The 121,896-nt window shown below is 33.2% G+C and overlaps 1 protein-coding gene and 2 long non-coding RNA genes across 4 annotated transcripts; 1 reads left to right on the forward strand and 2 right to left on the reverse strand.

Moving 5' to 3' along the window:
• Positions 1-27,147: 27,147 nt before the first annotated feature.
• On the forward strand, positions 27,148-28,776 carry LOC129908333 (uncharacterized). The gene is made up of 3 exons (XR_008771259.1): positions 27,148-28,365; positions 28,414-28,534; positions 28,593-28,776. It is a non-coding gene; the product is annotated as an uncharacterized LOC129908333 (long non-coding RNA).
• Positions 28,777-28,845: 69 nt separating this feature from the next.
• Positions 28,846-29,717, reverse strand: LOC129908334 (uncharacterized). The gene is made up of 4 exons (XR_008771260.1): positions 29,493-29,717; positions 29,259-29,433; positions 29,034-29,196; positions 28,846-28,931 (listed from the first exon to the last, which is right to left on the reverse strand). It is a non-coding gene; the product is annotated as an uncharacterized LOC129908334 (long non-coding RNA).
• Positions 29,718-46,621: 16,904 nt separating this feature from the next.
• LOC129908330 (ras GTPase-activating protein raskol) lies at positions 46,622-120,201 on the reverse strand. Of its 2 annotated transcripts, XM_055984747.1 has the most exons (9): positions 119,813-120,201; positions 117,221-119,718; positions 85,736-85,786; positions 55,016-55,136; positions 54,822-54,949; positions 50,909-52,102; positions 48,706-50,847; positions 47,741-47,972; positions 46,622-47,686 (listed from the first exon to the last, which is right to left on the reverse strand). In XM_055984747.1, the coding sequence occupies exons 2-9, from the start codon at positions 118,923-118,925 to the stop codon at positions 47,470-47,472; spliced, it is 5,790 nt and encodes a 1,929-aa protein (XP_055840722.1). In that variant the 5' UTR covers positions 118,926-119,718; positions 119,813-120,201; the 3' UTR covers positions 46,622-47,469. The 2 variants fall into 2 exon arrangements, with proteins under 2 accessions (XP_055840722.1, XP_055840723.1); XM_055984748.1 differs by lacking the exon at positions 85,736-85,786 and having other exon boundaries at positions 46,623-47,686; positions 119,813-120,200.
• Positions 120,202-121,896: the final 1,695 nt, after the last annotated feature.

The raw sequence follows: 121,896 nt of genomic DNA on the forward strand, positions 1-121,896 counted from the left end.
TTCGAGCGCTTTCAATGAGTTCATAGAGGAAGTATTTTTCCTTCTGTTCAAATATCTTTTCTGAGTTTTTAATTCTTCACACAGAGAAAAATATGACTAGGACCACCTAAATACCAACAGATTTCCTTATTGAACTGTTTTATGAAGAAACCTTATTTATTAATATCAACAATTAATAAGGTTTTTCCATAGAGATTTCTTATTATTTTCATGTACAAAATCTTTCAAAATTTTTTGTAAAAATTTCATATTTTTTCCAACTTGGCACTAGAACAAAAATTGTGACCAATATTTCTATAGTAAGTTGGAATAGGTGATCCCGTACATGATCGTATTTTTTTTTTATTAAAAAAACAAAACCGACTTCCATGGATCAAAACTGGGTTTTATGGTTTTTCTAATGGTACTGAACAGGCACCAGCTTTTCAATACCTACAAAAAGAATTATCAAAATTGGTTCCCTCGGTCCAAAGTTATGAGGTGACAAACACAAAAAAAAAAGTACAGACGAATTGAATAACTCCTCCTTTTTGGAAGTCGGTAAAACAATTAGGAAATCCCGATTGTTTAAATAATATTTCCTTCTTGGATGAAAACTATAAGGAAATCTTATTGTTTTTGTTCTATTTTATGTGGTCTAGTTTTTGGTAAAACTCAACAGTTTCATTAAATTTTTTAGCTGCTTTGTCTATTTCAGATGAAGAATCCTTAGAAAGAACCGGAAACCCTTCTAGTGTGTTTTCATGGTTTGTACGTTTTTCTCCAAGGCCCATTACAATAAAATATTCTTTACTGTACTTTGAACCGAAGGGTTCGAACGATTCTTTTGTCGCTTCACTATTCTCATATGTTTAACGCCTATGTCAAGGATTTCAACTTTCGAAAATGAGTCGTCTTCTGCCCGTTTAATTTTTAGTTGATCCCTTAAATCTTTAGCGAGCTCCATTGCTTGGACCAAGTCTAAATTCACTCTTTGAAACACCGACTTAATGGCAACGAAAGTTGGTAAACCATATTTATAACCTTTAAGCTAATCAAGAACTCGAAATCCATAGCGTTTTTTTCAAAGTGCGCTTTTTCAACTTATTTATTCATGACTGTTTATACTGCACAATTATCGATCCCAATGGGGGGAGGATATATCCCCCTGATCCCCCCCCCCCCTATCTACGCCACTGGTACACAGCTGAAGCGAAACGAAAAATTTTTAAGTCTCCAACGTCGATAGCGAACATGTTAACGAACAAAAATTATCTAGTAATATGTCAGAGTGAAAATACAAAAATTACAAATAAAATTCAAGAAAAAACATCAAAAAGTAAGTTTTGACACTAAAACAAAATAAATTAAATTTCGTTCAAGATTTCCTTGAGCTTTTTTGTATGGAAAATTTCGTTTCGCTTTAGCAGCATTAGCAAAAATCATATAACAAGTTATATGATTTTTAATAGCAGGCTTAAGTCTTTAAAATTTTGATTTCCATAATAATTATAATAATAATTTTGGAGATAATTCTTCACTCCGGACTTTATTTTGGAAAACGGCAAAGGTTACCATATGTTTTTATTTCTCTAAAAACTAAACATACCTATACGGCTGACAATAGAATATGTGTCATCTATAGTCAGCCACCCATTCTATCGTAATATTTATGGGCGGCTGACTACTGAAACTATTAACTTTTTTCATATCATTTAGCGCCAATCTAAAAGAGAACAAAATTCTCTTAATCTTGCATATTCAGGTTAAAAAAAAAATTTTAAAAAGGAGTTTTCAGTAGTCAGCCGGAGCGGGCTGACCTTAGGATACAATGCCCTTACCTTCAATATTTTAACAGCTATAGCTTTTTTTAAAAAACGCTTTCACTAATTTTAAATTATCAAATAGGTAGTCAGTCACAAATCTGACTTTTTAAACTTTAAGCAAACTGCCATTTTTTACAAGAGAAGCAGCTGCATTGTAACAATTTGTTTCACCCAGACAGAAAAATAGTTAGGCTTTTAGAAAAAAAAATTATCAGAGAAAAAAAACTTGTGGGTTTACTATTTTGCTGGATTTTATGACGAAGTGGCTGACTACTGACGGGGGCTGACCTTACATGCCATCACCCTACCTATTTTTTCGTTAACATGTTCGTTGTTGACTTTGGAGACTTATGGTGTTTTCGTTTGGTAAAAAACGTTGTAAAAATTTCGTTTAAGATTTTGTTTCGCTTCAGCTGCATACTAGGCTTAACCATTACATATTGTAAGACCATATTGTTTTAATGTAAAATTAATGGTAAGATAAAAATCGGGGCTTTGCCTGAAATCTTGGCAGCACTGTATATCTATTGAGTGTTTCGAAAACAGCAGATACAACAAAAAATTTAGAATTTTCATATTTTTCGCTTTCAGGTTGTTCTTGTATTTTTCATGTATGTTTTACAAAGAGATACATAAATGTATGCTAGCAAAACTAGTTAAATACAATTTATCAGTTTTCACCATTTAATAAGAAATACAGGAAGGGGTTAGGCAGTCACTTAGCCAAGGGGGGGGGGGGGCTTGGGGAGCTGAAACCACCCCTCCCCCCGAAATGATTTTTACTATACAAATTTTAATAATGTTCTACGTATTTTTTTTTTTTCATAAAAATGACTGAAAATTAAATTTCGAAGCAATTTCATAATTTTCTTTTAGTAAGTGTGTTTTTTTATTAAAACTGGGCATAACTCGACAAACAAAAAAACGTTGTCGGGGCTAAGCAATTTACATGTTAAATACAACAACACCTTAGCCCTTCTGCTTACCTAAGCCTGAGGGGCTTAGCTGTTGTTGTATTTAACTAACATGTAAATTGCTTAAACCTCGACTGCTTTTTTTTCTAGTTTTGCCCGGTCGTAATAAAACACACCTTATGTTTAAAACATATAAGAAGGTACTAGTACTACATATTACTCCATGTAAAATAGCGGGGGCTCGCGCCAAATTTCAATTTGAAAAAATTAGTTTGAAAACTAAAATTGATTTTGGTTGCACCTGCTGTGGGCTTTTAGGAGAGAAAAAAAAATCAAAGCAGATAGAAATACGAAGATCAGGAAACTCGTATCGTTTTTTTCAAAACAAAGCATTATTTGCCCTGAATTTATTTTTACTACATATTTAATTTTAGAAACTTGGAGAATATTTTGTTCGTATTTGGTTCCAAATTTATGAACTTATGGAATTACAGCACGGCAATGACTTGAAATGGTCTTTTATGTATTTGTTTACTATAATTATGTAATGTATTGTAACGATGAATTACTGAACTACTTTTAAGATAAAAGTCTGAACACACTACCTACTACTGCAAAGGTAGAAATGCGAACGGACCTTCAGTAATTAAGAAACTACCCTCTGAACACATCCCAAAATATCCCACTAGACTGGAAGTCCCTCCTGGAAAGGAAGTTTCGAGAAGCAAAGACGAGAACCTTCGAAGATATTCTCGAATCTCGAAATCCCGGTATAAAAGGGCAGCGTAGACACCGACCGGACACAGTTTACCTAATCTTGAAAGTGAAAGAGTACAGTACAAAGTAAAATAAAGTGTTGCGAATTGTTAGTAGTAAATAAAGTGATTTAAAAGTGTGTTTGTTTGAGCGAATAATAAAAGTAAATTGAGTTGAAATAAAGTGTGTTCTTATTTGAACGGAAATATATGTAAGTGGAAATTAAATAAGTTTTATTGTGAACCCGGAATAAAACATTACAGTATGTTACTACATACATGAAAAAATGATACGAGTTTTTCTGATTTTCTTATTTCTATCTGGATACTAGGTAGTATCCTATTTAAGAAAAAATAGCGGAAGAAAATCTTTTTTAATCCTGATTTATTGTTTTTGTTAATTTTATTTAACCATTATACTAAGACTTCTCTGAATATTCTAAAAAATGGTTCTTTGAAAATCATATACTGAATATTAACAAATATGTATCTAAATAAAGTGATTCTAAATTTGGTGCACTTAATATAGGCAGTTTTAAAATTAATTTTAATAAAATAAAAAAATTGTATGAAATGAAGAAATATCCACTGCGGAAACGAAAATCTTTAACCTAGTAGAAAAATCAAATAACGTGTATCTACCAGTTTGAAAGGTATTTAAATAGCATCCATTGCAAACGGGCGATAGTGTAAAATTTCTATTCTAAAATCATTTTACATAGGTATTCCCAAAAATAACAATGCAAAGGAAGGATATTTCATCAAATCAAATCCCTTAAATAATTCATCGATCTTCCAGCTACAGCCAATCAAATTGCCTTTAAGCCTTTATTCAAGTGAACCAATTTTATTGCTTACTTTTCAAAATTGTTTAACAAAACTTAGAAAAAAAAAATATAAATATAAACCAAAAATAGTTGTTTATAAACCTCCAACCTCTTAAAATGAGACATAATATTTTTTGAAATAACAAATATGAAATTTTGTTCACATAAAACCATCCCCGAAAGTTGCTACGACGATTTTTACTCTTCTTTCTTAGCTTTTACCAAAATGTCTGGCTTATGAATGTTTTATGTGGACCCATCTTGCCATAATATGTACTTAAAGTATGCGTTTTCATGTATGTGCATTTGACAGTCAGGGCCCTATTTCACCAACTACAAGTTACAAGCACAAATTTGTAACTTGTAGATCACAAGTACAAATTTGGACAATGGAATTCTGTTTCACAAAGTACAAATAAGTAATTCACAAATTTGTGATCATCGAAAAAAAAAAATTACAACTAACTTTTGAAAACCACAAGTTTGTAGAACTGCCGTTTCACCAAATATATTTTTTTCTTGTAACCAACAAGTTTATCTCACAAACTTGTAAAGCTCGTTGTATTCTTAACGGTGACCGTTGAATTACTTTACTCATAACGACTGAGGTTAAAATTGGTTTCAAATGAAAACTAAGTTGATATTGAATATGAAAAAATAGGATTGCCATTTTTAAAACTTGAGCTCTTATTTGGCAACCCTATTTTAAACTGTCATATCTTAGTAGTTTGATCAAATAGGAAAATTTTTTAAATGCCAAACAAAATTGTAAATACCTATATATTACTCGTAAGATTTTTGTATTGCTGGATTATTTTTATATCTATTATTTTATAATGACATCCATGGATTTATAGAAGTAAAACAAAAGGTAAAATAATAATAAAATAATAATAATAAAACAACGTAAAACAAGTAAACTTTGTGTGCCAAAATGGCCTGCATTATTTGCAACAAAATAATTAATCGCAGTTCAGAAGAAATAATTAAATGTACTGATTGTAATTTATATTGCCATGGTGATTGCGCTAACTTAAGTGCTGCCGAGATTGATTTTTATAAGAACTCTAAAGACATTTTATTTCGTTGCGATAAGTGCTCTTCTCTTCGCCGCAAATCGCTTCATCATGGTGATGCTCCGATAACACCTGTGCTTGCCTCAACTTCTTCTTCTTCCTTTTTCTCGGCGCTGTTATGATCTCGATGTCGAGGGGATCATAACTATCCCACGTAACTGCTTCACACGAGTGATCCGCCTGTGGGGTTCGCCGGGTTGACCTCAGAAATCGGCGGCAAGCCTCCCGGTTTTGTATTGTTCCATTTCTAAGGCCAACTGAATGCTGGTGGTTTTGCATTTGCTTGTACCAGGAGTTTTTAGGCCTACCTTTCTTTCTATTTCGTGTTGGAACGTTGCCTCAACTACAGCATCAAATTGTGGGAGTAAAAAAGGTAAAAAACCTAAAGGAACAGAAAAAAACAACAACACCCATTTGCAAGATTTGCAATCGTCAGCGGCTCAAAACGAGCATGATCAAACAAAAATGCATGTCGAAGCAAATTCTTTTGATTTAAACAAGACTATAACCCTACAAATGCTTTACGAAGAAATTATCAGCTTAAAAAAAATCCATCACGACTTTCTAACTACCGTTCATCAATTAGAGAGTGAGAATAAGTTTTTTAGAGAGAGGATCACGTCTCTTGAAAGTAAACTCAACTGGAAAGAACAAAAACTACTGGAGAACAGAATAGAAATTTATGGAGTACCTAATGTCAACAAAGATAACATTATGGAACGTGTGAATACCATTTTTGATGCTGCCTTAAATGTCAAAATCCCTTGTAGCGATATTCAGAAGTGCTATATTAAACGTCCACCGTTGAAAAAAAATGACACCCAATCCATAAACAGAAAAAGCAGTGATGTTATTTGTGTTCATTTCTCATCTAAGGAATTAAAGCAGTTTGTGATGAAAAGCAAAAGATCTGCAAAAAATAAACTTAATACTTCTTTGTTTGATGAAGGAAGTCAGAACAATATTTATATTAACGAATGTTTGACAAGTTTTAATAGGGTACTATTTATGGAAGCAAAAAAAGTTAAAGTAGAGAAAAAATTAAATATCTTTGGTTTCAAAACTCGCAGATTTTAATGCGCAAAGTAGACAAAGGAAGGATCATTGTTATAAGATCTATTGATGATTTGAAGATGTTAGATGACAATTAATTTATAGTTATCTCATCAACTCATTTCTTAAAAAATGTTTGATTTAAATAATAGCATCGATCAATATAGCAATGACCCTTCTACCTATACGTTAAGAAATATATCAGATTTTAATTCTAAATTTAATTCTAAAAACCAAAATTCATTTTATTTTGTTCATCAAAACATAAGAAGCATGCGGCAGAATTTCAATTTATTGTTATGTAATTTAGAAGCCTTTGTTTACTTGCCAGATTTAATTTTTTTGTCTGAAATTTGGATTTTTAATTGCGAGAAGGAAGATTTTAATATTCCTGGCTTTAATTTCTATGCAAATACGAATGAAAATTATTCAGCAGGTGGCGTGGGAGTGTTTGTGAGTGATTTGTTCGAGCATGAGGTTAAATATTTAGATTTAAAGAGTGCTGATGTCCTTAAAATCTCATGTAAAGTTGGTAATGAATATTTCAATCACAACAAAAACATTACTGTTAAAAAAGGAGCCAAGTTCTCCTATGTTTAAATTATGCTGACACAAAAAGTACTGAGATGTAAAAGTGTACCAAGTTCTAAAGTTTGGGTTCAAATTCGTATCAATAAAATTTTGATTGTTCTCTTGACAATTTTTCTTTTAATTACCGATTTTTAAAGTTATTTCAAAAATTGCCAAGTAAACAATCAAAATTTTATTGATACGAATTTGAACCCAAACTTTAGAACTTGGTACACTTTTACATCTCAGTACTTTTTGTGTCAGCATAATTTAAACATAGGAGAACTTGGCTCCTTTTTTAACAGTAATGTTTTTGTTGTGATTTCACTACTTTTTGCAAGGTATGGCTGTAGAATTGAAAATCTCTATGTTTGATGAAAATTCAGGGAAAATGGGCGGTTGCCACGCCCCCTGGCTGAAATTCTCAAACTTTAAATTTTGTTCTTTGTATAAACTACCATCTAATCAGAAGTGCTATATTATATTTAATAAAAATTCAGCGGAAATGGGCGGATGCCACGCCCCCTGGCTGAAATTCTCAAATTTTAAATTTTTTCCTTTGTATAAACTACCAGCTCTACCATTCTACCAAATTTCAAAATTCTACGATAGTCAGAAGTGCGCTATAATATTTGATGAAAATTCAGCGGAAATGGGCGGATGCCACGCCCCACAATGGGATCAAACGACCAAAACCATCTCAAAATTGGTTTTAACAAATGTGATCATTTCAAAAAAGTAATGATTGTTTAACATAATAGAAATGTGCGCAATTATAATAGCATACATTGTTTTTAATATATTTTGGATAAAAGTACTTAAAATGAGTCTCGAACCTTACATTTAAATTTTTATTGTTTTTCGTCCTATTTTATAAAACAGTTTAAACTTAGTTTTCTCAGAAGTTTGTGAAGAAACCTTATAAGTGTTGTATATCAATAAAAAGGTTAGAATCTCTTCTTTATAAATCCGTTATTTGTTTTTGAATGTACTTTAAATTGATTGTTTAAAAAAAATAGCAATTAATGGGAAGTAATTTGGCCAACTTTAATTTTCAATTGTAGATTTCTCCTTTGCCGACGACTGCCGATGTCGAGTTATGAATGAATTTAGAATCTCATTTTACTCAAAATTAAGGAATAAAAATAAAATTTTGCGCATATTTGCGCCATTTTGATTTATGGTCAAAAATGTATAAAATAAAAATTTTCCAAAAATGTTTGCAGATCTTTTTTTTACTGTCATCTACAGGGTATCTCAAAATTAATGATTCAAATGCAATATTCTTATAGGCGATTTAAAGGGCTCTTAAAATTTGGTAACTTGTTAATCCCAAATATTTACGGTTTTCGATTAAATGTACTTCTTGTGAAATTTCGAAAAATTTATACTTTAAAACAGTATTTTGCTTCCCCTGTTCATAATTTATTTTTGTTTTTTTACAAATCTGTCCCTAAAACAATAATTGACAATTAGGAACAATTGACAAATAAAAAAAAATTATTTCGCTACAAATTAGTTTCAACAAAAGCCTATGTTTTTTATTGTTATTTTTTTACTCTGAAAAACCTTGTTTTGTTGAATTCAAATTATAGTTTCTTTCATCCTAACTTCAATTTCCGAATTTTTTATACTTTTTTTTTGAAAACTGTGATAACTAGGCAAGCTATACAAATGATAAACCAGTTTCAAAATGTACAATTTATTTTTTAGGGTGTTGCTCTAAAATAAAAGTAAGAAATTGAGTTTCATTAAAACTGCTAACTTATTTGTAGCGATATGGCGAACAAAATAAATAATGTTTTGATTAAATAATTGATTCTTATTTACCAATGTTTTAGTGAACGTTTGTAAAAACAAAAATCTATTATGAACAGGGGAAGTAAAATACTGTTTCAAAGTAGCAATTTTTCGAAATTTCACAAGAAGTGCATTTAATCGAAAATGGTACGAATTTGAGATATGTATTTAAAATTATTACTTTTGGGATCCCCTATAAAGGGAATTCCCAACAAGCTTGATATTTTGAACGGATTTCAAGACCCATTTTCTGCCGCAAATCAAAATCTGCAGATTTGATTTTATTTTATTTCATCCCATTTTTTCAAACTTTTATTTTTTTACGCTATTTTAATCTTATCTCAAGCTTTTGTTTTATTTAAAAACTCTTCTCTATAAAATATAAATTATTTCCATATTCTATTTCGTCTTAATACTTTTTTCCTCTTCAACCCTTTTTTTTTTGTTTGAGTTTTATGAAATACACAATAATTTTGATTTTATTAAGAAAGTGGTTAATTTAGTCTCTACGTTTTTGGATACTTATCCCTTTCACATTTTTTCTTTCTTTTCTTACTTATAAAATAAATTCTACCTACAATGAATTTTATATTATCTTTCATTCGTATGCTTTTGTTTTTAATTTATAATCTTTTAATTTTTGCTTTCTTATCAATATATTATAGGTATATAGGATAACTTCACTTATATTTAACACAAATTACAACGACTTAAAATGTAATTTTGTATATGAATTTTAAAAATTGATGAATTTGAGCTATTTTTCATAATTTCTGTTTTTGAAAATATTATAATGAATACATACATAATTTTTTTAGTTCTGATTTTTATTACAAGTTGAAGCATATACAAATACATTGTAGTATATTTGTGCCAAATTTCAAAAAAAAATATTGAGAAACAAAAAAGTTATGGAATTTTGAGATGATTTACATCGTTTGGTCCCATAGTGCGCCCCCTGAATTGAAAATCTCAAATTTTCGATTTTTCCCTTTGTATACACCACAAGCCTTATCACCGTGTAAAATTTCAAGTTTCTACGTTAACGGGAAGTTCTCCATAATTTTGATGATCTTTCAGTGAGTGAGTCAGTCAGTCAGTCAGTCAGTCAGTTACGGTTTTTGCGATTTTTAAAGCCCTATATCTCAGAAACTAGACATAGGGTGTTTTCATAAACGTCGGAAATCTGCGTAAGTACAATCGTCTTTCTGCTTTGCTGCATTAATGAACACACCAACTGTGCAGAATGTTTGCAGGCCTGCGTAAGTACAATTTTCTGCACTCACTGAGTGTTCATAAACGTCAGAAAAAAAAATTATAACTGACCACACAATGAGTTTTGTTTAAGCAAAAAAATATTTACCTTTTCAGTTCCCGAAAATATCGTTTTTAATAACACAAACAAATTTTAAACCGGGTTACATTAGGGTGGCGCAAAAAAAAACTACATATTTTCTTCTAAAAAAAATAATAAAAACAACTCGTGGCTCACATTTAAAACAAATTATCGATGAAAAAAAAAATATTTTTAATTAGGGTGTTCAAAAAAGTTTTTTTTCGCGTTTAAAAAAATAAGTTTTAGTGCACAGAAAGTTTGTCAAGTGTTTTTTTTTGCTATATTAATATAAAATTCATATCAAATTAATTAAATGGAATTTAGTTGAATTCCAAGCGTAAATGCGAAAATACGCACCCAATTTGACATTATATTTCATAAATCATGTTTCTCTGCAGTGAAAATTAATTTTTTTTTTCAATTTATAAAAAAATTTTTTTTGAACCACCCCAATGAAAAAATTTTTTTCATCGATAATTTGCTCAAAATGATGTCCACGTAGAATTTTTTTGGAATTCCACAAGCACTTGTAGAAGATAACATTTTTTAGAGCCACCCTAATACGAAAAAAATCAATTTAAACTCATCATCTCAAAAAACACGAATTGGAAATTTTCTGTGTCATTAAAATTTAAATTTTTGGAAAAATGAAAAAAAATCTTTTTTTGCACCACCCTAATTAATATTTTTGCTTTTCAATATTTTTTTTTTACAAAATTTACATTAATTAACAATAAAAACATCGAATCAAGAGCCAAATAAATTTCTTCTTGAGTTCTGCAGCCATACAATTTGGCTGCGCAATCTGCCCGACGTTGACGACATAATGACGTTTATGAACAGCAGTACTGCAGTTGGACTAAGTTAGTCCGATCGCAGATCTGACTTTATGAACACGACTAACGCAGGCCTAAGTTAGGCAGACGTTTATGAAAACACCCATAGTTACAGTCACCCACATTATTATTGCTCCAAATGTGAATAAAAAAAATAAATTATTGCAAACCTAGGTGTGTTTTTTATTTTCTCTATATAGATTTTGCACAAAAAAACGACATTGAGATATTTTAAATTAAAACAATTTTCGTATTAAAAACAAAAATAATTGAATGATGTTGTAGACTGAGTTTTATTGTTAAAAACAATTTATTTTGATTGGTTTTGTTTTTATAACTATAGGATTAAAGAATAAACAAATTTCTATGCATTTTTTAAACACATTAATATCCTTTTTCATTTTTCCACAATTAAATCAAGATAAAGACCTGGCCCAATAATTTTGTGAGTGACTGTGTTTTTTTTTATTTGACAGCAGATTTTTTGTTTCAATCAGCTGTTCGAAGTCAAAGTGACAGAAGCGCGCTTTGACCCTTCAAGCAAACAGGTCCGACCTCGGTCCGAATCCGCTCCGCCTCAGGCGGAGCTGAGTCCGACTTCGAGGCAGAAACTGGTCCGAAGGTGCACACAGGAGTATTCGACCTCAAAATCCGGTCAAAAATATTTTTAATGTTTTTCTTATTGGAATTGGCCTAAAACATTATTTTAAAACTTATAATGCATTAAAAAGTTACACTGAAAAAAATTTTCGGGTTAATTAAAAAAAAAAAATTAAGTAATTTTTTTTTCAATTTTATTTAATTCATTACTATAACTAATTTTTTCATGAAATTTTCAAATATTGTTCATACACTCCTAATCATCAGGTTAGCACACCTGTTATAAGTTTTATATATTGGATTGTGTTTTTATTCTTGTAAAAGTGTAGCTATTTTTCTCATCTTTGTATACACTATCACTGGACAAAAGGACTTGCACCGGAAAGATCTCTTTGAACTATTTTTAACCCTTTTTTTAAATTTTTTACTTAAAAGCATACTTTTTTTTGAATCATCAGGTTAGCACATGCCAATTGTTTTTGGTTTATCTTCAAAATTTGAGGGCGAATGACAGTTTAAATTGATTTATTTGTTCATACGGTCTTTAAAAATCAATATGGGCAAAGGAAAATCCTTATCCGTGGCAGAAAAATCAAAAATTGAGGCTTTTCGCGAATTAAGTCTTTCTATAAGTGCAATATCGAAAAAAATCGGTAGAAGTCGAAAAGTAATATCCGCGTTTTTGGCCAATAAGTCGGGATATGGTAAAAATTATAAAGGCGGAAACAACAAAGTTATTTCGAGTGCCGACAGAAGAGCAATACTAAGAGAAGCATCAAATTCGCATCAGTCGGCTGCAAAAATAAGGGATAATGTTGGTCTACAGGCGAGTTTACCCACAATTAGAAGAGTAATTAAAAGTGCCGCACATTTAAAAAGATTAAAATTGAAGAAAAAACCTCCCCTCAACGAAGTTCGTAAAGAAAAACGCTTGAGTTTTGCGCGAGAGCACATGACATGGAACTCTGAGTGGCGATACGTGGTCTTTTCGGATGAAAAGAAATTTAATTTGGAAGGCCCAGATGGATTTAACTACTATTTCCATGATGTTCGTAAAGAGGAACACTATTTGGATAGGCTTCACAGGGTAGGAGGTGTAATGGTGTGGGGAGCCATCTCCTACTACGGAACTTGCGAGTTACAGTTTTTAACAACAACAATGAACGCAAATACTTACAAAAATGTACTGGAAACTGCATTTCCCCATTTTCAAAATTTGTTCGGTAACTTGCCATGGCATTTTCAACATGACAATGCTCCGATCCACACTGCGAGGGTGGTAAAATCATGGATTGAAGGCCAAAATATAGACTTAATACAGTGGCCGCCCTACTCACCTGACATCAACATAATGTAACGATGAATTACTGAACTACTTTTAAGATAAAAGTCTGAACACACTACCTACTACTGCAAAGGTAGAAATGTGAACGGACCTTTAATAATCAAGAAACTACCTACCCTCTGAACACATCCCAAAATATCCAACTAGACTGGAAGTATGAAGCGCCCCCTCTTGGAAAGGAAGTTTCGAGAAGCAAAGACGAGAACCTTCGAAGACATTCTCGAATCTCGAAATTCCGGTATAAAAGGGCAGCGCAAACACCGACCGGATACAGTTTAATCTTGAAAGTGAAAGAGTACAGTACAAAGTGAAATAAAGTGTTGGAAATTGTTAGTAGTAAATAAAGTGTGTTTGTTTAAGCGAATAATAAAAGTAAATTGAGTTGAAATAAAGTGTGTTCTTATTTGAACGGAAAGTAAAAGTGGAAAATAAATAAACGAAATAAGTTTTATTGTGAACCCGAAATAAAACGTTACATTGGTGTCAGAAAAGTGGAATAAAACTTATTTATCTGCGCGAATCAGATAATTTCGCGAATAAAATAAAAAGTGCGCGTGTGTTTTAATAAACAAAGTGTTAAACATTTTAAAATAAGTAAAAGTGCTCGCGATTAAAATGGGTAAAACATTAAATCAGTTAAGTTTGACTGAGCTTAAGGCGGAATTAACCAAACGAGGTCTTCCTACTGCTGGATCGAAAAATGACCTCATTATTCGTCTCCAGGATTATTTAACCCAGAAGAACGAAAATTTGGATACATTTCAATTCGAAGTTGAAATGGAAGAAGAACGAGTAAGTACTAGTTCCGATATGTCATCCATGATGGCTGTTCTCCTTGCAAAATTTGAAGAACAGAAAGATCAAATGGAACAGCAACGTAAAGAACAAAAGGATGAACAACAGAATCTTCTCGAAAAAATAGAGAAACATCTAGAAGAACATCGCGATGAGCAAAAGAATCTTCTAGAAGAACAGAAAAATGTTTTAGAGGGAAAGCTTGGTGATTTCGAGAAGAAGTTCACTGCTCTTGACGAGCGTGTTGAAGAAAACAAAGAAAAGCTGTTGGCAATGGACACAAAGTTCGAAGAGAAACTCCAAGACATTACTAAAGAGTTGGACAAGGTTCGAAAAATTAAGGTCCGAGAAAGTTCTGGTGAGTATTCAAAGAAGAAGGAAATGCATCCACCAACCTTTGATGGACAAAGTTCTTGGGCGATCTACAAGAAACAGTTTGAGGCAGCTGCCACAACAAATGGCTGGGATGACGAAGACAAATGTATAGCACTGACTCTTGCTCTTAGAGGTCCTGCTGCTGAGTTATTACAAACTTTACCACCAGAGAAGAATGGTAACTTTAACGCTCTTGTCCACGTAATTGAAAAACGCTTTGGAGATGGCCATATGCAAGAAGTTTTCCGCGTCCAACTCAATACAAGAGTCCAGAAAAGAGGAGAAACTCTGCAACAACTCCAAGCAGATATTGAAAGGTTAACTCATCTGGCATATCCAACAGCAGGAGACGACATTATAAATCAGTTTGCGACAGAAGCCTTTGTTCGTGCTGTATCTGATATAAATCTTCAGCGAGCGATTCGAACAGCTGGAAAACGTTCCCTTCCTGAAGCATTAGCATTTGCACTAACTATGGAAGCAGCAGAACAGGCTTCTCAAGGCGTTCATCGGGTAAGAGAAGTTGCAGTGGAGGAATGCTCTTGTCAAAACTCGCATTCCAAAGAAACCAGCGAGACGGAGCTGCTCGATGCTGGAATTGTAACAAGACCGGACATCTCCAGAGGCAGTGCAGATTGCCACCAAGAAGAAATGCTTGCCAGCACTGTGGAAACAGGAATATTGCCCAACAACAGGTAAGCGATACAACCAACACTCATCCTCAACTTGATTCCCATTCGGGAAACGAGTAAGAACCAACTTCGAGGGGCAGAAGCTGGTTTCTGGTATCGATGGCCCCAGAACCACAATTCAAGTCTCACAGACTAAACGAGACAACAAAAGTCTGACAGTAGAGGCAACCATAAACAATAACCAACACGTGGCTACAATTGACACCGGTGCCACCGCCTCTATTGTACGAAGAGACTTGGTAAAGATGACGTGGCTACATAACACCAACAGCTATCGTCTGAAGACCGCCACAGGAGAAGCAGCAAGAGTGTACGGAGAAGTTCGTCTTGAGATCCGTATAACAGAACTAAAGTTTTCACATGTGTTTTTGGTGGCAGATATATGTGACGAGTGCATCATTGGAATCGACTTTATGAAGGAGCATGGAATCATTTTGGATATCGGTAATCAAGTCCTGAAATACAGAAATGTAGAGATTCCAATGGTCTATGGCAGCGAAAACTCAACGACAATTAGAACTGTCATCAAAGAAGACATGTGCCTGCCTCCTTCTTCAGAAGTTTTTGTGTGGACGAAGTTAAAGGGGAACTGTGGAAACCATCGATACCTCATGGTCGAACCAGAAGTTGAGCAGAGTTCCGAAAACATCATCATCGGGAAGACTCTTGTGGCACCAAAGAACAACATGGTACCTGTACGGATACTTAACATCAAACCGTACCCAATCAAGCTTAAGAAAGGAGAAGTTGTTGGGCAATGTGAATCTGTGTCCGCAATAACTAAGATCAACGAGATGGACACACAGATGACTATGAACTCTGAGAAACTAAAGACTCAAATTCTCAAATCAGACAACTTGAGTCAACATCAGCTTAATGTTGCTGGAAGGCTTCTTCATGAATATGCTGATATCTTCTCTTCACCCAGCGGGCAGTACGGCCGAACACAACTGGTGCAGCATCGAATCGATACAGGAGATGCTAGGCCGATTCGTCAACCAGCAAGACGTCTCCCCTTGGCCAAACAAGGTGAAGTTGAAGAAATGATATTGACAATGAAGAAAGATGGGCTGATCGAAAATTCCAAAAGCCCTTGGGCATCACCGGTAGTTCTCGTCAAAAAGAAGGATGGAAGCACTCGATTTTGTGTCGACTACCGCAGGCTGAATGATGTGACGAAGAAAGACAGCTACCCACTGCCAAGAATCAGCGATACTTTAGATGCAATGGAAGGAGCACAATGGTTTTCGACTTTGGACTTGAGGAGTGGCTATTGGCAGGTGGAAATCCATCCAGAAGATCGGGAAAAGACGGCTTTCTCCACAGGAAATGGTCTTTGGCAGTTTAATGTCATGCCGTTTGGGCTTTGTAATGCCCCAGCTACTTTTGAGCGCTTAATGGAGTGGATGGATTAACCTGGAAATCTTGCCTAGTCTATTTGGATGATGTCATCGTTTACGGGAAAACATTTGATGAACATTGTGAAAACCTAAAGGCTGTATTCCAGAGGCTACGAGAAGCACATCTTAAGTTGAACCCAAAGAAATGTGCACTTTTCAAGACCGAGGTTAAATATTTGGGGCATATCATCTCATCCCAAGGAGTGAAGACTGATCCTGAAAAAGTTGACGCTGTGAAGAACTGGCCAACCCCTCAGGACAAGCATCAACTTCGGAGTTTCCTCGGTCTGGCAACGTACTATCGACGATTTGTGAAGGATTTTGCGAGAATCGCCAAAAGCTTGCACCAACTTACGGAGAAGGGTAAACCCTTTAAATGGTCAGGTGAGTGTGAGAAAAGCTTTCAGGAACTGAAGCTGCGGTTATGTGAAGCTCCTGTGCTGGCCTATCCGACTCCAGGCAAACAATTCATCATTGACGCAGATGCAAGTAATGTTGGAGTTGGTGCTGTTTTATCGCAAGTTCACGACGGAGAAGAAAAGATCGTTGCCTATTTCAGCAAGGTACTCTCGAAACAAGAAAGAAATTATTGCGTGACCAGAAGGGAACTTCTAGCTCTAGTATTGGCAACAAAGCACTTCCATAAGTACATCTATGGACAGAAGTTCCTTCTTCGCACAGATCATGGTGCACTAAATTGGCTTTTGAACTTCAAAAATCCAGAGGGTCAAGTAGCAAGATGGATCGAGATACTTCAGACGTATCAATGTCAGATTCAACATCGAAGAGGAAAGCTGCATTCAAATGCAGACGCATTATCTCGGCGCCCGTGCAAGCAAGACTGCAAGCATTGCACACGACTAGAAGAAAAGGAAGTTGTCGCTGTTAGAAGAACGAGAGCTGATCCCATTTGCGGCTGGAGTAATGAAGAACTCAGAATGGCCCAACAGGAAGATTCGGACATCGAACCCATCCTTGCATGGAAGGAACATCAAGAGAAACCAGAATGGGCCGACATCTCCGACCGAAGCCCCACTCTAAAAGCATATTGGGCACAATGGGACTCACTTCATGTGCAAGAAGGGCTACTCAGGCGTAAGTGGGAATCCGCAGATGGTAAATCCTATGTAATGCAGCTAGTCGTACCTCAGTCAAAGGTAAATGTTGTTCTCCGAGAGATGCACGGTGGAATTTCTGGAGGCCATTTAGGCATCAACAAGACGCTGGAAAAGCTACGACAGCAATTCTACTGGTTACGTATGAGAGAAGACGTTGAAAAGTGGTGCCGAAAATGTGATACTTGTGCCGCTAGCAAAGGACCAGCTAGAAAAATCCAGAGCAAGATACAGCAGTACAATGTGGGTGCACCTTTTGAGAGAATTGCAATAGACGTAGCAGGTCCTTTTCCCGAAACCAACAACGGAAATCGATACATCCTTGTAGTGATGGACTACTTCAGCAAATGGCCTGAGGCATTTGCCATTCCAAACCAGGAAACTAAAACAGTTGTGGATAAGATTGTCTTTCATTGGGTGAGCAGGTTCGGAGTACCCATGGAACTTCATTCCGACCAAGGAAGGAACTTCGAATCTAAGATCTTTCAAGAGGTTTGCTCACTCCTTGGCATCAAGAAGACGCGAACAACACCGCTTCATCCACAATCTGATGGGATGGTTGAGCGATTTAACAGGACACTTAAGGCACACCTGTCAAAAGTAGTCAATGATAATCAACGAGACTGGGACCGACATATTCCATTATTCTTGATGGCTTATAGAAGTGCAACACATAGTTCTACTGGACATACACCATCGGAAGTCCTATTTGGCTCAACAATACGCCTGCCAAGTGAAATAAAATTTGGAAGTGTTCCAAACGAGCCACATGAAATGGATGAGTACGTAGATAACCTGAAAGGAACACTGGCTGACATTCACCAACGGACAAGGACAAATATAAAAGCGTCTAGTGACAGGATGAAAACAAGATATGACGCACGAGCGACAGCAACAGGGTTTCAAGAAGGAGAACTTGTGTGGTTTTACAATCCCCACCGACAAAAGGGACTATCACCGAAGCTACAACAAAACTGGGAAGGCCCTTACACAGTAATGACCAGAATTAACGATGTGGTTTACCGTATACAAAGAGGGGTAAGAGGCAAACTAAAGGTAGTTCATTGTGACCGTTTACATCGTTATAATGGTGAAAGAAGCAATGAAGTTGTTCGGGACGAACAATCCTAAGAGGGGGGCAATGTAACGATGAATTACTGAACTACTTTTAAGATAAAAGTCTGAACACACTACCTACTACTGCAAAGGTAGAAATGTGAACGGACCTTTAATAATCAAGAAACTACCTACCCTCTGAACACATCCCAAAATATCCAACTAGACTGGAAGTATGAAGCGTCCCCTCTTGGAAAGGAAGTTTCGAGAAGCAAAGACGAGAACCTTCGAAGACATTCTCGAATCTCGAAATTCCGGTATAAAAGGGCAGCGCAAACACCGACCGGATAGTTTAATCTTGAAAGTGAAAGAGTACAGTACAAAGTGAAATAAAGTGTTGGAAATTGTTAGTAGTAAATAAAGTGTGTTTGTTTAAGCGAATAATAAAAGTAAATTGAGTTGAAATAAAGTGTGTTCTTATTTGAACGGAAAGTAAAAGTGGAAAATAAATAAACGAAATAAGTTTTATTGTGAACCCGAAATAAAACGTTACAATAATAATAAATGTGTGGGGATGGCTGGTTCGTAAGGTCTACGAGTCTGGGAAGCAATATTCTACCAAAAAGGAACTGATTGAAGCCATCAAATGCGCTTGGTCTACCATTTCCTTGGATTATATTGGAAAACTATACGCATCACTTCCAAATCGAATTTTTGAGGTCATTCTTAAAAAGGGTGGGCCGACACATTATTAAATTATTTTCAAAAATGAATAAACTTCTTGGTTTCCAAGATTTGATATGAATTTTTTGACTATAAAGGTTAAAATAAACTTTAAAAAACGAAATGTGCTAACCTGATGATTCATTTTTTGTGTATGCTTTTAGTAAATTAATTAATCAAACAAATAAAAAAGAATGGTAAAAAAAATTTTTCTTTTATTTTACTTAGAATTGCATCAGATATTTAAATCATTTATTTAAAAACCGGTAGCTCATTAAGTTTTGCAGGAATAACGTACTCGAGGGGGTGTGCTAACCTGATGATTGGCAGTGTATTTAAGGTTAAAGAAAACAAAAATTTGAAAATAAGTAGTTTTTTTAAGCAACGAAAGGCAATTTGACTAAAAATACCTCAAGACTAAAAAACCCCATTAAAGAAAAAGGTGGAAACATGTGGAAATTTTTTTTATGTGCATGAGATGACAAAGATGTACAGTTAAATATATGAGAAAAATTTTTGCCCGATCATACCCGAGACTATAACAAAAACACTTTTTTTTCTACCGGAAATTTCCTAAATTTTCACGTTTTTCTATGCACTCTTGTCATTTCAATTTTTAATATATTTGCAATAAAATATATGGAAATTTCTGTATTTACATAAAGTACATACCTTGACCTTGGGCATGCATCAAAAATTTTTCACAATATTATCACAAATCACAATAAAAAACAGACTGCAGTGTTAATGATTAAAAAACAAAATAAGCTTTTGTGGCCTGAGCTTATAAAATCGACTAGATTTAGACTAAGATCTTGGGAATTAGGAGGTCAACAGTTATTATTTGAAACCGGTTTTAGTTAGCATGGATATTGAGGAATGCGAAAAGCAAAAAATAACGGGTCGAATGCAATTTTTTTTGTTTTCACTTATGACTGGATTTTGGGGTCGAATACTCCTCTGTGAGGCGGCTCAAATTAGTATGGAAATTAGAATCACCGCGGAGCCGATTTTATATGTATTGGTTTTTTCACCACAATTTCTCCTTCGCATTTGTGTTCATATACAAAAAGTTGAAAGTGTGTGAGTGCAATCCCGTCTTTCGCGGTCGGAGGTCGGAGTGTCTTTTCTGAACTCCGTTTTCTTGCTTGAAGGGGAGGATTTCTCAACGTAACGCGATGACGCGTCTGGCAAAGCGTGATTGTGTTTCTGCTTTCAAACAGAGACAGAGACATGTTCGCTTTCGTTTTGTTTCTTGTTCCTCTTCTTCTTTCTTTCTTTTGTGCGTGGCTGTGTAGGAACGATGGAACTGTTTAAATTAATTTTGTGGAACGAGCGGAACTAGTTCCGAGTGAGGAACTAGTTCTAGTTACAAGAGAAAATTCAGGACCTGCAATTTTTTTATATTTAAGTCTCTTCATTGCGTAGAAAAGGGGTATTTTTTAACAAAAAAGTATTAATAACTTTATTAATTTATTTATTTATTTAAGCTTAGTACAAGCTATGACTTAAAACTAATTAAAAACTAACTTAAACTACCTTAGACTAATTTTACATTTTTTTTTTTTTTTTTTTTTTTTTTTTTTTTTTTTTTTTTTTTGGTTCTTGTTTTGTGTTGTTTTTATTGTATTAAGACCGGGCCCTAAGGCCCACCTTAATGTTGTTTTATGGGAAACAACAAAAACGAAACAAAAACCAAAGACTTAAACATTAAACACCTGGCTTAAAAAATAAGGGGATTTGGACGGAGGTGTTCATATCGGGGGCATAAGATGGGAATGATTAGTGCAGCAGGATATTCCATAGATTTTTTCTAAGTGACGATTTACTTAAATGGAAGTCAAAGGAGGGCATTGCTTCGTTCGAGTGCCTTAACATTCTGGACATAGGTTCAAAGTGGCCATAATTGGTTCGATGACGGGAAAGGTAAAATAAGGGTGGAGAGCGGAGACTTCGGGGATTTGTGTTTAGGTTGATTTCACATAGAAGAGAAGATGAGTCAATGTTTCCTGTAAGCAATTGATGGACAAAGAGTATGTCGGCTATTTGGCGACGCTGGACTAAGGGTTGCAATTCAATTAGATTCAGACGGTCATGGTATGGGGGTAAGTTGAATCTATCTTTCCATGGAAGGGCACGGTAAAGCGAAACGAATAAATCTTCTTTGAACGTTTTCAATTCTATTTGAATGATATTCGTAAAAAGGTGACCAAACTTGGGAAGCATATTCAAGAGTGGGTCTCACGAATGTCATGTAAAGGGATTTTGTAACATACGGATTATTGAACTTAGACCAACGTTTAATAAAACCAAGGGACCGGTTGGCTTTGTTAATTATCTGATCAATGTGAGAGTTAAAATTTAACATTCTATCACATAAGACGCCCAGATCACACATGGATTCAGCTATTTGGATGGGTTCATTTAAAAAGTAGTAAATTCTTGAGGAATTTAATGTACGTCTTCGGGAGTATGTAACTTTAAGGCATTTAAAGATGTTCAAATCTAAAAAATTATGTTTGCACCAATTGAAAAAGCGATTAAGGTCGTTTTGGAGAAGATTAGAGTCAGATGGAGTTGAAATTTCCTTGAAAATTTTCATATCATCTGCAAACATTAAAAGGGAGGAGTCTTTTAAGATAGCGGTCACATCATTCACTGTAAGAACAAAAAGAAGAGGTCCAAGGTGACTACCTTGAGGAACTCCAGATGTGGCGAAAATTGGTTTAGATATTGTGCAACGAAACAAAACTCTATATACGCGGTTCTCCAAGTATGAGGTTACCCAAGAAATAAAGTTTGGTGGAAATCCTAATGCTTCAAGTTTAAGACAAATGATTTTATGTGACACTTTATCAAAGGCTTTCGCAAAGTCCGTGTAGACTGTGTCAACTTCGTTTCCATTTTCAAGAACATTTAGTGTTTTGGAGACAAATTCAACGAGGTTTGTTGTTGTTGATCTTCCTTTAAGAAAACCGTGTTGGACGGGTGAGAATACAGACTTACAGTGGAAATAGACTGAGTCATACACTAAGCTTTCAAAGAGCTTGGGAATACACGATAGTTTAGCTATTGGTCTGTAGTTTATGACCGCGTTTTTGGGACCTTTTTTATGAATTGGGAAAATAAAGGAGTCTTTCCAAACATCAGGAAAAACACACTGCGCGAGGGATAAATGGAAAAGGTCTGTAAGTGGTTTTGATATAATACGCACACATTTTTTTAGGAGAATGGAAGGTACGCCATCGGGACCGGGACTATAATTATCAGTTAGCTTATTTATTTTATCAATAACTAAATCTCTAGTTGTATTGACAGATACAAACGATGTTTGCGGACAATCTTTTAAATAGCTAAAATAGGTGTTGTTAGGTTCAGACGGGTTTTTGCTATATGATTGTGAGAAAAATGAAGCTAAATAGTTTGATATTGTTGTGGGGTCGGAAGAAGAGGAATCGCAGAAAACAAAGCTCGAAGGGAGTCCATCAGATTTTCTTTTTGTGTTTATGAAATTAAAGAAGCATTTAGGGTCAGACACCAGATTATTTTCTACGTTGATGAGGTAGCGATTATAAAGGAGTTCATTTAATTGCGAGAAACGATCATACGCAACAATGTAATTGGAGTGATTTGTAACTGATTTGTCACTTAAGTAGATTTTCCAAAGTTTATTACGTTTATTACGTATTTGGCACAATTCTTTATTATACCAAGGTGGAGACGAAGTAAAGTTTTTCTTGCGAGACAGGGGAACGGATTCAGCAATACACCAAGAAACAAGGGAATAAAACATTTTTGTGGCTAAATCGATTTTAAGTCCCATCGAAATGAAATCAAAATCAATTTGGCTTAAAAGATCGTTTAGTTTGACAAAATTTGCTTTACGGAAGTTGTAATAGGACCCTATTGCTTCTTCATAGGTGTTAATATTTTCATAAGAAAAACAAACAGTTATTGGAGGGTGAAAACGATCTAAGGTTGAGAGAAGGTGGGAGCTTTCAGAAACAACACAATTATTGGGATCAGAAGAATAAATAAGATCAAGAAATCTTCCCATGTAATTTGGAACTCCATTTATTTGGAAAAGACCACAATCAAGCATGCAGTCCGATAACAGTTCTTCAATGTTTGAGGATACATTTTGAAACATGAAGTATAACTCATCTTCCGATGAAGTCCAGGTTAAGTTTGGAAGATTAAAATCACCCAAAACTAATATTAAATCATTAGGAAGGGCAGATTCAAAAAGAAAATCAATGGCACTAACTGCAAGTTCGTAGGAGGATATTTTTTGAGCGGGGCGAATATAACAGCAGAGGATGAAAACATTTTTCTTGGATAGGTTGATCTTAATTGAGACAAATTCAAAATCAGTTAAATTTGGTATTTCTACGCGAGTAGTTTCAAGGGTATTACGAACAGCAATAAGAACACCACGGCCTGGTGTTCCTGGGTTAACATCTTTTCTAAACACTGTGAACTCAGCTGTAAAGAGTTCAGAGTTGAGAACGTCAGAAGTGAGATTAGTTTCAGTCAGGGCGAAGATATCATAAGGCAAGTTTTGAGAGTTTTGAAACACGGTTGTGGTTTTGGATCTTAGTCCCCTTACGTTTTGGTAATATAGACTAAGAGAGATAGGCACCGAGTTACACGAAACGGGGTTAGGAACGATAATAGTTCTTAAAATCAGACCGCGATTTTTGTAAGTGAGAAACTCTTTTCGAGGCAATAAATGACGCAAATGACGATAAATCATTTGCCACTTGAGACGGTGAAATTGAAAGACCTTCGTGGAATTGAACGTAAATGTGCATTAATTCATTTCGTTCTATGGGGAGACCTTCTTGGGAAATCAAGACTTTTAAATTGGTGTTGGTTTTGCCTTCAAAGACAACAGAATCCGGTTTATCATGGAGATAGGCTAGAAAGAGACGCACATTATTATATATCCTTTGATCCCTAAGACGAGACATAACATAGCGTCCTTCTATACTAGTATCCGATAAGTGTTTTGTTAGTTTCACTACCGGTGGAATGAGGGGATTGAGAAAACCATTCGATTGGGGGATCTTGCAGTTTAGAGTATTGGGATGGGATGTGATGTCAGAAGTTTGTTTACTTGGAACAGAGGTGGGAAAAGAGGGATTCAATGTGTGAGAGTGGACGAAGTGAGGTAGATATTCGAAGAGGAAGCTGGATTGGAGGTAGAGGTAATCACAGTAGGTCTGACGTCAGGGCCAGAAGGAGAAAGATTAAAAGAAACTCTTTTTGAAGGAGGTTTTAATGGGGACGGAGGGGACTTCCGTTTAAGAACAATAGGGCGTTTGATTAAAGTGTTCATAATAGGTCTTGAAAAATTAGGGAAAATTCCTGTTTTGAATGACCAGTTGGGATCTGTATTATTTTTAGGTGTTTGAGATTTAGTAGATTTAGGCGTTTTGGAATCAGGATTATTGTTGGATATATGAGGTTTTTCAGGTTGGATTAAATTAGATTCTGTGAATGTTGAGAGCTGCATGCGGCCAAGTTGAAGACCTCCGGATCGTTGAAATAGCCAAATGTATTTAGATGGTATAAGGATTTTAAATCGACGTGAGGACATCGGTATACATTTTGTAATGTCGATAGCGTATTTTTTCATGAAGAAAGATCGCACCCAACTGACTTTTGCTGATTTGGGAGCATTTTTGAGTAGGAACCAAGTGTTGTTTGCAGCTTCCATCTTTTGTATTCGAGCGTTCCAATCTTTTTTTGTCCACATAACGCCAAATTTGTTGATCCCTTTTGTTCTTGCACGGTTCGGTTGCATATTTGGGGTTAGGTTGAGATTTTGGTTGTTTGAGGTTTCTTCTGCTGTCGCGAGTTCCTCAAAAATGGAAAGACCTTCATTCGTTCGCATTATAGGTTGTGGAATATTAACAATAGATGTATTAAAAATAGATGTCGGGGGATAGATTTGGGCCGGAATGTCATCAATTTTGGAGGAGGTGGTTTTCAGTTCATGGGATATTTCCCCCAAAGAAATTCGCGTAACGGCAATATCATTGCTCATATCGCTAAGAATAAGATTAAGGTCGTTATTTTTTCGCGAGGGGCCTTGGAGGTGTATATCGAGGTCGGTCCGTATAGAATTTATTCCCGACAAAATATTTTTGACCGAGTTTTGCAAATCTTCACGGAGAGAGTCAAAGGGTTTCAAGGGATTGGCGTTAATCATTGAATGTTTGATCACTTCCCTAGATTCATTTTTGGATTGTTTTAGATCGTTCAAGGAATTGTCAATTGCGGATAATTGTTTAGTCAAATTATCGTGACTTTTTTTTATCAAAGTTGATAGGCTGGATATTGTGGTATCTAGTTCGTCGTATTGTTTTACCAGCCCATCAATTTTGAAATTTTCGTTGGCAATTTGTGTGCATTTATGATTTAAATCAGCAATTGACTCATTCACTGTATCATTGGCACATTTAATCGCAAGAAGAATGTGGGACAACGAAATATTCTTGCAGTCATCACAATAAAACACAAACTTGGAAGTAATTTCAACGATATTAAGCGCCACCCTTTTGCTGACTAAGATGCATTTGGGGTGATACAATTTACCGCACAGACCTCCACACGACACACGATCGACAAAGATTTCCGAATTGCAAGCACTGCACTTTGACATGGTGATTGTTTTATTGTTTTTTATATTTTATTATGACTTTTTTTCTTTAATAAATTGGGTTAAGAGAATTCGTTTGCACTTAATGACACAGATATGGGTGAGGTTGAGTTTGTTTCGATTTTTTTATTTTTTTTTTGTGTGTTACTGGGCTAACAATAGAGAAGTGCAAATTATGTTGTGATACACTTATTTGACACTGATTGAAATTGGTGGGCAAAGTAGAAGTAGAATTTTAGCAATTATAAAAGAAAAAGGTAAATTTGGAGCAAAATAAAAACACGTCCGTACTCGGCGACGAATGAAAACATTTGAGCGATACATTATAGCGATACAAAAAAAAGTTGTATAGCTGAGTTGTAGAGAATTTTAAGGCGAATAATCTTTTCTCGATACGTTTTTTCATAATTTTGATAAAGTGCTCAAATCTTTAAAATTGTCATTTTTTTCGTTTTTTTTTACTTTTTTTGGCTTGTAACTTTTTTAATAGGTATTAGGAATATCGAAAAAGTGTTCTTCACATAAAAGACTCGAAATTTAATTGCCTACGTTTCTTGTAAACACAACTTTTATGTCCAAGATGGAGGCCGAAATGTGAATTTCGCTAGTGCGAAAAATCAGGGTAATGATATTCAGCCAATGCTCTATCGAAAGAGCAAAAAAAATTTGGGGGTAGTACAAACAGCTGGGTCGCCCATATATGAACATCATAAATGCACTGGACTTGGACTAATCAACCTGCTTCTGCATACACGTATACCTACCCACCTCAAGCACACCACCCTTCAAGCAAACAGGTCCGACCTCGGTGCGAATCCGCTCCGCCTCAGGCGGATCTGAGTCCGACTTCGGCTCAGAAACGGGTCCGTAGGCGGCTCAAATTAGTATGGAAATTATAATCACCGCGGAGCCGATTTTATATGTATTGGTTTTTTCACCACGATTTCTTCTTCGACTTTGTGTTCATACACAAAAAAATACAAGTGTGTGAGTGCAACCCCGTTTTTCTCGGTCGGAGTGTCTTTTCTGAACTCCGTTTTCTTGCTTGAAGGGCAGTCACTTGCAAAAGTAGTTTTTTTTTGTTATGTTTTGGAGTGGACCCATCGACAATTTGAGGGTTGACATTCATTTTCACACAATTTTGTTCTTATACTACTTGTCACATATATCTATCTAAAACTGTTTCTATTTAAATTATTTTAAGCTAATATCAGTTTCTGTGAATATATTGAAAAAAAAAGTTAATTCAAAACTCGAAGAGAAATGTATTTTTGAAGTGAAAACTTCTTTAGTATCGTATTGATTTGAAACAAGATGAAACGAAAACGCGACACGAACATTCAACTTGTTATAACTTTTTTGTTTTAATAGATAGATGAATGAAATTTGAACTGTACACAAGTACACAAGTTACACAATCTTAAATTGAAAAATACCTCAAAACACCTGTGGAGATCTGTTGCCGATGACTAGCCACCAGTGTAGGAAGTACCGTAATCTCAGTTTGGAAATTCGACATGGTTGACTTAAAAAAATTCTAACTTCTCTTGTAGGCATCTTTGAAATGATGCCTATCGTTATTTTTATAAGCAATGCTCAGAAGAAATAGCTAGTTGCATTCCTCCCCTCAAACAATTCAACCGTAATACTCGCGCTTCAAGGAATGCTCATCAGTTTACCCTAGAGTCCAATTTCGGACGTACCGTTAAATACAGAGATTCTTTCTTCAGCCGCACTACACGAATGTGGAACGCATTACCCGCCTGTGTTTTTCCATCGCATTTCAAAACTCAGAACTTCAAAACTAATGTTCATCGGCATCTCCTTTCAAACCCCTCCCTTTTTTCCTAATGCTCGTACTGTGTTCAGCATATTAAGGGTAGACTAATCCCTTTAGTGCGCGCTTATTATAAAAAAAAAAGGTTGATACGTCATATGAAAGGTGAAACAATAGGTGTGTTTTTTATTACCACCGGTCTTAACTGGACAAAAAAAAACGCCTCGGGGCTTAACCTAAAAACTTGGCAGCACTGCGTATTAAATGTTCCGAAATCAGCTGACTAGACAAATATACAGTTGTAAAGAAATTGTCAAACGTCAAACAAAAAAGAATTACAGCAGAAACAAACTAAAAAATAACAAAAGAACAAATTCCGAAGATTCAACAATTAATCAGCAAATAGGTATTTTATTTCCACTCGAAACAAAATTATGTTAAAATGTTCATGAGCTTCGAAACAAACAACGTGAAACCTACAGCCGCCCTCAAAAGCGAACAACATCAAAAGTCTAAACAACAAAAAGCTACATAGAGGCCGATCCGGCTTTGCAGTTAGACGAATTGATTTTCGAAAAGCTTGCACTTACAGACAATCTCTTGAAAAAGCAATAGATTTCTCTACAACTCGTGTGCGGAAAGCAAAATCGTTCAAAGTCCTTCAGAAATCCAATGGAGTTAGAACAATTTTGATTTCCGCAGACGAACTGTTATCAAAAGATCGCATTACAACTCACTTCCTTGCATTCGAGATTTACGCTAGGATGAATAAAATTCTTCTAATCAGCGCCAAACATCCACAACATCATTGAAGCAAATCGTGATTCAATTTCGTGGAGAGCGCAGAGGTTTGTATCTTTGTATATAAGAAGAAGCAATTAAACCATGAAATAAAGTTCCATTTCACTTACCTTTCTGTACTCCAATTGGAACGACAAGTAAAGTACTACAAGGCAACCAAAGATTGGCGATCAGTAAATTGGACAACGTAGGATCTTTCTTCATTTACTATTCTTAGTAAGTTACTCAACAAATATTGAAACTGTGTATTTAACTAATTGTAGATTCTTTTCAGTTGGAAAGTAAGGTGTTTGTTCGATCGGCCGATCCAATGTTCCAACTATGTGGCCAAAGCCAAAAGCCGTTTAAACACAAAACGATCAGACAAGCTTTCTAAATCAAATCAAATATTTTTGAAATTTCTAATTAAATGATAATTTCACTTTTTATAAATACAAAATAACATGTCAATGCTACAAATACAGCTATAGCTGCTGCAGATCAAATCAGCAACTTAAATTGATTGTTGTTTTCTTTGATGTCTTGTAGGATTACTTTGCGTTCTCTTGGTTTTCGTTTTCTCTTCTAAAATTGCTCGTATCCTTCATTGCATGGTTTGCAGTTTTCTTTGTTCCTAAAGACAAAATAAAAATAATTCTTTATTCATAGTATGTAACTAAAATATCTTATGTGGATCTAATTCTTAAAAAATTATTTTTTTTAAATTCATACTTACATTTTTTTGATCATCTAAATTAGGTATATGTACCTTGTGACAAATGATAGAATTATGATTGCATGAAGTTGGTTTGGAATTCCAACATGGCCATTCGGCAATACAGGCAGCCATTAGGTACTTTCTTTTCACATTTTGGACGTGGTAATTGTTTGATCTTATACTAAAAAGTAGAGATTTAAAATATATGTAAGAAAATTGGTAACACAACCCAAATTTACGCACATTATCAAACTTGTATTCAAAAATATTACTAGAGTTATTTTTGAAAGGAAAAGAGCAGAATGACAACAAGCTGAATATAAAATTTTGGCAATTTGTCGCAGACTTGGTTGCATGATGGACAAAATCACCTTTGTGGAATTTTAGCTCATTTTGATGACGACACCCAAAATGAAATCTAAAAGGTAAGCAAATAAAATTTCAATTTTTTATTCAATAAAAAAGATAAGAATCAACCTGCAAGGTTCTATTCTAGTTGCTACAGCTCTCCGTTCTCTACTTCAATGCAGGAACTGCAATACAATTACTTCCAAATTGACATTAACCTGAGATTGCAGTGATAAAGTCCATTTGTGTTTCTTACAAGAGAGCAATTTTCCTCAAACATTATCTCAGGATAGGCATAGATCATCACAGCAGTAGGAAATTTTAACTTTTAGTTTTTTTTTTACAAAGAAATAAGGAAATGTTATCAAGAGAAATACAAATTAATAAATCTAAAAAGAAGAATAAACCTTTTGGATTCATGTCTGAGAACTTTCCGCGCGCTTTCAATTTCTTATCATTTGGCTTGCTGTTGGGTTTATGCTGCTGAGGATTGGAAATTGGAAGGACCGTCTGCGCCAGCTTGGAGACTAATAGGTATTCCTGGTTGTGGACTGCGGGCATAACCATAACCTGGATATGCTTCCTGGCTTACTAAGTCCATTGAGCGCTGTACACAGCTACATAATCTGGTGTCTTGGCAATTGCCAAGCAATTGCTTATGCTGTTGTTGTTGCGCTGCTTCACATAATTACCTTTGCTCAGACTGGACTTTGATTGTGGAGTCATATTTGAGATGCTGCTCCAAGCGATGTGTGATTAGCGGCTCGTTATTTAGTTTTAATTTGGATTTCCATAAAAAATATAAATCCGCCCCCAAAGAGCAATGGAAATGTTTCTTTGTCATAAAAACAAATTGTTTTTCTAGCAAACAGTGTTTTATGATTTTCATTGCAACCCAAATGTTCATCTTCGATTGGTACCGACACGATGTAGACCAAGTGTAGCTGGACTGAATAGGGCGGTTCAATGTGCTCATCTTCAGCAAATTACACTGGTCAACAAAATTAAACTTTTTTTTTGTTACAGAAACAAAGGTATACTTTTCTATAGGATTTTGGTGTGCTGATCTCGAATCCGAAGTCAAAAAAAATCTATCACATCAGGTTTTTGAGATAATCCCGTTAGAAAATTGAAAATACCGCTTTTTACCAGTTTTCGAGATTATTTCATAGCTTTTGGTTATTTGTTTTAAATAAATTTGTATAGGTTTCTAATAGAACTTAATCTTGTCTTTCTAAATCCGTTTAAATCTTTTAAATATCTCTATTCTTCTTTGAGAAATCTGAAATTGAAATCAACGTGTTTGGTATATCTCATGTTTATTTGCTTTTAATAGCAAATCTCGAAATGTTCTTTGCCAATCGCTTTCAAATTTTGACACAACGTTGCATTTACATTCCAGTAAGTTCTTATTTTGTTTTTAACAAGAAAAAAATTATATTTTTCTCACTAGTAATTATTTAGTATAACTATCTGACACGGTCACGCTTTGATGTATCTCACCGCGATTCACCACCTTCGCAAATATAAAAACTTGCGAGATTCTAAATGGAACGTTGTGTCAAAATTTGAAAGCGATTGGCAAAGAACATTTTGAGATTTGCTATTAAAAGCAAATAAACATTAGATATACCAAACACGTTGATTTCAATTTCAGATTTCTCAAAGAAGAAAAGAGATATTTAAAAGATTTAAACGGATTTAGAAAGACCAGATGTAGTTCTATTAGAAACCCTTACAAATTTATTTCAAAAAAAAAAAAACCAAAAGCTATGAAATAATCTCGAAAACTGGTAAAAAGCGGTATTTTCGATTTTCTAACGGGATTATCTCAAAAACCTGATGTGATAGAATTGTTCTGACTTCGGATTCGAGCTCAGCACCCAAAAAACCTATAGAAAAGTATATCTTGGCGTCTGTAACAAAAACCTTGTTGACCAGTGTTATTTTCGTCGTCAGATAGATGTATGATGAATTTAAAAAAATAGAGTACTGAATAAATTTAGAATGGGTAAGATTGATGTAATAGGCAAGGCATACCTGATAGTGTTCGTTAAACATCGATAGTTTAAGATTTCGATAGTATCGATAGTTTTGGGAAAACCCTATCGATACTATCGATAGTATCGATAGTTTTACTAAATTTCGTAAAAAGCTTTAAAAAGGCTTTTTTTTGAATAATTAAAAAACGTTTAATAATCAGAATATTGCAATTTAAAACATATTTTAAGCAACTGGAAATGTATTATTTCAATTGTTAACTTGCAAAACATTTTGAAAAACAAAAAACCAGATGTATTGAGGTCCGAAAAAAAATGGTGTTCGGTTCGATATGGCCTTTGGCAAGCTTGCCAAAGATACCAAACAATTATTTAAAATGAAAACATTTAACCCATATGTGCACGAGTTTATCGAGCACAAGAGAACATTTTTGTATAAATAGATAAATGTACAATACATACATACATCTAGCGGTACTGCATACTCTTTTAGGTACATCAGCAAATAAGATAATGTAACCTTGTCGATTCCTACATACATATTTATTTAACAAAAAGAATGAAGGTCCTACATTCTAGTACGTGCATGTATAAATACTAAAAAGGCCTCAAAAATAAAGTTTAGATTTTACATAAGTAACATTTTACAAACATGGTCGTGTTTCCACAGACCGGCTTGAAAAAAAATACTAAGCAAGCAGATGATCTTTTATTTGGTGTTGTCATAACGAACCAAACTATTGCCTTGAATGTATTTATGAAATGATACAGCTAAAAACACAATACAATAAAATAAAATTTATTGAAACAAATCGCGCAGCAACCAAAACCGAAAGTAAACAAAATGCAACAGTGACATAGTATGACAATGTTAACAATTAGTATTATAATTCGGTGGTTTCCCAAACAAAAACTCATTCATAAATAATTGAAATGATGAGAAATGAAGATTTCACTAAATTTTCAAAAATTTTCAGTGTTTTAGGAGTTCAAAATTAAAAAGCTGGTGCGTTTAGAACGAAAAGCTTGGGGTAAACTGTTAAACTTAAAACTATAGATAGTTTTGTCGATAGTTTTTTAGAACTATCGATGTACGCGATAGTTTTTTACTATCGATACTATCAATAGACTATCGATGTTTAACGAACACTAATACCTGATTGAAATTGAACATTTACAAAGCCGAATAAATTATAAGTTTAAGGGAATACATAGATGAAATTTTGCGATTAACTTCAGGTATGTAATTAGTTTTTGAAGATTTTGTTTTTAGTTTAAAAAAATTTAATTCTTTTTTTTAGTTGTTTTTTTTTTTTTTTAATTTTATTTTGTCATTTCAAACGTCAGTTTTGACGTTTCTAAACAAATTCTAAACAATTTATGGTTTGGTAGCACAGATTTAAAACTCTTCAAAAAGTTAAGCCCAAAGAATTCTCCGGGCTAAACAACTAAGCCCAAGGGGCTAAAGTGTTGTTGTATTTAACATGTAAATTGCTTAGCCCAGACTGCGTTTTTTTTGTCCAGTTAAGACCGGTGGTAATAAAAAACACACCTAATAAGCTTTCACATGGTATAACATTTTTTAAAGGTTGTCAAACAAAAAAATTGATTTAATAGCATGAAAACATAAAAATAAATGTTTTTTTTGCTTTTTTTTTATGAAATTTCATCGATTTTAAAAAATTCTAGCTCTTTTATAGGTTGTTAGGGGAAACATGGATTTAATAGCGTGAGAAGATAAAAATACGTGTTTTTTCGCTTTTTTTGATGGAAATTGATCGAGTTCAAAAAAATTCTAACTCTTTTTGTAGATGTCTCATAGACCTAATCAATATATATATTTTGAGCTTGGAAAATAAGCTTTCAGATGGTATAAAATTTTGTATAGGTTGTAAGGGAAAAAATGCATTTAATAGCATTTAATATATATATATTTTGAGCTTGGACAATAAGCTTTCAGATGGTATAAAATTTTGTATATGTTGTAAGGGAAAAAATGCATTTAATAGCATGAGAAGATAAAATTACATGTTTTTTCGCTTTTTTTATGAAAATTATTGTTTTCAATAAATTATTTTTATACTTTTTGTGCATTATAAAAAATTAAGTATGGCTTTATTCTTCAGGAAATTTTATAAGCTCTTTAATGGTGTAATTTTTTTTATACATAGGTTTGCATATCAAAAAATCGATATATTGATAAAAGAATATAAAAAACTTAGTTTTTTTCGGCTTTTTTTTGTAAAATTTGATCATAGTGATTTGAAACAAGATGAAACGAAAAAGTGACATTAAAAATCAATTGATTATAACTTTTTTGTTTTAATAGATAAATGAATGAAATTTTTTCTATAAACAATAATTGTGCAAAGGAGATGGCACATTTTTCTATGGAGCTTGGGCCCAGTGTGTTCACTAACGAAATTGGTATCAAATGAAAGGTGACGGTAAGCACATTACGTGGGTAAAATATTTTCAAATTCGTTAGTGGGGTTTTGGAGATATTTGAGTTTGAAGTTTCGGATTTCACAATCAAGATTTCAGCTAATTTTTCGAACAATTAATCGTAGAATGCGTAATAATGGGTGTACAGAAATAATATTGGTATCAAATAAAAGGTATTTCTCTTGTCTATAAATCTGTATCAAAAGTTTTTTTCTTTGTTAAAAAAAAATAATACATATTAGGTATTTACTTCTCAAAAGGTGATTTTTTTAAGCGAGGCATTTGGCACATCGAAATATCAAAATATTCAGTGGTGACATGAACTTTTTTTTGTAATTTTTCGATAGCTTAATGTGTTACCTTTAATTATATATATAAAATAGTTCTATAAAACATACAAAAACCTTATAATAAGCAAAATACACAAAAACGCGCTGAAATATGCCTATTAAATAATAAGAATAGAAACTATAGTTCAGTCAATGGGGAAAAATCTGGAAAAAGCTATGACGTGAGCTAAGTTTGAATGCAGTATTGAAGAGGGGTTTATCCCAAGAACAAATCTCAGATTGCGTATTGTTTGGTCTTGTGGGGCGACCGCCATTTTGAAAAACGCATTTGTCTCAATATCTTGAGAACGACTGGTCGGACAGAAAACTAGAGAGGACTTTTTAGATTGGAAATTAGTTAATCTTTCTTTTTCTAGTACATCATTTTTCTCTAGGAGTTATAATTTAAGAGTTACACTACCGAAAATTGTGTGTTTTTTGATATTTTAAATATTTTAAACAACCCTTAGAGTTAAGTGCGGAATTACTGAGAATGAGATACTTTGCGGTTCTGTTACTCTGAAAGTATAACTCCTAGAGAAAAATGATGTACTAGAAAAAGAAAGATTAACTAATTTCCAATCTAAAAAGTCCTTTCTACGCATTCTACGATTAATTGATCGCAAAAATAGCTGAAATCTTGATTTTGAAATCCGAAACTTTAAACTCAAATATCTCCAAAACCCCACTAACGAATTTGAAAATATTTTACCCACGTAATGTGCTTACCGTCACCTTTCATTTGATACCCATTTCGTAAGTGAACACACTGGGCCCAAAAATGTGCCATCTCCTTTCATTTAATTTCATATTCAAAATCCTGAGATAACGATGAAAAGATGTTCTTTTTCTTAACCGTCATATCATGCTGATATTAACTTTCATTTGATATATCAAAAACGTGAAATTACCTCAAAACACGTATGGAGATCTGTTGCCGATGACCAGCAACCAGTGTAGGAAGTACCGTTTTAAATTTCGAGATGGTTGACTTTAAAAATTCTTACTTTTTTTGTAGGCATGGTAGAAACATGATTGAAAAGTCAAATAAAAGGTGAAATAATAAGCTTTCAGATGATTAAATATTTATTATTTTTTAATTTATTAGGTTGTCATATATGTAAAAGATATGGATTTAAAGATGATGGAATGAAAAAAAGGTAAATTTTTTCGATTTTTATTTTTTTATTTAACTTTATTACGCATGCTGATAACATAACCTTTTATTTGATATATCACACATAACGGTACGCACTCTACAAGTTACACAATCTTAAATCGAAAAAATTGAAAAATACCTTAAAACACCTGTGAAGATCTGTTGCCGATGACCAGCCACCAGTGTAGGAAGTACCGTAATATCAGTTTTAAATTTCGAGATGGTTGACTTTAAAAAATTCTTACTTTTTTGTAGGCATGGTAGAAACATGATTGAAAAGCCAAATAAAAGGTAAAATAATAAGCTTTCAGATGATTTAAAATTTATTATTTTTTAATTTATAGGGTTGTCATATAAAAGATATGGATTTAAAGGTGATAGAATAAAAAAAGGTACATTTTTTCGATTTTTATTTTATGCAAGAAAAATAATTTTTAAGGTTTCACTTCTACCACGTGTGAATTGCACACATGAATTTTTTTATATACAGTGGTCGAAAAATAATTAGAAACAAGCTCTTTTTTTCAAAATGTATGTATGTTCTTAATATAAATAAAAAATATTAGAAATATTTTTTAACAGAGACATTTGAAGAGCTCGATGTTTTATTAACGATCTCGTCTTTATTGCACCTTCTTTTTCTAAAATATAAGGGGTTGGTCTGTCAGGAATAATTGTTAAGGACGTTTGATCTATTTTTTCGGAACATGTGGCATTTTACGAGGACTGCAACCACATTAACCGACTTATAGAAATTAGTCGGTGATAGTCCTTTTTATTAATTGTACCTACTTTTAATTAATTGACCAAGTTTGGAAAATGTAAATGCTAAAAATCATTTATTTTTTCAAATAAAAGCATTTGTTTTTAAAAGTTTTCGTGAATTTATCCAGTGCTTTTGTTTGTCATGTTAAAGCTTTTAAAATTTCAAAACTTTTAATTACATGTTAAATTAAAATTTAAGATTTCACAATTTCAAAATCTTTTAAAATAAAATGATAATGTTAAAAAACAACACTTCACGATATTTTTAACAGTTACTAACAGTACCTTTTACTGACCGGTTCAGTAAATTAGGTACTTCGATAAATTAATTAAATTTTATACCATTTTTAAAATTGATATTAAAATTCTTATAAGGCGACAAGGCGACATGGTGACATGGCGACATGGCGACATGGCGAAAAGGCGACATGGCAACATGGCGACAAGGCGACATGGCGACATGGCGACAAGGCGACATGGCGACAAGGCGACAGGGCGACATGGCGACAGGGCGACATGGCGACAGGGCGACAGGGCGACATGGCGACAATGCGACATGGCGACAAGGCGACATGGCGACAAGGCGACATGGCGACAATCCGAGCGAAAATCCCAAAATTTCAGATGCGTAAGTTGTGTATCAAGAAATGAAGACAAGGCTACATGGCGACAAGGCGACATGGCGACAAGGCTACATGGCGACATGGCGACAAGGCGACATGGTGACAAGGCGACATGGCGACAAGGCGACATGGCGACAAGGCGAAATGGCGACAAGGCGACAAGGCGACATGGCAACATGGCGACAAGGCGACATGGCGACATGGCGACAAGGCGACATGGCGACAAGGCGACATGGTGACAAGGCGACATGGCGACAAGGCGACATGGCGACAAGGCGACAAGGTGACATGGCAACATGGCGACAAGGCGACATGGCGACATGGCAACATGGCGACAAGGCGACATGGCGACATGGCGACAAGGCGACATGGCAACAAGGCGACATGGCGACAAGGCGACAAGGCGACAGGGCGACATGGCGACAAGGCGACAAGGCGACATGGCGACAAGGCGACAGGGCGACATGGCGACAGGGCGACATGGCGACATGGCGACAAGGCGACATGGCGACAAGGCGACAGGGCGACAGGGCGACAAGGCGACAAGGCGACAGGGCGACATGGCGACAGGGCGACATGGCGACAAGGCGACATGGCGACAAGGCGACATGGCGACATGGCGACAAGGCGACATGGCGACAAGGCGACAAGGTGACATGGCAACATGGCGACAAGGCGACATGGCGACATGGCGACAAGGCGACAGGGCGACATGGCGACACGGCGACAAGGCGACATGGCGACAAGGCGACAGGGCGACAAGGCGACAAGGCGACATGGCGACAAGGCGAAAAGGCAACATGGCGACAAGGCTACAGGGCGACAGGGCGACAAGGCGACAAGGCGACAGGGCGACATGGCGACAGGGCGACATGGCGACAATGCGACATGGCGACAAGGCGACATGGCGACATGGCGACATGGCGACAAGGCGACATGGCGACAAGGCGACAGGGCGACAGGGCGACAAGGCGACAAGGCGACAGGGCGACATGGCGACAGGGCGACATGGCGACAATGCGACATGGCGACAAGGCGACATGGCGACATGGCGACATGGCGACAAGGCGACATGGCGACAAGGCGACAAGGTGACATGGCAACATGGCGACAAGGCGACATGGCGACATGGCGACAGGGCGACATGGCGACATGGCGACAAGGCGACAAGGCGACATGGCGACAAGGCGACAGGGCGACATGGCGACAGGGCGACATGGCGACAAGGCGACATGGCGACAAGGCGACAGGGCGACAGGGCGACAAGGCGACAAGGCGACAGGGCGACATGGCGACAGGGCGACATGGCGACAATGCGACATGAAGACAAGGCGACATGGCGACATGGCGACAAGGCGAAAAGGCGACATGGCGACAAGGCGACATGGCGACATGGCGACAAGGCGACATGGCGACAAGGCGACAAGGTGACAAGGCGACAAGGTGACATGGCAACATGGCGACAATGCGACATGGCGACATGGCGACAAGGCGACATGGCGACATGGCGACAAGGCGACATGGCAACAAGGCGACATGGCGACAAGGCGACAAGGCGACAGGGCGACATGGCGACATGGCGACATGGCGACATGGCGACAAGGCGACAAGGCGACATGGCGACAAGGCGACAGGGCGACATGGCGACATGGCGACAAGGCGACAGGGCGACAAGGCGACAAGGCGACAGGGCGACATGGCGACAGGGCGACATGGCGACAATGCGACATGAAGACAAGGCGACATGGCGACATGGCGACAAGGCGACATGGCGACATGGCGACAAGGCGACATGGCGACATGGCGACAAGGCGACATGGCGAAAGGGCGACATGGCGACAAGGCGACATGGCGACAAGGCGACAAGGCGACAAGGCGACAGGGCGACATGGCGACATGGCGACAAGGCGACAAGGCGACATGGCGACAAGGCGACATGGCGACAAGGCGACATGGCGACAAGGCGACATGGCGACAAGGCGCCATGGCGACATGGCGACGAGGCGACATAGCGACAAGGCGACAAGGCGACATGGCGACAAGGCGACATGGCGACAAGGCGACATGGCGACAAGGCGACATGGCGACAAGGCGACAAGGCGACATGGCGACATGGCGACAAGGCGACATGGCGACATGGCGACAAGGCGACATGGCGACAAGGCGACATGGCGACATGGCGACATGGCGACAAGGCGACATGGCGACAAGGCGACATGGCGACATGGCGACAAGGCGACATGGCGACAAGGCGACACGGCGACAAGGCGACATGGCGACAAGGCGACAGGGCGACAAGGCGACAAGGCGACATGGCGACAAGGCGAAAAGGCAACATGGCGACAAGGCTACATGGCGACATGGCGACAAGGCGACATGGCAACATGGCGACAAGGCGACATGGCGACATGGCGACATGGCGACAAGGCGACATGGCGACATGGCGACATGGCGACAAGGCGACATGGCGACATGGCGACAAGGCGACATGGCGACAAGGCGACATGGCGACATGGCGACAAGGCGACATGGCGACATGGCGACAAGGCGACATGGCGACAAGGCGACATGGCGACATGGCGACAGGGCGACATGGCGACAGGGCGACATGGCGACATGGCGACAAGGCGACAAGGTGACAATGCGACATGGCGACAAGGCGACATGGCGACAAGGCGACATGGCGACAAGGCGACATGGCGACATGGCGACAAGGCGACATATCCTTCTCTCTTCGCAGACTTAGAACTGCTTCTTGATCCATAGGAGGCCTTCATTGACTTAAAGGCCACAAAGATAATTCTGTGGGTCTCGAAAGATCCATATGGGGCCCCCTGAAAATCCATAGGGGACCCACAAACAGAATTCGGTAGGCCCCTAAAGATCCATAGGAGGCCTTCATTGACTTAAACGCCATAAACATGATTCTGTGTGCCTCGAAAGATCCATATGGGGCCCCCTGAAAATCCATAGGGGGCCCACAAACAGAATTCGGTAGGCCCCTAAAGATCCATAGGAGGCCTTCATTGACTTAGAGGCCACAAAGATAATTCTGTGGGTCTCGAAAGATCCATATGGGGCCCCCTGAAAATCCATAGGGGACCCACAAACAGAATTCGGTAGGCCCCTAAAGATCCATAGGAGGCCTTCATTGACTTAAACGCCATAAACATGATTCTGTGGGCCTCGAAATATCCATATGGGACCCTTTGAAAATCCATAGGGGGCCCACAAACAGAATTCGGTAGGCCCATTAAGATCCATAGGTGGCCTTCATTGACTTAAAGGTCACAAAGATAATTCTGTGGGCCTCGAAAGATCCATATGGTGCCCCCTGAAAATCCATAGGGGACCCACAAACAGAATTCGGTAGGCCCCTAAAGATCCATAGGAGGCCTTCATTGATTTTGTGGGCCTCGAAATATCCATATGGGGCCCTTTGAAAATCCATAGGGGGCCCACAAACAGAATTCGGTAGGCCCATTAAGATCCATAGGAGGCCTACGTTGACTTAAATGCCGCAAACATAATTCTGTGGGCCTCGAAACATACATAGGGGGCTCACAAACATAATTCTATAGGTCTCGAAAGATCCATAAGGGGCACAATAGATTTATACTGACTAAAAAGGCCAGAAACCGATTTGAAGCATGACGTGAGTGAATTTAAAAATGGAATTTCAAGTGCTTTTAAGAAATGTTTTCTTGCCCGAGGGCCTACCGGGAAAAATCCAGAATGCCCGGTGGGCCAGTCCGCCCCTGAGGGTAGGTGTTGAAATTCTCAAAAGATTCTGACTTCTGAGGACCGGAAAACTCGTGCTCATAGATGTACATATGTGGGACTATCCCGACCAACAACACTGCCTTATAAAAGAAAGTATAGCGTATACTAGGAAACTTTTTAGTCGGGCCACCGCCTCCTCCTCCCGATTGCTAAGTTTAGATGGAAGTTATCTAGCAAATTTATATTTCTCGAAGTTAAGTTACGTGTTGTACACGGAAAAAAAGACCAAATTAAGCAGACTTAATTTAGCGGGAGATCGTCTAATTTTTATGTGGAGCGACTTTATAAATCCAGATGTAAAGTTAATTAATTGTTTTTTTTTTTCAAGCATTTTGAAAAGGAAAAATAAAGATAAATGCAAATTACATATATAAAATTTATTTAATAATCACAATTTTTTTTGAGTGAATAATATGAACAAAAAATTAAATCCTTGGATTTATTAAATTCAGATTTAAGTGATTGGATTTAAAATTAACTTTAATCCAAACTAAATCTAGAGTGAATAATATGGCCGTAATAGACGGACGGGAACGGAACCTACTGTCAAAACCGAACGAACCGTTTCTTTCCAATTTATCAATTGCATCCGTTTACCCATAATTGTTTGCACAGAACGGAAGCGTTATTATATAGGTATGTCAAGTTGTTTTTGGTTTCGAGAATTAATATTTCATTTTCTTTCAGACTTACAAAATTGTATGTAAAAATTAATAGAAAAAACACATTTTAAGTTGATTAAGATTTATTTTGTATAGGTAATAACACTAGTTTACAAAAAAATAAAATTTTTTTGGACACCAAGTGCCGTTATACTTTTCGTATAGATTTGATCCCAGAAAACTCGAAAATCTTATCTATAAAAATATTTTTGGATCAGGTTTTCGAGATATGATTTTTCAAAGTTTTCTGTCGTTGTTTTTTCCAGCCTACGGGCTATATCTTGAGTAATAAACGACTTATCTGCAGAAAAGCCGGCGCCTGAAAGCTGAGTAAATAAGCAACAAACACTAGAACAACTTTTCTGGGCCACTCCAGATGTTTAAGTGTAATGCATTAAAACATTTTAAAAAAATCGATTTTCTTAAGGAAATTTTTACAAAAAAAAACTTTATTACTGAAAGAAAAAAATCAAAATCTTTCAAATCCTCATAGTTTTAAATTTTTTATGTATAGTACACTTTCTGGCAAAGACAAAAAGATAATGTTCTTGAAAATCTATGAATAAATTATAAAGATACTAGCTGACCCGGCGGACTTCGTTCCACCTTTTCTAGTATTTATTTCCAATTTTTGTCATCTCCCCAAAGCCTGAATAATTCAATCTTGTCGATGCGACATTCGAAATGAGATAATTTGCGTAATTATCTCTAAACAGCTTATATATTGAGTTGTATGTATTTTTCAATAGTGAATTATAAAAAAATTAAAAAAAAAATGTTTTCTCAGAAATAAAAAAAAAAGTTTATGGTGGACCAACCTTACCATTTATGTGTATGAAAAAAAGATGTTGGCCGATTCTCAGACCTACCCGATATGTGTACAAAATTTCATATAAATCGGTCAAGCCGTTTCGGAGGATTTTGATAACAAACACTGCGACACGAGATTTTTATATATTAGATGAACATTTTTGTAACGATCAATATTTTCGACTTTTTCTGTTACTTTTTAAATTTTTGACTATAACTTGAAAGGCAAGCCGAATTTGAAAATTTGTATTAAGTAATTTTTTGTAGATAGAAAAAAATAAAATTCGTTTTTTAAAAAAATAAAATAAAATCTAAAATTGAATTGCCCTCCAAAACAAGTATGCAGTTTTGATTGATATATTAACATGCATTTTTAGAAAAAAATTTTAAAAATCGTTAGAGCCGTTTTTTTAAAAAATAATTTTTTATAAATAATTTTTGGAAAAAAAGTTTTAAAATAAAATTGGTATGCCATTTTGTAGAAATCACTCATCAACATCTAAAAACAAAATTTCAAAAAAATTCAATGTCCCGTTTTCGAAAATTTGATTTTTCAAAAAAAAATTATTTTTTTGGAAATTTTATTTTTGGTTTATACTTAAATTATATAAATGCTTCTTCACAAAAAGTTTCGTTGAAATCGAATAATCAGTTTCTGAGATAATCGGATTTGAAAAAAAACCGTTCTATGGCAGGTACCGTTAATAATGATTTTCAAAAAAAAATTTTTCATTGGAAGATAAACCTTAGCTTAAAACTAACATTTGAATTTTTTAAACAAAATCGTTGGAGCCGTTTTCGAGATATTTCAATTTTACTTAAATCGGTATATGACATGTACCGTTATTTTTGGTCCAAAAAAATTAATTCCAAAAACCCCTCTGGAGAGTCGCCAAATAACGCTACATACCAAGTTTGACATTAATCGGTCCATCCGTTTAGGCTGTAGCTCCTTATACAGACAGACAGACGGACTTCCGGGACCCACTTTTTTGGCATTGTCTACCATCGTAATGTCATGGAAAAATGTTATCTCAACTTTTTTTTTTGTACGAATGCATAACTTGATATACAGCTATGGACAGAGAAATAGCACACTTTTTGTTTATTTTCAAAATATTATGTAGTTTTTTATTTACATATAAATAAATTAACCAAATATTCTTGTATACAATTAACAAAAAAGCGAAATCAAACTTAATAAAGCTTAAAATTAAAGTAATTTCCTTCGTAGTTGTTTGAAAAATCTAAAAAACACTGTGATGTCGTATTTTCTGCTGGACGTAGAAATAGCACACATTGGTAAAACTGTTGAAAAACAAAACTTTACTGAAAAAAACAGTACTTTCCAACTTTATTTTTTACCAAACTAATATTTTGTTGATCGACCTAAATTTTTCAAAGTCGCCTCACATCTACGTGGTAAACTTTCCACCAACTTCTGGCACCGACTTTGGGGAATGGAATTCCAGGCTTATTGAACTCCAACCCAAAGTTCCTCCGAATTTTTGAATTTTTTCTGCCGGATCTTACCCTTAACATCATTCCATAGATTTTCTATTGGGTTAAGATCCGGACTTTGCGCCGGCCAAGTCAAAACATCGATAGATTCGTTGGTAAGCCACTCCTTCACGATTTTCGATGCATGTTTTGGATCATTATCATGCATGAAAATCCAGTTAACTGGCATTGACTCGAATGTGAATGGTTCCATATGGTTTTTCAATATGTTTAAATATGAAAATTTATCCATCGTACCATTTATTCTTACCAACGGACCCACACCAAACCATGAAAACGCTCCCCAGACCATCAGACTGCCTCCACCGTGTTTGACCGTCTTCAAAGTATACTTTGGATTGTAGGCTTGTCCTCTAGGTCGATGTACAAATGTTTTTCCATCAGGGCCGATGCGGTTTACCTTAGTTTCATCGCTCCATAAAACTCTTTTCCAAAATTGTACATCTTTCCTAAGGTGGGTTTTTGCAAAATTCAACCGAGCCTTGATGTTCTTCTTGGATAGCAACGGTTTTTTTCTGCTGATGCATCCAAAGATTTGGGCATCATTGAGCCGCCTTCTTACAAGCCTACTTGAAATGTTTAAGTTGAATTCTTCGTTGATTTCGGTCATGATGATGCGGGATGTTTGAATGGATCGATATTACTCTTTCGCACCATGGTCCTATCAACACGCGTGGAAGTTTTTCGGGGAGGGGGCTTTCGAATTTCATTTTTTTTTTTTAACTGAGGGTCAGCTTTAACCGAATTAATTGCGTTGTATACCATTTTCCTTGAACATTTCAACAATTTCGATATTTCAGTTGGATTCTTACCTTGTTCACTTAAGTCGAAGATTAAACTCCTTTTTTCTGGAGAACAATGTTTGTTACGACCCATAATTTTTATCAACCTTCTTAATATTTCTAAAACAATCAAAGTGAACAAGAAACAAATGAAAATTTGTGACATAAAAAGTAACTGTGCTATTTCTCTGTCCATGCCTTATTAAGCTGTAAAAGACATAAAAAGGCAACAACAAAAACCCATAGATGATAACGGGCCAAATTAAATTTTTAATTGTTGTTTCAATGGTTGCCAACATAACACAGCAAAAAAAAATATTTTAAAAACATTTACTATGACTGAAATTTTTGTTTTAATGTTTGTTTAATTAGGTGTGCTATTTCTCTGTCCATGGCTGTATAGTACCTATATCGCAAGTAAAAAGAAAATACTTTATCTTTTAACATAATGGTCGCAAAACCTGAATACGGCTAAGATAGGATAAAATATGGACTTTCAAAATCTAGTATTTTTGGTCTTTTTGAACACATTTCTTCAACACATTTTAGAAGTTGTAATTAGGAGTTTTGTATTTTTGTATTTTTATAAATTTATACCTCTATTTTCTAAAAAATAATCTCATATAATATCGTTTATCCTAAATCCCGAAACTATTTTTTTTATGTTTTTGTTTAAGTTTGAAAATATTTCTTGCATTAAGTTGCTTTATGGTTTAAATTAATGACAAAAAGTAATTTTAAATAAAAAATGCATACAAAAAGACCAAAAATACTAGATTTTGAAAGACGATATTTTATCCAATTTTAGCCGTATTCAAGTTTTTTTTACCATTATGTCAAATCCAAATAAACGGGCTCTATCAAGCACACTAAATCAAGAAGAACTATTTAAATAATTGTTGTAACTAGGTCTTAAACAGAAATAAAATAAAACTACAAAAATAAATTTTTAATTCTTAGCCATTTATGACTAAAGCAAAAAAACACATTTTTTAGAGATTTTACCTGGTTCAGGTTTTCCTAAATATCATAAAATCTATGAGTTTTCTGACAAAATTGTTGAGAACTTTTTTGTTCATTATTGTTTTCTTCATAAGAATAAATTTATAAAACACTATGTTTATATGTAATACATTTGTCGAAGAAAATTGGCCCGAGTCAAAAATTATCATGGGTAAGAAAAAATAATTCCCTTTAAAAATTGACATCTGAGCAATAAAAAAGATATTAACATTTTTTAAATGCAGTTACAAAGAATAGCATTTCTTCTAAAAATCAAGTTATTAACGAAGTTTCTATCATAAGTATTAACGGAGTTATTAACATTGACATGAGTAAAGGCATACCAAAGTAAGCGTTTTCTTAAATCATCGCTAAAGGGTATTAACTTGGCAGATAGAGAGTTACTGTAGAACAATTCTTTTCTTAGAATATACCCAAGAATCATCCCTCAAAATGTTCTTATCTAATTCCGGGACGCCCTGTACAAGGGTTTCGAGCTTTAGAATATTTATAAGTTTATAAACGTTTTGAATGTTTTCTGTTGATATAATTGACAGAAGGTCAATTAATTTGCGGACTTAAATTGTGAAAGAAAAGTGAGTTTACGTCCGAAAACAAAACTGAACGAAACCGAGCAATCCGCTATTATGGCTTAAAGGAAGAAGACTGCTGCTTTGATTTCACCTGCAGCAATTTCGAAATGTTTCCGAAAATACATAATCGGAGGAAGAAAATAACCCTTTAAACAATTTCACATAAAGAAACCATTTTATCAGAAGTTTACTCGAGCTGTTTTATGCAATATTCAAAGAATGAAAACCAAAACGACAAAATCATTTTCCATTGTTTCTTTTTTTCCAACATACATACCTAAACTGAAAGTCAATTGTTGATCTTTTTCAGTTTGTTACATCGTGTTGTGGTCTTGAAAGGATCTAATCTAGTTTTTAGTTCTGATCATATAATAAATAAAACCGACCACCGATTGTGTTATCTTCTTCGGCATGGTAATAACTTCAAAAAAAAAAAAAAAAAATAATAAATAAATAAAACTCAAAACTTTGTCAGAGTACTTATTAAATTTTTCTATGTCTTTAACTTTTATAAATTCTCAGAGACTTCAAAAATGAAAATAAATCCTAGTATGCAAAAGTTTCAGCCGAGTTGTTCACATCTCCAGCTAAAAAATCACAATTTCTTTTCCAATGGTACATATTTTACCTCACAATCAAGCGCACGGAAAAAATGAGGAAAAATAATTTAAAATAATGTCTGTTTAAAACTAGCGCGATCTGAGAAGTAGGCTTAAAGCATAAAACGGGTTTGTATAATTTCAATAAAAGTTTTATTATTTTATTTTTGCTTTCTACATATCGCAATTATTTCATTTATAATTATATACAAATGTTTTCATAGCAAATTTTCTTCTACTGAATATTTCATTTTTTTTAGAAGAAATTTATTGTTACCTTCTTTGAAATATAACATAAAGTTTTGAAAAACGAATTTATATTTTTAATTGAAAAAAAAAATAATATTATAATAGTTTTAAAATTAACGAATAAAATGACAAAATAAATACACACATATCTATTAAGAGAATAAACTGAACTTACAAACTAAAACTAAACAAATAACATAAAACTACTTTAAAAATTCAATTTGAATTTTTCTTTCGGTTAAACTGCCTTTGTTCTGGTTTCCTTCTTGTTATTGTTGCAAACTGTATTTGAATTGATGTGTTAAAAAAGCTAAAACAATGAAGTGTTGCCTATTGCAATTATAATAAATGTTATGAATATTTCCATGTGAATGAATATCAAATTTTTGGTAAAAAGTGTACACTTCTAGTGAATATAATGGTAAATAAAGATGTTCATGCGTTAGCTTCTATCTAATACAAAAACCTTACCAGCACACCTTATCCTATCAGAATGGTGAGTTGGTTTTGAGTGTATAATGATTGCTTGAGTAAAATTATTTATTCTTCAAATGCATAATTGCCGATATTCATGCTTTGATGGACTTAAATATTGGTCAAATTATATTTATGAACGGAATCCATAACTTCCGAAAAACCGACTGAAAGCTGGTTTAACGTGTTTTTATGAAATATATATTTAATTTGTTACTGTAGCCAGATCAACTACAACGAAGCTAGAATATCCTTATGGATTTTATTTAACTTTGGTCTGTTGCAAGGTAAGTCCTTAATGGGGACATTTCTACTGTTGCGATGAGGATGCATTTGGGTGATGGTGATGCTGTTGCTGAGTTTCGTACCGTTGTCGTAGAGCTGTCAAAGCACTGAGTAGTCGATTATTCGCTGCATCTAGAGCTGCTATTTGTTGTCCTTGGGCTTCAATAACACGCTGTTTGTGCGAGAGAGCAAGAGACATTTTCATTTGTTCACGACGAAGTTCTTCTTCCATGGTTATCAGTCTGAAAATACAGAATTATGAGTATTTGTATACAACCAAATTAGTAAGATTTTACCTCTCAATGATGCTTCTCATTGTTGAGTCTGATTGCTGCAAAGCGTTACTACCACCGTTGTAGCGGTTCAAAGCAAATATTTCATCGCTAGAGTCTCTTAGTTCGGCTTCATCCCGATCGAGAGTGTGACGGAGGCTATCAAGTGTTTCCTGCAATAGTTGTATTTCACCATTTTGATCGTAGTTGTTGCGTGGCTGTCGACGGCGTTTACCTTCGATGGGTTGACATACACCTTGTCATAATGAAAAGTATTATAAAAATATGATTTCATCTATTGTTTTGCTAAATAAGTATATGCTTTATTTCCTTAACATTAAAATAAGTAGTAATTTTTCATTTATAAATATTGCTATGATCAAGAACCAAATTTTAATACTGGACATGTCCGGAAAGGCGAATCATTTTATCTCCTAGATTTTCAATATTTTAACAAGATTTACCATGGTGCGGTTATTAAAAAAGTAGTTTTATTCAGTTTGGGAAACTGTTATGCAAAAAAGGACTAAGTATAGAGCTTTTTCTTCTAATTTTCCTTATTATTAATTCTTTGTTCATTTTGATGAAGTTTTGAGAGGATTTCCGGAATTTTAAAATAAAGGGGAATCTACAATTGATATTCCTTAACATTTGAAAGAGCCAAATTCATTAATGAATCCCAAAAATTTGGAGTGTTAATTCTGAATTAAATAAAAACCGAACTGATGGACTTAAGTTGTTTTTGAAATGACCGATTCAATTGTAGAGTATTAGCCTGGTATATATAAACCATATTGTTTATATATAAAAGGGTATTAGTAAGAATAGCTAGAGGCAACCCAAAGATACATAAATTCAATCCTGCACTGAAAATCTGCAGCTAAGATAATTTATATTGTTAGAAATAAATCATCGCGAATTACTTAAAAGCTGGTTCTTAACTGAGAAACTGACCCTAAGTTTGCTGTTTTACCACATTTTTTTCTTACCTTCCGTGTCTGTTGAACTATCCGATAATGTTCTGGCTGAGTCCAAACTCAATCGTCTTTGGTATCGGTTATTATTGCTGCCTGCAATTGGACCATTCGTTATCATTTTCCCATTCAAATGATGGTGATGCTGGCCGGCTGGACTACCATTGTATATTGCTACCGGCCCAGCGGTTGGATGTCCATCGCGTATGCTTCGATTTAAAAAACTCGCAATGGGTGCATAGGTGTCATTCTGTGGATTATACTCGTCTCGTTTGTACTGCGGATTTGTGCGCGGCACACGTCCACCACCACTACTGCTACTAGTCCCACTTAGTGATCGGTGGGTTTCAACGTGACCGTTTTCTGGAGCGTTTGTCTTAAAGGGAATTACATGGTAATTATCGGTGCTGAGTCGCTCCTCACTGCTGGAAGGAGTCAATGATGACGACGCTCCTCCCGTTCGTTCAAGGTGAGTTGCTCGAGCGGTTATCATACCCCCCGCTTTATTGGGGAACACATTTGAAATGGTGTAGTTGTTTGGTCGATGTTGCTGCTGTTGTTGAATTAATTGCGCTTGTTGTGCTTGCTGTAACTGTTGTTGCTGCATCTGTTGAGCATGATGGTGATAGTGATGATGGTGGTGATGTGCATTTGAATTTGTCGATGATGCAGTAGACGAAGCTGAAGACTGCAGTTGATAGATGGGATTTTTAAATGCAAGCGGTGGCTGAAGGCCACTACTTCCCAAATGCAACTGTTGTCTGTTCAAAGGGTTGCTATTCATCATTTGTTGCTGTTGTTGAGCATGCTGTTGGTCTACAGGACTAGAGGATGGAGTGTTTATACTTTGGTATCCCGAACTACAGTGGCTGCCTTTCGATGTTAATGGTTCTTTGGGTTTGTTGGAATCAGCTGCAGCTGCAACTGCAATAGCCTGTTCCTCGGCGTATTTAAAAAGGTCATCGAGATCCTCCAAATTCATTGGCATATTGCTGTTTGGATTGTTTTCACCAGACGAACCAATTTGTACAGCAGAACTATTGGCTATATGATGATGTGCTGGATCAGGAATGCCCAAATTCAGCTTACTTGGTGCTCTTTCACTTAGAAGGCTTAATTGAGAGCCATTGGCTGAGTTTTTTCCACGAGAGTTTAATTTCATATGTGGTGTCGGGCTCTTGCGAACAAATGCACTTGTTGGATCCAGAAGGCCAATTTGAATAAGGTTTCCTCCTCCAGTTACTACAGCGTTATCATCGTAGTTGTTGTTGTTTCTTGGCAAAGTGGTCGCCCTTAAAGAACTCGGACTTGAACTATTGCCATTTGTGCTAATTGTAGAAATGTTTCCATTGCTCGGAACGTAGTGTACATTTCCAACATTATATGCATTACTTCCGGAAACACCAGATCCTCCAGCAGAGTTTCTCTCTGCAGTGCTTGTGACAGACGATGGGGGAGGTGGGCAGTGATGCTGAATTGTGGTTGGAATGAGTGCACCTCCCCCATTTTGAGATGAAGCTATAGACGATTGCGATTGTGAGTGATGTAGTTGACCCGTATTATTGCTATGAACACCATTAATGCTCGATTGACTATTCGAATTGCGTTTGTTCTCTTGTAATAAGGGAGTTACTGTGGGGTCATTATAACGGAAGATATTTTTCTCAAGCGAGCTGGGTGTCAATACGCCTCGAATGATGCCACGCTCGGGTGGAACACATTTTTGTGTCTGTGGTTGAGCACCACCGGAATAATGTTGTTCATCCGGGTTACGATTCTCTTGATTATCGTTTGAGAAGCGATTGGACTCAATAGCTTTTGAAATTTCATCGAGAATATGCTGCATTGGATCTAACTCACGTTGTCGATTTTCACTCAGTTTTTGAATACTCTCTGAAAGAAGGCTATATAGTATGGATAATTGTTTGCCTTGGTCTATATAACCGGACCAATCAAGTATCGATTCTGGTGGTGTATGCTCGGGGCGGGTTGAAATATTATGCAGAAACTCCTTCATTCTTGGGGCCTCCTGTTCGAGGAAATCATTCAAAAACTCCATAAAATTCTCTTTGCCTTGGAAGCGAGTAAAGTTTGCAAGAGTCTGAAGAGTCTTTGCAACTAAAGTGAGATTGCGAGTCGCTCTGATAGATGGAAGTTCTAAAATGTAAACAAAACATATAATAAATACGAGAAACCATTAAAAAATTTAAAAACTCACCATTGGTAATATTAAATAGACTGGGAGACAGAATTGCTGGACAAAGGAATCGCAAAAAAATAGATGCCGAAATCAAATTATCGGCCATATCTTCCCTGCCGAGGGTCTGCAAGCGTTCTCTGAATGTAGCAAAACACTCGCGCAGCTGTGGTGGAAAATGTTTGTGCGATTCATAAATGCTACACCATGCAGCGCGGACTGCGTTTCGAAGAGACTGCTGTTGCCTTACAAGAGATCCAGTGGCTTTAAGCGGATCTACTTCACAGTCACGGTCCGACTGAATGATCTCATTAATAGGAGCCGATAGTGTATCTTGGAGATATTGTTCGCCTGTCAATTTCAAAAATGCTTCCATACTTTTGGTTGCTAAAGAATTACCACGGAACGTCAGTCGCTGATCACCTACTCTGAGAAGATCCAAGGCAACCACATCAGTTAAAAATGCACCAGCTAAACCCTGAGCATGCATTAAAAGCACCAATGCTTGACCGATGTCTTCCTTGGCCTTGACCCCAATCACTGGTTCAAGTGATTCACAAACACGTTTGTAATTTTCTTTTAAAAAAGCTAGAAAATCACCGTACACATTTATTGGAAGAATGTCTGTGCTCTGGAAACGGCATTTTATACGCAGTGTCGGTGTTACTTCCTTTGAAGAGCCTCTGTTCATGCTATTGTCATTTTTCTCGCTCAAAATCTGATACCAATCCTCCGAAAATGAACGAGATGTTACTTCGTGAATTGGAATTTTCACTGAACCCACAAACTGATGCTTGTCTCGTTTTTTTTTCTTTTCAACTTCTCGGAACACATTGACGGTGATCACATTTATATCCGGTATGTCAGGAAAATCAAAATATTCACCCCAAAAGAGTAGATCTGTTTGTAACTTTACGCTAGTTCGTCCATAAAGAGTTTTATCCAAATGCAACTCACAGAAATACTTCTTTTTTGGTGGAAGATTTTTTGCTTCATAGATCCACATTTTTAATGAGTTATCTATGTGGCGGGTATGATCAGAATTGGGAGTAATTGATTTTCGTAAGCTGTATATCCATAAATCACGCTCTTGTCTTGATCCACAGCTGTAATAGCGTTCCCCACGGGGCCCACCACGAACTTGGAAGCAATGACGTCGACCAAGAACCGATTGATGAACAGGTGCTACTCCGACTGCTCCGGTGCATGAGAGATCTAAATAAAAGAAACAAACTCAAAAAGTGGATTTGCTGAAGGTAACATTACAATCATAGAATACATTTTAAGCCTTAAACTAAAAAGCGTGCCTGGGAGTTTACAGCCTTGCTATTGTCATTTAAGGCGATATTATATTGCTTTACTACTGAACATTTTCAAAGAGAAATCGAAATATGGGTGAGAAAAAACAAACTTGGAAATCATGATGAGAAAACCAACAAGTTTGAGGCTCTGGAGGTAGAGAACCTTAGATGGTTGATGTCTTTCCTCTTTTCCAAAAACTTTTCCATCATTGTTACGTTGTATTTCAAAACTTGAAGGAAGAAATTATCTTACAAAACACGAATGTATAAACAAAGAAAAACATAATACGATGTCTAGAGGAAGGTAATGAGTACAATATTCGATTTAAATCCATTCAAAACAAAATGCACGACTGCCTCGCACGAACTTGCTCTTAGAGTTCAAGTTGCTTAAATTTTTGAGACTTTTTTTATAGAAATTTGGAAAATGAAGGTACTTAAAGGTTTTTTTTTTAAAGAAAACAAAATCTGATATCAAATTGCCCTCCAAAACAAGTATGCAGTTTTTATTAATATATTAAGATGCATTTTTAGAAAAAAAAATTTCAAAATCGTTAGGGCCGTTTTTAAAAAAAAACTATTTTTTTATAAATAATTTTTTGGAAAAAAAGTTTTAAATACCAATTTTAAGCCATTTTGTAGAAATCACTAATCAACAAATAACGCTACATACCAAGTTTGACATCAATCGGTCCATTTGTTTAGGTTGTAAGCTTCGTATGCAGACAGACAGACTGACAGACAGACTGACAGACAGACTTTCTCAACTTTTTTTTTTGTACGAATGCATAACTTGATATATAGTACCTATGTCTATCGCAAGTAAAAATGAAATACTCTTCCTTACTTTAGAACGATTTGGCTGGTTTGGGTATTTTATTATTTTTCAAGTCCTATGTTTATGGACAAAAACATGTCAGCATTTTGTTTGAATAAAAAAAAAACACTGTCCGTTATCATCATAATTTTTGTATTAAGGTAAATTGCACTTTTAAATGAGTTGCTTCCCATTTTTGTATTTGTTTTTTTTTACTATTGTTTTTTTTTTTTGTATTTTGTCCTTAGGTCTGTTACACGGTCTGAGACTTCCGAACTACATGTCATATTGAAATAATATAATTTTCAATATCAAAGAGAGCACTCATGAGAATACAATATACAAATTTAAACACCCTGACAAATGTATGTGAATTTCCATTTTTTGGTCTTCTGTCAAAAAATACCGGGAAGTACCGGTATCTCATATTCTTTTAGCCAAAAGAGACAATTTATTTTTGATCTGAGATCGAATTTCCCAGATCTCGATTTTTAACTAGATTTACACCTATTTGCACACGCAATTTCACACACACCGCTGTGTTTGACATTTGCGTGAACATTTGTTTTTGTTAATTCTTGATCGGTTTTTTTTTTATAAGGACTAATTTCTCACACACAGTAACGAACAAAAAGAAATCAATTGGCAACATCCATTTGCCATGAGAGATCAATGGATTTGATTCAAAAATTCCTGTTTCAAATGGAAATCGGAATTTCTCACACAAAGTAACGAACAAAAATAAATCAATTGGCAACATCCATTTGCCATGAGAGATCAATGGATTTGATTCAAAAATTCCTGTTTCAAATGGAAATCGGCATTTGTTGAATTTCAATTTGTCACAAAAAATCAATTATTTTTGATCTTCTGCCAAAAAACAATTAGTAAGACTTACTAATTAACTGCACAAACATTGTAAAACAGACCTTGTATCTGTAGTACAGAAGCTAGGTTTAAATAAAAAATTATTTAAAAATATTTTATTTCTTTTTTTAACATAGTTTCAGCGTTCAAATGGATGAAGCCAACCATTTAATCTATAACAAAAGCAAACTACGAGCGCTACGAAAGGTTTTTGAGCGCTATAAATGACAAACGTCATAAGGTGACATGTTTGTTCTCAAATCCGTTTTAATAATAATTCAGAGTGATCAGAACACTTTTAGTTTAAAGAATGTTCAGACTCTGTTCAGAGCTTTCTTCTGAACTAAAAAAAACCTCTATTATCAGCGCATTTAATAAGGGAGAAAATCTAATAAAATCTTAGCTTTTTATTCAAACGTTAAAAACCAGAAGCATAAATGTCTTTTAGTTTCTGAGAAAAAGGAAAATTAAAAAAACTACTATTTTCACACAAAAAAAAAAAACATTGGTTTGTATGGAGGCCACTGAATTTTAAGAATAATTTATGAAACAAAGGTTTAACCTCACTTTTGATATTTGTTTCTTAATACCAGAGGTTATGGCCATGCAATAAAGTAACATAGTTTTTCCATTAAAAAGACTTATCAACGATTTTATTTGATAACTCTTGCGCTGTTGGAACCAAAGATCTTTCAGTAGAAAAAATGGATACATATCAAACGTTAATTAGTTCAGTTATTCTACTTTTTTTTATTTATCTAACAATGGATCAATGTTAAAGATTAAATTAAATGTTTACACGGTTTAAAAACATTCTGACAGATCTGATAATATTATTTGTATATATTAGTGCAGATGGCACCTAGCATGACGTTAGTGTTATTCGATTACTCCACTATATGTAAGATATGAAATCATATTGTTTTTCGTTGTCAGCAAAATTATTTACCTATCGTCGACATAACTGCATGACTTGAGAGTAAACTCTCATGGGATCGGGATCCTCGAAGGCCACCCGAACCTCTTTTGGTTCTTTCTAATTTGGTAACTGATTTTGTACGTTTCAAAGGATTTGATCTGTAAGAAAAAAGATATTTTTTTTTATTCAAATTCATTTTTAGATTTAATTATTTCTTATATAACCTTTTTGAAAAGAAATTTGTAAACCTTGATGTGGTATTGTGCTCCTGTTGGTTTTGTTTTTGACCCAGAATCGGTGTTGCTGGTGCTGAGCCACGTCTACATGCCTTTTCGTATGATGTGTCTATAATACATAGAAAAATAAAACAATAAAGAAAGATGCAAATTTTAAAAGAAATGGTATAAATTCTTTGTGCGTTGTGCACAATGCACATTTATTGAATACAAAGTAGTAAGATTCAGTACCAAGATATAGCAACTGTGTTTTTTTTTTTTGCTATGCTAGCAAATTTGAAGGAATTGAAGGTTTTATGACGAGGAACCAAATTTGCTAGCCAAAACAACCTATTAAAAAGATGATACCTAATAAGAATATTTTCACAATTTTATTTTGCAATTGATATGAGCTAACACTGCTTTGTTTTACTGGGCACGTTCAAACACCTATCGGATAGGCTATCTGGGATACCCGTATCTGGAATATCTTTTTGAACGAAGAGCTATCCAGATAGCTTGCCCAAGCAGCTACTAAAAAAATATGTAAATATTGAGAAGAGGAAACTGTTTCTTTTGAGCAAATTACATTTTTTTTATTGTTAAATAGTACATGCACAATCGCTTTGACTTTATTTCTTGCAAATTTGTATTTATTTTTAAGCTGAATAATCTCCCGAAAAGTAATCAAAATAAAAAAAGCTAAATGTTTATCAGCTGATCACTCGGATACCTGAGGTATACCAGAAATTCTCGGATACCTTCAGATTATTTTTTGACAGAAAATGGTTCGTTTCCTTGCTAATTTTTAACATTGTTTACAACAACAAAAAGCTATCCGATAGCTTTATGTTAGCTCTTTGAACGTGCCCACTAAATCAAAGTATGCGTTTACCTACATTTACGTATAATGACAACTGATCTTTTGAATCAGACAAGCACTGCCTAATTGAGGATGCAAAAATAAAGTTTTTTTTAATTAAAAAAATGATGGAAATGAAGTTTCTTCGACTACCTAAACATGGCAGTCGTCGTTACTTGTCGCAGTCTCGAAGTTATGAGAACGATGTAACATTTCGTGACTTGAAATATCTTTTGATATTGAGGTGCCCTCTTCTATTTTGTTAATTAAGGCAATTTACGGTTCAACGGTAATTGAGATTTGTGCGCTGCATTGAAAAAATAAATATTAGTATTTTAATAACAAGTTTGTTTGTTTTGAGAAAAATAGAATTGCGTAATGTCTAAGAAATTAGAGATATTTTTTGTCTCTTTACTAATTAAATTACTTTCCAAAACAAAACATAGTATTCTAGTTTTTTTCGTGATTATACTTATTATAAGCTTTAACATTATCACGAGAACACCACTCTTGAGTGGAATCGTATCAGGTGATAGATGACCCCTAATAGTCAAAAACGACACTTTTGCTCCATGTAAACTATATGGCACTATATCAAAAATAAGGTCGTATTGTGACTGGTACATATTAACGATTCGTTTCAATATTTTTCTGTGATTTACATATGTATTTATTTCAGACTAAATTTTAAATACCTATTTTAAGAATTTTAATATTTATCGGGCTTAGATACCGCATTTTACTTATTTTTCTTTTTAATCGAGTCTATAATGGAGTGGTTATCAAAACCGGCGTTTCTTCTTGACTTTAGAGATATGAGAGATCGGTTTATATCCTAACGAAGCTGAACTTATGATCTAAGGTTAATAAGCTTTTGAACGATACACATACACAACAACAACCGATTACTAAGAAACAAAAGTATTTGTTTGTTGTGGTTTATTTATTCTTAGTAAGTTTAAAGGGTAAAATTTTTACGAGTACACCCCAAAGTAGGAAAATGTATTTAAAAATAAGATGATGTTCTTTTTTTATTTTGCACCATAGATATTTGTTTAGGTGCAAGTTACTAAGACGATTTGTAGATAATTTTAAGTCGGAAATCTTCTTGGCACAAAAACATGTAGAAATCAACTTAATTTAATACAGATTCCATTGTCTTTTATCAACTCACATTTACCAATAAAGCATTAAGTTAAAAGGGCTTTATTGAAGTGAAAGTATTCAACTGGAAACTGTAAAATTTATCATACATAGTCAGGATTCAAATATTTCCATACTGTAAAAAAAAAATCTACCCTCCCCGTCTTTGGTTTTTTATTTATAATTAGGTATAACTCAAAAAATTATCCAAGTGAACAACACTCATAGAAAACCTTATTTCCATACTTAGGATCATTTGATTCAATAAAAATGTATTTTTTATTAATGTTTTTAGAAGGAGGAATTCCTAAACCTAATCGATTATTTTTTTTTAACAAAAGGTTGTTTTGTGAAATGTTTTCAAACAATTTGCATAAAAAATAGAATTTAATTAATTTAATTTTAATTTAAAATAGCTATGTAGAAAAAAATTCCACAGGTTGAACTTGGAATTCTATTGGTTGGTTACCTCTTATACTGAAGCTCTCTGCCCTCCGACGATAGTAATCATGGCAAACATATTCCTCATAGTCTGAGTCGTCTAGTCGTAATGACCATTCTGCATACATAACACTAGTTATACTATATCGCTGCCGACGCCATAGACGACGACTGTGCGTGGTTGGAGTTGTTGGCGCCACTGATTGCATGTATTCGCAGTTTAAACACAATTAGTTGAAGTTTCATTTGCAAACAATTTTTGTTTAATTTAGTAATTTTTTTTATATAAATATACATTCACAAGCATATCAACACTTTACCCAGCATGATTGTTCGCGATCCTAGAATTAATTTTTCAAATAATAAACACACTCAACATTCTCGTAATGAAAACCAACGCTGACTGAAAATGGTTTGACTTTGAGATAGTTTCTGTTTTGACTGTTTCTTCTTCGTTCATTTAACACTTGCATGCGGGTAATAATAACAATTAAAGGAAGACAGATGGTATTTCTTTTCCAAGGAAAAAAAAAGTAAAAAGAATATTACCATCATCCCATGGCAAGTTGGGCTACCTGATGCATCAGTTGAAAAGTGATGCCAACAGTACTGAAGTAAAATAACAATGTAGTGGTTATTTATTTTATGAATCCAGTTTTGAAAAGGATATTGGTCAGGGCTCGGACATATAAAACGAAAATCGAAATAAGGTTCCAAGAATAGTTTTAAAAAATCTTCTTTGTACAAAAACCAACACAGTTTATAGGGCATACTGAACAAGCGTAGTTGGTGTAAATTTAAATCCCTGTGTACGCTTTTCATTGGAAGGAGTACAATATTAAGACACACAGAAATCAAGTTAATACGTTATCTTTAGAACGTTAAACTTTGTGTCAATTCATAATAAGGAAAAGCTGAAATTCAATTTTTCCGGGTTGGAATCTTGTTCAAGTGAAACTTACGATATGACTGAATATCAAATTTTATTGAAATTAAAAGTACACTGAAAAAGACACTAATATTGCACTCGTGACATTGAAATCAGGTTATTAAGTTATTGTAAGTAAAGTAAGTAAAAATGTTTTAATATTCTATTAAAATCTAATCGATAAGAAAGATTAAAACTTAAACCATTTCTATGAAGCAAATTCGAATTCCAGACATATTCAGTGCATGTAAGTAAAATAGTACATACTACTAAAAGAACAATCTATTTCTTTCGGTGTCTTCATTTAGGAGTTAAAACAAATACCTATGTAGTATTAGAATTCTTTTCAAAGATTATTATTTTTTGGTATGTGTATGGTCAATTTAAGAAATTTTGTTTGTTTGAATGAATAATAAAAGGCAATCTATCTTTCAGTCTGACAGGTAGATAAAAGGAAATAACGAATGCAACAAACAAGTGTAAAGTGAAAACTACAGAATTATTCCAAATATCTGCTTTTGGCGGATTGAGGAAAGAAGAAATAAGAAAAAAGCGAATTGTGAGAATAAAAAACAAAAATCGGAAGTGGAAATCTACCTATAGAACTAAGAGGACTTACTTTCTATGTGTTCTCGAATTATTTTATCAATAGAATTCAGGTTTTTAGTATTTTTTTGTTAAAAAATTAAGTTTTATACTATCGAACAATCATTTCTTGAGTCAGTTTTTAAAAGTGACTAATTCCAGTTGTTCTTCCTATTGCCCTTGGTCCCCAAGGTTGTTATGACAATAGCATTTCCTTTTTATTTTATGGTGTATAGGAAGGTTCGAATTTTCTGATAAATCTTTCGGAATTTAATGTCGTCACAGTACTATTCAAAATCAAATGAAGGGATTTTTTTTATTTGGAAACAAAAAATGTTTCTTACTTACTGACTCCGGAAACCCTTTTTTTTAATATTTTAAAACTTCAAATAAAAAAATGTTTTGAATACCAAAAATTATCTTTTCACTATCTACAAACAGAGAGAAAAATATGAAAAAATGAAAAGAACATTGATTTAACTATTTTTTAGAGAATTTAGAGAACTTTTTTTATTTACTTCGTTTGCTATACAGGGCAATTTCGTCCATTCGGTTAAGATTTTATAAGGCGCAGAGTGTGTTAGACCGCTTTGCAGATGAGAAATGTTCGTTGATGTATTTTGCACGGTAAAGCTAGTTGAAACTTTCTTTTAAAAACTACCTAAGATTATCTTATTTCTCAAAAACAAAGTGCCCCCTGAACATACAAAAAATGTCCACATCCTAATAATTGATCTTATACTCTTAGAGATGTAGCTTGTAGAAAGATACAAGAACATACTAATAAAATAATAAAAAATATTCTTTAATGACTTTGTTAAATTATACAAATCCATTATTATTATTATTATGAATACATAAAATTACAAAGAGTTAACACCAATCATCTTGTAAGAATGTATGTACACATGTACATATGTACTCTTACTTTATAGGGGTAATCATGTGATGAAAACTTTTTTTTTTTATTAATACGAAGTGTCCATCAATTGATAAAAAACATGAAGCGTTCCATCAATTGGTATGATAAAAATTCTTTTACTTTTTTAAATAAAATGAAACATTTCCACGTTATTAAGTGCCAAATATATGTTGAGAAAAAATCAAGCACAAAAATTTTAGGGGCCTTACAAAATGTCTCTAATATATTGAAAGTACTTACGCATTTTTTAATGTTTAATATCATAGAAACTTGAATTCAACTTTTTATACCCCGAATAATTTTACTGGGGATACAAAATATTTGAAACAAATTCAATTTTACAAACAAAGAGAGTTCCTTCATAAAAATATTATGTGAGTATGTTCCAGAAACCAGAAGTGTACAAGAAAATAGATATTTTCGACTATTTTGTTTAAACTTCACTTCCATAAGTCATTTTTCAAATATTCTATGAACTTTATGAAAAGTTAATTAAAGAAAAAGGAGGTGAGACAAATAGCTTCAAAATAAATTTTAGTTGGGTGAGTTCGTAAGTGTCTGAATTCTGTAATAAAGTAAATTTTATTTTTGTTTTTGATTTTGATGTACATACATACCTTCAAAATATTCACTAAAAACCAAAGCGTCAAATGGAACTTTTAGTAATTAAGCGTTTTTTCGATTTCCGAATTTGAGAAATCGATTAGTCTGACGATTACGAATTTGGTTATTGATTACCGCTAAACCATTGCGACTCTGATCGCAAGGTTAAATTAAGATAAAAAGATATAGAGACGCATACTTAAACAGTTCTTAATTAGTAGTACCTGGGTGACCGAGCTTTGCTCGGTATCTTTAAATGTTATAACTTTCAGTAAAAAAAGTCAAATGTAAACATCAATTTTTTAGAGTGGGTTTGATTTTGCAATGACCAGTTTTTTCGCGGGTTACAAAACACCACATTCCCACTTTATAATCCAGTTTATTTACGTTTGAATATACATACGACGATCAGCAATGGATAGAAGGGTTACAGGAATCTGCATTATCTAAAATGCCTACAGCATTGAGATCCCTTTTTGTTCAAATTGTAATTTACAGTTCAGAAGGTTTTGGATGGTGTATATAAAGTAAATCTTTTTTTTTTCCAAGTTTAGCCTTGTCGGCAAAGCTTAGTATGAGCTTAGTATTTTTTATCCCTGTCTCTGTTTTATTCTGTATCAGTGGAGGCTTTACTTCTTTGTTTTTTTACTTAGGTATATATTATAAGATTGACATTAGGTCAATGGTGTTGCTTGTTGTGAGTTATTTTATTCTTATACGTTAACAATAATCGCATTAAAACAAAAGAAAAACGTAAAACAAAGATAATGTGTGATACCAAATTAACAAATTACTTAAAAGTTTCAATACATGATCAAAAAATTCATGATCTAAAAAAATTTGTTTAGTTATGTGCCTTGCTACACAGTGATTTTTCAATCGATTGAAAAATCACAAAATTTCATCGAAATCCTTAAAGTTGTAACCAAAAAAAATTTTATGTTAAAAAAGTGGGCGTGGCAGTGGGCGGATTTTTCCAAAAGTACTTTCAAAACTTTTTACTCATTAAGATAAACAAACCCTGAAAATTTCATCGAAATCGTTAGAGCCGTTTCCGAAAAAAACTTATATGTTATAAAAGTGGGCGTGGCAGTGGGCGGATTTTTCAAAAAAAAAAATTCAAAACTTTTTACTCGCTTAGATAAACAAACCCTGAAAATTTTATCGAAATCGTTAGAGCCGTTCCCGAAAACACTTATATGTTAAAAAAGTGGGCGTGGCAGTGGGCGGATTTTTCCAAAAATACTTCCAAAATTTTTTACTCGCTTAGATGAACAAATCCTGAAAATTTCATCGAAATCGTTAGAGCCGTTTCCGAGATCCTAATTTTATATATATTTATACTAGCTGACCCGGCGGACTTCGTTCCCCCTTTTCCAAGTTTTATTTCCAATTTTTGATTTTGTAATGCGTTAACCTTTTCCCATTACACATAGGTACATACATATGTAAAACTGTTTAAAATATTAAACAAAGCAAATCATTTGTTTGACAGCTATTACAAATTTTTATCGGAATTTATTCAACCAATAAAGGTTATATAATTCACAAATATACAAAAACTGGCTCTGGTTTCACTTCTTATTTTTTTTTTTGCAAAAAGTGCCTAAATCGATGAATCCCGCCTGCCATTATAGAAAAATATGACTCATTCTCCCTTTCTTTTGTGAAACTGTTAATGATTTGTGTTTTGCACCAGAGGCCTGGAATTCCAACACCAAGAACGATCTTTTTACTTTTTTTTTTGTTTAAACAACCTGTTTTCTTATGACGTTATCACGTAAAATTATCGTCCGTAAACCGACTATACAAACAACCATTGTTTTTGTTTTGTTGACTTTCGTTTTAACTTCCAAAATTATTATTTGCGGAATGTAGCATCCACTTTCAACGCTCATTTTTAATCCACTTTAAAAATAGTATTCTCTCTCTTACATATTTTGGTTTCATTGAAGTTTGTATTTGTTCGTTTCTAAACCGTTACCGTGTGAGTAATGTTGGAGCCAGTAGCCGAAACAATAGCAATAGGATAAAATCTTAAAAAAAAACGATTAAAAATGGAAAGAGATTAAAAAAAAAAGGAAATTGTATTAATGGTAGTTGAAACAACTTAAACAAATTTTAAGATGCAGTCATAAATTTAATTGAGATATACTGATGGTAAACAATTTTCTTTGCGGGACTAACATTTTAAAGAGTTAATTCATGTTTGTTTTTATTATTGAATATTGAATATTGAAATATATTGAATTTGCTTATAACTTGACAACATACCAGGTCCAACTATAAAACAAAACCTGTCTCGAACGAACCTTATCACACACACACACACACACACACACACACACACACACACACACAAAATTTCATAAAAATCTATATCTACTGTCATTCGGACTTCAAATATGGAATTTAACTATAACTTGACAACAGCGACACCTACTGGGTCCATACCACACACACAAAATTTCACAAAAATCTCTCCAGTCTGGTCAAAATATGCAATTTTTCTAAAACTCGACAACAGCGCCACCTACCGGGTCCAATTATAAAAAAAAAACTGTCTCGGACGGACCTTATCACATAAACAAAATTTCACAAAAAATCTGTTCAGTCGTTCGTTCAAAATATGAAATTTTTCTATAACTCGACATCAGCGCCACCTACCGGGTCCAATTATGAAACAAAACCTGTCTCGGATGGACCTTAATCACATCCACTAAATTTCAGAAAAATCTCTCCAGGGGGCCAATTCTGGTTCTGTGAATAAGTGAAACGAAAAGCTTTTCACTTGTTCACTCATTTTATTCTCGTTCTGTGAAAAAATGAAAACAAACATCAAAAATATTCATATAAATATATATTTTTTTCACTAAATTATTTGTGATATCATAGGATGAGAATCGTTTTTCGTTTCAAATGAATCGAAAAAGTGAAAAGAGTGTTTGAAAGCTAAAATGAAAAAGTTTTTTTTTTCGATTCACGTTTTCACAGAACCAAATTGGCCCCCAGTCTGTTCAAAATATGAAATTTTCCTAACTCGACAACAGCGCCACCTACCGGGTCCAATTATAAAAAAACCTGTCTCGGACGGACCTTATCACTAAACAAAATTTCACAAAAATCTGTTCAGTCGTTCGTTCAAAATATGAAATTATCCTAAAACTCGACAACAGCGCCACCTACCGGGTCCAATTTTGAAACAAAACCCGTCTCGGATAGACTTTATCACATACACAACATTTCATAAAAATCTGCCCAGTCTTTCGTTCAAAATATGCAATTTTCCTAAAATTCGACAAAAGCGCCACCTACCGGGTCCAATTATAAAAAAAAACTGTCTCGGACGGACCTTATCACATAAACAAAATTTCACAAAAATCTGTTCAGTCGTTCGTTCAAAATATGAAATTATCCTAAAACTCGACAACAGCGCCACCTACCGGGTCCAATTTTGAAACAAAACCCGTCTCGGATAGACTTTATCACATACACAACATTTCATAAAAATCTGCCCAGTCTTTCGTTCAAAATATGCAATTTTCCTAAAATTCGACAACAGCGCCACCTACCGGGTCCAATTATAAAACAATCCTGTCTCGGATGGACTTTATCACATACACAAAATTTCACAAAAATCTGTCCAGTCGTTCGTTCAGAATATGCAATTTTCCTACAACTCGACAACAGCGCCACCTACCGGGTCCAATTATGAAACAAAACCTGTCTCTGATGGACCTTATCACACCCACCAAATTTCAGAAAAATCTGTCCAGTCGTTTAGAAGGAGTAGGCTCACAAACAAACGCACAGGAGAATTATATATATAAGATATATATAAACAATTTTAGCTCGTTTAAAGTTATAAATTAACAATTTAAATTTAAGCCGTCAAAGTTTGAAAACAACACAAATCTTTTGTAAATTCATGCACATTGATAAAATAAAACTTGTGATTTGAAGTTCATCACATTAATCATCATCGTCATAAACATAATAGATTCCAGTTAATGATTTATAAGGAAAATTAACATAATAAAATGCAATTTTACGTATTAAATTTGAGACATATGAATATTTTTCGACGTGGTAGCAAATATGAGCCAAAACATCCATCGTTTTTAAAAGAAAAAATAAAAGCATTGTTTAAAAATATATAATGCCAAATTGGTAGTTCTATATTCCTATCAACTTCAACTTTACAAATTAAATAAATTATAAGGAACTATAAGAAATAAACACATCAATCAAACAAATGTTTAAATGAAACAAACGGCAAAGTGTGGGTAGAGGGTCAGATGAGATAAAAGTTCGTTGAAGATTTTTTTTTTAAGAAATAAAATGGAAACAATTTTTAAATTTTACATGGGGATCAACTTGATATACCTAATTTTTTAAGAAATTATTTTTGAAAACAAGACAATTTTTGGGGACTTGAGCCTGTTAAAAGTGAACTTTTCTTCTTACTTACTGAGGTTGATCTTTTCTTCATTGATAAAACAAACCTATTACCTGTGGTATTTCAAAACAAAAAGGAAAAACGCAAAAAATAAGTTAATAATATAATTACTAATATCCCAAATTAAAAGGCATAAATTCTTATTTGTTGTTGTAATGTCTAAATCTATCCGCAGCTGAACGCAACTGTTTTGTACAAAAGGGTTATTCAACTTTAAAATCAAAAGCTTGGTAGGTAATATGAAGTTTTTATTTTATAGTTTGTTTGATGTGATCATTTTTCTAGAAATCAATATTTTGGATGTTATTAAGATTCTAATATAAGCATAAGATCGATGATAAATTTATTAATTTCCTAAAAATGGTATGAAAATGTTCAATTTACGGTTAACCCACACCTGGGATAAGTGTAGGCGCGTAAGCTGTAGGCGCTTTGATATTTTGAGTAAAAGATTATTTGTACTCGTATGTACACCACATAAGTTTGGTTAGAGAATTTTGAAAGTGAAGATTTAAGGGGTTATATCTAGTTGTAAGTGTTAAAAAACCTTCTTTTTTGTGGATTTTTTGTGAAGAGGCATTTAATTATATAAACATAAAGAATACATATCCATATGTATTAAAAGAATTCGCTGTGTATTTAAAAAAAATATTGGGTTCCGTTATTTTTGTAGTAGATCTTCTAGACGACCTCAAAAAAAAAGGTGTCTGGCGGTGAGCAAAATTTCTCCGAAACGGCTGGAGTAATCGGCTTGAAATTTTTACACAATTTTCTTAGATACTTTTGTCAGTTAATAAACAAAGGAAAAAGGTTTTATACAATAATTTGATTTTTCAAGCCACTTTGACACAATAAATTTGCTATATGGATATGTATTCTTTATGTTTATATAATTAAATGCCTCTTCACAAAAAATCCACAAAAAAGAAGGTTTTTTTGCACTTACAACTAGATATAACCCCTTAAAATGAAAAAAAAAAAAAAAAAATATCATATAAAAATGTTATTATTGATTAATTTGAAATGTTTAAATAGACAAACATGGAGTTTATTTTGAAATGTATCTTGTTTCTAAATAGTAAGCTGAGAAATAAATCGGAAAATTAAAAACTCCGTATGATGCATCTTCTGTAATAATAATGTGGTCATTATTTGAAACAAACTTAATTAAAATATATGAGAGAAGAACTGATCTTTTGAATTTTATGATTGGTATCATTGACTAAGCACATAGTTGCTATGTGATTGTATTAAAAATTTTATCAGTGAGTCATGAACACGTTAGCAAAATATTTCGATTTTTATATGCAAGGGGTAATTTATGTATCGAATTTTTAATGTCCGTCAAGTTAGCATTACCATTTTCGAATTTCGATAATCTAATGATGCAGTTAATTGTCGTGAATTTGTCGTAAATTTGTCGTGAAAGAAAAAAATTTGTCGCGCGCGTTTTTTTTTTTAAATAACCCCTGGTAGTGCTAACTTGACAGTCAAGTTAGCACTACCACCCCTCAAAATGTCTCAAAACGAATTTTAAAACGAAAACTGAGTATGCAATTAATTGTAGTGATTATGTCGTAGACAGATGGCATTAAAAAAAAAATTGTCGCGTCATTATTTTGGAAATTAGGCCCCCTAAACTGAATTTCATACAAAGGGAATTTTGTTTAGATTATTTTTAATAGATTAATAAAAATTTTTCCACCCTTATTTTGGAAATTATGCTCAATTAAGTGAATTACCCAAACCTAGCACTTCCATATGAAAAATGAAATACCAAAACCTAGCACTACCATATGAAATTTTTTTGTTCATGGGACTTTTTGATAAAAATTTGTTATAAACAATTGTCGTAAGACGTCTACTATGAAATTCAATCATAAAAAAATTTGTCGCGTCCTGACTTTAGCAACCAGACCCCCTTAACTGAGGCAACTGAAATCAGACATTTTTACTTGCGATATAGGTACTATATATCAAGTTATGTATTCGTACAAAAAAAAAAAGTTGAGATAACATTTTTCCATAACATTACGATGGTAGAGAATGCCAAAAAAGTGGGTCCCGGAAGTCCGTCTGTCTGTCTGTCTGTCAGTCTGTCTGTCTGTCTGTATAAGGAGCTACAGCCTAAACGGATGGACCGATTAATGTCAAACTTGGTGTGTAGCGTTATTTGGCGACTCTCCAGAGGGGTTTTTGGAATTAATTTTTTTGGACTTGTCATATACCGATTTTAGTAAAGTTGAAATTGCTCAAAAACGGCTCCAACGATTTTGTTTAAAAAATTCAAATGTAAGTTTTAAGACAAGGTCTATCTTCTAATGAAAAAATTTTTTTTTTGAAAATCATTATTAACGGTACCTGCCATAGAACCGTTTTTTTTAAATCCGATTATCTCCGAAAGTGCTTATTCTATTTCAACGAAACTTTTTGTGATGAAGAATTTATATAATTTAAATATAAGCCAAAAGCAAAATTTTGAAAAAAATACTTTTTGGATTTTTAAAAAAAATTTTGAAAATTTTTTTTTGAAAAATCCAATTTTCGAAAACGGGACATTAAATTTTTTTGAAATTTTGTGTTTAGATGTTGATCAGTGATTTCTACAAAATGGCATACCAATTTTATTTTAAAACTTTTTTTCCAAGAAATTGTTTATAAAAAATTAGTTTTTTAAAAAACGGCTCTAACGATTTTGAAATTTTTTTCTAAAAATGCATGTTAGTATATCAGTCAAAACTGCATACTTGTTTTGGGGGGCAATTTGATTTCAGATTTTATATTATTTTTTTAAAAAACGAATTTCCTTTTTTTTTTCTTTCCCATATATTTAGATTTTCCAAATTTCTATATAAAAAGTCTTTAAAATTTAAGCAACTTGAACTCTAAGAGCAAGTACGTGCGACCCCAGTCGTGCAATTTATTTTTTTATTATTTTATTTTTTTTTTTCTCTTTATTAATGCTTATTTCCTATAAATTTTGCCATAATCTATCGTAACTCGACGACTTTCAACAAATTATGCCAAAAAATAATTTGTCGCGCCCTTATTTTGGAAGAAACACCCAAAAAGGTGAATTACCAAAACCTAGCACTACCATATGAAAACTTTTTGTTTATGGGACTTTTTGATAAAAATTTGTTATAAACAATTGTCGTAAGACGTCTACTATGAAATTCAATCATAAAAAAATTTGTCGCGTCCTTACTTTAGCAACCAGACCCCCTTAACTGAGGCAACTAAAATCAGAATTTTTTTTTAATATTTTATTTTTTTTCTTTATTAATGCTTATTTCCTATAAATTTTGCCATAATCTATCGTAACTCGAAGACTTTCAACAAATTATGCCAAAAAATAATTTGTCGGGCCCTTATTATGGAAGAAACACCCAAAAAGGTGATTTAACAAACCCTAGCACTACCATATGAAAACTTTTTGTTTATGGCACTTTTTGAAGAAAATTTGTTATAAACAATGGTCGTAAAACGTCTACTATCAAATTCAGCCATAAAAAAATTTGTCGCGTCCTTACTTTAGTAACCAGACCCTCTTAAAGCAAACAATTTACTTCCAAGGAATTTTTTATAGAACGTTTAAGCCCCTACAAGAATATATCTTGTTAATTTTAAAATAATGAATTTTCAGTGAATTAGAAAATTTTGAAAAGTAAAAAATGTTTTTATAATTTTTTTAAAATTTGATCTCGAATATCTTTAGAATGGTTAGATTAATGAAAAAAGTTATTAAGACCTTTTTTGTGGAACAATATATTTCCTACAAGAATATGTCTTGCGCGTTTGATTATTATAATTTTTCAATTTGTTACAAAATTAAGAACAAAAAACGAATTTTTAAAGATTTTCTTGATTTTTGGACCTCAAATATCTATTAAACGGTTAGATAAACGAAAAAAGTGTTTAAGGCCTTTTTTGTAGAGCGTTCAATTTCCTACAAGAATATGTAAAGAAATTTGCTAAGAAGTCGATTTAAAAAAAAAATGCTTTTTTTTATTAGAAGCTTGATTTAAAAATGGAAAATTGCGAAGCGGAGGACCTTCCCATTAATATTAAGAGCTCATGTTTGGTGTGTATATTATAGAGGTGTCTAGCAATCGATTTTTCGGAGTACCAAATCAAAAAAAAAAATTCGATTTTTTTGACCCACCCTAATATATATATTAGGGTGATCCTTATTTGGGACATGCAGTTGGATAGCCGCCATCCGGTTGCAAATGTTGAGAAAAACTCGTAGTGATTTGAAACTAGATGAAACGAAAAAGCGACACGAAAAATCAATTGATCATAACTTTTTTGTTTTAATAGATAGATGAATGAAATTTATACAGTACATAGGTAATTAAATAAATTATGATTGTGCAAAATTTCAATTAATTTCATATTCAAAATTCTGAGATAACGGTTAAAAGATGTTCTTTTTCTAAACACGCTAGTTATATCTTTTGATCTAGAGCACATAACAAATTTATTTAACTTTAATACGCATGCTGATAATATTAGCTTTCATTTAATAAACATAACGGTACGTGCTCTACAAGTTATACATATAATCTTTGATTGAAAAACTTGAAAAATACCTCAAAACACATGTGAAGATTTGTTGCCGATGACCAGCCAGTAGAGGAAGTACCGTAATCTCAGTTTGAAACTTCGACATGGTTGGCTTTAAAAAGTTCTTACTTTTTTGTAGGCATGGTAGAAATATGATTGAAGCGTCATATAAAAGGTGAAATAATAATGATATAAAATTTATTATAATGTTGTCTTTTAAAAAATTGATTTAATGGCTTTAGAAGAGAAAAGAGATTGATTGATCTTTTTGTAGATGTTGTATAGACATGGTCGATATAAATATTTTGAGCTGAAACAATAAGCTTTTAGATGGTATAAAATTTATTGTAGGTTGTCATATGAGTAATTCCATGTGAAAAGAATATACGAAAAATACCTATGTCATAAAATCTATTTGTGTCATTTTTTACCGGTTCCTGAGCTCAAAATATGAACTTCTGTATATAAATAATCCCCCAAAAAAATTAGCAAGTGAGTAGAATGAATTAATTCCCTAAGTCACTCAATTTTTGAGAGTAAAAAAAACCATGATCTTAAATTACTTTTTTGCATATTTCTTGCGACTTTAAACATAATTGAATGAATGTTTTTTTGCATTTGTAGGGTGATATTTAGACCTTTCCAAAACCGTTATTAAAAATGAAATTAGTCCATTTTAAGCTGATCTATAACAAAAAAGGTGAAAAACACATTTTATTTTTTTTCTAAAAAACCCATTTTTTAATTTTTTTTTTTCAAAACTGTTTTTGAAGTAAAAAATTATGATCTTTTCAATAAAAATAGTTTCGTGATGATTTTTTGACTTTTAAGCTGTTTTTTTGCAATTTTTTATTTTGATGATTCAAATTTTTACATAAAACGATAATGAGCCTCGGCACGAGTACGATAACTTAGGCGACAAGAATTGATAACGGTATTTTGTAGAGGAGTTCAATACAATTATTTTTTACTATGGGAGGGGGGGTCTATCTCCCCTCGTTTAGGCGGGAGGGGCAATTTTCTAAAATATGACGTAAAATACTAAAAAAATTATTAAAAATCAACGGCATTACTTACAGTTATAATTGATATTTTTCTGAAAAGCCAGAATTGTACACTTAATTTTAGTTTTTAAATCAAATTATTTCAATTAATTTTTCTCGAAATAATCAACTTCAAAGTAAAAATTTAGGGAAAAAAGTTTTAAAAAAACACAACAAATACTATTTTTGCCAAGACTGTCATTTTAAATATGAAATTAATCAATGAAATAAACTGCCTCAATTAATTTCTTATCAAATACTGAAAACCAGATGCTTCTATGCCTTCTAGTTTTTGAGAAAATTGAAAATAAGAAAATTATCTTTTTTTTCATTTTTAGCTGTTTTCGTGTTTACACAAATATAATGCATGCAAGCAGTATGCCCCCTTGGGGTGGGTGCAAGTTTGGGTGTAGGCAAATTTTCTTCAGAATTTAACCCTAGTTTACGGATTGGGGTTCGTGCGAACCCCAACGCATGTTTAAATGGTTATAACTTTTTTTAAATCGTTTTTTCGACCTGGGATGAAAACTGAGTGAACGAAATTCATTTTTGTTTATGTTTTTTGTCTTTTTTCATAAAAGCGGTTTTATATAATTTTCTGGAATTTTTTTCTGAAAAAAAGTCACAAACCAAACTTGCGAACCCCAAGACTTAAAATGGACTATTTTCAACAATTTTTATTATATTTTGGCAACACCAAACACGTGTTATCATAAAAAGACACCGCAACTGTCACCTTAATCAATAACAGAAAGAGACAATGCATCAAATTGTTGATAATGTACAATTAGAGGTGCATAAAAGTTTTGGAGTTCGGGCGAACCCCAAGTTTGGTTATTGCATTATTTTGCGTGCCGTAAACTAGGGTTAAAAGTTTTTTCGAATCCAAAAGCAACTTTGTACTTACCCAAAACCCAACCTTGACCCCACCCCAAATCCTATAGTGTGCCCAAGCAGGGGCGTTGCACCCATCTCACTTTGATACGCCTTGAACTTCATACCTTTACCATTTTTATAAAAAAAAAATCGCGAGATTCTAAGGACCAATTTCAAATGGCCTAAGAGAAGCGGGACAGAGGACCCAAAAAGGAAGTTAAAATCCTGAGAACCCGCGAAGGGGGACAGGCATGATACTTTTAATTTAAAAAGCTGTTAATATTGGCGAAAATAGTCAAAAAAATGAAAATCTGATAAAAAGATAATTTTCTTATTTTCAATTTTCTCAAAAACTAGAGGGCATAGAAGCATCTGGTTTTCAGTATTTGATAAGAAATTAATTGAGGCAGTTTATTTCATTGATTAATTTCATATTTAAAATGACAGTCTTGGCAAAAATAGTATTTAATGTGTTTTTTTAAAACTTTTTTCCCTAAATTTTTACTTTGAAGTTGATTATTTCGAGAAAAATTAATTGAAATAATTTGATTTAAAAACTAAAATTAAGTGTACAATTCTGGCTTTTCAGAAAAATATCAATTATAACTGTAAGTAATGCCGTTGATTTTTAATAATTTTTTTAGTATTTTACGTCATATTTTAGAAAATTGCCCCTCCCGCCTAAACGAGGGGAGATAGACCCCCCCTCCCATAGTAAAAAATAATTGTATTGAACTCCTCTACAAAATACCGTTATCAATTCTTGTCGCCTAAGTTATCGTACTCGTGCCGAGGCTCATTATCGTTTTATGTAAAAATTTGAATCATCAAAATAAAAAATTGCAAAAAAACAGCTTAAAAGTCAAAAAATCATCACGAAACTATTTTTATTGAAAAGATCATAATTTTTTACTTCAAAAACAGTTTTGAAAAAAAAAATTAAAAAATGGGTTTTTTAGAAAAAAAATAAAATGTGTTCTTCACCTTTTTTGTTATAGATCAGCTTAAAATGGACTAATTTCATTTTTAATAACGGTTTTGGAAAGATATAAATATCACCCTACAAATGCAAAAAAACATTCATTCAATTATGTTTAAAGTCGCAAGAAATATGCAAAAAAGTAATTTAACCCTCTACTGCATGAATTAATATTAGCGGACGAAAAAATTAAAAAATGCTTTACATGGGTTCTTTGGGTTGTTTCAAAACGGTTTACATTAAAAAAATTTGTTTAAATTAATTAATTTAAAAAATTTGTTTATAAGCCAAATTTGGCTTCGTATGCATTAAGGGGTAAGAAATTTTACTAATTTTATTTATTCAGATTAGGAAAAGAATAAAATTAAAATTATAAAAAGATAAATATTTATCATTTAAAAACAAAATAAAGTAAAATAAATACATTGCATTACAAAAGGTTAAGAATTACTTCAAATTTGGCTCATTTTAAGCCATGGAACCGAGAAAAGCAATTTGTTTTTTCAGTTACATATATTTTTTCTGGTTCACATTCTTTCCACTGTCGAAGTAAGTCTTGCTCCAACATTTTCACCCACTCCCAGATCTTAAAAAAACTAAAAAGTAATAAAATGATTGAAAAATATTATAGGTGAGCCTCCCTCCACCTAAATTTTTTGTGGTTACGCCCCTGGAAATGGGGTTAACATTAAAAAAATGTCTCTAAAAGCGAAGGGGCTCCATTTCTGAAGTAAAACATAGCTTCCAAGCAAAGTAAAAATGTAAAGGAACAAAATTTACAACAAAAAAAATTTAACAAATTTTGTAGATTTAAACCCCTTAATGCATACGAAGCCAAATATGGCTTCCGTACTTTTTGCCCTCCCAAGACCAGGCCAATCATTTTTTTCAATAAAAATTGGTTCATAGCATACATAATAAGACAATCCATCAAAAATAAATTTTTAATTCCACTTTTCTTTCCAAACAAACGCAGTAATTAACACTTAAAGTATGAAAATATTCTACACTTTCGATTTCAATGCACACGACTGATCGACTCACCTGTGATCATAAAATACACCTTTATTTTGTGTCGGACACACGAAAAAACTATCTCTATGGGTTCTCAGAAACACAAAGAAGAGGATTGTATTGAATCTTTACCATTTTTTTGTGACAGAGAAGAGAAAAGTGCATACAAATAGACAAAACCATATTTGGCTTCGTATGCAGTAGAGGGTTAAGATCATGTTTTTTTTTACTCTCAAAAATTGAGTGACTTAGGGAATTAATTTATTCTACTCACTTGCTAATTTTTTTGGGGGATTATTTATATACAGAAGTTCATATTTTGAGCTCAGGAACCGGTAAAAAATGACACAACTAGATTTTATGACATAGGTATTTTTCGTATATTCTTTTCACATGGAATTACTCATATACAAAAAGTGATGGAATAAAAAAAAGTTATATTTTTTCGATTTTTTTTAAAGTTTCAGTTCAACCACGTGTGAATTGCACACATGATTGACCCTACTCCTTCTAAACGACTTGATAGATTTTTCTGAAATTTGGTGGGTGTGATAAGGTCCATCCGAGACAGGTTTTGTTTTATAATTGTACCCGGTAGGTGGCGCTATTGTCAAGTTATATGCACATTCCGTATTTGGGGTCGAATGACTGAACAGATTTTTGTGAAATTGTATGTGTGTGATAAGGTCCACCCGAGATAGGTTTTGTGTTATAATTGGACCCGGTAGGTGGCGCTGTTGTCAAGTTATATGCAAATTCCGTATTTGGGGTCGAATGACTGAACAGATTTTTGTGCAATTTTGTGTGTGCGATAAGGTCCATCCCAGACAGGTTTTGTGTTAGAATTGGACCCGGTAGGTGGCGCTGTTGTCAAGTTATATGCAAATTTCGTATTTGGGGTCGAATGACTGAATAGATTTTCGTGAAATTTTGTGTGTGCGACAAGGTTCATTCGAGACAATTTTTTTTATAAATGGACCCGGAAGGTAACGCTGATGTCAAGATATAAGCAAATTCAATATTTGGGATTTAAAATCATTCAACTGTCTTAAGTTGGACTTGACATCATGTTGGTTGGCTTTTAAGATGAAATTATAATCTAAAGCACACTGGTAACGGGTAATGAAACGGGAGAGTATGTGATATTTGTCGTGTATGTAGCCGGGTTTCATCGATTTATTATACGTTATCATGTCAAAAAAAAATAAAAACACTAAAACCAATTTTGACTACCCACTTCATCAGTTTTTTTTTAAATTCAACATAGGTACACATTATTAAAAGGACCGCGCACATTTTTTATGGGAATTGGCCCTCGGTGAAATTGTCTGAAATTTTAGTATGTTGTTCTCTTGAAGCTCCTGATCAAAATATGGGCAGGAAGTCGAAAAATTGACAATTTTTAGATAACGGTTCTTTCCGATGACTATCTCAAACCTTTTATTATGATAGTAACTCTATATATTGTGTTTTGCGTTTTTTTTAGTGGAATTCATAGGTTTTTAGGGTCGCTGAAACCGAATCCAAGTCCATTTTGCTCCCATCACTTCGGGTTTTCAAGATAAAGGGCAGACAATTTTACCGAGGGCCACTTCCCATACAAAATGTGCGGGGTCCTTTGTAAAGAGTCGTATTTTTTAAGTGTATGTAGTCGTTAAATTAAATAAAAAGATTCGAACTTTCATTTCAAAATAATCCAATTTAATAAAATTTAAACTTACTAACTTAGTATACAAATTTCGAATGTAGCCACGAGGCGTAGATTTTGGGTTAAGCCTTTTATTTATACATAAATAAAAGAAATTAGAAGAAATGAATGAAATTTGAAAAAATGTGTGACGTAAAGTAATGCCAAATAAATTGAAAATTCAGAAAATTCGTATTTTCTAAAAGCCCAATTTTTGAAGTGCCGAATTTTTCGAAGGCCATTTTGAAATATTTATGGAAAAAAGTTTGAAGGAGTTGAAAACTAATTGTGCTACTTTTTGTGCTGCACTACAGAAGTGAGCATTTTATAATCTTACTTACATAAGTTCTAAAGTGAAAGTTTAAAAGTAAACTCATTTTTCTAACTAAAATACCACTGAAAACTTACAAAAATGTGTTAGAACCTTATTTCGAATTCCAAACAACCAAAAATTCAATCTGCAGTCGAATCAATCTGCATTGAAAAAAATTTGCTACTTTTCCGGAAGATTCCGGAAGACTCGATATGAAACTCTTTTTGAGACAGATTCACATACATTTTCACACACACCACAATATACAATTGCAAAATGTCAAACCAAACTATAATTTGGGACAAAACAAAATTTAATAAACCAGAGCCTTTAAGCCTGAACATAGAAACACAAAGTGAAAAAAGTACAAAAAAGTTTCTAATTTATCAAATAATTTAAATTTTTAAATGTCATATCAATAAAATTGTTTTTCAGTTGCAGTTCTAGCTTTATTGGATAAAAATAAAGAAATTTAAAACATGAAATCATTTCAAAATAGTAAAAAATATTTTGTTTGATCTGTCACTAGGACACACATAAATTTACAAAAACAAATTGAATTTCCTAAATAGCCAAAATATTTGCGCTGAACCGAGTGAACCGATTTTTTTTGTATAGGAAAAGTTTTACACATTATAGGGCTATAATTTGAAAATAAATACTAGGAAAGAACGAAGTCCGCCTTTTTTGTGGAGCAATGAATTTCTTACAAGAATAGGTCTTGCGCGTTTGATTATTATAATTTTTCAATTTGTTACAAAATTAAGAACAAAAAACGAATTTTTAAAGATTTTCTTGATTTTTGGACCTCAAATATCTATTAAACGGTTAGATAGGCCTTTTTTGTAAAGCGTTCAATTTCCTACAAGAATATGAAAAGAAATTTGCTAAAAAGTCAATTAATAAAAAAATGATTTCTTTTTAGTAAAAGTTTGTAAAAATGGAAAATTAAAAAGCGGAGGACCTTCTCATTAATATAAAGAGCTCATATTTGGTGTGTATATTCTAGATGTGTCCAGCAATCGATTTTTTGGATTACCAAATCAAAAAAAAGAATTTCGCCCTAATATACATATACATATATATTAGTATATACATATATATTTGATTTCAATATTATAATTTTTATTGTGATTAATTAACACTTATTTAACACATAAAATAAATAAGTTTCAATTTAAAATAATTTAAGTTTAATTTACAGAAGCTCTTAGGTGAAAGTTCATTTGGAATTAGTTTGTTTTTTTTTATATTATTAAAACTTATTTAAATTTAATATGAAGCAACACTTATCAATTTTAATATTTAAATATCACAAGTGCTTGGATCTCGGTGAAGCCAGATAAAGTGTTAGAGGCCAACACATTCTCTTGTTTAGTAAGAGCGGTTGCTTTGTTCTTGATATCCAGAGATTTATGTAACATTTTTGTTTTGTATCGAGCGTACATATTTATATAAATTGTTGACAGCTTTGTGGTTCATTAACCAAATTTCGCAATACATGTATGTGCTATGCAATCACAGCTGCGGCGGTAGAAGGCATATTAATGTTCGTAGAAAAAATCAAAGGTCAACTATAAATCTCACATTTAACGCAGTAGGAGGTAGAAAATCGAATTGATTGTTCTATAGCCATATATGTAACTATCAGAGACCATTTAATGGTGGTTTTTGGAATAATGATTGGTTTAGGGAAGTTACTGTCAACAAAAAGAAAGAATTTTAAATACATAATGTAGCACAGAATATAATATATTACGACCGAAGGCAGAGGCCAACCAGGCAGATAAAAAAATAAAACATTGTGAGTCATGCCGCAAATGGACACATTTTTCACAAGAAAAAAACTATCAAAATGTGAACTTGAAAAACAGCTGCATGCAGATGCCTAGCAGCATTTTTAAAACAATTTTATTTTGATCTCACATTTTCGACATGTTTCGACCTTAACAAAGAAAAAATAATAAAAACAACAAAAATTACTTTTATTTTAAGTGGAGTGATTTAATATATGTAATTCAATTTAAAAGTTTAGGGGTACGACAGATCTAACTGATGAGCCCACTGTCATACCTGGGGGAAACGCTTTGAAGTTGAGGCCACTTGAACTTTAAAATTGTTTCGACCTTGTTTGATAGCGGATAATAAAATTGAGTTCACATTTATTTAAGCCTGCACTCAACTCAAATTTGGAGCAAATTTGGAATAGAATACGAACGGTTTTTTTTTTTAGATTGAGATGCCTCGAGTTGAAAATGCTATAGATGTAGACGAAATATCTCTTGGAGTCTACTAGCAGTCACATAGCATTCTATTGAACCAGTACGAATTAAGTTTAACTCATTTCTTCATGGCAATGAACCAATTTTGTTGGAACTTCTATGTGTGTATAGGGTACAGATGAAGTATTTAGTTATTCACGCCATGCATCCGTTGCATTGATTTTTTCTATTTTTTTTCTACAGAAGTTTAATTTTTATTGATGTGCTATTGCTTACATTGTCACATTTTTTTTGTGTACCTACTTTTCTTTAAATTCGCCATGCGTGTTGGAAATAAAAGAAGCGAAGAAAATTCACTTCTAAAGTGAATCTGTGGTAGTGTCGGCAGATATCGTTGAGAATCAATGAACAATTGATTTTTATGTATATTTTGTGTTCTTTTAGTGGATTCGGATGAAACGTGATAATCTTGATTGCCAGGAAGTAGGCACATAAGTGAAAGACAATGAAAATGAATTCCTCAAAGAAACAGGGGTTGGTTGAGGGAATAAGAGATGAACACACACAGACGGGTCCTAAACAATGGCGCCGCCATCGATCAATTTTGTTGACCGAAAAATTAATTCCAGGAAAGGTTGAAGCAATGAACTTTCAAGGGTTGTTATTTCTGTCGGGTTCATACGAGAAGATTATTTCAGATCATTCTGGTCTCAGGGTTAACACCGATTCAACCAACATTCCCATATGTTAATACCGGGGTAAACTCAGAGTTATCGTATCTAATTGGCGGAGTGAACCCTAGAATTATATAAAGGAATATATATATTTGGTAGATAAGTGCTAATATATAGAAGTGGAGTTGAGGTCACTTGAACTTTAAAATTGAATTGCATATATTCAATCGCTCCACTTAAAATAAAACTTATTTTAATATATTTTTATTATTTTTTTTATTTTTTCTTCGTTAGTGCAGAAAATCGTTTGAAAAAAAAAAAAACAGATACAATGGACAAACTTATGACAACTCAAAGCAGAGTAGTCAGTAATTCCCGTGGGGTAATGCTTAGTAAGTAGACTATCACGAAAGATTTCCGGTTTCAAATCCTCTACAAAGACATTTTTTCAGGGGAACTGCCTCTTGCGAGGAATTTGCAAAGCTCTTTATTTTATTTATTTTATTTAAAAATTACTTAATCCTGTAATGAAAAACTGTTACCTGGTTATCGATCTGTTGGCGATCTATTACTGCTACCACAACAGTACACAGTAGAAAACCATTTTAGTGCGTTTAAAAGTGCGATGGAAGCCCCGTGGCCCGTTTACCAGTACATAAAAATAAAGCTTATTTTAGGCTCAATAGCTTTGTCAACACTGAGGGAAAAAATAAATTGAAGTTGAAACGTCTTTGTTTCAAAGATGAACTACTTTGATTTATGTGACTTGAAGATACGAAACCATCAAAAATTAACCTATTTTCCACGTTGATTTTAAAATGTTCATCTTCAACGCAAAATCATTTCGAATAATAGTTAAATCAATGTGGTTTTCATTGATTTTACGTTGTTTTATGGTGGCTTTTCCCTCAATAAATAAACACAGATTTGCGTGCGACTTAGTATTCAATAATATAACATTTAACTTACTTTATATAACAATATAAGCTATCAGAGTAAGTTAAGGTAAGATGATCTTGCAAACTAAAGAAGAATAAACCGCATCACAGAGTAAACGCCATAATATGTGTGTATCTTCATTGAATTGAATTACACATCCGTAATTCAACACTACATAGATTTTATAAACTCACTTCGAAGTAACCAGCATTTTTCTGCAACACTAAGTGATCCATTTACAATAATAAAACATTTACAACTTTTATTTTTTTTTTTTGTGAAAACCACTCACCATCTCTACTTACACCAGTGGAGGGCGCAATTTCGGAATGCAGTGCACAGTTTTAATTTTTTTGTTCATCTTTTCTTTTCCGCTTTACAATTAATATACAACTTATCCAAGGTAACCAAGCAAAATGCACTCAAAGAAAAATTCTTTTTAACAATTAAGATTTTTAAGTTGTAGGTTTAAAACAAAAACAAGCAAAAATTATGTATAGATTTAAGACATTTAATTTTCAAAGGAGTTAACCAATGTTGTACCAACTTTACTATAATATACCAATAAGTCTGTCAGTTTGTTTTCCTGATAGACATTTCTACCTAAGCTAACCTAAATTAGACTAAAATAAGGGGGTGAGGTTGCATAAATTCCCAGCAATCTGAAAATTAGTAGGATTGTTTGAAACACCATCATAAATTATATCTAAAAAGTCCTCATCGATCCGAGACCTGGAAAAAAATTTACTTGGGGTCAAAGGTCAAAGGATTTAAAATTTTTCATTCAATACTTCTTTTACATTTTGCATCGAAAAACAGATTTCAAATTGCGTAAGGAAAATATGCAATAGCTATGAAATTTTTAAAATGTTTATGTACTCATCCAATCATTATAGAAAATTATTAAAAAAAAAGAAATAAATAAAATTCATTTATTCGTGGTCGTAGTAAACGAAAACATTAGATGTTTAAATTTAAAACACACTGAACGAAAAAAAAGCCAATATTTTATGAACTGGTTGCGATAGAACTTTTTTTTATCTGTTTTTAGAACAGTCATAAGTGTAGCTATAAGCCGTTTTAGGGTTGCTCATTCTCTATCGGACACCCTGTATTATATTCGGACCCATTCTAAAAAAAAATTACCAGGGAAATGGTTTCGGGAGAAGGGCCCCAATCCGAAAAATGGTGAAAATTTCCATTTTTGTGTTTGCTTTCTGCATATTCTTAACCGTTGAAGAACGAAATTCAAGCTAAAAAAAATAATGAAATTTCAAGAACTTTTCAGTTGGGAGTTTTTTTTTCAGAATAGGCCTGATTATGACGATTACAACTCAACTTCAACTTTTTGAATCGTTATACCTAAGAAACGGTGGGTCTTAGGAAAAAAAGTGTCATGACACTTTTAATAGATAATAATCTGGTCTACAATTTTTGCACTAAAATTTTTTTTGATAAGACTTACCGTTTTGATGAAAATCATGAAACACCAGTTTTTGTGACCTTTTGGACCCAATTAAATTTTTTTCCAGGTCTCGGATCGATGAGAACTTTTTAGATTTAATTTATGATGGTGTTTCTAACAATTCTACCAATTTTCAGCTTGCTGGGAATTAATGTATACTCGGATGTCTAAATTGACCAGACTATATGTTATTTTTAAAAACAATCAGCACAAAAAAAAATGTATATAGACATTCAGCTTCGTAAAGGCAAAAGTATGCTCTCTACTTCTTTCTACACGCATGCAAAGTCTTTGAACAATGTTTTTTGCAATAATATTTTTTGATTAAAATACAATAAAACAATTAAACTTTTTACCAAATTTACGTTCCCACATTGCAGAAAATTTATATGTTTACAAAAAATATAGATAAATTTATAACTTCGAAGCTATCTTTTCTTAATTATTTTATACTATATAACATACATTGTTATTATTTTATTTTTAACAAGAAATATGTTTGGTAATAAAATGACAGAATAAAAAGGGCCAAAGATTGTTCAGAAAAAAAATGTAATGCAAATTTTAAAATTACTTAGGTTCTTCATATTCTTATATGGGAAAAATCTGCACTCATACCACCAACAACCAATTGCTTTGTCAACATATGTCTGTTTTCACACAGGTCTCAAATTAATGATATGTTTTTATAGTGTGGTAACTTTTACAAGCTAACCGCCACGTTAAAAAACATTAAGCTGCTTTAAAAATCAACGTATACAATGCCTGGATGGAGCAAGTGAATTAACTTTCGGATGAAAGGATTACACCCTTACGAAATACAGCATAATCAAAATACCAACTTTTCTTTCCAAAGCGATCAAAGCGATACTTTTTCTTTCAGTGTAAGAAACAAAACAAAATTTATAAGCCCATAAGCATTGTACTTCGCAATTTTATGTCCCATTATAAGTTTTGTTATATACATATAGCATACATAAACACATATAAGCATTTTAAAAATGAAGCATTAAAAAGAAAAGAAAAATAAATAATAAAAACAAACTAGAACAAAAATTAATAAAAGAAAAATACGTTAAAATGTATAATGGAACATATACATAGATATTCAAGTACATACCTTTATACGTTTCAACACACTATATTGAGATATGTACTTAGTATTCAAGTGCTTATTTTTTTAAAGCAGCAAATTTGAAATGATATTCTTCTGTGAGGTGTAAGAGGAGAGGTTACTATGAACATTCTTTTGATTCAAATTGTAAATATGGCACATCTTAAGTGGGCACTGCTAGGGCATTTGCACGTATGTACACTAAACATCCAGTGTTGGATTAGCTCTGACGTTTAGACTCAGATTTTTAGTACGTGCTCAATGTTGATCCAGGTTTAAGATGAAGATGTAACATGCTACTCAGGCAATTAAGATCACTCAAAAAATTATTAAATTAAGCAAGGTAGCATTCACATGAGAGCAACCAACGAAAAGGAAGAACAAATCAGATTAAGAGCCTTAGAAGAGCATTTAATCAATTCGTTCATTTATTCGCATTTATGTGGAAAGTCTTTAACTTGGTACATAAGCAAATATTTTTGGCAGATAAAAGTTTAGCAAAGCTTAGCTCAATTTCAGAAAATTATGATATTTGTGGGATACAATGGATTTTAAGACCAAGTGACCTGTTACATAACAGGAGCACAGATTGCATTACAAAAATAAAAGCTGAATATGGAAAAATGAAACTTAATATTCCTTTTTAATAAAAATTTTCAAGTATAAAATCATCGAAAAGTCCCTCTTGTATTATTGTAAGGCATATGCGCGCATGGGCTTATATCAAAATCGAACGAACTGCTTCTTCCTGTTTCTGAAAACATGAGGAGTAGTCATAATGAACATACACGCGCATAGGCTTCTGTCACAATTTTACATTTTTGTTTTCCATAATTTTTGAAAAAAAAAACGCGTTGAATTACAGAAAAATATTTTTAAAACTGTTTTTATTCAATTCACAATTCGTTTATCACAGTTTTATTAAGTGAAAATTAATTTAATTTTTCAATTCCCCTTGCATCAATGTTGTTTACATATATTATTCTGAGAAATTTACTCATGCCATGCAGTTCAGAGCGCACGGCATGTGCTTAACGAAAGTTAACGAAGCGCGCATATGCGCATTATGGCTATCTCATAAGAATTGTGTTTGTTCGACAACTCACTCATGCTATTTTGACATAAGCCCATGCGCGCATATGCCTATTATAGTTGGGCCTTAACAAGTAAAAAGAACGATATATTTGTTCTGAGAATGAGTATAGGTATAGCGACAAAAAAAATCGAATATAGAGTTAATGTGTTTTATAATATTAAGGTGCATGATATTGAAAAAGCTCTAATAAACTTACATTGTTAAATTCTCTTTAGTTTCTTTTTAACTAATCCGACACTGTGCAAACCTAAGAACCAGAGAGTACTCGCATCTAAATTCATGCATATTAAACAAAGCAAAACATTAAAGAGACACAAAGAAAACTGCAGAGAAACGCGCTTCTTTTTAGGTAAGGTAGGCACCTACTTCATGGGACAATGAACACAAAAGCAACAGTTTGCAGTTTGAGGTGTCGCTGATTTTCAATTATTTCTTCAAGGCAAGTGACACAAATCAAAATAATTGAACGTAACAGTCTTCAAATATCAGCTTAAAAAGTGACAAATTTAACATGAAATCAAGATTGATAGACGCTCAGATGCTTAACAGTTTAGTTAAATTAAAATTAGGGAGTATATCACATTATTATTTTAATCTCCCAAAAGAATCTCTTTTTTTATGATTATTATTTCCTTTTCTTTATAATTTTGAATCAGTAGTAAATTTTTGAACTTAACATTAAGTATGTTCAACGGGGATTTTTCTAGATCAGAACAGGACAGGACAGGACAGCACAGTTTCGTGAGAAACGTCAGAACAAGTTAGAACAGTCATTTAAACGTCAGTTGTCAAAATAAAAAAAAAAAAACAAATTAATTGTAAATTATACGAATTTTTTGTTTATCGTATCTCGTTTATTTTTCTATTTTTTTTGTATTTTTACTGCGAAAAATATAATTAAAAATTGTTTTTAGTTATAAAAACCACGAGCACTCGAGAAATATTCGCACAGTTAAATCAAAACAAAAACAAAAAATGACAGCTTTGCTTTTGACACTTCTCACGAATCTGTTCTTACCTGATCTGACTCAAAAGCAAGAACAGAAAATCCTGTTCTAGATTTGTCAATGAACAGCAAACTAGAACAGTTCAGCACAGAAAAAAACTCAATGAACAGCAAAAAGCTGTACTTTTCTGCCTAGAACAGTCGAGCACAGTGTCAGTGAACAGACTTATTATTTTTTAGTCATTATCGAATATTTACTTAATGCACTCACCGTTTTTGTTCACAAAATTTGTCTTGCTAATAAATTTAAGCAATACAGGAGATCTACAGGGTGTCCCACAGTCACCGCCCCAAATGAAAACCATGGATTCCTGAGGTCATTTTAAGTCGAAAAACTTATGAGGTAATTTTCTCGTTTTCGTCCCGTTTTCGAGTTACCACGGTTTTTATGATTTTTGCTCTCTTGTCCTTTAACTGGCCTTATCTTTGCTAAACTACGTTTGATTTGAAAGATTTTTTTACAACTAATCAAGAATTAATTACAGTTTAAGTTTGTCTCAAAACTTTTTTTTTCTGCGGACAACCGTTTTTCCACAATTTTGCATCAAACACAATTTTCTTCGTTTTGTAAGTTGTTTTTTACACTTTCATATCATTTAAGTAAAAAAAACACGTTAATGAGTATTGATTTTTTGTGCTTTTTATTGAAGCCCAGTTTATTTTCATAAAAAAAATAAGTTTTATTTCATAAAAAAGGCTACTGAAAGTAATTTAAAAAAAATAAACAAACTGAGTGAATGAAAAAAAAAAAATAATTTTTAAATACAAAATTAATTTAAATGAATTAAAAACTTTTTCTGAGCAATTGTGGTTAAGAAAAGAACAAATAGATAAAGCTCAGAAAAAGTTTTAATTCATTTAAATTAATTTTTTATTTAAAAATATTTTTTTTTTTAATTCACTCAGAGTGTTTATTTTTTTAATTACTTTCAGTAGCCTTTTTTATGAAATAAAACTTATTTTTTTTTTATGAAAATAAACTGGGCTTCAATAAAAAGCACAAAAAATCAATACTCATTAACGTGTTTTTTTTACTTAAATGATATGAAAGTGTAAAAAACAACTTACAAAACGAAGAAAATTGTGTTTGATGCAAAATTGTGGAAAAACGGTTGTCCGCAGAAAAAAAAAGTTTTGAGACAAACTTAAACTGTAATTAATTCTTGATTAGTTGTAAAAAAATCTTTCAAATCAAACGTAGTTTAGCAAAGATAAGGCCAGTTAAAGGACAAGAGAGCAAAAATCATAAAAACCGTGGTAACTCGAAAACGGGACGAAAACGAGAAAATTACCTCATAAGTTTTTCGACTTAAAATGACCTCAGGAATCCATGGTTTTCATTTGGGGCGGTGACTGTGGGACACCCTGTATACAAAAATTGTTCAAAAGTATGACTACGCGACGAAGTAAACAAAATGTTATTTTAGGAAGAGATATGTATACAAATCTGTTTGAGTATCTATTTAAATAAATTTTAGCAGATTAAAGGGCCGTTGCAATTAATATTCAAACACTTACCAATATATACATGCGCATATGCATAAGACAAAAATTCAAAAAATATTTAAATTTTATACCTCAATTGTTGTTAAATTCAATTTGAGGAACAAAATATATTCTGAACAAATTTTCCTGTTTATTTAACATTCAAAACTACGTAGAACTCGTTATTCATCCATAACTTTGTATCAAAATAAATATTGTTAATCCTTATTACTTTTCAAACACGATTTTTAACATGCGCATTTGTACTGCCACCATGATTTTTTTTGTTGTTTTTGCATTTTACCTTTCTCTTGTCCTCCTACATTTTGTTTTCTCAACACCGCAATTAACTCACCTGAAAATAAAAAAAAAAAAATAATTAGATATAAATTAACCACCCAAGCATGCTTATATACGTAAAAATATACACAAAAAATGGAAAAAGAATTTAAACAAACAATAAACATCCGGTTTATCAAGATGACATCATTTCGATTCGTTCGTTTCATACCATTTTTAAACTTAACTCTCAGACAGAACATGTTCTTGTGGTTTTCTTGTTAACTTTAATCACTTATCAATTAATTGTGATTGTGTTGCTTAACTAACACACGATACAAACAATTGCTCAAACAACCAACTTTTCTCAATATTACTTGAAGGTGATAAAATTTCAACTTATTTTCGCTTTAACGGTTCTTAGCTTTGAAATGATAAATGAAGGCAATGTTGTTATACAGTTCTATGATCAGTAGGTAATTTAAGCAGCGATTACCTACTGCAAATACAAACAAACGAAGAGAAACTTCAAATCCAATTTAAAAAATAAAAATAAAATCACAAGTCACATTAATGGTTGGCTTAATGACATATTAGATGATTCAGATACTATTGAATGGGTAAACGACCCAAAGGCACTTTGCACCTCAAGCATTCAAAAACTATCCACAAATTTTTTTGTGGTATGTTGCATTGAATTCAAATCAACTTTGATTCCAAAAATGAGATTGGACTCTTTTCCATTTATTGCAAAGAGTTATTCTTGGAAAAGCATTTGCAATTTTGTCTTACAGTGGATCGGTTGGAAAACAAAATTGCAAATTGGCTGATTTTTAATAAATATTGTGGCTTTCACAAGAATAGTGTAAAAGAGATAAGGGCAATCAAGGAACTGAAAAAAGAGCGAATTTCTTAGTCGAAACTACCGCGAGATATTATTTTTTAGGAGTACTCGTATGTTTATCTCTTCCCATGTATGTACCTATGTATGTAACTTCAAAAAGACTTAGGGCAATTCCATGGTAACTCACGTTACATTCACAAAAATTTCCAACACATAAATAATTTTTTTTTTCAATTTTAATGTAAATTGATACGAAATTACTATCCATGAATGGAGCATAACTATTACTTTCATAATTAACTAAAAAAATTGTCTTTATTTTTAACATTAGCTTGGGAAAAATAAAAGTTTGATGGTAACTCACGTTACAAAAATCGGACACGAATTTTAAGAGTCCGACAGTATGAAGTTTTTATGTGATAGTTAAGAATCTTAATTTGTTTTCAATGAAGATTCCATACATACATAATTACAAGCTTTTAATATGAGTGACAAAACCAAACATTTTTTCAATATTTCGAGGAAAAATTTTAAAATATTTAGGTAACTCACGTTACATTATTTTGGTAACTCATGTTACCTGCGATTTGTGGTTTCAAAAGTAAAGAAAAGATGCATTTTCACTCAAGTTTTTTTTAATCGAATAGTGTGTAACGAAGCTTGCTTAAATGTTAACTTATTTTAGCACTCACGAGGGGATATTGTCATCGTCACTATTAGACTCATCATATATTCAGTTTGCTTGTTTTTCCGTCATTTTCATGTGAAATTCTTCTGTTGTTGGCAAGCTTATGCTATAAAAATGCTTTAAGATTATTAAACTCCCTGAATTTGATGTCTATCCATAAGGGAATACCACAAAGAATCTTTTCTTGCAACTTGCATAAAGAGTTGCCGTAAAAAAGCCTGCATAATTTGTTCAAAATTCGTGTCCACTTTTTCATGGAATTACCCCTTATCATAATTTAGAAAAGGAGAAACTGCCCTAAACTCTCCGTTGCGACTGTCACGCTTATTTTTTTTTCAATCAACCTTGTCAAAAGTGAAGAAAGAAAAGCGTTTCTGCCATTACTCTTTCACGATAACGCTAAAATAATTTTAATGAAAAGTTAGCAAACATATCACCTCTTCTTTGGATTTTGGTGATGAATGAGATTCTCATCAAACTAAATAACAGCGGTGTCAAGGTTATAGCCTACGCAGACGATCTAGCTCTTCTAGCGACAGGTAAATACCTAACCACTGTAAGCGAACAATTTGAAAGCGCATTATCCAAGGTCGGTAACTGGACCAGGAGATGCGGTCTTAAAGTAAACCCCCTTAAAACAGAACTGGTACTTTTCACAAACAGAAAGAAAATTCCTAATTTTGCAGTACCAAAAATTGATGGCACCCCACTTAAGATTTCGGATAAAGCGAAATATCTAGGAGTGATCTTGGATAAAAAACTTAACTGGGGTCCAAACATTCAAGAAAGATATAAGAAAGCCACGTTTGCACTTTACTCATGTAATAGAATTCTTGGCAGAAACTGGGGACCAAATCCCAAAATAATCATGTGGATGTATACCTCCATTGTCAGACCCATTCTGACTTATAGCAGCTTAGTCTGGTGGCAAGCTCTGGAGAAATCCACGAACTTGAAGACCCTAACCAAAGTACAAAGAGCAGCATGCATTAGCACTACGGGGGTGATGAGGTCCACTCCAACCGCAGGTCTGGAAGCAATCCTTAATTTCACTCCCTTAGATCTATTTGTACAAGAATTAGCAGCAAACAGCGCCCTACGACTCAGTCAAACCAACATTTGGAATACTAGTCAAAACGGCCATACTACGATCCTTTCTAACTACGTTGGCAACAACGTAAGTACAGATTACATGACCCCTTACTTAGACTTCAACAAGTCTTTTAATGTCAGTTTCCCTAACAGACAAGATTGGGAAAACAGTGTACCTTTCTCAAATGAGTCGACTATCGCCATCTTTACTGATGGTTCGAAAATGAACACTGGGGTTGGTGCAGGTTTTTACTCAGAAAACCTTAACCTTGCCAGTTCCTTCAGGCTCCCCGATCACAGCAGTGTCTTCCAAGCCGAGATATTGGCAGTGAAAAATGCTGCTAAACAAATATCCATGATGGCGATATCACCTGCTGACATCACCTTTTTCATTGATAGCCAAGCGGCAATAAAAGCGATTTCTGCCAACTTAATCAAGTCAAAGCTTGTTTCTTGCTGTCGCGAAGAGCTTAGGGTTCTTGGTATGCAGCATAATGTAAGACTCTGCTGGGTTCCCGGCCACAGTGATGTGTTCGGCAACGAAAAAGCGGATGAGCTTGCAAGGGAGGGCTCAGTTCTTGATCCCTCTCTCATAGACCATAGCATCAGAATCCCACAATGTGAAATAAAGCGAAATATCGTCAACAAGATTTCTCAACAAACCAATGATAGATGGAACCTCCTAGAAACCTGCGGTCACACCAGGAAACTATGGCCGAACTTCGACAAGAAAAAATCAAATAAGATCTTACTACTCAGTAAGCCTTCCTTAAGATCCCTAATAGGCGTCTTAACGGGTCATAACCTACTAGGATACCAAACAGCGCCCTACGGGGCTTAGTACGGATGATCTATGCAGAGGCTGCGGTAATGAGGACGAACAGGAAAACACTGTTCACTTCCTCTGTCACTGCCCAGCACTCTGTCGCACTAGGAAAAAATTCTTAGGAAGTTACTTCTTTAATGAATTAGAACAACTATCGGAACTCTCAGGCAATAGCCTACTGAAATTTGTCAAGTCCTCTAAACGGCTTGAACAACCATAGCATTCATAGGTTAACACTTTTTCATGAAGTTACAATACTTCAGGGTATCACAAGGGATCTACATTGATCTAAGTGTGACGGTAACAAAATCAACTGTCAGCCCATATAACCTAACCTAACCTAACCTAGCAAACTATCAAATATTTTAAACTTATTTGCATCTGGTATATAAAATAAAAAGTTGACTGAGCGATCGATGTCAAGTTTTCCAACTATTTTCTCCACTGTTTGTCGGTTTTTGTTCCGTCCCAGACCAAATAAACGCTAATTAATGAAATTAATTTATGGAGTTGGGCAGAATTATTTTTCAATTATTTTTTGCTATAAATTTCAGACTCAGGAAACAAAATGTGTGAGATACATACTAATGACTCTTCCATAAATAAAAAGGTTTTTTCACATACGATTAGATTTTTGTATTCTTTAGATGAAAACTACATATTATTTTTTGTTATGTTAAATTTAAAGGTTATTGGCGTAACATAAGCAGTTTGCTATGTTAACTCAGTAATTATGTAGCTTAGTTAGTTTTTATTTTCAATATTTTAAAATCTTCTAAAATGAAAAAAACAAACATACATATATGTATGTTGGGCGTCGAAGTAACAGGGCTTGAAAAATTTTATATTTTTTTTTGTCCGTGGGTAGGTGTTGAAATCTTCAAAAGATTCTATGAGGACCGGAAAACGCGTGCTCATAGATATGTGGGACTCTTAACCACTAAAACCACCTCGTCCTCCCGATTGCAACTAAGTTCAGATGGAACTTATCTAGCAATTTATCTTTCTCGAAGTTAAGTTACGTGTTGTAGGTAACTTTCCGGTGAAAGTTCCTACTGATGATATTTAAAAATAAATAAATAACATTTGTTTTGAATTAAATCATTTAAGTAATGGTTTAAATTTTGTTATCAAAAGAAAAATATTTTAATCACTGCCGATATTTTGAAATAAAGGAATTAAATTGAAAAATTTCACTGTACCAAATCGGAAGGTTTAGTCCTTCGAAACGTCGTACTAAGTTTGTCTCATCGAGAATTTCTAGTATTGTTCTATTAGTATGTTCGACTTAGCGTTTTCTATGCTTTTGGGCAAAAGTTTTTATTTCTTCGCCAACCGTTTGGATTCCAAGATCCCTGTGAAGATCTTGTTTCTTATATACCACGGCGCATTTACAAATGATCTTAATAATTTATTTTCAAAAGTTTGTAATGTATTTAAATTTGTATCGCGGGTACAACCCCAAAGTTGAATGTCCAGACAGGCTTAAGTACTTGCTTGTAAACTAATAATTTGTTTTCAATACTAAGTCTTGAATGTTGTCCGAGCAACCAGTACATTTCTCTTAATTTCATTTTTAACTGATCACATTTATTTTTAACATGCGTTTTCCATTTTAACTTCGCGTCGAGAGTCATCCCGAGATATTTTGCCTCATTTGCAAATGGGACCTGAGTAGTATTAATAAAAACAGGTAGTCTATTTATTTTCTTATACGTAAAGTCCACGTGGACTGACTTAAATTCGTTAAGCGCCATGTTTGTGTCCATTCATTGACATTATTAAGAGCATTCTGCAATTTACTTGTCGATTCGTTAATTGTTTTGCCTACTGCAAGTATTGCGGTATCGTCAGCGAAAGTTGATACAATTGTGTTTTCAGTTTGAGGTATATCGCGTGTGAATAGAAGGTACAGAATGGGACCTAAAACACTACCTTGTGGTACCCCAGCCACTATTTCCCTAAAGTCTGAGTAATCATTTCCGTGTCTAACGCGATAAATTCTGTTCTCTAGATATTCTCTAAGAATAGTAAAGAGTCCTTCAGGTAGGACTTGTCTTAATTTAAATTTGAGACCCTCGTGCCATACTTTATCAAAAGCTTGAGACACATCTAAAAAGACCGCTGAACAAATTTTCTTTTCTTCAAGAGCTTTCTCAATGACATCGGTGATTCTATGCACTTGATCAATCGTCGAGTGCTTGCTTCTAAAACCGAATTGGTGTTCAGGTATAAGACCTTTTTCTTCTATTATTGGCTGAAGACGCTGTAAAAATATTCTCTCAAAAACCTTCGATACTACAGGAAGCAGTGAAATGGGTCTGTATGATTTCTTTTCGTGTGATGGTTTGCCAGGTTTCAATACCATTATTACTTCTGCCACTTTCCATTGATTTGGAATATATTCTAACAGGTTTATTAAACCTTTCCGTGGGAGCATTTTAGGAATTTCTGCAGTAATTAAGTCGTATCCTGGTGATTTTTTTTAACTTTAGCTTCTGGATTTCTTTTAATAATTCGGCGAGCGTAACATTTCTTGTGATGAAGCTTTCACTTGACGTTATATTCATATTTATACTATCATTCAATGCTTGCCCATTGAATGGTTTGAATGTTTCCTCTAGGTAATCAGCGAAAACGTTTGCTTTTTCTTTGTCGCTTCTTGCCCATTCATTTTGGCCTTTCATAATTGGAGGTGCTGGAAGCTTAGGTTTTTTCGTGGCTCTTATAGCTTTCCATAGAGAGTAGTAAGATTCTTTACCTGCCGTCAAATTATCAAGGTAATTTCTAGCTTCGCGGTTCTTAAAATCTGATATCATTTTTTTAAGCAAATTACTAAGGTGATTTAAATTAGCTTTGTGTTGAGGAGCACGAGTTTGCTGCCATTTCTTGCGAGCTTTTCGCTTTTCTGTAAGTACCTCTTTTACTTCTCGTGGATATTTAGTATCTTTAGAGCCTGATATTTCCATGATATTGTTCCATGCGGCTATTTGAACGATGTGCACGAAATTATCTACCGCTTCCTCAAGTTCAAGAGGCGTTTGTAGTGACACCCTTAATTCAACATTATCCTCAATATCTTTCTTGAAGCCTTCCCAGTTTGTTTTACCGTTTGTTAACCTAGGTGGTATTTCAATTTTAACAAGACTTTCGCTCATTGTGAAAATAACGGGAGATAGGTTAGAGAAAAGATTAAAGCATTCCGTTACTTTAATTCGATTTGACGGTATTCCCCTGACTATAAAAAAATCAATCAGGTCAGGTATTTTCGAAGTATCTGCCGGCCAATAAGTGGGTTTTCCAGTAGAATGAAAGTCACAATTATTCTGCATACCGGCTTCGTATAACGCTCGGCCCTTTTGAGATATGCATCTAGAGCTCCAAAACGTGTGTTTAGCGTTAAAATCGCCACCAATGATTAACGTTGGTCTAAGTGATTTAAGTAAGTTTGAAAATTCATTTGTATCGATTTTGTACCGCGGAGGGCAGTATATTAATGAGATATTCAATTCAACATGTTTAGTTATAACCTGCACACTTATAAGCTGCATCGATTCAAGTTCAAGCTTAAAGCCTATAGAGTGTTTGATACATTCTTTTATATATAATGATGCTCCGCCTCTTGCTTTGTTCGACGGATGCGTGGTAATCTAGAAAACCGTTTATATTGAAATTTGATTCTTTTTTAACATTGCTTTCTGATATAAAACAAATGTCAATATCTTGTTCCCGTATAACCATTTCTAGTTCTCCAAGTCTCTGCCATAATCCATTGGCATTCCACGTTCAAATTTTAAGGTTTTCCATAATGTTTTCTTGTATAGCGTTGGGGTCGAATAAAATCTTCAATTTTAGCTAGCCTATCACATATTCTATTGTTAAGTTGGACCTGATCCTCAAATTTGGACAAAATTAAAGCCGGGCAGTGTAGCTGCCGCTTCGGCGTATGAGTTTACACTACTTTTTTCTGGAGACGTCTTTGATGTAGATGGCGTAGCATTCTCTTTGCCGGTACTGGGTCTTAATGTATTTGCCCTTTTAGGTGTCTTAGAAATTGGTTTTTCTGTTTGCTTCGTTGGTTTTCTTTGTACGTGAGTTTTTTCGCGGCGTTTCTATAGATCTTTGGCTACTTCACAGCCTCTATAGCTTGCCGGGTGACTTCCATTGCAATTAATGCAATTCGCTATACTTTTGCTATTTCCGGTACAGTCTGCAGTTAAATGTTTTCCCGCGCATTTCACACACCTAGGCTCTTTTTTGCAATAGGTTTGCGTGTGGTTGAAACCTTGACAGCGTTTACACTGAGGTACTTGCTTTGTATGGTTTCTTAGAGGTTCGATCTTAACAACGAGGTTAAGTATTGTTTTAATTTTGTAGATTTCCTCTAGTTTTTCTGTTTTATCAAACGTGAGTATAAATAGTGGGAGGCCACGTTGTACCACGAGTCGTGATGTGCCTCGGGTATATACCAATCGTGTGGGTATTTATAAATGGGTATTTACCGGGTTTATACCGGGTATATACCCGCCGTTCGGGTAAATACCCGAACGGCGGGTATATACCCAAAATGAGGGTATTTACGATTTACAGACGAAAATGAAAAATCCCACTAGGGGGAGGAGTGATGTCAAGAAATATTTTTTGCATAAATTCCATTACATGCCCTTTAGAACGTTTTCAATCAATACTTGTATTTTTAATAAGCTTTTATTAGCTTCACTTGTAACAAACAAACTAACTAGCAATGTAATAAAACCGAAGAAGTTAATTTTGACCGACTTCCGATTATCGTATCAAGCTGAAACTTTGTACACATATGTAGTTCAGACGTCAACACAATATTTTGGTGGTCAGGGGAGGGGCGTGAGTGGGTCGAAACACCCCAAATCAATTTTAGCCTTCAACTTATTGTAACAAACGGAAGCTTAAAAACATTGAAACATTCCAAATCAATTAAATGGAAAAAAAATCATGGAGGCTTATACAACATACAATTTATGTAAGTCGAATACCTTCAATAATGATAAGAATAATGATAAGAATAAAAAGTAAAATATATAATTTTAAAAACAACGCTTTGTTCAAACTTATTAATAAAACTACACACAACCGCTCTACGCTTTTTGATCTAACCATTTGATATAAGTTAGCGCCTGATTATCCCGATAGCAACCAAAAGCACGTTTTTTTCTTGATTTTTCCATAAATTGCAAAAACAAACAATATTTTTTTTAAAAAACCCACTAGATTTTTGTATGAAATTTATTGAAGATTTCAAAACACTCCTTTTCTTGTGCAATCAGCGGATGCTGATTTATTGATCTAAAGCCAAAAAGGTCCTTTCCCGTTCTAAAATCGATATCTCAGCGTCGAAATCAAACTTTAAAAAAGAAAATTTAAGCTGGATAAACAAGTTATCCGATCCATATTGGGGTTAAGCTGGAAAGATTTTTTCCAAGTTTTTAGACCAAAAAAAAAAATAAAAAATTTCCAATTTTCTTTTTTTTGGATTTAATAGGATTGAGCCGAACATGTAGCTTGAAAAAAAAATCATTATGATTTCTCAAAACTAGAAACTTTGAGCTTTATCTTGTTTAAAATTTTGGAATTTTTCTTTTAATCCGTTAATTTTTTCCGCTAGTGTCTTTAATTAAATAAAACTTTTTTATAAATAGGGCCGTTTTCAAGCCGTTTCAATTTAAGCGGATTTAGCTTAAATTACTTTTTTCTTGCTCATAACGTCATAGCTCTGAAAATATCATTTAAAACTATACATCCGTTTTTGAAAAACAAACACTAATAAACGTGGGTGAACAAAAAAATTAATTGTTTTTTCCTCCAAAATTTAACACAACAAAATAACCTCAATCAAGAAGACCGAACAAGTGTGCCCCTGTCATGTTTATATAATATAAGGAGCCTATTTCAGAGCTTAATACACTGTTTACATCAGCTACATCAATGACTTTAAACATTAATTGCGGAGGCCTGTTGGACTTCACGAAGCATTTTTTGAACATTTACACTATTTAAACCATATAAGAAATATTTCCCGAATTTCAATCGGACTCAACTATTGGCTTTTGAGGTTGCTGATGTAGCTGATGTAGTTGATGTAGTAGCTCTGAAACAGGGCCCTGATGACAAACAATCGAATTTGTAGCGATTATAAGTAAATACCCGTTTTTACCCTCGTTTTGGTAAATACCCGGTATATACCCAGGGTATAAACCCACAAATGGTATATACCGGGTATTTGCCCATCACTAACCACGACTGTTTCTTTATCTTTTTGTTGTTTTTCCTTCTTGACGATGTTTTCATCATTTAAAATCTTGTAATTTTGTTCTTTAAGATCACTGATGACATCATTTTTTTGGCATGAGGAGATTAAGCCCCTCACCACGACGCGTAGAGGTCTTTCCGATTTGTTTTCCTATGTGTACCACTCTACTTTTTCTTTGTTTAGTCTTCGCGAAAGGAGACGATAGTTATCGGAGTCTTTTACACAAACTTTCCACTTGTTGTTATTAAACGAGATAACTTTAAAATTCGTCGGCGGTAACGCCTTTAAAATAGTTCGTAATTTATAATTTTGAAAAACAGAATAAATCCAGGATTTCAGGCTACTGATTATCTCTAAACTAAGACGTTCACGGGTTTTAATTGAATAAAACGTTGAATGGGTTATAAGAGAAGATAAAACCGCGGAGTGCTATTAAATGAGAGGGTCGAAATTGAATAGGGGTGCTAAAGCTCCCTTTTTGGTTTTTTCAATATATCTTGTAAACAAAGCATAATTTTGATAAATTAATTTTAAAACTTGTTGTAGAAAATCAAATTTAATATCGCAAAACAGTTCAAAAAAACATGAAAAAGTCAAGGAAAGCAATTTTTTGAGCTTTTTTGCTTTTTTAACGGTATTTTTTTTGGGGCTGAGATAGTCATATGCACTGCTCTAAATAAAAACAGAAGATTAAATTTCCTTCAAAATGCTGAACTCAAAAAGTTTTTTTCAATGAAAATTAACCGAAGAATGATGGTTCGAACCTATCTTTATTTTCCCATTTGTTGTTTTACTCAAGTAAAAAATAGACCACATCAAAATTTTTTGTTTTACTATGTATAACATTTTATTTATTTATTTATTTAGCTACAAAATATATTTTTAACCTATTTACAATTTTTCATTCAATTACATTTTTCAACAATATTTTTAGATTGTTTGAATTATTATTAAAATTTATATAATCGCTATAATTATTAAAATCGACACATGCTGCAAAGAAAGGTTTATGCTGACCATATACAGTTCTGTTAAATCTTAAATTTAAAAGTTCATAATTTCGAAAAGATCTACTTGGGACATTTATGTTGATTTTACACAATAATTCACTTGAATTAACTTTATTTTTCAATAAATTAAACACAAAAAGGACATTTAAAATTTTTCGAAGCGCAAACAGTAGATTCGATCCGATTTATATTTGAAGTTTAACGCGGACACCATACACTGCTGCAATATTCAAGCCCAGATCTTACAAGAGCACAGTATAAAGTTGTAAGTATTTGTTTTTTTGTTTTCGATTACTCAAACTCTTTTTTTAAAATAAATTATCTGTTTATTTCTTTCAAAATTTGGCTTTTGGGTGAAATTTCAAACCGAAAGTTTTAAGAACGGAATAAGTCCAACGTTTTTATACCTGTCTCCCATAAACCGATAGAAATAAAATTTTTATCTCATTCGACTCAAATCAACATAATCTTTATTTTATCTGAAGGTCACTCATCTGAAAACAGTAAAATATAGAGATTATTCACGTTTATGCGTTTTCCCAACAATTTTGAAAAATGGACTTATTTCGTTCTAAAAACTGACGATTTAAATAATCAATTCGTACGTTGACTTAAAAGCTTTGTTACAGCTATATTTTTGAATACAATTAGGTAAGGTTTGCCCTTTTCGTAAATTAATAAAAAAAAAAAACTTTAATTTTATTTGAAATCAAATAAGTTTTTCTTTACGTTATTGCACTCTTCAGATTTAAAGAATCAAAAACCTTAAATAGCCATTTTTTTGATGAGTCATAACATCCATAGAGAAACCACTCTTGCTCTTTCATTTAATTCTATACAAAAGCGAACAAAAACAAAAAAACAAATCAAGAAGAAGGGCATAAGATAGAGGAAGAAAGCACACACAAAAAAACAGATCTACTAAAGAAAAAAAAAAAAAACAAAACCTGTCATGTTAATGGAATTTGATTCCATTATTGAAACTATAGTACTAAAACAAGAAAACTAAAAGATGGATCTTAATTATCACTATACGGAACAAAAAATTCACTCAAAAGTTCGTTTTTTTTTTTTGTAAATTTAAGCAGCTCAACTAAAAAGTTATCGTGCAAATTTTTTTTTGCTGTGTCATTGTTCCTGCATAGGTAGGCATAGGTATAACGTTTAACAATTTTTAGTGCCGCATTTTCCATGTTTCATTCCCCGATCATTATCTTTGTTATAAGCGCTTGGTCACAAACACCAGCTGCTTCCGTTTTCATCACAGGGGATTATATTATTTTTATTTTTTTTTACTTCGTTTTTGATCCTTTCGTTATTCACACTACAAAAAATATAGTGTTCCCACTACGCTTTTGTTCTTTTTTCAGTTCGCAGTTAAAATACAATTGAAAATGTTGAATTTAAGATTAAAGTTTCCATGGGATACAAGCGTCATTTGTATCTGCAGATTTTATTTATATGTTCTCAAATAATTGTATGTAGGATTAAGAACATTAAAGATCTTAAGAGAGATATAATATGTAGATTAGGGTGTCCGTTATTTCCCAAAGTGATGTTTTCGGGGGAGACACCCCCGAAAATACAGGGAATTTAGCAAACAAAATTTTTGGAGGTCATTAACCAGTGCCTCAGGGTCATACTTTCCCCATACAAATTTGTATGGGAAATTTTTAACTCTTGCATAATTTTTTTTTCTCTCCAGTTAAATCATCTATTTTTAAAATGTTTGATAATTCTGGTTGGAAAACAGGTACTTTAAAAGATCAAATTCAAAATTTCCCGTCAAAAATTGATTTTATATTTTATTTCGGTTTTTGAAATTATTAGCTGTTTTCGTAGTTTTTGCTTTTACGTTTTATTTTATTTTTCTTAAAGTACCCCACCTATCACACAGTTTTAAATGCAGTTTTATTGGTTTTCAAATATTGCTTTCAAAAATGTGTGTATAAATCATTTTTATTTGAAATTTTTGCCGTTTTTATACGGTTAAATTTATTTTTCTCGAACTACGAATGGTTTGTTTAAAAATTATCCACCTAAGAAATGACATAAAAAAAATTGCAAACAATATACATATATATATAAAGACACAATAGGGTGTCCGTTATTTCCCAAAGTGATGTTTTCGGGGGAAACACCCCCCAGATCGAAAGTTTAGGACCTAAATAAATTGTAGATATATCTACTCAATAATATATTTTTAATAAATTATAATTTGTTGAAAAACATAAACGAATGTTAAATTAACTATGTGGATTTTAAATATTATAAAGCTGCTGCATACTCGTATACTTTAATCAAATAACTAATAGGTCTTATAAACTACAATGTCATTTAGAGGCAGAAGAGAGTAAAAATGTATAAAGCAATCAATCAGAAAACAACAAAACGTATGCTTAGGCTCGCTATAATATCGCAACAAGTACAAAAAATGATTCTCTAAGTTCTTACTTAAAAAATACAAATCCTACTTTCAGAAATTAATTTTATCTACATACACATTTTCATTTTCTTTTTCAGCTGTGAGAATTACAATAATTATCAGTATCAACTAATACACTCTTATCGAATGAACATCCAAGTAAAATATAGGGATAATATATTTAGGAGTATCAATGATATCTTTCCCTTCAAATTCACCCCCGTAATTAAGCTCGTTTTTTTACTTGCGATATACATAGGTACTATACAGGGTGTCCCAAAAGTAATGGATCAAACGAAATATGGTGATAGGCCTCCTTAAGGGCTCTCAGAATTTGGTAACTTGTTCATCCCAAATCCTTACGGTTTTCGATTTAATGCAATTCTTGTGAAATTTCGAAAAATCCCTACTTGGCAACAGTATTTTGCTTCCTGCGCCCATTATTGATTTTTGTTTTCTAAAATTCTTTTACAAAAACATTGCCAAATAATAAGGAACAATTAATTAATCAAAATATTTTTTATTCCATACGCCATTTCGCTGCAAATTAACTAACAGTTTCAAGTTTGATAAAAAATCAATTTTTAACTTTTATTTGAGAGCAACACGGCGACAAAAATTTCTACGGTGTGAGAATGGTTTATTATTTTAAAAAGTTGCCCTGCTATTCTAGTTTTCAAAAATGTATAAAAGTTTCCAAAGTTGCAGTTAGATCAGAAAATATTACAATTTGAATTCAACAAAACAGGGTTTTTCACAGCAAAAATACAAACAAAAATAGACGCTTTTGTTCAAAGAAAAATAAACAAATAACAGTTCGAGAAATGTGTTTATTTTTGGTTGTTTTTTGTTCTGAAAAACCCTGTTTTGTTGAATTCAAATTGTAATATTTTCTGATCTAACTGCAACTTTGGAAACTTTTATACATTTTTGAAAACTACAATAGCAGGGCAACTTTTTAAAATAATAAACCATTCTCACACCGTAGAAATTTTTGTCGATGTGTTGCTCTCAAACAAAAGTTAAAAATTGATTTTTTATCAAAATTGAAACTGTTAGTTAATTTGCAGCGAAAAGGCGTATGGAATAAAAAATATTTTGATTAATTAATTGTTCCTTATTATTTGGCAATGTTTTTGTAAAAGAATTTTAGAAGACAAAAATCAATAATGGGCGCAGGAAGCAAAATACTGTGTCCAAGTAGGGATTTTTCGAAATTTCACAAGAATTGCATTAAATCGAAAACCGTAAGGATTTGGGATGAACAAGTTACCAAATTCTGAGAGCCCTTAAGATCCCCTATCAGCATACTTCGTTTGATCCATTACTTATGGGACACCCTGTATATCAAGTTATGCATTCGTACAAAAAAAAAAAGTTGAGATAGCATTTTTCCATGACATTACGATGGTAGAGAATGCCAAAAAAGTGGGTCCCGGAAGTCCGTCTGTCTGTCCGTCTGTCAGTCTGTCTGTCTGTAAACGAAGCTACAGCTTAAACGGATGAACCGATTGATGTCAAACTTGGTATGTAGCATTATTTGGCGCCTCTCCAGAGGGGTTTTTGGAATTAATTTTTTTGGACCAAAAATAACGGTACTTGTCATATACCGATTTTAGTAAAATTGAAATTTCTCAAAAACGGCTCCAACGATTTTGTTTAAAAAATTCAAATGTTAGTTTTAAGACAAGGTCTATCTTTCAATAAAAAAAAAATTTTTTGAAAATCATTATTAACGGTACCTGCCATAGAACCGTTTTTTTCAAATCCGATTATCTCTGAAAGAGCTTATTCGATTTCAACGAAACTTTTTGTGAAGAAGCATTTATATAATTTAAATATAAACCAAAAACAAAATTTCAAAAAAAATAATTTTTGGATTTTTAAAAAAATGTTGAAAATTATTTTTTCAAAAATCAAATTTTCGAAAACGGGACATTGAATTTTTTTGAAATTTTTTTTTTAGATGTTGATTAGTGATTTTTACAAAATGGCATACCAATATTATTTTAAAACTTTTTTTCCAAAAAATTATTTATAAAAAATTTGATTTTTAAAAAACGGCTCTAACGATTTTGAAAATTTTTTTTCTAAAAATGCATGTTAATATATCAATCAAAATTGCATGCTTGTTTTGGAGGGCAATTTGATTTCAGATTTTATTTTATTTTCTTAAAAAACTAATTTTATTTTTTTTTTTTTTACCTATATAGTAGGTACCTACATTTTCCAAATTTCTATATAAAAAGTCTTAAAAATTTAAGCAACTTTAACTCTAAGAGCAAGTTCGTGCGACCCAGTCGTGCATTTTATTTTATTGTGTTTTATCCAATGTGTGAGGTCAAAAATAATAACTCTCCATACTTCCTAACAACAAAAATGGAGGTCACAATTTTTATATCTCCAGCACGAACAAAATTAAACAATTTCAATTATTGCTCTCCAATGGGTTACGATATTCACGAAACCAAAAATTGAGATATGAACTTGTATATGTTATTGTTAAACATGTTTTTTTTTATCTTTCAAACTAATGCAGTATTTCTTATATGGAATACCGCGTTAATAACGGTTTTCTTCTTTCAAGAGGAAATACGTGCTCACAAACTTTATTTTTCAATGTCATTGCTTGCAAATGTTTCATGTATAAAAAAAACATCTGTCGCCAACAAAAAATATAGATGTGGAGTAGTTCAATCTTCCCATACATCGTTGGAGCTTGTGATTTTTAGTGTTTGTTAGGCAACATGTGGTGACCAGATCACAAGATAACTCGCAAATATGATAGGGTAAGAAATCAAACACAAAGGAAAACCACACCATTATGTATTGTATACACACAATGCATGTACAGTAAAACCCGGTTAAGTACCTCACCTTAAATACCCCATTAAGATAGGCACTAAAGCGGGTAAGGTACTTACAAGAACCCGCTTAAGTGCTCATAGGCACTTATCTCTATATTTATTTAATAATAAAAAAAAACATGTTTGATTACTAAAAACATAATTTTCACAAAACAAAATTACTTTGATAGTTTAAAATAGCTAACTAGTTAATTTCTAACTTTAGTAGAATTTTTGAATTTTAAAGCGGTTTAGGAAACGAAATTTTTCTGACATTTCAAACTTGTTTCAAATGTGTACTTAAAAGAATTTTTTGCAAGTAAGTTCAATTCTAAGTATTTGAAAAGCCAGGCAATTAAGCGGGGAAGGCAGTTAAGCGAAAGGTACTTAAAAGATGAATTTTATATGAAAAAATCCTTAAAATTTTGGTTCTAAAAAAACAAAGGTACTTATGCGGGTTAGGCACTTAAGCGAGAAGCACTTATCCGGGTTTTACGTATATACTTTTTTGCAACAAAATCAAGAGTAGACATCTCGAAATAATCTTTAAAGGGACAAAACAAAGGAAGGCTGAGATATATTATATCCTTTGTGTGAAGTCCTTTCAATAGTGCATCGTTTAAGTGTCCTTCGTTAATAGATTCAAGGAACAATATGAAACATATACAAATGTACCTAACCAAATGAAAAAAACTTTTTTTTTTAATTTTTTTTGTCATGGAAGAAATCAGTGTGGTTCGATTGGTATTGTGCAAATTGGGGAAGAAAATTGAGTAATTATAGTTCATAGTTCGTTTGTTTTTGAATTTTTGTCTCTGTAATAATGTTATGTACAGAAATGAATACAAAATAATATAGTGTTATCACAGGGACACGCGAAATAAGAGTTCAATTTTATTTCACAATAAACATTTATGTTTTTGTAAATAATACCCTGAATAAGCAGTGAATGCTTTTAATATAAAAACAATTGACTAGGTATAATGCAATTTTCTGCATAGTAAAATTTCTGTTTTTATTAGAATTGTATACTTAACATTTAAATTTTAATATTCACGTAAAATGAATCCTAAACATTTTTGGAAATTTATTAATAGTAAAAAAAGTTCGTGTCCATATCCATCTGTTCTAAAGTCAAATGAAATGTCTAGCCATGACCCTCGAGTTATTACACAACTATTTTCAGACTTTTTTCAAGGCGCCTTTAATTGTGATACTAACAACTGTGATACTTTAAACTGTGATACTTTAAACTGTGATACTTCGATCTGTGATAATTCTGACGAAAATTGTCAAAGATTTGACTTTTTGAAACCTTTTTCATACTTGACTGATATAAACTTTGTTATAAATACTGACAATATTTCAAAGTTTATATCTAATCTTGACGACAATTGTATACCTGGTCCTGATGGTATACCTTCTATTGTTATAAAAAACTGTGCAAGTCAATTATTGTCACCTCTTTCTGTACTTTTTAATTTATCGTTATCTTCTTGTGTATTTCCTTGTATCTGGAAAAAATCATTTATTATCCCTCTACATAAGAAAGGAAAAAAAGACGAGGTCCAAAACTATAGACCTATAGCAAAGTTGTCGGTTATTCCGAAACTCTTTGAGGCTATTATTTGTGAATCTTTGTCTTTCTATGTTAAATCAGTTATTGTCCCAAACAAACGGATTTACAAAAGGCCGCTCTACCGTGACTTTTCTCATGGAATTTGCCGAAAATTGTATTGAGTCATTTAAAACTAAGAAACAGTTAGACTGCGTCTTCACAGACTTCAGCAAGGCGTTTGACAAACTCTCGCATAGAATTTTGTTAAGTAAGTTGAGAGCTCTTGGATTTAATGAAAACTTTGTTAAGTGGCTTCAATCTTATTTATTAAATAGATCATACTCGGTGCTTTTCAATGGTTGTCCATCAAAATACTTTTGTGTTAATTCTGGAATACCGCAAGGCAGCCATTTGGGCCCTATACTTTTTATAATATTCATAAATGACTTACCATCCGTCTTGAAACATTCGAATTGCCTTATTTATGCGGATGATGTTACAATCTTTAAAACCGTCTCTAATGTTCGTGATTGTGAAATGTTGCAATGTGACCTTAACTCATTTTTCGATTGGTGTGTTCGTAATTGTTTGCTTCTTAATGTCAATAAATGTAATTTTATGAGTTTTACGAGAAAACTATCTAAAATTCCTTTCAATTATTTGTTAAATGGAGTTTCCTTGTCGAATGTAAGTCAAGTTTCTGTTCTTGGTGTCTTATTTGATCCTAAACTGGAGTTTATTGAACACATCAATTCCATAAGCAATAAAGCCAATTCGCTTCTCGGTTGGATTAAGAGAGAGTCACGTCAGTTTTCCAATCCTTTTATTGCAAAACAGCTATTTGTAACTTTTGTCAGACCCATCCTAGAGTACGCTTGTCAGGTTTGGTCACCTCATTATGAGTGTCACATAGCGAGGCTAGAACGAGTTCAAAAAAGGTTTTTGCGGTTTGCCTTAAGAGGCTTAGGATGGGACAACCCTTACAACCTCCCCCCATACATAGACAGACTCAAACTTATTGACATGCCTTGTCTTCAGAATAGAAGGTCTTATTTATGTTTTTCGTTCATTGTAAAATTAATTAATGGGAAAATAGACTCTTTGCACCTTTTGTCTCGCATTAATTTTAATATTCCTCAACACAATTTCAGAAATGTCCCCAATAGTATATTAATCTCAAACTATCGTACCAATTACGAACGTTTTTCTCCTTTAAATGTAATGTTCAGTTTATTTAATGTTTTCAATAATAGATTTCATAATTTATTTGACCAATCACTTAATTTTTCTCCTAAATTTCAATCAAATTTTTACTCGATTTTGTAATTTATACCTAATATAATGTTATAATGTTTTGTTAAAATTTGTAAATTAATGTAATTTGAAGCTAGTATTTAGCTGTACTAAATAAATAAATAAAGTAATCTTCCACCAAGTCTATTTCAGGACTTAATTTTCACCTCAAGACACTCAAAAAAATATACTTTAATAAATATTATTCTTTCTATGAAGTTTTCGATGTAGTTACTCTGTTTCTGTCAAATTTAAATTATTTTATGGGTACCCTTTTTAGTTCACCAAATAATTTGTCCAGAAATATTGATAACGCAAGTGTATAGCTGATGGTTTAAAAAAATCTAAAACCAAGTAATATCAAAACAACACGTTGACTCAAAATGAAAAACTTCTTCTTCCACAAATATTTTTCACTAGAATTACATTATAAATAACACAGAAAAAACTTTAGTTTTAATATTTTAAGGTTAAAGTAGTAATTTTTAAGGAGATAAAATAATTTAAGGTTAAAGTAGTAATTTTTAAGGAGATAAAAGTAAAAAATAACGAAGAAAAAAATAACAAAAATAATAAAAAATTATTTTTATTTTAAGTGGAGTGATTGAATATAATTCAATATAAGTTCAAGTGACCTCAACTCCAAAAATTAATAAAGCGTTTCGCCCTTAGTAAGGGTACGACAGATCTAACTGATGAGCCCACTCTCGTACCTGGGCGAAACGCTTTATTAATTTTTGGAGTTGAGGTCACTTGAACTTATATTAAAAGTAAAAAAAGTCAAACTTGTTATTAGGATGAAAATCATTAATTGAGAACAAACAAAAAACAATTCTTAATAAATTATAAAGCTACTCCATGAAGGGGTTTTGTATAATCATTAACATACATTTCTAAAAAGATTTAAAATTTGTACAGCTAATGGTCATTTATTGCACAAATCGTACAACACTTGCTCAACTCATTCGGTATGACAAAAAATATGAATGTTTAAACTCATGGTTGCAGTTTTTGTCCTTAATGGAACACATTTAAAATAGGGTGGTACTTTTATGTTGATATGTATCCCAAACCACATTATATTAAAAAAATTAAGCAAAGAAATATACGTAATTTGATTATACAGGGTGTCCCAAAAGTAATGGATCAAACGAAATATACTGATAGGTCAACTTTAGGACTCTCAGAATTTGGTAACTTGTTCATCCCAAATCCTTACGGTTTTCGATTTAATGCAGTTTTTGTGAAATTTCGAAAAATCCCGACTTTGCAACAGTATTTTGCTTCCTCCGCTCATAATTGATTTTTGTTTTTTACAATTTTTTCACTAAAACATTGCCTAATAATAAGAAATAGTTAATTTATCAACATATTTTTTATTTCATATGCCATTTTTCTGCAAATTAATTAACAGTTTCATGTTTTATAAAAACTCAATTTCTTTCTTTTATTTCAGAGCAACACCCTGAAAATAATTTGTATGGTGTGGCACTGGTTTATTATTTTGAAAACTTGCTGTGTTATTGCAGTTTTCAAAAATGTATAAAAATTTCCAAAGTTGAAGATAGAACTGAAGATATTACAATTTAAAAGCAACAAAACAGACGATTTCAGAGCAAAATAACAAAGAAAAATAAACACATTTTCTCGACTGTTGTTTGTTTATTTCTTTTTGAACAAAAGAATCGATTTTTGTTTGTTATTTTGCTCTGAAATCGTCTGTTTTGTTGCTTTTAAATTGTAATATCTTCAGTTCTATCTTCAACTTTGGAAATTTTTATACATTTTTGAAAACTGCAATAACACAGCAAGTTTTCAAAATAATAAACCAGTGCCACACCATACAAATTATTTTCAGGGTGTTGCTCTGAAATAAAAGAAAGAAATTGAGTTTTTATAAAACATGAAACTGTTAATTAATTTGCAGAAAAATGGCATATGAAATAAAAAATATGTTGATAAATTAACTATTTCTTATTATTAGGCAATGTTTTAGTGAAAAAATTGTAAAAAACAAAAATCAATTATGAGCGGAGGAAGCAAAATACTGTTGCAAAGTCGGGATTTTTCGAAATTTCACAAAAACTGCATTAAATCGAAAACCGTAAGGATTTGGGATGAACAAGTTACCAAATTCTGAGAGTCCTAAAGTTGACCTATCAGCATATTTCGTTTGATCCATTACTTTTGGGACACCCTGTATTTAAAAGCGAACTAATAGGTAATTAAAAAAAAAGCAATAGTTCACTGACTTTAACATAAACCACAATTTTGTTTCTACGACTTTTTTGTACTTAGCATTTACTTATTTGTTACTAAGTAAATATTGTGGCGAGCAAAATTATCTGGTAAGACTTTCACCGATTCTTGTTGATTTCACATAAAATTATCCGAGAGTATGTTTCCTTATTACACTTCTCTAGACTATTATTTATAATTTGTGTCTATCTTTTTATTTTAATTTGATACCCTTAGCAAAATAGCAAACGAAGATAAAAACAAAATCCCTTCAGTTAACATATTTATGTATGTCGTACTTGCAAATTAGTAACCACTTTTTGCCGCCAACACCGCACACTTCGTCACAATAAAAACTATATACTACCAGAAGCATTTATAAATGCCACAAAAATCATGCTGTACGCAATTTGAAAACAAACGAAGCTATTTGAACAGTTGCGTTTGTTGCTTTCTAATATGTACAAGAATTGAGTGTACACTTTATAACAGTGCTGAGTACCATTTTTTACTACACCAAAAGCTTTTATAAAAAAAAAGGTTTTCTCGTTAAAATTACATAAATGCAAGTATCGTTTTTCTTTATACATATAATTATTTAGCTTTTAAATTATTTAATTAATTAATAACTTCATGAAAATGAATTAATGATAATTTGACCAATTATTTGAACTTCATGAAACTGAATATCAAAACTTGAAAATTAATTCGCACCCATTGCAACATTCTTTGATCTTTACTGATTGCAATGGGGTTGCATTGCAATCAACAAAATTTGAGCGGCGCTCTTGAATAAAACGTTCCCATTTACTCGACTTTTGCTATCATTAATTTTTTTTTTTCGAAAAATTAATAAAATTTGTGTTGCCAAATATTTTGCACATTACTGTATGCTTATATGTATTATAATTCTTATAGGCACAAAGTTATTTTCTTCGCCACAATTTACACGCTGACGAACAGACATGCCTAGGTTTTTATTTCCATTTGTTATCTAATCGGTTTCGTCAAAAGATATTTTTAATAGAAGCAGCCCAGCCCGGAGGAGGTCTCCTTATATTCAACTCCTTGGTCTTACATAATTCTTATTATCAACACTGAATATTTCTTATGTGCGATTGTTCTGAATGCGTTGTTTTTATGTTGTTTTGTGAGATGCAAAAAATTACAGCAGTGTATAAACAAAGGAATGTTCTCACAATTATTGTTCAGCCAATAGCTGCGTGCATTTGCTCTTCTGAGACTTGATGTCTGGGCGTTGCTGATGATAACGAAAGAAAAATTCAAAAAATAAATCAAAATGAATACTTTTATTCAGTTTGAGCGTTTCGGAGAGGCTAAAATTAGACTCAAGCGTCCCTTGATTTTTAAATTCAATGCGATAGGTATATTTAGGGTTTCGCAAAGACATCTTTGTAAGAACAGAGTTGCTGAATATAGTTTTGGATGAACTCTGCTAACAACTCAAAATTAATGAAGAATCTATGTAGGAATATTTTTAATGTCAACATTATTTTGAATTAAAGTTATCTTATTACATTTTTCATTTCGGCAACCTCGAAAACCGCTTCTTCGTTTTCAATATAACTCAATATATAAAACTGGTTGATCTTTTCAACTGCTTCCATGTCGACCATTTTTGAGCGACAACTAATGTAACATTGATTTAAAAGAAATCGCAGTTCATAAATTTAGCGGGTTGATATTTGTGACAAACGTCAGTTACATACCTATTTGTAAGGTTGCTGGGTTTGATTTTAATAATTCACCCAATTATGTTTTTGGTATCAAATTCTTATATCTTCAATGTGTTTGTTTTTTGATCGCAGTCAGGAATCGGGTACAACAATTTAAACAAATTATAAATTTTCTTTCTAAGAAATTATCTTAATATTGTAAAGCATCTCTACGGCGTTTTTCGATAAGCTAATAATAAAATTAATAAAATTTAAATTGTATCAAGAAAAAATATCTTAAACCCTCTTCGGCACACGGGTGCGAATTTGGAAGGGCAAAATTTAAAAATTAATGATTTTTCAAAAAAGGTGTTCGCAAAACAGTAGGTATCATTATATAATGGTTACAAAATATTTTTTTAGGAATTGTGAATACAATACATATTGGGATTCTTCGGAAAATTCTAATCAATTTCGTTTGCATATTTTCCATAAAATATTGAAACCGAAAAAAGTTATAACGACATGTAAAAATAAAAACCAAATTCGCACTCGTGTCTGCATTAAAAAATAAATTTTAAGCTTAACGCTTGGGATTTTTTATTTATATTATAACGGTCATAATGTAAGCTACCAGCTATTTCAGGCTTATCCGTTATTTACCGGTCACCCTGTTAAACAAACAAAATCCAACACAAATATCAATAGAAAATGCTTTTTTCAAAAACAAACTGTTTGTGTGCACTTTCAAATCAATCAATTAGATACTTTTGATAACACTTAACTCGTTATGAGATAAAAAAAAATTGATAGAAAACAGAGTTTACCTTTGTTTGGATTGAAGTTCGAATCTAAATTGCGTTGTATTTACCTTCAATAAAATTCATGTTATAGACAAATTTTATCAACGTTCAAGGTATGCAGTTTTTTTTTTTTTTTTTTTTGAAGATAAGAAGATAAGGAGGGTGATAAAGAATTATTTCACAGTGCTGTTTTTGTAAGTTATTTTAGGAACCTCCACCATTTTTTCGACTACAAAATGTATTTTTATATGTTTATGATAAAATTAGGATGAATGGGAATTTTGTTGTTGTTTCCACATTTCAACACAGCGTTCAAATTTATACCAAGATTCAAGTTCAAGAACTACCAAATTCATGCTATATTATATACACTTAGGAGCAAAAAAATGGAATCAAATTTTGCGTTCTGTAAAAACGATAATTGGTTGTGAAGTAATCGACATACATGAATGTTAATGGTACCATTGAAAAGCTTGAAACAAAAGCTTTAAGTCAATGCTAAGAACTCAAAAATCCGTTCGTTGGTTCCATCCATCCAACATAAATGAAGTATGTAAGGAAAAAAAAACTGAAATTAAAATACAAATTATCTGGAAAATTTAACATTTAAAAAAAATTAAGTGCAATTCATTGACAGACAACGCTAATACTATCGTTGGAAAAAAAAAACTGAAATTAAAACAGAGAGTATCTGGAAAATTTAACATTAAAACAAATATGAAGTGCAATTTATTGGCAGATAGCGGTAACACTATCGTATGCATTTTTATGTTTTTACCAACAATTCAAAGTAAAAATTACAAGCTTTAAAATGAGACCATGAGACTTTGAATAAAAATATTTTATCCATGGCAATTTTTGTTTTTAATATAATATAATTTATTTGATTCCGTTTTTTTGCTCCTAAGTGTATATGCAAAGACGCTATTTAAACTCCTTCTTTAATGTCGTTTTCTTTCACTCCAATGAGAGTACCCTTTTAGTACCTACTTATTTTTGCACTTTTGAAGGTTTTGTGTTCTTTGACGTCACAAAACTGTAAAAAAAAAATTACTCCGGAGTAATTTTAGTACTACGGAGTACTCCGGATTTACTCCACATTTTTAGTCAGATTTACACCGATTTGCACACACACTTATGTATTTGAAGTTTGACATTTTAAAATTTTGTTTGAAAAGAGAAAAATGCGAAAAGTTTTTCTTTCAAACTCTTTTGTTATTAACAAAAAGAACCATTTTGAATATTATTTCCTATTATATTATATTCCGCCATATATATTTCTTCCATTATTTTCGTTAATTCTTCACTTTTTCCAAAATGAAATTGAAAACCGAATAAATGAGTTTTTCAGCCAGTGTTCTTCATCAATAAAAAAAAAATCCTGTGCCAGATAAAAAAAATCCCATTTTTTTCTGCGATGATGGGATATTTTTATTTTACAATTATCAAACTAAGGGTGTGTGTCAATTAGGCTGAAAAAAACCGATCAGAAGTATAATGAAAAATATACCAAAAGTAAAAACTAAGTCCGCTTCTAAACGAAGACGCAAGGCGAGAGACGCACATGAGAGCAAGGGAGAAATAAAGTTCGAAAAAAATTGAAGGATGATTTTCGACCGTGAGTCTCCGGTAAAAAAATTTTTGACTCTTTTTGACGTTTCTCTTTGATCTTTTTTGCTGTTCTGCTTTTATTTCGTCTCGTCATACGAAAACAAGAACAAAATAAAACCAAAGAAAATAGCTGTCAAATTTGCGTCTTCAAAAATATACTACGTGTAGAAGCGCGCGACGCCCCGAAACGAAAATCAAAAGGAAATTCGAAGATAATTTCTGCGCCTTGAGTCTTCGTGTAGAAGCAGACTTATCAACGAACGCTTATTATGCTTCATATGTCTGCTTCTACACGAAGACGCAAGGCGCAGAAATTATCTTCGAATTTCCTTTTGATTTTCCCTTCGGTGCATCGCGCGCTTCTACACGTAGTATTTTTTATAAGATGCAAATTTGACAGCTATTTTTTTGTTTTATTTTGTTCTTGTTTTCGTATGTATTTTTATTCCAAAATAAGCACCAAAATATACAAAAAAATAACTTCAGGGGACTCTATGTGCAACGAAAACATTTAAATAAATTGAAAAAAGTTACTATACAGTATACACCCAAATAATATACATCCGACGAAGCGAACTCTGCCACCGACGAAATCAATTAAAGCAAAACAGCAAAAAAAAAAAAGAACAAGAACATTTGTTTCAAGGAAATTATCCATTTTTGTCTTGTCACACACACAATTACAAAAAAAAAATTTACTCTCACTAGTTCCATCACTCCAGAAAAAATAGTAAAAATTTAGAGTACTCCTTAATAGAGTGAAAGAAAACGACATAAGCTAATCCAGCTTTCTATTATGTATATACACGAATCTTTCTCATTCTCATCACACATGCACAATGCGTATGCATCATCTTTTGTCAAAAAATTATCTTAATCAATTCCATTGTCAAGTGGATATCTGTTAGTGTTTTTTTGAAAGCAAACATATATGTATATTAGGGTGTCCGTTATTTCCCAAAGTGATGTTTTCGGGGGAGACACCTCCTAGATCGAAAGTTTAGGGCCTAAATAAGGGGAAATTAGCAAAACAAAATTTTTTGGAGGTCATTAACCCGTGCCTCTAAGGTCATACTTTCCCCATACAAATTTGTATGGGAAATTTTTAACTCATAAATAAATTTTGTTTTCTCTCGAGTTAAATCATCTATTTTTAAAATGTTTGTTGATTCTGGTTGGAAAATAGTTCCTTTAAAAGATTACATTCAAAATTTCCCGTTAAAAAATTTTTTTTATATTTTATTTCGGTTTTTGCTTTCACCTATCACATAATTTTAAATGCAGCTTTATTGGTTTTTAATTCTTTTCAAATATTGCATTCAAAAATTTGTGTATAAAACAAAAATTTTAATTTTTTAAAATTTTTTTTTGAAATTTTTGCCGTTTTTATACGTTTAAATTTATTTTTTTCGAACTACAAAAGATATGTTTACAATATTTTTATTGAATTTTGTTTAAAAATTATTCACCTTAAAAATGACATCAAAAAAGTTGCAAACAAGAAAGGGTAAAGTATTTAATAATATTTATTTAATATAAAAACGGCAAAAATTTCAAATAGAAATTTAAAAAAATTAAAATTTTTGGTTTATACACAAATTTTTGAATGCAATATTTGAAAAGAATTAAAAACCAAAAAAACTGCATTTAAAATTATGTGATAGGTGAAAAGCAAAAACTACGAAAACAGCTTGTAATTTTAAAAACCGAAATAAAATATAAAAAAAATTTTTAACGGGAAATTTTGAATGTAATCTTTTAAAGGAACTATTTTTCACCCCCGAAAACATCACTTTGGGAAATAACGGACACCCTAAAGTACATTGTTGCTTGTCCTCTCAGTTAAGTAACAAATTGAAATTTATTAGACCTCGTCTGCCATAATCTATATCGAAATAAAGACTTTCTTGTGAACTTTTTTATACCTACGCTTGCAAAGTTGATGTTTGAATTTCCTTGTTGAAAATTGCGTGACCCAGGATCATGTTAATTTAAGAAACGCAGTTTGGTGCATGCTTATGATTACATGTTAATATGACATTGTGTGGTTGTATTTGTGCACGACTTCATGCATCAGGCTGTAACATTATCATATATATCGTGGGAAATTTGTTAGCTCTTCAGTTTTATTCATTTAATTGAATTGATGTCTTGTTAAATTTTAACAATTTAATAAAGAAATATAATTCTTTTTCCAAGTGATTTTTTTGCATTAAAAAAAACTATAAACAAAAATTTTAATTAACTAAATTCTTATATTGTTGATGTAATATTTGCTTTCAATTCTCTTGAGAATATACAAAATACCATTAAAATAAAACCTATTAGTCATACCTGAGGCATTTCTTAAGAAAAAAGAACACAACAACAATTTTATTGGTATCTGTTATTAGTCATCCTCTTTGCCACCACCAGATAACTCTTGATTGGGTTAAGGTAAATATACGTCAGATACTTACAAACATTTATAGCGACAGCATTATACTTTATTCGAAACTGGATTTGTACCTCCAGTCGATTGAAAAAAAAAAAATCTGTTTTTTATTTTTTGTTTTGTTTTGGTGGGGAATGAAATACGAAATCGAAGTATACGGAGAGGGAGAAACAAATATTTTTGGACTCCGATTCACACCCACAAGAGTTTGTAACAAATATTTTGTTTTGTGTACTAAAATATCAAAATGCGACATTTGAACTTGATTAATGAACAAACATATTTCATTTTTATTTCATTCGTACAATACAACCAAAGGTCAACATTTCTTCCACAAATACAAATGAGAAATGTTTTATTTTAAAAATATTTATATCCATAAACGGGTTCTACTTTCAAAGATATAATATTTAGAATGTGAGTTAAAGACAACCAATTCTGTTTACCTTATAACTAATTCTAGAATTTCTATGCAAGCTTATATTAGATACTTCTGAAAAGCGTTATCTTGACGAACTATCAGATTTTAGTTAAAATGGCCTACAATCCTTTGTGTACATTTTGATATATTTTTCTATAAATTATACTTTGCAATTTCATAACTATTTTAAAAATAAATGCATATTTTTCTTACAAATTTCAAATAATGATCTACTTTAACATTTTTATGCTATCGAATAACTTAAAAGTACTTATTTATTATTAGCCGTGTTTTATAGGTAACTGAGTAGTTAGCTCAGTAAAATTTTGAAAGGGAAACAACAACAAATGATTGCTAAGGATAAACAAAAGTTTTTTATTTGATTGTTTACAGAGAACATTTTTTTCTAAACTTATACATTGCTGACCTTTCAACAATAAATGTTTATTATTAATTAATAAAAGTAATCGTTTATTGTTGTTTACAGCATAAAATGGTTACTCAGTAAAACACTGAGTACCAATAAAACACGGCTAATGTTGACATTAGCTGTGTTTTTTTTGTCTATGTATTGTGTTTTGTTATTATTTAAGTAATTTTTTAGATATGTTGACAAATCGCAGCTTTATGACTTAAGAAATAGAGAAGATTTTAGACTTAATCACTATGTAGTAAATATTACGTAAAATATGTAGCATATTGTATAAAGTTGTCATTTATTCAATTAACATCCTTATGAAGCAAAAAATGAAAATACATATGTATGTACTTACTTACTTACATACTTAGGGTGACCAGCGCCGTAAGGCGGCTACAATCCGCTGTGGATTTGGGCCTCAACCAACAAGCTTCGCCAGCCAGCTCTATCCTTAGCTCGCTGCTTCCAGTTGCGCACGCCAGTGCGTTGAGGTCCCCTTCCACTTGGTTGCGCCACCTCAGACGAGGTCTTCCTCTACTGCGCCGTCCCTCTGGGTTGGAGTCGAAAACTTTCCGGGCCGGAGCATTGTTGTCCATGCGCTCCACGTGACTAAGCCATCTCAGGCGCTGCACCTTCACTCTCTTGGCTAGGTTAGCGTCCTTGTATAACCCGTAAAGCTCGTTGTTGTATCTTCTTCTCCAATCACCATCTATACACAAGGGACCAAAAATCGTACGAAGAACTTTTTCTCGAAACAATCCAAGATGTTTTCATCCGCTTCTGCACCATATAGCAGGAGTGGGATGATAAGGGTCTTGTATAGGGACACCTTAGTTGGTCGAGAGAGGGCTTTGTTGGTCAATTGCCTTCTCAAACCAAAGTAGCAGCGATTGGCAAGAGTAATTCTCCGTTTGATTTCAGCGCTGATGTTGTTGTCCGTGTTTATAGCGGAGCCTAGGTAGATGAAGTCTTTTACTGCCTCGAAGTTATGGCTGTCGATGGTGACGTTTTGTCCAATGCGTCGGTGTTGAGTGTCCTTTTTTGACGACAGCATATACTTGGTTTTGCCCTCATTGACCCTTAAACCCATTTTTGCCGCTTCCGTTTCAATGCTTACAAAAGCGCCATTGACATCACGCTGAGTTCTTCCGATTATGTCAATATCGTCGGCATATGCAAGATGGTGCCTCTGGTGTTCACGTTTGAGTTCTGTATAATTCTTTCAAGAACGATGTTAAAAAAAATCGCATGACAGTGCGTCGAGGCTCCTACGGGGGGCACCTTTGACTTTTGCAATGTGAGCACAGTTTTACGTTGATTTTGGGGAAATATACATATATTAAATAAATTATTTAAAAATAAATCAACATCGATTAATTTTGATTAAGATTTAAATGGAGAGATTTTTTGAAATATTTTATGGTTTTTGTTTTTTCTTCTTTTTTTTAGAAAATGATTTTTTTTTATTTATATTTTTCTTTATATTGTTAAGTAGATTGTTTAAAACCAAAAATGTATTTTTTTTTTCTAATCAAACAATAGACGAGCAAGATCTACTGATAGTTTTAAAAATATAATGCACACGATATTGGGTTTAATCCACCATTGTCAAATGTACCCCTTTTAAAGGCGAATGTGCCCCGGTCTCGGGGCACTTTTGACAAAATGACTTTTTTTAACAAAAACATTATTTTTTTAAATGTTGAAATGTTGTAAAACAAAAAAAAACTACTGTTAGTAGGTATAATCTTGAATAGTCAATAAATCAAAAAAAAAAAAAAAATAAAACATTGGAAAACAATAAAAGTTTTCGAAAGTACAGACCTTTAAAAACTAAATGTAAAATGTACCCCCGTCTCCACTAGTTAAATAAATAGTTTTTTTGCAGGCTTTTAGTCAATTTTTTATTTTCGGCGCAACGTTTCATCAGGCAAAAAATTTGTTTTTTTTGTCCGAAACGTTGCGCCGAAAATAAAAAATTGACTAAAGGCCTGCAAAAAACTATTTTTATTTAAATAAAAAGGTCACATTAATAAATACTAAAATTAAAACTAGTACATAGTTTCTGAAATTAAAAAACAAATTAAAAAAAGTCTCTAAAATAGTAACTGATTTGGCTTAATAACTGACTTAATTTAATTTCGTACATTTCATATTTCGGTTAGAAGGCAAAAGTTAATTCCATAGCCACTGCACTGTTTTTCCTCTTTTTTTCGAAAAAAAAGGCTGATACATGTCGGAAGACTAACTGGTAGACCAGAATGTGTGTCTGTGGCTTGTGTCTTGTGTCGCTGTCAAAGTTAAAAACTATGAAATTAGTATATTGGTGCCAGAATACGTAGCTGTGGCTGTGGCAAGGAAATTCGCTGTGGTACAAGTCGAGTCGACTTTTACTTCAAGCTACAAGCGGAATGACTTTTGACGTTTCTAATGTGGTTACTCAGTTAAAATTATTTTTTTTTTTCAAGGCAATTGACATTTTTGTACGCCACATAATTCTGTTCATCTTTTCTACATTTTGAGCGAATTTATTTGACATCTTGTACCACGACGTTTTTCTTTGCTACAAGCGAATTTTAATTCTGTTCAACCAGTTATGTATTTGTTATCACTATAAATTAAACTGCTCATGCTATTGACATGAATCGGTTACCTTTCTATCAAAAAATCTTCAGATTGAAAAGTAAAATGGGTAAAGTTTGATTATTATAAAAAGAAAAAACCAAATTGTTTTGTACCTGCATAATGTATGTCCAAAAACCAACAAATTTTATTATTTGCAGAAAGTTTTTTTTGTAAAGCGACAGACTCTCAGTCTATTTAAATTCCGATAGCGATAACATTGCGTTCAATTGCTCTATTGAGATAACACCACCTCGTTTTCGTCGCCGTCTATTCAACATTACAACAGACAAACTCAATTTAAAAAATGTAATTCCAACTTGTATTCTGCTATTATCATTCTTATTATTATCATTAGGCCTTTGCCCCCCTACATTATAAACATCAACTAATAAACTCCATACATCCAACAAACTTACCCGAATGAATGCCCGCATCTTCGTCATCATCCATTGTTGCCCGCATTGATGATTCTACATCATATTCTGTCTGCTCGTGATGACTGCGATTATAAATGCTGCTTTCTAAATTGCATTCTTGCGTTGAACCATTTTGCTTTATTATATCCACAATTTTAAAGTGCTCTCTTATTAACTCCACACACCGATCTGACCTAAAAAATCGCTGTAGCAATTCCAACGACAACGGACGAACATCGTATGCCAAATACAAAGCCAAGTTATGACTGTTCGTGCAGCTCGCACTTAAACCTGCTGCCGCCGCTGATCCAGCAGCTGTTGTCCCCGACGACGAGGTAATCGATTTTAGCAACGAATTGCTTCGCGATAATTTTGTCGAGTGTGCGCGACGTATAAAACTTAACGACTTTTTAGCCGGAGACGAAGACGTTCCCAATGTCGCTTGTTGTTGTTGTGGCGAAGTAATTGACGTATCAGACGAAAAACTCTTAGTCGCGGTTAATTTCCCTCCACCGCCACCACCACCAATGGTAAGTGGTACAGACGAAGCCGAGGCCGACTGCATTAGTTTTGGTGTTGACTTTAACAGGAAGAGATTTTTCGGCGGAAACGTATTTGATATGACAATACTACTGCTGCCAATTTTACTGCAATTACTCGTTCCTAATTGCGAATTTGGATAAAAACTACTTACTCCAGCAGTCGAGCCCTGTCTCAGAGCAACTGAAGGCGACAAATTTTGAGGTAAGGTGCTAGCTTTTGCACGGCAGTTACTCACACTCAAATTACTCACACTACTCATCATTGTTGTATTGGTTTTGGGTCTGTGTTGTTGTTGCGGCACTGATAATATATTTGTGCGCGAACGTGACTTCATCATTTTTATCGGAGTCGATGTATTCGTTTGCATGCGACTTATCTCTGAATCATCGTCATCGTAATCGCGATTTCCAGCTATCACTGCTGTATCTTCGTCCGCCATCATAATATCGTCATCCAGTTCGGCGAGCAATCGATTTAAAGAAAGGCTTTTATTTAGAGGTGGTGGCTCTTGTGCCTGCGCCACTTGGGGTGGTTGTGATTTTTCTGGTGTATCATCTTGATCCAGATTTATGCTGTTCATCACAACTCCATATCGCTTAGTCTTTGATGCATTCGAAAGCTTCTTCACAGGAGTACTTGTTTTACTGCCAGTCGTTGTACTGGCATTGCTAACGTTGCTATTTCGGTTACTGTTCTTGCTGGAAGCAGGAGTCTTGGCAGTTGCCGCCTTCACAAACTCTCCACCATCACTGTGGTCGTCATCGTTCAGATCGACATCTGCCATCCCAGTGATGCTCCAGTTGAAGCCACATGGGGGTGACATTTTGTGAGATTTGTTATTGCTAGTGCCAAATAGTGAAATTAGCTTAGAATTCTTTGCTGGGGATAGAGTAATTTTCTGTAAATTCGTGAGGCTTTCGCTGTCACTTAGACTGGGAGGTCGTTGTGTGTTTTTGGTTGTGTCTTCGTCGTCGTCTGTTATAACTAATGGCACATAGAAGGTGGAACGACGTCGGGCAGAACGATTTGACGCCGAATCGACAGACGATGTTGATGTTGCTGATGACAGATAAACAGCAAGTGGTGTACTTGCTGGTGTTGTTGTGGTGGTAGAGTTTGAATTATTAGAATGCGTTTGTCGTTGTTCGATAGTTTGCAACATTTTTTTATTATTTATATTTCTTTATTTGCGAAAGTTTGGGATTTGTCATTTTGTATGGCACAGTTTTTTTTATTGTAATTTTTTTCCAGAATCCAAACAAACAGGAAAATGCCAAACAACGTCACGACGAAATAAATAAAAATACAAAAAGGAAAACAACAAACACGTTCCACTACACGCTAAGCGGGGTAGAGCGGTCGCACAGGTTATGGGACAAGAAAACGGAAAATATTCAAAAAGCTACACAAAATAACACATAAACAAACAAATTAAAATATATATAATGGAGGAAATATTAAAGCCGTTTGTCTTGCTTTGATGCACTTTCAATGCATTTTTTGTTTCATTCTTGTTTGACTGGTTTGGCTGTTCTGTAGTATGTGGAGTTAATATACACGAAACACGACTGCGAGGGAGCTAGGGACTTTTTTTTTAACAAGTTTTCTTTGTGTTCAAGCCTATCGGAATGCGTTGGGTACTTTTTTTTTGTTGTGTTGTACATACCCACTTTTTTCGAGTATTAAAGATTTCTGATTTTGTAACTAATACATAAGAACCACAATTGTTTACTTATTTTGGTGATTGAGAAAAAATTATAAACAAATTAATAAAAGAATAAAATAAAAATAAAATAACGAAAATTATCAGGGCAACGTCACATAAACGATCGAACGCGTCACCAGTTAAAACTCAACTGAATACTGAAGTAAAATGAGTCGAATTGGGTTTCATTTTCATGTCATCGGCATTTTTTCCTATTCTTCTTTGGGCACCATAATCGTTCGTGAATTGCCTTGGAAAAATATATGGTAAACAAAAACAAATAGAAATACACTCAAGAGATTAAATGAAATGAGTTTGAGTGTTTTTTGTTGCTCAATGCTCACTCTCTGTCAAAGCTGCCACTTTAACAAAATAGAGTTTTCGTCGGCTGGATGCTATCTTGTTCAATGTCCATTATTCAAAATGTTGGGGAATCGATGTTTGAAGTTCAGATTAAAAATTTTAGTTTATGTCAGAAAGTTTTTGATTGGTATTGATTTTTTGCTGAAAGCCTTGATAATTTTGTTTTTAAAACATGAAACAGAACTTCTGTAACTGGAAAAATAAAATACAAAGAATGAAATGGTTTGCGCCAAACTAAAGAGCATCCCAAAATTATGAAGACTGCATTCCTAACTCAAAAAAATGGCCTTTAGCCGACGGACGATTTGACGTGATAACGTCTTGACTTATAAATCGACGATTCCTGGCTTCATCATCGAAAAAAGTGGCCATTTTCTCCTGTTAGTAGTTAGCAGTGTAGTATTATAGATTGCAATTCAAAATTCAAATTAAACTATTAGAGATAAAACAAAATCTACTATAGAAAGGTTATGTTTAAACGTGAACACAAAGAAAGGATTTTAAAAATTCTATCATTAAATAGGGTCAAAAGGGCTTAATATGGGGATGGTAAAAAATAATTTTTTTTTCTAAACGGTAAGTCTTTGAAGCCTAGTACGCAGCTGAAGCTAAATCCAGAGCCGGTTTTAGGGGGGGGCAGCCTGGGCCGTCGCCCAGGGGCGCAAGAATTGAGGGGCGCCGCAGGCGCCCCGAACTTTAACAAAAGTTATATAAATAACGAAGTCTTTCCAATCGATGTTTTATTTTTTTTTAACATTCACAAAGGCGCCCCAATTTTTTTCTATTTTACATTTTCAACGGCGCTCGTATTGTTTGTCCTAAACTTTTTGAAGAATGAAGGCGCCCCCCAATTTGGGGTTAATTTATTTGGCTTCCGGAAGGACAATGGTGTCCAAAATCTTCGTTCATCTTTGAAGAACAAGGCGCCCCAATTTCTTTTGACAGACTAAAGCAATCCTAATATTCCTCCTACCAATTTAATTTTTGCAAAGGTGCCCCTATAATAATGAATAAGGAAAGAGAAGGGAGACGGACAGAATCCCGAAATTAAAAATCCAGAAAGCCCAAAATCCAGAAAACCCTAAATTCCGAAAACCCAAAAACACAAAATCCCGAAAACCCACAATCCCAAAATCCCGAAATCCCGAAAACCCAAAATACAGAAATGCCAAAAATTGACAGCTTCTCCATTTCTCATAAAAACTACGTTTGTGTGTGAGAATAAAAAAATAGGTCTGTTCGTTGTTCCCCCCTCCAGGGCACTCTAAGTCATTTCAATTAACTGTGAAAAAAATCAGAGTTTCTCGGGTTTTCATTTTACATCGAACACCTCAGAGCTTTAGTTTCATCAGCGAACATCGAACACAGAGGAAATAACTCTGGTTGAAAAAGGAGCTACAAAAAACGCTTGACAACGAATTCGGAGCGACCCAGAGTGCCCTAGAGCTCACAACGAACAAACCTTATACTTATAAAGGTATGTTGTTTTCGATTGGCCGTCCGGAAGCGCCTGGAATCATTCAGAAGCCTGCTGCAAGTTTTTTATTCTCCTAGTGAAAAAAACAAAAAAAAATTATTTGATTTTTCACCAATACAGATATTAAATTTTAGAATTGGGTGGAAGCGATTCAAACTTTTTTATTCGATTGAGTGATTGCAATCGAAAACGATATTAATGTACCTAGTTGAAAAAGTTTTTGAAAAAATATTGTTCAAATAAAACCAACTGTACCTAATCTTTAAATGTGTTTAAACAAAAAAGTCAGAGATATAGGTAGTCTTGTCAATTGAGCCTAAATGACATGAATAATTAATTTTTTTTTTAAGTTAACCTTTTTAAGTTAATACACTGCACATTTTTAATAAATGCATTAACAAGTATATGAGAGGTAAGACATAATCTGCTATTGCTTTTTTTCGTGATTTTAAAAAATTGTTTTTAGATGAATTTTTTTTTAGAGGCGCCACTTGCAATCTTGCCCAGGGGCGCTGGTAGTGCTTAAACCGGCACTGGCTAAATCCTGAACGAAATTTAATTTTTTTGTCGCTTTTCTTTTCGCTTAAG

This window comes from Episyrphus balteatus, chromosome 2, assembly GCF_945859705.1.
Source record: "Episyrphus balteatus chromosome 2, idEpiBalt1.1, whole genome shotgun sequence".
NCBI classification, from domain to species: Eukaryota; Metazoa; Arthropoda; class Insecta; order Diptera; family Syrphidae; genus Episyrphus; species Episyrphus balteatus.

Bases quoted from the DNA above. Each gene is read 5' to 3' on its own strand.
- LOC129908330 (XM_055984747.1), bottom strand. From the start codon at position 118,925: ATGTTGCAAACTATCGAACAACGACAAACGCATTCTAATAATTCAAAC. The intron at 55,137-85,735 runs GTAAAATGCAAA...TATGTATTATAG, and splicing joins TGTAGGAGGACAAGAGAAAG to ACACATCATACGAAAAGGCA. The intron at 47,973-48,705 runs GTAAGAAAAAAA...CATTATGACAAG, and splicing joins TAGTTCAACAGACACGGAAG to GTGTATGTCAACCCATCGAA.